At 36.6% G+C, this 105,327-nt stretch overlaps 10 protein-coding genes and 1 non-coding gene across 16 annotated transcripts; 9 read left to right on the forward strand and 2 right to left on the reverse strand.

Moving 5' to 3' along the window:
- Window positions 1–1,104: 1,104 nt before the first annotated feature.
- LOC137716422 (RHOMBOID-like protein 1) lies at window positions 1,105–5,272 on the reverse strand. Of its 2 annotated transcripts, none has more exons than XM_068455878.2 (6): window positions 4,677–5,272; window positions 3,457–3,620; window positions 2,630–2,793; window positions 2,281–2,540; window positions 1,734–1,860; window positions 1,105–1,473 (listed from the first exon to the last, which is right to left on the reverse strand). In XM_068455878.2, exons 1-6 carry the CDS (start codon window positions 5,051–5,053, stop codon window positions 1,351–1,353), a joined length of 1,215 nt encoding a protein of 404 aa, XP_068311979.2. In that variant the 5' UTR covers window positions 5,054–5,272; the 3' UTR covers window positions 1,105–1,350. The 2 variants fall into 2 exon arrangements, with proteins under 2 accessions (XP_068311979.2, XP_088547572.1); XM_088691446.1 differs by having other exon boundaries at window positions 2,630–2,739; window positions 4,677–5,194.
- Window positions 5,273–10,170: 4,898 nt separating this feature from the next.
- LOC137714765 (putative xyloglucan galactosyltransferase GT11) lies at window positions 10,171–12,482 on the forward strand. Its single transcript, XM_068453897.2, has one exon. It carries the CDS (start codon window positions 10,526–10,528, stop codon window positions 12,344–12,346), a length of 1,821 nt encoding a protein of 606 aa, XP_068309998.2. The 5' UTR covers window positions 10,171–10,525; the 3' UTR covers window positions 12,347–12,482.
- Window positions 12,483–14,067: 1,585 nt separating this feature from the next.
- Window positions 14,068–14,139, forward strand: TRNAG-UCC (transfer RNA glycine (anticodon UCC)). The gene has a single exon. It is a non-coding gene; the product is annotated as a tRNA-Gly (tRNA).
- Window positions 14,140–14,214: 75 nt separating this feature from the next.
- LOC137714266 (uncharacterized) lies at window positions 14,215–17,047 on the forward strand. 2 transcript variants are annotated; one of them, XM_088691447.1, is made up of 7 exons: window positions 14,215–14,551; window positions 14,651–14,713; window positions 14,823–14,909; window positions 15,354–15,582; window positions 15,800–15,873; window positions 15,960–16,052; window positions 16,676–16,936. In XM_088691447.1, exons 1-7 carry the CDS (start codon window positions 14,345–14,347, stop codon window positions 16,766–16,768), a joined length of 846 nt encoding a protein of 281 aa, XP_088547573.1. In that variant the 5' UTR covers window positions 14,215–14,344; the 3' UTR covers window positions 16,769–16,936. The 2 variants fall into 2 exon arrangements, with proteins under 2 accessions (XP_088547573.1, XP_068309618.2); XM_068453517.2 differs by having other exon boundaries at window positions 14,216–14,551; window positions 15,960–16,058; window positions 16,676–17,047.
- Window positions 17,048–17,341: 294 nt separating this feature from the next.
- Window positions 17,342–19,753, reverse strand: LOC137716050 (uncharacterized). Its single transcript, XM_068455443.2, has 4 exons — window positions 19,345–19,753; window positions 18,930–19,033; window positions 17,822–17,951; window positions 17,342–17,700 (listed from the first exon to the last, which is right to left on the reverse strand). The coding sequence occupies exons 1-4, from the start codon at window positions 19,465–19,467 to the stop codon at window positions 17,662–17,664; spliced, it is 396 nt and encodes a 131-aa protein (XP_068311544.2). The 5' UTR covers window positions 19,468–19,753; the 3' UTR covers window positions 17,342–17,661.
- Window positions 19,754–20,457: 704 nt separating this feature from the next.
- Window positions 20,458–26,367, forward strand: LOC137715853 (oxysterol-binding protein-related protein 3C). The gene is made up of 10 exons (XM_068455203.2): window positions 20,458–20,771; window positions 21,962–22,055; window positions 22,473–22,589; window positions 22,691–22,763; window positions 22,845–22,963; window positions 23,313–23,434; window positions 23,903–24,079; window positions 24,494–24,638; window positions 25,151–25,329; window positions 25,547–26,367. Exons 1-10 carry the CDS (start codon window positions 20,674–20,676, stop codon window positions 25,791–25,793), a joined length of 1,371 nt encoding a protein of 456 aa, XP_068311304.2. The 5' UTR covers window positions 20,458–20,673; the 3' UTR covers window positions 25,794–26,367.
- A 10,655-nt stretch (window positions 26,368–37,022) lies between these two features.
- Window positions 37,023–42,484, forward strand: LOC137715104 (telomere repeat-binding protein 5). 2 transcript variants are annotated; one of them, XM_068454329.2, is made up of 10 exons: window positions 37,023–37,398; window positions 38,470–38,672; window positions 38,781–39,645; window positions 39,743–39,943; window positions 40,047–40,109; window positions 40,208–40,287; window positions 40,425–40,666; window positions 40,946–41,245; window positions 41,463–41,526; window positions 42,031–42,484. In XM_068454329.2, the coding sequence occupies exons 2-10, from the start codon at window positions 38,592–38,594 to the stop codon at window positions 42,196–42,198; spliced, it is 2,064 nt and encodes a 687-aa protein (XP_068310430.2). In that variant the 5' UTR covers window positions 37,023–37,398; window positions 38,470–38,591; the 3' UTR covers window positions 42,199–42,484. The 2 variants fall into 2 exon arrangements, with proteins under 2 accessions (XP_068310430.2, XP_068310431.2); XM_068454330.2 differs by having other exon boundaries at window positions 37,024–37,398; window positions 38,781–39,615.
- A 9,704-nt stretch (window positions 42,485–52,188) lies between these two features.
- SCL14 (SCARECROW-like 14) lies at window positions 52,189–55,108 on the forward strand. Its single transcript, XM_068454098.2, has one exon. It carries the CDS (start codon window positions 52,555–52,557, stop codon window positions 54,763–54,765), a length of 2,211 nt encoding a protein of 736 aa, XP_068310199.2. The 5' UTR covers window positions 52,189–52,554; the 3' UTR covers window positions 54,766–55,108.
- A 6,992-nt stretch (window positions 55,109–62,100) lies between these two features.
- Window positions 62,101–65,978, forward strand: LOC137714934 (scarecrow-like protein 34). The gene is made up of 3 exons (XM_088691448.1): window positions 62,101–65,184; window positions 65,388–65,465; window positions 65,599–65,978. The coding sequence occupies exon 1, from the start codon at window positions 62,680–62,682 to the stop codon at window positions 65,107–65,109; it is 2,430 nt and encodes an 809-aa protein (XP_088547574.1). The 5' UTR covers window positions 62,101–62,679; the 3' UTR covers window positions 65,110–65,184; window positions 65,388–65,465; window positions 65,599–65,978.
- Window positions 65,979–79,384: 13,406 nt separating this feature from the next.
- On the forward strand, window positions 79,385–86,858 carry LOC137715694 (beta-amyrin synthase). Of its 3 annotated transcripts, none has more exons than XM_068455030.2 (18): window positions 79,385–79,682; window positions 80,125–80,310; window positions 80,390–80,479; window positions 81,166–81,363; window positions 81,465–81,549; window positions 82,215–82,381; window positions 82,498–82,686; window positions 82,793–82,906; window positions 83,396–83,515; window positions 83,622–83,744; window positions 84,042–84,140; window positions 84,316–84,372; window positions 84,455–84,501; window positions 84,590–84,733; window positions 84,862–85,039; window positions 85,219–85,299; window positions 86,004–86,087; window positions 86,316–86,858. In XM_068455030.2, the coding sequence occupies exons 1-18, from the start codon at window positions 79,482–79,484 to the stop codon at window positions 86,436–86,438; spliced, it is 2,286 nt and encodes a 761-aa protein (XP_068311131.2). In that variant the 5' UTR covers window positions 79,385–79,481; the 3' UTR covers window positions 86,439–86,858. The 3 variants fall into 3 exon arrangements, with proteins under 3 accessions (XP_068311131.2, XP_088547575.1, XP_088547576.1); XM_088691450.1 differs by having other exon boundaries at window positions 79,465–79,682; window positions 85,969–86,087; XM_088691449.1 differs by lacking the exon at window positions 80,390–80,479 and having other exon boundaries at window positions 79,461–79,682.
- Window positions 86,859–91,493: 4,635 nt separating this feature from the next.
- Window positions 91,494–91,913, forward strand: LOC148698187 (scarecrow-like protein 34). Its single transcript, XM_088690398.1, has one exon. The coding sequence runs from the start codon at window positions 91,494–91,496 to the stop codon at window positions 91,911–91,913; it is 420 nt and encodes a 139-aa protein (XP_088546524.1).
- The last annotated feature ends 13,414 nt before the right edge of the window (window positions 91,914–105,327 follow it).

A 105,327-nucleotide genomic window follows, 5' to 3' on the forward strand; every position in this document is an offset into this window, starting at 1 on the left:
CTCCATTGTGAATTATCAGTTGCGCGATGTGAAATTGGTAAATTGATAACTTATTAGTTGTTAATTTCCCCTCTGAACTTTAATTTTAGCTGATTATCCTCATGAACTTTTATAAATAGTCAATTTTTCCCTGGCGTTAGATTTAAAAAAAAAAAAAAAAAATTATCTAATTGTTCATCTATCTTGGTCAGACGGACGTCACATGAAAACTGTATGAGGGCAAAAATGTATTTTTGTATTGTAATTGGACTCCCATGGCTAATTCAAATAGAAAGTGTATAAAGTCAACTAGCGGCAGAGAATAAGAAGATAAAAAAAGCAAATGACATCCACATAAAGAATAAATTATTTCATTGCCTTCAAATGTTAACCGGAGAAATTAGCAACTCTTTATGTATATATGGCGTGAAGTTAAGAGAAGAGTTGATTTAAGCCGGCCGGTGGGAAAGGCTTGACTGTTGAAGATGGATCAAAGATTTTACAACATGGAGACATGTGGGCGATGTAATTAGCCACACTTAACTAAATATAATTAAGCCGACAGGCTTGGCTGCTCATATTTTAGTAATGTTCTAGGAAGATAAGGAAGAGATTGAATGCCTTGTTCAAGCAATCAAGCATGCTACACAACCAGAATCCTCATTTGAGAGAGACAGGTGATGAGATAATGGGAATTTGTTTGTCCAATTTTTAGGTCATGCATGACAAAGCTAAACAATTTACATAAGCCACAATAGAATTTCGATTTCCGAGAATTGTGTGCAAAGAATGAGTTGTGAAATTTAAATTATTACAACTATTATATGGTCTAACTTAGAGAGTGAATTTAAACGATTTAATCATTTTAAATTTAAACGATTTCTGATTTAAACGATTTAAATTTATTGAAACAACTAAATCAAATGGTTAAACGATTTCTGATTTAGTTGATTTTTCACAAAGTTGATCTTTAGAGAGTGAACTAGATAAGACATGGCAGATCATCTTTCAGAAATTGCAAAATGAGAGGAAGAGCCAAGAAGTAGAGCGCAAAGGTCCTTAGACGGTTGGTAACATTCCACATTCAAACAAGCTTAGGTATGATGAGTAAATTGCACGTTTAAGTAGTTGGATATGGCAAGTAAATTTCATAGTTTTGGCACGTGTTTCAACTGTCATGAATAGTAGAAGGATAGTACAAAAGGCAGTAAAAGAAAGAAAAGAATAATGGCAAGATAACCATTGCTTGGTGAATGCACAAGACTATGTTTACCCAACAAAAAACAAAAGAAAAAAGAATACTTCCTACGGATATAAGAATGAATCATATGAATCAACATTCTATCAACTCGGGAATTTGTACGTGTATGGTCAACTGCAAAGCTCAGCGCATAGCTGCTGAGCCCGGGAGGCGCTGGGATCCAACAACGAATATGTCCCATTTCTACCGTTGCTTACGCACGTTAGGTTCAGTTGATTCCCTATCTGGCTCGACTGCAAGATTGGTGCACATACAGAAAAATATGTCAGTACAAAACCAATTTCTAGTACTAACTTGAAGAAGCAATTTCCCAGCTCAATTTCTCGAGTCATTTCTTAAATTAAGTTTCCTGAAGACATTAGATTAAACGGAATGCCGAAACTAGAAGGACTGAATGCAACCATGATCACATAAATAAGCAAGCACTTCTATGATTCCAACTATCAAATATTAAGGCAGAAGTAACTATGCGCAGAAAAGTACAGCATATTACCAAACAATAAACATTTTGTGATTTGCAACTCCGTTTTGAAATAGGGATGCAGCTCATATACTGACACCAGGAACAGTGATCATTTAGATTGACCCCTCGAAAAAGGGTAATCAGGCCAAGAGTATACCTGTCAAAAACATGACTTCTATCAGAAAATGCCCGCATATACTGATACTACACAAGTACAAAGAAACTGAACTTTTATTTCCAATAACAAAACGACCAAGTGTTGCCAACACATACAACCCAAAACAACAAAGTAGAACCTGCAATCAACGGAGTGACCAATTAGTATTACAACATAGAGAACAGCAATAACACAAGGCCTTCTCCAAACCATTCTGATTAGAAACAAGCAGATACAGAGACTATCACAATGACAGTAACGAAGAAATATTACACGATGCATAATATCTACACATCTGTACAAAATCAAGTACCCTGATTTGATCAGAAACTGTGCACGCATCAACTGTGCCTACCACATGCAGGGAATTAGGTTTATGAAGTCAAATAATTAAATTTCAGGGATCAAGGAGGAGCTTACCCAACAGTCAATAGTATCAGTGAGAGGACCCACAATACATATTGATACGTCTTGTGTTTGGATTTAACTGGAGTAGTAATAAGTCCTGGGGGAGCATTCCGTTGGGTAAGCCATTTAAACTGGGGGCGGATCAAAAACACAAATCCAAAAAGAAATCCAGAAACAAATCCTCCAATATGAGCAAAGTTGTCCACATGTGGTAGAAGTCCCGCTGCTAAGTTTATTATGATGATGAAAACGAGAGTAAGCAATGCTGCTAACTGCGGATAGAAATCTGAAACTGTAAGATCAAAGGGTCGTGCATATACTATAAAGAGTGCATCGTTGAATATACAGAAACTTTATTTACCTTGTTTGCATACATTGTCCAATTTGATATGAGCTCCGAAAGCATGCTTCCTAGTAAACCAAAAAGTGCACCAGAAGCACCAACAGAAATACCATATTGAATAAAAAGAGCTGAAAGCAAACTCCCGCCAAAACCGGACATGACATATAGAATACCAATTCGAACTGCAGAAGAACAAATCAGAAAAACATTAGTTTCAAACCAAAAAATTTAATTAAGTTCGTCAAAACAACTGTACATGATATAGATCAGCATCAAACTATTATTTTTTTAGACATTTCAAAATATTGAGGCACTATGTCTACACGTACAGGATATCCAAAACATTCCATGTTCCTACAGAAGCGACGGAAAACTGAAATAACCTATCAGCTTTTGTTCCAAGCAATTTTATTCTCTAAAATGTAATACTATGTCTAAACTAAAGTTTGAATAGCCTGCCAAGCTACTTCCACAAAAAGGTTTCTCTTGAACCCCAGCTTAGGTGTATAAACTCTCTTCTTTGCTCAAATAAAATGTCCTCTTGTTTCCATCAAACCTATCAACATACTGGTGTGAGTTATAATGCAAACAACACTACTGACCACTACTCTACGATTATAATTCACAAAATTCATGCATAGAAACCCTCTGTAGATTAATTGCAAGGTAGCTATAGACATCCGGAAAGTATTTCTCTTCTAGAATTATGAAAGAAGTTTTGCACTTGGTACCTAATTTATATTTTATAATTTATGTCTTTGTGCTTTATCTTTTACTACAAAGATCTGTGAATGTGGCTATACATGCATGATGACATACATGAAACTGAAAATCCAGAGGCATACCAAATCCAAATTCTTGCTCAAGCCGAATTCCAATGAATAAAAGACTCAGCATATTGGCAAGCACATGGAAAACTCCAGCATGTAACCACATACATGAGATCAGCCGCCACCCCTGGTGTTGATGAATCACTCTCTGCACATCTAGAGCACCCATCTTTTCTAATCTTCAGGATGAAAACACATGGGAAACAAGTTAGATATGCAACTGAGACCTATTGACCCTTATGGGGCATGTCTATGGCTCTTACTTCCAATTGCTCCCTCCCCCTTAAATCACAAATTTACAACTTCTAGCATTTATAGACTTTGGATGATGCATACTGAAATGAGCACATTAAGCAGCTAAAAAGAATCACAAACAAGTCCTTGAAGAATGCATACTCCCTCTTACCAGAAATATTAAGACAAAAAGAAAATTCATTTTTCCATAATCATTCTACCATTGGCCTCACAGGGCAAGGAAAATCGAACAAAAATTTTGAAACTAAGTTGCTAAAGAACACTAATGTAAAACTTTAACCTTGTAACATATTACAGGGGACATTTTGAATAACACAACAATCTAATCAAACAAGGTAGCTCAATACTTGCAGCTCTTCGAGCACCTTTCTTCTTTGATCAAGCATTTCCCATATGCCAACATCAAATAGACATCAAGTATTGTCTGAATGTTAATAAATACATAAAAGTTAAAACTAAAGTTGCCCATCTCCTTTAAGTTTCTAAACTAATCGCAAATTCGCTTCTGTATTCATTAGTTTTCCTAAGTCCAACATTAATTAAAAGCAGAATTACATCAATCTTCGTACTGTTCAACCATTTTCTTTACAAATATATCTAGTCTAACCGAAATTCCAAATCACCAAGTCAAAAGTTTTTTACAAAAAGTGTAAATCCATAACTTTCAGTTACTTTTACCTTAAAGAGTCTCATCCTTGATTGATCCCACTCTAATTTCAAATCAAAATCAATCCAACCATCCAACCCTTCTCATCATAATTTCACCAAAAAATAGAAATGAGATCAACTTACATGAAACAGGTTCACTGCCACTGTGGCTTCCCGGTCCACAAACAGCAGTTCCACCCCAATCCACAACTAAAATTTTCAAAATTTCGACATGCAAACACCCAGCCAATCCGAAAACACAAATTTCAATCCAAACTGCAAATCCCAACAAATTCATACGCATAGAAACTAATCAAAGAGTGAAGCTTTACGTGTTTGAAGATGGCCCAAGAAACAGGTTTTCCTTGAAGGGCTGAAAGGAGAAGCGGCCGAGGAACCGACCAATGCACCTGCCGGAGTTCTTGGGGCAATCGTTCACGAACATTGTCACCACAAAAACGACAATGTTGGCCACCACAATCAACGGCACCAGCCATGACACCCAACTCTTGAACGGGTTGTAGTCGCTGAACGACCGCCGCGGCTGCGGCGTCACGGAACCTTGCCCCGCCGGTTGCACAACGTTGTCGCTCCGCCGTGGACGCACCACCTTTATATCTAAGCTGCTCGGCGCAGCAGATTGGCCGCTCTCCATAAAAATCTCCCCTTTTTCGGTGTATTGATTTTGATTCAGACCCAGAAAACCCATTTGAGTTTTGATTGCAATCTCATCGAAATCAAAATGTGGGACAAAATTGAATGAAATGGGTTTTTACTTTTGCCTCTCTTTTTTTCTACTTTCTGGAGATTTTGTTTTTTATTTTTTTATGTTTCTTGGGTTGGAGGGATCTGCTTTGGTTCCAAGTTATGAACAAACTGATGTTTTGGTACGTAGTCTTGTTAACCTTTGCTTCTTACTTTGCCTTCCTTTTTCTTTTGTTCTTGTTTGATTGTCTTATTAGTTGGTTAATTACATCGCCATTTTTGTAATTATGCAGATTGCTATGTGGTGCTATTTAAGAGCTGTGTAAATTTATTTATCAAGTTTTATGTTTGTTGTCGAGATTTTAATTAGGGGATCATTTGACACGTGTAATATTGCGCAAAGAGAGAATTCGTGTTTGCAGCTTGTAGATTGTTCTGGTCAATAGAGCGTTTTTTATGACTTCGAGTGTGAGGATAAATTTTTTATCATTGCAACAAAGTCACATAGTTTTATTATTTTAATCTTCGGAAAAAAAAAATTAAATCACCACTCTCCATGAGTAGGTAGCAAGTGATGTCAAAAGAAAATTGTGTATTAACTATTATCAAGCATATGAACACTTTCAACATTTGAGTATTCAACATCGACATCACTCTAGTTACATGTAAAGTTGGTAACTTGCTATGTTTTTTATTTTTTGGCAACCCCCTCATATTTAATTTCCAAACTAATTTCATTGCATGACGCAAATGCTCTCTTTCGGAACAACCGACTGTAAGGGTGTGTAAGTAGTGCCATCACACAGGGCCTCTAGTTCGAGAGACTCTTGATTTACAATTTTATTCTACCTAAAGGTGCATCTATTAACCAAATTAAACTCTTAGTGTAAGTGTTCTCGCAATTCTTATCTATTCCAAAAACATAGGGGATGCAGATAGGCACCTAACCACCACGCCATGCTTCATTTTTATTTATTTTCTTTTGCGTTATATCAATTTACACATAATAAAAAAAAAGAAAAAAAAATATATATATAACAACCAAAATTTTAGACCTTATAAGGGTCTCTGTTTGAGTCTTACACAAAACCTAAAATCTCAGAGCCGGATCTTCTTTGGGTAATAATTTCAAGACTTGACGATTGAGAAATTCCAAAAGTATACCAAGGTGTTTGAAAATGGAAAATGATTTTTGGTTTTAAGGTGGAACAAGTACTTGACAAAATTTGATTAATTGAATAATTTTGAACAAAGATGGAAATGGAAGGAAAAGTAATGTCCAAACCTTCCCATCACGTCACGCCATTACATTACTTACCCTACCAAACGAGGATAGTTTAGGAATTAGAAAAACCACATTACCAAACAAGTAATTGGAGTTGAAGACTCCATTTGTTATAAATTATTTTATTGTTTGTTTCTGCCTGCAGATTAAGACATACAATCCACCTTAATTAGGTCCAACATCTGCAGGCTTAAGATAAAAACACAGAATTTAAGGTTAAAAAAATTGAAGGAAGAAGAAAAAACAGAACTGGCAGCAGAGATTATAGCTAAATTTTTATTTATACTATGTAAATCATTTTATCCTTTGTTTTTGGCTGCAGATTAAGACATATATCCACCTTAGGTTAAGCATCTGCAGGCTTAAGAAACAAAACACAGAATTTCAGGTTAAAAAATAAAAAAATTGAAGGAAGAATAAAAAAAACAGAAGTGCCAATGTGACAGCCTGTCCCGGACTTTTCGTACCGTAGGGATGAAATGACGGTTTTGCCCCTAATGGATAATTGTTGTTTGTGTGGTTGTTTTGGGTTCTTGGTTGGTTGCATCCCAGCCACACATCCATCATCATCCTCATCCCTCATCCCTTTCTCTTGTTCTCCCTATCTGTCCCGAGTCCCTCTCTCTCTCCCTTTCCTATCCTTTCGTACGGACACCACCCAAAACCCTTGAAATCTTCATAGATCGAGGAAACAAGTTACACAGTTGTGCTCGTGAGGTCCTTAGGAGTTCAACCATACCCATTTCAGGTAAGGATACCTTCGTTTTCACGTCGAACTCGGGATCCCCCGATTTGGTCATTGTTCATGCACACGTTAATTATTGTGTTTTTGGGAATTTCAAGTTTGTAGGAAGCTTGGTGAGGTCCTTAGGAGGCTCGGGGTGGTTCGTTTGAAGGTTTTGGACGTCGGGATCGTGAGTTGCAGGTTTGGCCGGAGTTGGTGGTGTTTTCCCGGCGAGTTTCCATGGGTTTTAGTGCTTGAAAGTGGTATGGATTTGTTTCTCTTGTTGTAAGCTTCATTTTGGTACCAATTTTGTGAAATTTGGTTGAAAAACGAGTGAGATACGAAGTTTTGAAAATTTCCTGGTTTTCGGCGCCGGAGGTTGGCCGGAGAAGACGACAGAATATTCCGTCAGTTTGGACGGAATATTCCTAACGGCATTAACTGACGCCGTCAGTGTGCCAGGCACGTGCCTGTGCGTGGGCGGCGTGTGGGGGCGCGTGCGGCGTCGAAAAATTAATTTAAAAATATGGGGATGTTCATGAGGTTGAGTAGATCACGTTGGTGTATTCATACACCCCATTTGAGTATTGTATGAGAAGTTATTTCGTATTGTTGGTTATGTGCTTTAAAATTTACGTATTTATAGTTGTTTCGTATATAGGTGAGACCTATCCCGAGGACGAGCGCGGTAACTCGAGGTAAGGAGGTTACGACCCTTCTACTTACTAGTGAGTGGGCTTTTGGTTTTCCGTATATACCTATATACTTATGTTTTTCCTAGAAAGTGAAACGAAACGTTTATACGCTTTTATGCCATGCATTATGTTTACCCATTTAATTGCATTATTAGTTGCATATATACATATGTTTGGTGTTGCGGACGCACAAGTAAGTGTCAGGTAAGTTATGGTTTATGTTTATGTTCAGTAGTGATTTGAGATGCATAAAGAGCTCATAACCTGCACCCCCGATGTTAGTGCTCCCGCCCAGAGTTGGGCACAGTCCTTTACGTGATGTTCACCTCCTGCACCACACGCTCATCTTGGATCCAAGTTAGGTGCACAATCCTGTCGTACAGACCACTTTAGGTGGTTCCGACTCGTAGGTGACCCGCGATTATTCGCTCAGTCTTCACGTGATCGTAGCACTTAAGCGTACTTATTATACACCCAATCCTGTCATACAGACCACTTGAGGTGGTTCCGACTCGTGTGCAGGTATAATCAGTGAGTTGGAGATTTGAGCTCTAGATTCAGCCATACAGGTCACGTTAGGTGACTCCGGCTGACAGATTACATGACATTATTTGGCATTACCTGAGTATTTGCATTTTATTTCGAGGCATTTGGCATGGCATAATTCTGAGCATGATTTATATATATGTATATTATATTTTCTGGGAAGTATACAGGTTTTACGGCGAGGAGTTAGAACTTTGTTTATGAAATAGTTTTTGAAAAGCTTTGTTTTTGGTCACTCACGCTTTCTGTTTTGCGCCCCTCCAGGTTCTAGGTTGGCTAGCACTTTTGGTGGCTCCCCAGAGGATTTTCCCGGCTTATCTGACAGATTATCACCAATGTAGGACCACCTTTTTGTGTGTTTATTTAGTGTTGTTTCGCCCGGACTGCATTAGGTCTTCCGTGCTCTAAATTTTGTTTCTCACACTTACGCTTGCACATGTATGTTATTTACTTTGTGTATAGCTGGGTTTTTATTTATTCGTACTTTTATTATTATTTATTAGCTTCTGCACTGTGCACATGGTTACGTCACTTCCACGTGACGGCCAGCATTCCTTGATCTCGGTCGGGGTGTGTCAGCCAGCATAGGTTTATATTATAGTATATGTGGTGGTTTAAATTGTTTGGATTAATGTTCGTGCATGCTAGTATTTCAGACACTTTTTTTTTTTTATCAAACGATAGATTTTGTTAGATTAGTCACCAACGGAATTTGAGCGCTTTCATAATTTTCACCACTGTAATAAATGACCACTTGCTTCAGACACTTTCTTTGATTAATTAATCTTTGCATGGTCAAGTTTATGATAGGTTTTAATTTGATTGTTGCTTATAATATTCATGCAATAATACGTTGAATTGTTTATTATCATGCAAGTTTACATGGTTTTCTTGAACTTAAATTGATTAATTTTATAGAGTGTGGATAAAGAATTCGAAGAAGAGAAACAAAAAACTAATTTTGTACCATGTATTTAGGCGTTTTTGGTTGACCACTTCGATAAAATTAAAATGTTGGTTGGACGTTCATACAAAGACTCAATTTATTTTTACCATTGTAGTAAATGATCACTTGTTTCATACACTTTCTTTGATTAATTAGTCTTTGCATAGTCAATTTTATGATAGGTTTTAATTTGAATGTTGCTTATAATATTCATGCAATAATACGTTGAATTGTTTATTATCATGCAAGTTTACATGGTTTTCTTGAACTTAAATTGATTAATTTTATAGAGCGTGGATAAAGAATTCGAAGAAGAGAAACAACAAACTAAATTTGTACTATGTATTTCGGCTTTTCTGGTTGACCACTTCGATAAAATTAAAATGTTGGTTGTTCATTGTAAAAGTTAAAAAAAATAAAACATTGAGTATTAATATATTTACCATTTGGCATTGGATATTATTTCTTTTGGTGAAAAAAAAAACAAATTAGAAAGAAGGGAGTCTACTCCATTTCGGGTCAGGATATACTAACACGACTTGAATTTAGGTCTTGATCTAGTAAAGAAAACTATTATTACCAACTTAACCAATTCTCATTAACTTACTATCCATTTGATATTATTCAATACCGCTATAGTCTAATAATACCTTTTTTTTTTTTTTAATTTGTAAGTGAAAATGTATCAAGTTCGGCTTTTCTAAATAACAAGATCGATACTTAATTCTAAATAACGAAGTCCAAATGTTGAACTAACTAAACTCTAAAAATATTGTTGAAGAAAATAATTTTGCTAAAATATTAAGTTTGAAGTGAATTTCTATGAAGTGTGATGGTTTTTCAAGAAACTGATTGAGTATTGTGTATATTTAGAACGCTACAATGAATTGTTTAGCAACATCCCCCATTAGATCTCATTCCCTCTCTCTTCGAAATTCCAGTCCACTTTCCAAGCAAACCGGACATTAATTTCTTCTGCAGAAACTCATGCCATGCAAACCTTTTCGGATCCCATGCATTTCATTTTCTTGCTTCTCAAATGCATCTAATTCCACATTAAATTTTCATTTTTTTCCAATCAAAAACACCATTAATCTTCTGATATTCCTCTTGGGGTTTCTTTTTCTCCCTTTTTTCTTACCTGGGTTGGTTCCATTTCTTGTACCTCTCACATTGTTCCATTGAGTTTTCTTAATTTTCATTGATCCAAGGTTTACACAAGGGAGACAATTACGACGACGAATCGGAAAAGGTTACGATTGAGGGCCTTTCGTGAAAACATGGGAAGGCCTTTCGTGACGTTCGCAGCCTGCCGCAACCAATATTGGTTTGTATGTGCCTCATTCCTTATATGGTTTCTATTGCTTTGTGTATACCACTCGCAGTTCATGGTAGGAAAGAGCTTGATTGCATTGTTAGGTAATCACAATATCGACATTTCTGTTACTGTTGCTAATGAGTCTGGAAATTCCGGTGATTCGGTTTCTCTGCCTGAAGAAACCAATGAAAGTAGGAACACAAAAACAAGAGATGAAGGTCATATGAACATCGTTTTCAATGACCGAAGTGGTGGGGTTTTTAATTTGAGAACGAAAGATGTTTTTGGAATCGAAGAACACGGCATTGAAAAATTTGGGCACCTTTCTAAGAAGGAATCAGAGCCTCATGACCGTAATGACCAAGTGCGCTATCCTAGAGAAAATAAAGCTGAATCTGAGAACGGGGATGAAGAGGATGAGCCAGAAGAACATTTGGATAAAAGGGATGAATCGGATTCGGAATCCTTTTCTGAATCATGCACAGGTAAGTACATATATGTTCATGACATCCCTAGCAAATTTAACAAGGACTTGTTGAAGAAATGTGGTTCACTTAGCAATTGGACTGACATGTGTGAGCTCGCTTCAAACTTTGGCCTTGGTCCCCGTCTTTCCAATTTGGAAAAAGTTTATTCAAACACTGGTTGGTTTGCTACAAATCAGTTCTTGCTAGAGGTCATATTCCACAGCCGAATGAAGCAGTACAACTGTTTGACAAAAAACTCATCACTAGCTTCAGCAATTTTCGTACCTTACTACGCTGGCCTAGACGTGGCGCGCTACCTTTGGGGATCGAGCATATCCACGAGAGATTCTGGCTCACTTGAAATTGCGAAATGGCTGAGAGAAAAACCAGAGTGGAAGAAAATGTGGGGGAGAGATCATTTTATGGTGGCAGGAAGAATTACATGGGATTTTCGGAGATGGACTGACAAGGATTCGGAGTGGGGGACGAAGCTTATGCTTTTGCCCGAATCGAAAAACATGACAATGTTGGCAATAGAATCCAGCCCTTGGAACAGCAATGACTTTGCCATACCATATCCAACATACTTCCACCCTTCAAAAGACAATGAGGTGTTCCAATGGCAAAACCGAATGAGGAGGCAGAAGCGGCGGATATTGTTCTCCTTCGCAGGCGGTCCTAGGCCTAATCTCCAAAATTCAATCCGCAACGAAATCATAGACCAATGCAGGGCAGCAAGGAGAAAATGCAAGCTCCTAGAATGCACAACTGGTCCGGACAAGTGCCACAAGCCTGTTTTTGTCATGAAAATGTTCCAAGGCTCCGTCTTCTGCCTACAGCCTCCCGGAGACTCTCTAACCCGAAGATCAATCTTCGATTCCATCCTCGCAGGCTGCATTCCGGTGTTCTTCCACCCAGGGTCCGCGTACGTCCAATACGTATGGCACCTCCCTAAGGACTACACCAAATACTCGGTCCTCATACCAGCATTCGACATAAAAAACGGGAAGGTGAGCATTGAGACGACACTGCAAAAGATTCCGAGGCAGAAAGTTTACGAGATGAGAGAGGAGGTTGTGAAGCTGATTCCGAGAGTGATATACGCGGATCCAGGGTCTAGATTGGAGACGCTTGACGATGCATTTGACATTGCGGTTAAAGGGGTTCTTGAGAGAGTGGAAACAATTAGGAAGGACATGAGAGAAGGGAAGAACACAAGCTTTGATTATGCAGAGAAAGTGAGTTGGAAGTACAATTTGTTTGGGACGGTGGAGGAACATGAGTGGGATCCTTTCTTTGAGAGACAGCGTGTTTAAATTTTGCCTTAGGCAGATGAGAGGTGTAGTGTGCATTAACTTTTGTTTTGTAGTTTTTTTCCCTTCTTTTGTAGGGTTATTCTTTTTCACTCTCAAATTATTGGTATTTGGAATCACAGAGCTTCAACTTTCATCATTGGTACTTTGGCAAGAACAATATATCTTCAATATACATGCTCCTCGAAAGCGAACTGTCACTAAAACTCTAGAATAGTTGTCATGCACTTCTCACAATGCAATTTTTCTCTTATATTTATACAAAGAAAGTGTGAGATGACTTGTTTAGAGTGCAACAACAACTCACTCGTTGAAATCACATTGCAAAGTACTCCATATTCCTTTGCCAAATAAAAAGAGTGGAATTTTACTAATCTGGATCACACTGTCAACGAAGATCATGCATTTAAAATTCAAACTTTTAGAAAAAAGAATTTGTGTACATCTAAGGGCTAGTTTGGGAAGAAAAAAAAACATTGTTTTCAAAAGCAGAGGTAGAGCTGCTTCTGCTTTTTGTTGTTTTGGACCCATGAATTTGACAAAAACCACTTTTTTTTTTTTAATTTACAAAACACAATTTGAACCTCATCTTTTTTAACAAGTTGCTTTTAAAATAGGCTTTTTAGCCAAAATAGTCCCTGAGATTTGCATAACACATCACTTTGGTCCTTGATAATAAAAATCAATAGAAATGGTCCCTGAGATTGTCCACCATCCATTATTTTGGTCCTTCCGTTAAAAACTCCGTTAAGTGTCCCAAAGCTCTTGGCCGGAAGTTTGGGTAATTTTCAAAGCTTCGTAACTCAATCGTTTCTTAACCAAATTTGACCCATAATATATCAAAACGAAGATGGGAAAGTGTAGAATAAGATTATACTTATTTGGAAGCCCAATGGTTGCCGAAGATAGGCGGAAAAAAGCCTGAAAGGTGACTGGTCTGTGAGAAAACTGGAAAACTCGCCGAAAACTGGGTAAACTTTAAACGTTCATAACTTCTTCAATACTCAACAAAATCGAGTGATTGCCAACTTTCGAGCCATTTTCCGGCCAAACCACGGCAATTTAGCTGTCGAGAAAGGTACCATTCTCTTTGTCTCATCGAGAAGTATGATTTTCGTTTTAAATCACTCGATTTCGTTGAGTATTGAAAATTTTATGAACATTTAAAGTTTACCCAGCTTCCAGCGAGTTTTTTCAGTTTTTCCACAGACCAATCATCTTTCAGGCTATTTTCCGACCATCTCTAGCAACCATTGGGCTTCCATATAGGTATAATATTGTTCTACATTTTCCTATCTTCATTTTGATATATTATGGGTCGAATTTGGTTAAGAAATGCTTGAGTTACGAAGCTTTGAAAATTGCCCCAACTTTTGGCCAAGAGCTCTGGGACACTTAACGGAGTTTTTAACAGAATGACCAAAATACTGAATGGTGGACAATTTCAGGGACAATTTCTATTGATTTTCAATCTCATATACCAAAGTGATGTATTATCCAAATCTCAATGACCATTTTGGCTAAAAAACCTTTAAAATAATTTCAACAATGCTATACCAGCCCTAACCCTTCTCACTAACCATACATTAGGTAAGGAATTCAAAATATTTGTGTATACACAAACTCTTTTTTGAGTGAGTAATAATCCAATTTTTTGTGCAAATAACTTGCAATGTTTCAAGATTTAACGGTTAGTAAGTTTTCAGAAACGAACTTCACAGCGAGCGTTTGTAGTCCAACGGTCAGGATAATTGCCTTCCAAGCAATAGACCCGGGTTCGACTCCCGGCAAACGCAGTCTTTTTTAATTTTCCATTTTTGCTTTGTCCCTTCTTTCATGAAAACGACGTCGCGTATCGCCTTGAAAAGCATCCTCTCCATCTTTCCGACCAACCACAGCCAATCAAACCACCCAGATATTTACGCGCCAAAACCATTTCCGTGGCCCAAACTCTCTCGCTCTCTCTCCCCTCTCTCAACCGCTTACTTCAGCTCCAAATCCATGGCGGCCACGAGCGCCTCCTTCACTCCGCGCTTAGTGGGGTCCAGAGTAAACCCTAGAACCGCCGGAGCTCCGTTCTCCGTTCGAATCTCCTCCGGCGGTAACTATCCGACGACCCGCGATACCCTCGCCGAGGGCCCCTACTGTATCTACGTCGGCCCCATCGAAACCGCCAGCAAGGAAACCCTCGAAGCCCTCTACAGCCAAGTAAGCCCCTTCCATATTTTTTTCCTGCAATTAACTAAATTTAATTTTCTGGGTTTGGATGAATTTTGAAATTTGATTGATTGGTGGTGCACGTGGCAGGCACGTGATGCGTATTACAGTGGCGACCCTTTGATAGTTGATGACATGTTTGATAGAGTAGAGGTATGATTCTGTGACTTATGAGTTCATAGATTTTTGACAGGCCAATGTTTTTTTGTTTCAAGTTTTGGTTTTTGTTGTTGACATATTTTGCAATTGATTGGAAGAACAGTTGAAGCTAAGATGGTACGGCTCGAAATGCGTCATGAAATACCCACGTTGTAGTCTTAGGAGACAATCAACTTATGCAGATGCTGAGGTAATTGGTTTTTATTGAGTATTTTTTTTTTTTTTTTTGAAGTATTGTTTCTAATTTTGGCATTAATTCATGAATATTGCTTTAAAATATGGGAAGATAAGAGGAAATGAAAGTATAGTCATGCTTGAATTGACGTTAGGGTAATTGGGATTTGATAGTTTGCCACTCATTTGGTTAAATAAGCAAACAAAGTGTTTGCTCGCGCGTTTGGATGATTGTCAGTGTTGATGTATGTTCATGAGACTTGGCGCAGAATTACATACATCAATTGTTGACAATCATCCCTTCATGTATGTGGCTCAGTTACCAACTGCGACGTTAGTTATAAACCAAACTGTTTTTGTTCTTGGACCATTTGTTATGCTATGATATTTGGTGAATAGAAAAAGTGGATTCTGTCATTCTTTCTCCCCTTGAATATTGAGTGACATGGATGTAGGGCAGGAAGATTTATCACAGGTTTTTGCATTAGCGAGCATTTGGATCGTCTTTCTTGCTTTTGGCACTTCAGCGTGTCTTGTGCCCATAGTTTACTCTGTGGGACTAGCTTATGAAGATGCTTTCAATCCAGGATTTTCTTATATAAACCAAGTGTCTGCTCTTTCCATTCTAAATTCCATTCTCTTCATGACACTGGGTTGTGTTATCAGTTACCCAATTGCATCAGCTTCCGGTAAGTAAACCTGCATCCATTCTCTTGTAAAGCATTAAGAATTTTAGATGTTGTGGAATTTTGCTTTTCTTTCCTTTTTTTTTCTCTTTCAAATATGATGTCAAATTCTTTTGCTATGTAATGTGGGTGTTGGGTATCGATTAGGAATATGTATAACTTTCAATGATATTATAATTGTTTGAAGTGTCAGCATATTCTAAAGTGACCTTTTTCACAGTTAAAGTACTTAAAGGCCTATGGAGAAATGACTTAGTGGCACTAAAAGGGGTATGCCCAAATTGTGGCGATGAGGTCAGTTGATTCAGTCTAAGAACTCTAAAAACAATTAATTTTTTAGGCATCCGTTTTCTTCTGATTTCATCATAATCTTTCTGTAGGTGTTTGCATTTGTGGAATCCGATCAGTCTAATAACTCACCGCATAGAGCAAATTGTCACGTGTGTGAATGCTTGTTAGAGTTCCGTACCAAGGTTGAGGTAACTAAGTTCTCTTTTGTTTCTCACATCCGAAAATTCATATGTTTAACATTTGTTCTTATTTTGTAAAGGTCTGAAAACAATTATGAGAAAATCCAAAGCAAATATCAGTAATTTAATTGAGGATTCATAATCTTAATCAGTACACACCCAAAACCTATTACTGTAAATGGCTTCTGTAAAGGGTAACTGAACAGGATTGGAAAGTATCCTCGCACTGAATATTCTTGGCAATTTCAATAAAACTACATTTATTTAAAACATTGCTAATCATATCTCTTACGGAAGTCGATCCTGCTTATGTAAGATATGTCAGAAATGTGATATATATAGCATCGCTCTTGCAGTGTATCTTAGGTATTGTGAGGTTTTGTGGTAAATGGCCTCACTTTCTCACTTGGCAAAGTGCCTCCTTCCCTCTTCTCATGGTGCTAAACTGCCCGGGTCAAATCCTTGGTTCTGTTGATACTTCCGTTTTTATGTTTTTGAAATGTTGATAGGTTCTCTGATTACTGAATGGATGTAGGAGTTCGAAAAGATATATGTCCCATTGCCATTTTATAGAATCAAATCATTAAGTATGTTTTTTGCTTACATTGGAGGTTATTTTTGTGCAGAAATCTGTTTCACCACTCGGTAGAAGATGGGTCTACGGCCGTATCTATCTTGTTTCGCGAAGAGGCAGAAGCCAACTCCGAAGACGGCTATAAATGTCTTCGAACCCCAAAGGACAAATGCATATTGGAAGCTTATATACAGTAGGACAATTCATTCAAGTCATCTTCTTTCCAAATTATAATGTAATAAACCTCATTCTTACCTGAATAGAGCCAGTCCGAATGTATTTCTCACAAGTTATTGTCATTGGTCATTCGACAGCTGAGTTTCTTCGATCGCATTCTGATATTATCGTTCGGTATATACAGTAGGGAGTTCCACCTAATGGAAATGTTCATTTTGAATAAAATATGACATATTACGTTATCAAATTGTCGATCTGATTGCATAAATTCTTATTTGCGTGTGTAGTCCAAATTGACAATATGATGCCCTTCGTTTATTTGTGTTGAAATGAAGACTCCCAAAGTTTCACATCCAAATTTTGGGACTAACCACAAAAGTTGTTCCTGCTTTTCGTGAAACCGGTGCCCCATTTTTTTAGGCCGAGTTTGAAGATAAACTACTCATTGAGCAATACATTCCATAACGACTGTACATCCTGCATATAACGTACTCTGCGCGTCGTCTCGTCACACTCAAAAATTGCTCAAGCACATAAATGATTGTCAGCTAAATCTACAAGAATAATGCTTGCAGGTACTTTTATTTGAGGCTGCCAAAACAATTTTGATTATCATCAGTTCTGTGCAGGCCATACATTGCTACATTGCGTGGACGTTTGAAGGAACATTGACCCGAACATCTAATCACCATACTAATAACGTTTGCTTAATCATAAAGAAACGAGAAAACAGTAATGACTTAACGACTTCTAAAGGGAACTTTCTCATCGTATCCAAGGTTATCGTTCTTCATGCAACCAAAGTCCTATAGCTGAACACCACCGCAATGGAAATGATGGCGATAATGGATGGATAGCAAATCAGAAGTGTCCCAAGCTGTATACTAGAATCCAGGCAAGCTGAAAAACAGAAACAAGGGGATATGAGAAAAAGGTCAATGACTCATAGAAACCGATTAATCTTAATTTATAAAAGGTAATTTCTCAAGGGGACAGCGGCCTTTAAAAGTATGAAAACTACCAGAAAAAGAGTTATAGAAGCGAAAAGCCCCTCTTGGAGAAGAGCTCCATGACCACCAAAGTCTTCTTCGTCAACCTTTAGTACCATTGCATAATAGCCATATATAATTCCAGTTGATATCACCAGAAAACTGAGAAAGGAAAAACAAAGACCACCATATAATGATTAACAAGTGGAAGCATATCCTACACTAGTGAAAACTCAAAACCATCAAAAGATAAAACAATTATGTGGGAAGCAAGGACATCCAACACGGGCACATGTTCTTTTCTCTTGGCCTGAAACTCAGAGTCTCAGAGATAAGTTGTCCGCGAGAATCTAAATAGTATTACATGCCTGTGTAAACATATCACCTTGGTACAGTAAATTGAAAACTGTCAGCACCAAGTCCCGTTAAAGTTAAGGCAATTATCACTTTTCGAGAACTACAATATTGCAGAAGCAATTCGATGAATGCTCCAGCTTTACAGTTGAACTCACTAAGGCCAAGACCATGTCAAGCAATGTGATTTTCAATTTAAAACTAAAGTTTAACAGGGTAACTCTTCTAGCATACGTTTCAATACGGTAGCTGGTGTAACTGCTCTATGACATATTATGGCTTCATCACAGAATCCCCAAAGAAGGCAAGACTCAAATCGTTCACTAGCTCTTCATTTAATATGTCGATTCAGAAAACAACTTTCTAAAATTAGAATTCACTAGTGTTCATCTAGGCTATTAAGGTTCTCACCAATGATAAGCTTCTGAACTCAACACCCCTACGAATTAAATACAAATCATGAATGAATTGTTTTATGTTTTGAAAGTAACACGTACAGCCTAGAGAATCTGAGTTTCAGCGTAATTGTAATTATCTATGACGATTCAATAACGCGCAGCCCCAAACAAGTTTTAAAGTCTGCTACTACAGATTTCTTAGCATTATGCTAACAATGTTCCATTGGGAAAATTCCTGCCTAGGATTTGCTTTGATGGGTTCCTAAAGATCCGAATGAGTATTCTCGCTAAACAAGTTGTTCACTGATTAGCAACGTAAAACAATGATGGTGTAGAGTAATTGGAAACCGTGACAAGCAATGAAGAAGGTGTGCAACCATCAACTTACATGACGAACCATATACCTCCGACCAACGGTATTGCACCCCACAGCAGCCCGCATGTGAGGGCCATTGCTTGTCGAATCCAATGCAAGACATCTCCCAATTGATCCTGCACACATACACAAACACACAAAGTAAATCATTCAAGTCAAAGTTACTAACAGGGCAATCAGAAAGCCATGCGAAATATTAACCAAAGCAGAATTTATTAATCCTCCCCAACAGTTTCCGCTCATTATACTCAATAAATTTGAGCGTTTCAATATTGCCCTTAAATTCCAAAATCTCAGGAACCCATTATAAATTGCAATGCTTCAATAAATACCCAAGATTCAAACTTCTTTTTCTAGTTTGTTCTCCATCAAACTTTCCCGGCAACCAAACAAATCACAGTGATCAACGATGGGGAAGTTGTAGTACCTTGTCCCACGTAGCTTCCGGATCCAACAACTTGGCGAATTTGAACGGCGACAAGTGACCGTTCTGGTGCTGCTGCGACTGCTGCTGTTGACCGTTCAATTTCACTGATTTACCTTCTTTCATGCTTCGAAAAAGCGCAAACTTTTACTGGAATTAATAAAATCCGCCCCAAACCTTCACACAATTCAGTGGGTTTCTGCCGGCACTTGCAGAGGGACGATCAGAGCTCGCTAGGGTTTTGGATTTGGGCGGAGAGATTGAGAGAGAGAGAGAGAGATTAAATTTGAAAAATAAATAATTGAATAGAAAAATGGAAGAGCTTCGCTGTAGATCTGATGCGATTGGGTTTACGGGTGGGAGTAAGTAGTTTGGTGCTGCTGCTGGTAAAGTTAGGTATCCAGATTGTTCTAAAAGACCAACGCCCATAACGACACCGTTTATTCTCATCAAGTAGGTCAGTCTTATTCCTAACTCAATTTCACGTCACGTTGAAAGAAATCGAATTCTGATCTTATTCTAATTCCTTTTTTTATATTTGGGTCCAAGACCGAGCAAAATATTTTGGTAATTTTATTAATAGAATGAATGATATATTTACATTATGGGTTCGAGCACAACATTAAACAAAGAAAAATATCAAACAAAATAATTTATACGAACAGCTCGAGTCTTAACAACCTTCACAATATCATCTAGAAGTATACTAATACTTCATTTGTACTAATTTGCCAAAATGGTTATATAAAGACATGAAAATACCCCTCACTTTATTGATACCATAATAACAACATATTAATACAATACCAATAATATTTTTGATATAATAACAACAATACATTGATGCAGTATCAATATATAGTATCGAGTTGATTTACATTTTTATAATATATGACTTTATATTGAATATAAGTTGAGAGTATTTTTCGTAAAAATATACATGGCTATTTAGAATTCGTGTGTTTTGTTAAAAGGCTTCTAAAACGATTTGATTTCCGGATAATGTTACTATGTTAGGATTTAAATTAAATTTTAAAGTTACATAACGTAGTTGTTGATTATTAAATTAGTGAAGTTTTTATTTTTAACTAATGAGACGTCTAACGTCCAAAACTAATCGCCAGTGCGTCAGGTCCTCGCTGTTATCTGAAATTACAGATCTACCCCCACCTGCCTCCCTTCTCTCCGTTTCTAGGTTCCTCGTTTCTTAATCCTATTGGCAAATTTTCCGTACGCTTTTCCTCTGTTTTTCGTACTTTTCTTCCCTTTCATTTTCCAATTTTCGAATTAGGCTTTTAACATTTGGCACAGAATCTAGAGAGAGAGAGAGAGATGGGTAGCCCAGAGAAGGATCAGAGCAAGGGCTTTTTCGCAGCCATGAGTTCTGGCCTCTCCATGTTCGGCAACGTCATGCACCGATCCGTCGGCGGGTTAGCTTTTTTCTTCCTTTCTCGTAATTCATTTTTGCACTTGAAATTTTCTTCCTTTGGAATTGAACTCATGCCCTCTTCGTCAAACCCTGATTGTTTGTTTCCTGTGTGGATATACTCGTAATCAGTTCATGGTTTGGTTTAGGTTCTGTAATTTGATTGAGCTGTGAATTTTTTATTTTTCATGTGACCGGATTCGGTCCAACTCTTTTACCGAAATGTGTCACTCTTTCGGGGTTTCGGGCTGCATTTGATGACTGTGATGTATGGTGAATTGTTGAATGGAAAGTTTTGGTTTTGATTAGTTTTCGTAACAAGGATAGTGAATGGAAATTTTGGGTTTTCGCTAAGTAGTATTTCGTGGTTTGATTAGTGATCATACCAAGGATACTGAATTCTGGTTTAGAAGGGTTTAAGAGACAATGTGGTCTTTGTATCTGCTTTTGAATTACGATACAAGTTGGATTTTTCACTTGAGCTAGAGTTTTTTTTTTCTTTTTTTTTTCTCTTTTTTTTGTTTGATCGAGCCTCGGGTGTCTCCCTTACTAGGGGACAGTTGAGCTAGTGTTTTAATCAGCTGATGAGACGTCTTATGTTGGAGATTATAACAAGTACTCTGTGTATGTGTGTTTGCATGTGATCTAAGATCATTAGGGTCCTACAAACTTAGATTTGAATAAGGAATTGGTCATGTAGTTTTGATATTTATGCACAGGCCAGTATTAGATGGTTCTTCCATGTTATAGTCGTTAACATAATTCTCTTGCTATAAAGTATTTGAACAAAGAAGTGCTTATTACTTGCTAGGTAAGGGTGCCCTTGGATAATACTCCACTAGTTATTAAAGAGGCAGGTCTCTAACTGGGAATGAAATTCTTAACTTATTATAGATATTGGTACAAACTTGATTTTACTTATATTTTTAAAACATTTAAAATTATAATGAATTTTCCTGATATACCAGAGAGTAAGCATCATATTAATTATCTGATTGAGTCATTATATATATAACTTTCATGTTCATCGTCGTCGTGCTACTTATATTCTGGGTGTTTTTTCTGTACTTTTGTGCGCTACATTCATTTTCTTGTGTACTTTACTAATTATGAAAAATATGCCCTAGTCCTTATGATATTTTATTAAGGAGTGAGTTCTGTTGGTTGAGAATCTGGCTCTCCTGTTGCTTTTAGGTTGCTTGGTTATGAAGGGGTGGAAGTCATCAATCCAGAGGGAGGCAAAGAAGATGCAGAGGAGGAAGCTCAAAGAGGAAGATGGAAGCAGGAGGTACAATGATTTTTTTGTTTCTACTTTCTATCTTTCAAGGGATGTGTTTCTCTTAGTTACCATTTTCTTGCTGATAAGTGGGTTGTTAGGAGTTAGAGTATTGTCTATTTCAACTGTGTTTTTATATGTTTGTTGGCTATTTGTTCGGGAAGGCGTGTCGTCTTTATTTTTGTTATATATATATATATATATATATAGGTGTTGTAATTTGCCATTTTCATGTTTAATCCGGCAATTAAAGTGCAAAGCTTGTGGAATCTTGGTGGTCTTGCCATTGTGATAGGCATCCTATCATTAACTAATAAACTGCATCGCTTCTGCTTTTATTCTTCAAATATGAAATTCTGTTCGTTATTCTTAGCCTGCATGGCTTATTCATCCTGAAACATTGAGCTCTCTGCATTTTCACTGTTTAAGGAACGAGATAGTTACTGGAGGATGATGCAGAAGTATATTGGCTCAGATGTGACATCAATGGTGACTCTTCGTGTACTTATTTTTGAGCCGATGACAATGTTGCAGAAGATGGCTGAGGTTTGTGCTACTTAATATCTGCACAGTTTGGTATGCCTGGGATTTTATGCACACTGTATTTATAGTTGATTATTGTATAAATTGTGCAATGTCTGTGACAGTTAATGGAGTATTCATACTTGTTGGATCGCGCTGATGAATGTGAGGATCCTTATATGCAGTTGGCGTTTGCCGGTGAGTGCCCTTCATTTGAATTTTTTTTGCGGTTCGTGTGCAAGTATTACTGTTTGCATGACTGTATGTTATTCATTGCAGCATCATGGGCTATATCGGTCTACTATGCCTACCAGCGGACATGGAAGCCGTTCAACCCTATCCTTGGGGAGACTTATGAAATGGTTAATCACTCAGGGGTAACATTTATTGCAGAGCAGGTGAGCTTTTGGGGGATACCACTGTCCTAAGTCTTTTAGTTGTCCTGAGTATGAGCTTTTGAGAGTTTTGAGGTCGTTAGACCTTTGCCCTACTCAATAAGTAAAAGTACCATCTTCCTGGATAAGTTGATTTCAGAACCTCTCCAAAAAGACCCTTTCTGTGAGAACTTTGCAAAAGATCTTTTGGGAACCTTCAAGAGATGGACCAACCCTAAAGCTATTTTATACGTCTGAGTAATCATTTGTAGAATTTCAAGTGCTTCCTCATTAGTTTTTCTTGCATGTTCTTCTGTCTTCCATTTAACACTATAAATAATGTTAAATGATTCATCATACATCATTATTCCAGGTGAGTCATCATCCACCAATGAGTGCTGGGCATGCAGAGAATGAGCATTTCACTTATGATGTGACTTCAAAACTTAAAACTAAATTTTTAGGGAATTCGCTTGATGTTTACCCTGTTGGAAGGTAATACACTGCTTTCATGTTTCTTTTAACAAATATTTAGTTGTGAACCTATTTTATGTTCTCCCAAACATTGTAGTTTGCATTTTGGATGCCATTACCATGTGTGAATAGAAGGGTTTTCATTTATCCCTCTTGTTCCGTTTTTTGAGCAATTTCTAAAGCAATTTCTTAGTGAGGGATTGACCTGCTTTAGCTTTGCTCTTATAAGAGTTGTATTTTTATATCAATACATGGCTACTCATATATCAAGAGATTAGGTGAACTTTTTTTTTTATTATGGACATTTGTTTGTCGATTCAATTTGTTGGTTTGTACTTTTGTTGATGCAGATGGTTTGTTTTGTGAAACTTTATTAATTTCAAGTGTACTTTTATTTACCATCATCATGTTTCCTATATCTTGTTAATCGTTTTAAGCAGGAAGTTTTGGAAAAATATATATAATTGCGTACTATTGGTTTGTTTGCAGAACACGTGTGACTCTTAAAAGAAATGGTGTTGTCTTAGGTTTAGTGCCGCCTCCCACAAAGGTAAACAACTTGATATTTGGCCGGACGTGGGTTGATTCACCAGGGGAGATGGTCATGACCAATCTGACGACTGGGGACAAAGTTGTGATATATTTTCAGCCATGTGGCTGGTTTGGGTATATTTTCTTCCTTGAATTCCATGAAATATCTGCTCGTTTGTCTATGAATTATTCAATTGTTTTGTAGCCTTGTTAATTCTTGCTGGTACATTCTTTGGTCTAGAGGGCTTAGAACTATCTACAATGTTCTATAGATTTTGGACCCTGCCTTTTCTCTTAATGTATGGCTTCAAATGTCACTATAAATTACAAGGTCAAGAAGGCTGCTTCATTCTAAATGATTTATTGGATCTGTAAATAATCTATCCCAATACAATCAACTACAATTAGAAAAGATTTGTTACACTTTTTTAATGTCCATCGGTAGCTCCCAAAATTAGTGAATACGATCATCTTAGTAGTTATCCGTTCTCTTTTGTGTCACTTGTCACCTGCTAGTGGTGTACAATTAAAAGTTATATTTGGTTGCAGAGCTGGCCGCTATGAAGTGGATGGATATGTTTATAATGCTGCAGAGGAACCTCAGATATTGATGACTGGGAAATGGAACGAGTCGTTGAGTTATCAACCATGTGATTTGGAAGGGGAACCCCTTCCAGGCACAGAATTAAAAGAGGTTACTCATGGAATCTGTCTGTTGTACTAATTTTTCTAGTAGGTGCTGTGGAAAGGGTGAAATCTCTGGCCGTGACATTTTTCTTTTTATACAGGCGGTTTAAGTTTAATCTGCAACGTGTGCATTTACTTTCTTGGTGTTAAATCACACACGCCCACATACACATTACACACACACGCACGCATATATTGACCATAATTAAGAGATTTTGATGCTATTATTTCTTGGATAACCAATTATAGTGTGATTAATTAAAGACAACTAGTGTCCCACCAGTGTGGTAAAAGCGTGTTACTTATTCATGCTTAGTGAAAGTCGTCACTAGTATTTGTATGTCAGGTTTCAGCTGCGTCCTTTGGTACAGAAACAAAAGTTTCAATAAGATAATGAGTAGTTTGTTCGCTAGGCTCTCTGTTTCTGGAACCTTATTTTAAAGTGGATCATACCTTTTATGATTTCAATTAAGTTCGCTGGGCAAGATGCTGAAGAGTATACATTTATCTTTTCTGCAGGTTTGGCATGTTGCCGATGTTCCAAAGAATGACAAATTTCAGTACACATATTTTGCACATAAAATAAATAGCTTTGACACTGCTCCTAAAAAGTTGTTGGCATCAGACTCTCGTTTGCGGCCTGATAGATATGCACTTGAGAAGGGGGATCTGTCCAAATCCGGTGCAGAAAAGGGCAGGTCTTGCTTTCTCTCTCTCTCTCTCTCTCTCTCTCTCTCTCTGTAAACAAAAAAGGATTTTGTGTTATTTCCATTAAGGAATCAGATGGTGTTGGAACTTTTTAGCAAAACTTCCATCAGTTTGTTTCAATTTAACATAATTGGTCATCATGCATATTGAGTCTTAGTTCCCCTGAAAAACTGATTGTCCCTTTGATTACCGTTTTCTTCTTTTCAGATTGGAGGAGAGGCAGAGAGCTGAAAAGAGAGAGCGAGAGGCCAAGCAGCATCAGTTTAGGCCAAGATGGTTTGACTTGACAGAGGAAGTTACACCTACACCTTGGGGTGACTTGGAAGTCTATCAATATAACAATAAATACACTGAATACCGAGCCTCAATTGATAGCTCTGACTCCATTGATACGGTTGATGTTACATCAATTGAATTCAACCCATGGCAGTATGGTAACCTGTCTGCAGAATGAGGTATTTGCTCTTCTATGTTCATTCCCCCTCCCCCTCCCCCAAATATTTTCTTGTTTGTTACTAAGATCTTGTAGTCTACAAAAGAAAGAAGCTAAGACGTAGAAAAGGTTACGTGAGTTACTGGCAAACGTTATGATATCCCGGTGATGCATTACGTTATGATATCCTGGTGATGCATTGCCAGCTCCTCTGACGTGCGGTATATACAGCTATGTGCATGGAGCAACATCACTGCTCTGAGCCTAAAGTAAGGGTGTCATGTTATCTTACTGGTGGTTTCCCCCTTCCCTACTAGACATGGACCATGTTTCTTCTCTCTTCATTAAGTTGATGTGTATCACATTACGCGGGATACGAAATACACTCATCCCACCAAGTGTTTGGAGGATTTGCATGCGAAAGAGTTCATCGCTATTTTGACATTCTGGTCCAATAATGCAATGTTATGTGTAATTTTCTTTTTCTTCACCTCATCATATTATTGAACTAAAACATGATGCTTTATGTAAATTGCTCTCCTACATGAAAGTTGTCTTAGTTAGGCAACTTTGTCGAAATTTCATTTTACATTCATTCCCCATTGCAAGCGAAAATCGGGGTAAGTCTTCAAAAGTCCGGACTATTGGGTGGTCCAGTTTTATATCCATTTGATTGGCAAAGAATTAAAAGTAGTATTTTTTTTGGTAGTTTAAAAATAGTATTTTCTCAATTCAATTATAATCGTTCATTTTCCTTATTACTGAATACTAATCTAATTTTATATCCATTTGGTTGGAAAATAATTAAAAATAGTATATTTTTTGGTAGTTTAAAAATAATCTTTTCTCAATTCAATTATAACCGTTCATTTTTCGTACTACTGAGTAGTCCGGACTATTGAACAAAAATTACAAAAACCATGGCTTCCACTTGCAACTCGAATACCATATAGCTCGTGCACAGTGGCAGCTTGGGCCCAAGAAATCATGGCCCCACATCCAATTCAAATCAAGGGCCCATGGGTGTTAATACAGCAATGTCCCCATCAGTTATGGGCCCGGGTGAAGAGATTCCCAATTGAACAACTTTGCCGGCTTCATGATCATCAACAAGCCTTTCCGCCCTCTGGATTTAAAACTTGAAAAACCAGCAGAAAAAATGGTACTTCCAAATTGGAGGGTCTCATCATTTCCTTCTCTCAATTGGATATACCTTTTGCCACTTTACCAGATTCTTCCTGAATGCATTAGACAGAGAGTGGTGGTCCTACCACTCCTCCCCCAACGTTTCTACTGCACTTGCACTTTACTTGCTTGTTAGGTTTATATGTCTATTCTAATCAAATATCTTATATTTATGGCTCGTTTGGAAATGTTCATAAAATAGTTGAAAGCGTTTTTGACAAAAATATTTTAGAACCAATTCTTAGTAAATTTGCAAGTGAATTCTGAAGAGAGAGAAAAAAAAAACACTTAAAAGTGTTTCTTACAAGAAGCACATAATTGAGACTTTTTGCTGAAGCATTTTAAGTGCTTTTGAAATCTAAAAAAAATTTCTTTCAAAGTGTTTTTAAAATATTTCCAAATGAGCCTTAATTTGGTTATATTGGGATTTTTTACCAAAAAAAAAATAATAAAGGTTATATCGTATTGGGTTTCAATATAAAGGCCACATTTTTTTTAACTCAATGGATTTGCTTTGATTATATGTCGATGACCCAAAAGAACTGGACTTAGCTGCTGCTGAATTCTTCAACAACGAAGTTAAATCCGAGCCAAAATGCTTTCCACTCTATCCTCTGTAAGTTTCCCCCCATGCCCCCAATCTCTTAATTCTTTTTTTTTTTCTTCAATATTTCTATTTATAAAATGAATTTTAAGTTTTTTGTAAATTATTTTTTTTCTTAATTTTATTCAATTAATGGATAATATATAAACTGCATACTAAAGGATGTGACTAAAATTGTTAACTTTTAACAGCGTAGCGATTAAATTGACTGAATTAAAAATGCAGTGATTAAAATAAATTTTGACTTCTAATACAGTAACCAAAAAAGTTTTAAATTCAAAATGTTAGATTAGGATACACGTCGTAATCACACAATATTTTTTCTATCCATCAGTAATTCTCAATGCTAGTCGGGCCATACTTTCTTGGACGATAGTGGTCATAAAGTCTTGCAAAATTTTAAAGAAAATACTTAGCTATTCAAAAATAAGTAGGAACTTCTACATAAAAATTTTAGTATTTTAATTACGAAGCTTTGTGCTTGTGATCATAATTGTTCATACTATGAACCACACTGTAAAGATCATCTCTGCAAAAAAAAAATTAAAATTAAAACTAAGGTCGTTTAGTCAATCTATTGTAACAAATACATAGATAGTGTGTAATGCTTTTACCAATATCATTCATTTGTTTTTAAACAGTTTGATGATTAAATGACCTTAGTTTTAATTGATTTGTTTGCAAAGACGATCTTTATATGGTGATTTATAATATGAACAGTTCTAATTATAAAACATGAGGTTCTATAAATTGACAACAAACAATTTTGAGAAATTTTGAGTAGGAGTCCCTACTCATCTTTGAGTAACCAAATATTGTTCAATTTTAAATAAAGGTATAATTGAACTATTAGTCTACATGGTGATAAGGTAATCGGAATATAACTTATGTGATAAAAAATTAGAATTTAAACTTATGAAGTGAAGTCTGTTAGGATTTAGATCCAAAATTAAAAATTCCATCAACTATCCGTTAATTGTTAGCACGTGAGCCATACATGTGAGGCTAAAACGAAACTTTTAGTTTGGAGGTTCACGTGTTAACAATTAACAGAGAATTGATAGAACTTTTAATTTTAAGTGTAAATCCTAACAAACTTCACAGCATTAATTTAAATCCTAACTTTTTTTATCAAATGTGCTATATTTCTACTACCCTATCACCGGAAACTATTAATCCAATTAAACTTTAAATAAATAATTTTAGCATCATTTCAATGTCTCTAAAATTTTGTACTACTTGGGGTGTTGCACCACTAGTCCCAGCAAATCCGAATAAATTCTCCATCTCCAATGCGCGTGGGAATAATTGTTGGGGATTGTTTTGGCAAGGAAATAATAGTTTGAATTCTTGATTGGAATTTAAACCTATGTGGTGATGACATTTCACAGTCAACTATTTCATGCTTGGTTGGAACTGGAAAGTACCTCTTGTCCTATATTTTAAATACTAAATAAAAAGGTCATAAATCACATTGCTAATTAGAGCTCTCTCTTTCCAGAGTCCATCTGGTCTTTTGGCTAATTCATTTTCTTTTCTACTTCTTTGTTTTTCAGTCTACGCAGTCTCCTGCGTAGAATAAACAAAAAGTTAAAGGAAATTTTAACGAAACATTCTTGATATTGTTCACTTTGAACGAAAAATTATATTTTTACATTTTTTTTGTACTATTCACTACACCTTTATTTGCCATTTTTCATTAAAACTAAAAAAATTTTGAATTTTTCATTAGTTTTTCTAAAGTTTAAAAGAGGTAGAAGCCTAACTCTGACCTTGAACGAAGTCATGAACAAAAATAAAAAATAAAACTCACTTCGAACAAAACCTATAACAAGTTGAGAAATGTTATGTAAGAATAAGCAGATGCAACACAGGAGTGCATGAATCCCGCTAAAGAACACAGAGGTGATCAATGATTGGCTAAACAATCAGCAACTTGATTATTCCCTCTTAAAAGTATGCGAAATCTGAATTTGCATGGAAAAAAAAAACTCGACAATTATATTATTTGTGCAAAAGCTTTGCTTTTTGTATGAATAACGACATGATATGTGAATTTTACTCGACTTTTTCTAACATCAACTTTGTTGTGTCAAAAAACACAAGATGAAGTTTAACAAGACAATAGTTTGAGTAGCGTGTAATGTAAACCAACCCAATGAATATATCTTTTAAAAATGCCTTGTTTTGTTCTTTTTAATATTCTTCTGATATACTGTTGACCAAAAAGAATCTGCTGCCACTTAATTAGAAGAAACTAACAATGATTAGTAGATAATTGTGTAATAATATGGTTGGGTTACTAAGTCTCTGTTGAAAGGCTCCCCGGAACAAGAAAGCAAGGAGCAAAGAGTTTCTCAACCGCCACTTCAACCATTCGAGAGATTTTTATGTTTCGGAACACGACTAGGTATATCAAATGTTAAAATATAAGTGATTGGATACTTAAAGATAAATTTCCAACTATTTATATTATAACACTTGATATACAAAGCTGTAATACCGGTACACTGAAAAATTTCTCCAACCATTGATCCTTCCCTCCCACCTCTCAACAAATGAATGAAATCTGATGCTCCCTTTTACGTCAAGAAATCCCTTCATGTTACGTGAACTTCAATTTAACTTCAATCCTCCAAACTTTCGCTTTGAATTAAAAGAAACATGGAATGGAACACTTTTTTTCCTTCCCCTATTTGCATAAAACATTGGGGATATATAGAATTCTTGTGTGTTTTGTACTCTTTTGTGCTTTATATTTTACCGTCATTGTTCAAGTAGAAAACGGCTAGCATGAGTCACTTATGTATGTGTAAACATTAATAAGTGTCGATGAATTTTGATTTGAATAGAATTTACCTGACTTAAGAGTTTACGATCGCTTACGTACCTAAAGTATTGTGTTTAGTGTAACTCATTCACATAAATTATGACATAAACCTGATATAGAAAGATCAAGTTTTTTTGGGGCAAGTATGATTTTTCTATTCAATAATACAATGTGTAATTTTTTTCTCTACATATCACATTATTATGGGCTTTTTTAGCCAAAATGGTCTCTATAATTGACATAACTCCTCACCTTGGTCCCTAACAATGAAAATCAATAGGAATAGTCCATGAGTTCGTTCACCATAAAACCGTGAAAAACTATTAATATCCTCGTTAAGCAGAGGAGTTGGTTTGACAAAAATACCCTTATAAAGGAGGTCACGTAGTTGTTTATGTGGTAATTTAACGAATATATTAACAGTTTTCTCATAAAAGGACCAATATATATACATACAGTGCTTTTAAGGGAAAGGATCCCTATTTTTTGAAAAAAAATGGGGATTAGGTGTGGAGCGCACTCCACATCGAACTTCAACTATCCGAACCGTTTATTTTATAAGTCTTGTTTCATAGATCATCCTTACAAAAATTCAATTTAATCCGAAACCATTTGCCTATTTAATTATCAAGATAAAATTTCATTGTTTCTTATATAATAAAGTATTCGTTAATTTCTTTGAACTCAATTAGATGTCTTAAACATTTCCGATTTGGCTAATGTTTTGCAAGAATGATCTATGAGGTGCAACTTGAAAAATAGACGGTTCGGATTGTTGAAGTTCGATATAGAGTGGACCCCACACCTAATCCTCATTTTTTTTTCAAAAAATGAGGATCCCTTCTAAAGGTTTCCTCTATGTGTGTGTATATGTGTGTGTGTGTGTGTGTGTGTGTGTGTGTATAAAGGAGTACACAAGTCATTGGCATAAACCGACAGGTAGCTTGTGGTCCCATTTAATATTTTGGGGACTCCGAATTCCAATGGGTAAGATTAGATGATCAGCTGGCACTTGAACAAGGCCGAGAACAATCAACGGCATAATCTTAATTCGAAAGGCCTACCACTACCAGCATCATATAAAATACCTTACGTTGCGAATTTTCCTTTTCCTTCTGATTTATTAATTTAATTTAATTGGAATCACAGATTTATTTGCTGTTCCCAGATATTATATATCCAGTAGACTACAAATTGCTATCTGCATGCACTTTTTCCAGCTTTCGTGGGGCTGCATTTTTAGCCTTATTATTTAAACGCGTGCCGCAATTGCTCATGATGCATGCATGCATGGGCCAGCTTATCTTAGCAAGCAGCCAAAGCAAAACCGTCTTACTTTGACATGTGCATTCTACATCCCTTATGTGCATATCATTATCTCACTCTCTCTCTCAACCGAAGACCTTAACATCTTCTTTCCAGTTCCACCAGATCGAAAGGATTTTACAGGAAATATATATATATATATATATAACATTTAGAATACTTATATCACTAATATGCGTTGATTAATGCATGAATTAGGTATTGCTCGATAATAAATATTATGTTCTACTTCGTTAGACCATTAAACTATTTGTTTTGTGATTTTTATTTATTTATATAAATACAGAGTGCAAATGACAAGTTGGTAATCTAGCTAACATTTTCTTTTTCCAAACGGTAATCTAGCTAGCAATCAAATATATCAGCAAGAAAACACGACCATAATTTTAAGATGCCAATTTTATATGCAAAAATAGCATGTGAATTTATGTCAAGAAAGATTAACTAAAAAAATGTGATTTGGTTGTGTTTGTTAACTATGAGCAACTGTGTTTTAAGCAACTGTCACGTTATGAGGGGTTTAGTTCATAAGGTAGCATGTTAGCAACACAATGAAAAAGTAGTATATGGTCTTTTGCTAATCAAATTGATTAAAAATTATAAAGGTCAATAAACTAGCAATAAGAAATATCCGAAATTTTATTATATTCGGGTATATATAGTAATATTCAAAATTCATTACCAAAATATCTGGGATTTTGTTATGGGTGTATTGCAATGGAGGGTCAATATGTTTTCCTTATATATTGGGTCAAAAAAGTCCCAAGAATCAAAGCGTCTAAAACTCCGGTGCTTGGTAAAAAACTCAAAAATGTTTTTTTTTTTTTTAAAGTACGATATTCATTAATGGAATTTAGAAAATGTACAATAGTGAGGATATGGTGCATAACATGGGTTTCGATAAAAATTTTGTCGGAGATTTTCAATCTGATCGAAGAAAAAAAAAGCGTCATGTACCTAACATATACTAAATAGTACTATCCAAAAATATTAATTAAACTTGGACACAAATAAGAGAAGTCAATTGTTTTTATTTGTTTATTTCATTAATTAACTGCATAAAATTTGGTAGATTATAAGGTAGTCGACATTCAGCAAAACGTCATGATCATACAATAAAAACCTACGTTAATTACAAGTGAAAAACAAATCTTGAACCATCATGATCCCTCATTTGCCAGAGTTAGAATAAGCTGGTTGTTCCCTTTTTATTGGTCCTCTAAGCTGCGGAATAGTCAATAAACAGCAATTTACATATTAAATGCGACGAATTAAGGGTTTAAACTAAGGATCTTGTACGTGCACGTCTCTACTCTGTCTCCATGCTACTTGAACTGGTGTTCTTGATCAATTAAAGTTTTTTTGAGTTCATCTTGATCGCCAATTAGATTTTTTACAAACATATTATTCAAGTTACTATTGGGGATGCTCTAATTGTACTTTAGGGGTGCGTTTGTTTGTTCTCACTTTAACTGAACTAAATTGGACTAAAGGTTACTGTAATCCCGTATTTGCTAGAACTAGTTTTAATGAAATTAGAAGGGACTCGCCTCGACTAAAGGCCTCGCTAAAAAATCTTAGTGAGACCCTCTGAAAAGTAACACACTGCTGATACCACGTATGCTCCGCTTCGCCCTCCCATCTACATATGTAGGACTTCGTGTAACGTGAAGTCCCATTTTACATATCTTTCTCAACAAGGTTCCGTTGCATTTTTCATTCCCTAACACTTTGTCTTTTGCAGTTTGGATTATCTATCGACACAACTATTAAGGCCAAACAAAGTTTACAAATTTTGTTTACCTTTTTTGGTAACCTCACACCCACACGTTCTTTTCTAACCATGCATTCATAGATGCCGCTAGCTAGAAGGTGAAGCTTCTTCCTTTGCGTGAGGCTGTGAGCTCTCCAATGCTTTCTTACTTTAACCTATTTGTTATCCATACTACTATTTCTGGTAGATAGCGACGGAGGCAGGCCAGATGAGAAGGGCAGGTGGGGGTTGGAGGTGATAGGGGAGGTGAGTAGGGCAGGACTTGGGATGAAAAGATGGGGGCACCCAATGAGGCGTGTTCTATATTTTTAAAAAGCTACACATATGCATTTGATATGTTGTATTAGAACTAAGTTAAATAATAATTATGGGCTTGTTTGAAAATGCTTTTAAGATAATTGAAAAAGTTTTTTTTAAACTAATCATTAATAAAAATACAAATGAATTCTTAAAAAAAAAAAAGCTTCAAGTGGTTTTGGAATCTAAAAATATTTTCTCTAAAAACGGTTCCAATCATTTTAAAAACACTTTCAAACGATATATCACTACAAAATGCTAATCCCATTGACATATTTCTCACCGCTTGTTAAATTTGAAAACAACCACGTTACTTAATTCGTCCACTAATATTTCTAAACAAAATTTGTCCACTACAGGATATAAATAGTTAGTCGGCTGATTGTATTTTATTGTTTGATTAGTTACTCACATTCTGTAACTACCCTATTTTGAATATAACCCCTATTTTCGAAACACCTTTAACTCGTCAATCGATTATTTTTAACGATTAAAATAATAAATTTGACACGATATGACTCGTTAAGATAACTGGTATGATATGAAAATACACGAACGAGACAAATACTACTCATTTGCCAAACCTAGTTGTAGACACTCGTTTCACCATCTTCTTCACCTTTTTAAACCCTAAAAAAAGTGGGGGGAAAACATTGGAACCAAACTCCTTCCCACCTAGTGTTCCTAACTACCACTTTCTTCTGACCAAGAAGAAAACTACCACTTTCTCTTTTTTTAATTTTTGGTACAAAAAAAAAAAATTAAAAAAAAAAAAAAACTACCACTTTCTAAACAAAGAACCGAGGAAACAGAACCCTGTTTTTCTCTACGAGTTAGTTCCAGCCACTCCCTCCACGCCACATGTGACGATAAGCCCCACGTTCCCGTACAACACAAGAGAAGCGCCTTGTCCGCGGCTTCCCACTCTTTCGTTCGCCACGCGTCGACTCCACACGATGTTTCAATTAATCGTCAAAAAAACTTCAAGCTCCTTTCTTTTCAGCGGCGGAGCCCGCGACCTCGTCCTTATCCTCCGAACTCAACGCCGTTACCTATCGTGGCTCTCCACCAGCCACGTCGCCGTCGCGTCTAGCGGAGATTCCTCTCCGTCACATCCTCCCCCGGGTCCCACTCGTTTCAAAAAATTTAAACTTTCGCATATGCGGCTGTCCCTCTCCGGTGGAGATAATTACACTCGCCGAAAAGCGACCAATCGGGACCTCCCTTTTCGCCACGTAGGATTCGGGGGTCTCCCTCTTACGTCACTCCCACCCCGGTTCTATTTTTTTGTTTTTTTAATTGATTTAATTTTCTTGGCAACGATGAATAAAGCGCGCAACATACTTATCGGGATAACTGCTCCGACGAATACAACAAAGATTAACGCATGCTTAACAATTTACGATGGTGTTAAATGACTGATACGCCCTTGATGAATGTTCGGATCCGTGTTCGAGGAGAACCATTTGTAGATCTGAGAGCGTGAGGGGGGGGGGGGGGGGGGGGGGGGGGAGGTGTGAGAGAGAGAGATTTGGGATGGGATTAGTGTTAGAAGGAAGCAAGGAATAAAATAGTGGTCACTTAAACGACTTAAACGACTAGATCAACATTTGAGTATAAATTTTAGCTTCGTATTTTACACGGTAATATATCAGGTATTGGGTTCGATTTATAGTACTATTGAATCACACGATGATTGTCGGAAGATACTGAAATGCCTCTTCAAGTCTTTTCGACTCTTGGAAAGATGAATTGTTGTAGCAAAATCATCCGCTGATTTAAAAAAAATAAATAAAAAAAAAAACAAAAAGACAACTGGATCTCTACTACTTCTTTGCGGTCCACCACCACCTTAATTTCTTTGTCTTGTGTTTTAAAGCTCATTTGGATATACTTTTAAAATGATTAAAAACGTTTTTAAATAAAATGTTCTTGAGTTTCAAAAGCACTTTAAGTGCTTTCTACAAGAAGCATCGGTTATGTAATTCTTCCAGGAAGCACTTTTAGTGCATTTCAGGATTTATTAGCATTTTTACTAAGGATTGTTTCCAAAAAGATTTTCACTAAAAGCATTTTTTGTTATTTTAAAAGCACATTCAAACGAGCTCTTATCCTCTGCAATGAAACTGCTTTTTGTAATTACTTGTGGTAATTGCACTTTGTGAAGAAAATTCATCAGCTTATATTTACTTAATCAATGTTTTTTTGCACTTAATTCTTTTGAAGGACGAATGTTGTTTCAGTTTAGACATTTCAAAAGTAATTTGAGATTTCTTAATTAATATATTCTCAAAATCCTGCAAACGAAACATTGTCTAATGAGTCAGAGAGTGACACCGATACAATGTTAGGGAAAAATAATTGTCAAACAAATAGTTCTATTCGATGAGGAACAATGACCAAACAAAACATTCTTAATGAGAAGGCCACACCAATGCGATGCTTGTGGAATCCAATTGAGAACTAGAGTTTCCCTTTGATGTTAAATAATAGGGTCAACATGATTTTGTACAAATCTCTCCCAAAATCATGCAATCAAACAAATCATTCATTCATAGTAATGAGAGTAGCATTGAGACTTAAGTTAAGCTATGCACCCCCTGCCCCTCGACCCCCGATAGCTGGGAGGCGCATAAAACGTTTCGCTTTCAGTTATTTGAAAAATTCAACTGACTTCTCCTTTAATGTGACACTTGAGACAAACAATTAGAGGTAATAGAATGCTACTTGATATTAAACATTGAATGAACATGATCTTATTCCTAGTGAATTTCTTCTCAAAACCCTGCAATTAAACCTAACATTTACGAGAAACATAACGCTATTTTGTTACTTGCGAAAACCCTTTCCATACTTTGAGAAATTAAAACAATTTGTTTTTCACAACATTGTCAAATTTGCAAGTAGTTAACCCATTTGGAAAAAAAAAATTACAATAGCAAATTTTATTACAATAGCAAAATTTGAACACCATTTTTCTATCTTTTTCTTGGCAACCAAACGCCATCCGTTCATTTTTCATGTGAGATTAACCACAGATAAGAAATAATTCCACGTCCCGCAGAAATGATAACCAATAAAAAATACAATAAATTCTTTGTGACCCATCGTTTTTCTCGATCCGGCGGACCACAAGCAGCCACATGATAGCGTAACACTCCACGTGTCACGATCACACGGCTCTTGGAAAGTGGGGTTCACTTAATAGCGAAGAACCGGTCCTTTACGTGGTTTCCACACACCTGGTATAGCCGGTAAGCCCCGGGGGAATTACCGATAGGTCCGGTGAGAGGGGTCAATGGTATAGGATGCGGGGGTTTAAGCAATGGTTCGTGGTTTTCAGAGGGTTTTGGCGATCGGAGGGAGAGAGACGAGTCTTTTTGGTTTTAGAGAGAGAGAGAGAGAGAGAGAAATGGGTCCTGTTTGAATGGGAAGAAAAAGATCTAAATATTCCTGGAAAATATTAAAGAGAGAGAAAATGGGTGAGAAAAAGGTGTGAATTTCTGTGTTTGTTTATTTGAATTCTCCGATCTTACATTGCCGGAAAGTTTTCGAGATTTTCGATTTCTCGGCGCAGTTTGAGATTTGAGCTAAAATTCCCTTGCTAGAGGTAAGCATGTTGTGATTTTTTGGCGAAAATTGTTAAAGCTTGCGTTTTTTGGTGGGTTTTTTACGGTTTCGATGAGCCTTTCCCGAACAGTGTGTTTGGTTGCCGAGAAAGTGCGGGAAAGGGGAGAAAGCTGTTTGGTATTTGACGCGGAATTCGACCGGGAAAGCCTTTTTTGGCTCGGAATTATGTGATTTTCGGCTCGGAAATTCTGAGCAAACAAACGGGTCTTAAAAATGATATTTTTTTTCCGGTTATTTTATGGACGATCTGATTTGTTCCAAGGGTTTGATGGATTCGATCTGGGTTTCCCGGTGGAAATCATAATTTCCATCCCAATTTTTATCCGAAATAAAAAAAATTTCACTCAGAAACTCGAGAAATGAAGATTCTCTGTTTGTTTTTGTCTGTTGTGCAGACCCAATCTGAATTGTGTGTTCTTCAAGGTCTATCCCGGCCGAGCGTTTTAAACCTCTTTATTTTTCCAGATTTTCGGACAATTCCCTGAGAACTAAGGGATTTTTTTTCTTCAGAATTTTGGTTGTTTCATTGCTGGATTTTGTATTTAGATCTGCCTTTTGGGTTTTGCCGTGGTTTAAGGACTTTTTCTTTTTTCCCGCTTCTCACTCCGTCAAAAATGGCGAATTTTTGTTCTCCCGACAGAAACTGTTGAGGATTTTGTATGATGGGTTCGATTGTCAATTGTTGTTTCCTGTTAATTCTTAGTTTTCCCCCTTTCCTTATGTTTCTTGTTCTTCTGGGTTTCTATGTATATGTTTTTGTAGTCAGATCATGTGGATCTGATCGGAGTTTCGGACATGAAATTATGCTGCTTGTTTGTAATTTGATATGTACTTGTTCGTTTTTGGAGTTTTTGTATGCTAATTTTGGTTTCTTTGAACCCAAAGGCAATCGATGTTGGGTAATAATGTTCCGGATATCTCCCGGGATTCTATTGATATGCTCCTCGATTGTATGTTGCATGATCGAGTGAATTATCCGAGATTATTTTCTGTGATCCTAACAATTAGTTTGTTTCTGCGAAACTCATTGCTTGCGTTCATCTGTTTTCAGGAACTCTAGCTTTTGGATTTTGATTAGTGGTAGCTCGCAACGTGTATATTAGTTGAAAGGATTATTCTGGGTCCTGGTGCTTCGTAGTTGGATGTAAATTTTCGTGTTATGATTTTTGAGATATGGTGTTGCAGAAGAGGTTGGATTACGGATTCAATGGCTATCAGGTGCCTCCCACTCCTAAAGCTTCTAGATCAGCAAGGGTATGCATATCCAACGACTCCTTATGATTTACATTTTACGTTTGCAATTTATATGCTTTATGTTTTATCAAAAGAATCCATATGCTTAAGTTTCATAACGGTTTTCAGAAGCGACGTGCGGTTCATAAGGTAGTTAAAGACAATGCAATGGGTGCATTTGACTTGTTGGCCACCGTAGCTGGCAAGTTATTGATCGAGGGAGAGAGTTCTCCCGCTTCCAGTCATACATCAGTCGGAAAAGATCAATGTGCAGGTAGTAAGGAACATTGCCTGGACGGAGATAAACCATTGAAAGTGGAACCTTGTGATCAAGGCAGCTGTGACAGGATACCTTTGGTATCTGATCATATCTCGCAAGGTCAGAATCTAAGTTCGCACACCAAGGCATCTCCAGTTCATCAGAATGAATGTCATTCTGTTATGACAACTTCTAATTGTTCGGAGAGGTTTGTTTCTGATATGTTGGTGAGTGGAAAATGCAAGAATGAGATGGGAAGGCTTACTGGAAAATTTGAAGCTGGCTCTGCTGGAAACAGGGAGTCTGGTGATTGTAAATTAGATGGTGAAGTTAAAATATTAGTAAATGATGAGACTAAGAGTGGGGAGGTGCTAACTGGTACCGGGGATGATATGTGCAGTTTAGAGGATCCGGTTGTCTGGGAAGGGGAGCCTCCTCCACTAGATAGTTCAGATAGTAGCACCAAGGTGCCTATGTATGTAGACCATATTCCTCAACGATCTTTCCCTGCTAGCCGGGATGATGTAAATGTAGTTAGTAGAGATGATGACGAAAATTCCTCTGGGTGTACACACCCTAGTACCGCAATGAAGTATTCAAGGCCAGCTCCGTCGCGGATTGGAGACCAAAGAATACGAAAATTATTGGCTTCAAAATATTGGAAAGTAGCTCCAAAGATGAAGGATGAGACACATTCTAATTCCTGTAAGTGGCCGCCTCGTGCTAAAAATTTTTGTGAGTTTCTCGAGCTTCCTTCTAAAGTTTATTGGTAATGCTGTGTGGTTTTGCTGATCTGTTTTCTAATAACTATTATCTTTTTCTGAATCTTTAGATCGGGATATGAAACCAAATTACCACAATAGGAAGAATTGCTACAAACGTCAAAGATCTCAAATGAATATGCCTTTCAAGAAAAGGAGGCTTTTTGACCATAGCACGGTTCCAAATCCTGATGAAGGTATTAGTAGAGAGGGATTCTTTGACTTACGTGAGAAGGGAATCAATGCTTCTGCTTCGTGTTCAAAGATGCAAGGTCATTTTCAAAGCCAGATTCTATTCAATCTGAAGTGTGATTATTTTAAAGTGTTTTGAGATGGATGAATCTTTTTACCAAGTAGTTTGAAAAATTTATGCAGCCACTGGGACGTCTTCTTCAGTAGCAGGTCAGCACCCATCTTTCCAATCAAGAAATTCTCATGGTATGAGAAGCTTTCACGTGCGCTTGATATGTACGCTTTTAATTTGATCGGTGTCTTAACATTGCAAGAGCTTCTTACGAGGTGTTTTTGTTATACAGTGAAGCTCAGGATCAAGTCGTTCAGGATTCCAGAACTATTTATTGAGATCCCGGAGACGGCAACTGTTGATTCATTAAAGGTATTTTGGGACTATTTTGATTGTCTTTATCATCCTCGTTTAGCGTTGAAGTTTAGTGGATTTGTGTGAATGTCTATACATACAGTTCTTTCCCACGGTCTTAGTTCAGCCCCTGATGATGTGTGATTATTCTGCAGAAAACAGTTATGGAAGCAGTGTCAGCTGTCCTTGGAGGTGGATTATGTGTTGGTGTACTTCTTCGAGGAAAGAAAGTGAGAGATGACAATAAAACTTTACTGCAAACAGGAATTTCTCAAGATGACCATCTAGATTCTGTGGGATTTTCCTTGGAACCCAACCCTTCCCGAAACCCCCCTCCTTTATGTTCTGATGATTCTCCCTGTATGCTTCCCTGTGATGAATTAAAGCCTTTAATAAGGTAATGCGAATATGTTCTGGCCTCGTCAGTTTTGCACCTGGTTCAGTTTTTTGTTTATCTCCCTGTGTGCTAATTGATTACAGATGGTGGGGCTTCTTTTCTGTGTTCATTTTTCGCTTTTTCCAATTGAATGCTAGGATGATTTCAAAACTTTTTTACAATGTTAGCCGTTAGGTTGTACATAATAGTCGTGTCTAGTAGCTATGCAAGCTCAGTCTAGGATTGCTTTCAGACGAAGACTAGATGGTTGCTATTTAGCTAATAATGATTTTGCACCAGGTACCAACCGGGTCCTACTAGCGAACCCATACCTGAACCTCATATGGCCAGTTTTGGGATCTTCATAGAAAGCGATCATGATTCAGCACCCTCTCCAACAGAGATGTCAGCTGAAAAAAGCACAACAGATTCTAAGGCACTGGTTGCTGTTCCAGATATGAGTGTAGATGCACTAGCTGTGGTCCCTGGGAACAGGAAATCAAGGCGGTTTGATATTGGACAGCGCCGAATTCGTCGACCTTTCTCTGTTACGGAAGTGGAAGCACTTGTCCAAGCGGTTGAGAAACTTGGTACTGGAAGGTATAAATGATATACGAGCATAAGTTCTCATTTTAACATTCGAGAAAATTGATTTTGTCCACATGACAATCTAAAATTTTACTCATAATTTTTCAGGCCCATGGCCTCAAAAGAGTAAACTGCAAGCTTTCGATTTAGAAAAAAAAAAAAAAAAAAAAAAAAAAAAAGAGCTCTTCCTGCTGCAGTGTGGAGTTTTAATGGTTTTACTTATTTACAGGTGGCGTGATGTTAAACTACGAGCTTTCGACAGTGCTAAGCATCGAACATATGTGGATTTAAAGGTAAGGAGTCTATTTGCCAATGATGAAATTTGAATACAAGCATTGTTTCTTTCAAATTTTCTTGACTTACGAGAAGTTTACTCATCATTGCATTGGCCATCTTGGTTTTCTGGTTACCTAATTGAGCCCCGGTAAAAAATTTCAAATTTAAATTTCATATCATATGTTACTTTTTACTATTTATGAATCCTTTTTCGTGGCTTGGGCCCACTCGAGGTACGTAGTTTGATCTGGTTAGTCTGTCAAACAGCTTGCTTGAATTAGAGGCAAATGATTAGGCAGTCTTTATATGGCTTTGTTAATCTGCATAACTTTATCTGTCAAATACAACTGTCTCAAGGAATCTCTTATATTCTGTTCTTACACGCATCTCCTACATCTGACTTTGTCTGTTAATTACTGTTGCTTGCTCTGCTTTTTGGTTTTCTGTTTGAAAACTGCTTAAAAAGTGAGGCATGTGATGTGGGTTTGGTTGTGATTGTGTCGTTTTTACGGGTTGTGTAGGATAAGTGGAAAACCTTAGTGCACACGGCGAGAATATCTCCTCAACAGAGGCGGGGAGAGCCTGTCCCCCAAGAGCTCTTGGACAGGGTCCTAACAGCTCATGCGTACTGGTCCCAGCAGCAAGCCAAACAACAGCTCAAACAGCCCGAGACTTGCGTTCTCGTCTGAACGAAAAGCGGCAGCACATGTTGAACAAAAATCGAATGGTTGGATTTAGGAAAAGGGTATGTCTAGATGTCTGATCATTTTTTTTTTTTTTTTGTATTTTTGTTAATGATGTAAAAAAAGTATGACAAAGTACAAGTTGAAGAATGTTTATGACTTGTTTATGTAATATCAGTCGGGTCCGTCGTCGCTTTTGCCATGGCTCCCTTTCCCTGACCGGAGAGGCCGCCGGCCCTTGTAAATGGATGACAAAATAAGAAGAGAGATGGCTAACTGAATTCTTTTGAAACCCAAGTTGTTGGTTGGTGTTTCCTGATTATTTTTTGGGTGATTGTGAAGGTATTAGTTAATGTAATGTTAGTTTAATTTAGCATTGATGCTAATGCAATTCTTGTAATCTTCCATTCTCTTGCTTTTCAGTTGCAAATAGATAACAAAATCTCAAGGCCAACTTACATCATTACCATGAGTTTTAACTTTCTCAGTCTCAGCACGCTTGGTTTGAGATATCTCTATATTTTAACGGATATTTCATTGTTAGTTTTGTAGGCCAATTGTGTACTGATATGAGTTTCAACTTTTTCATATGTATCCTTGCACAATACTTACTGTTACAATGACATTCTCGTTGCATCGAATTCGTATCAGTGTTACGCTCGAAATACCAGAAAGTATTATAGGATGAGATCCACATGGAAAATAGTGATATGAAGAGGGTAATGACTTGAGCAATACATTTGTCATTGAGGGACTTTCAGGTGGTAGTCAGATTGGAATCAAACTGGGGATAATGATGCATAAATGGTGGTCCAGTGGTTGGGGCGATTCTAAATATATATTTTATACAATTTATTCTGTGTTCAGTTTTTGATGCTAGAGAGGCACATGATCTTGATAAAAAAAAGAGGCTAAAATGTAGTGATGAGTCCCTTAAAAAATGAAATTGGAGTCTAATTTTCTGTAGGACAAGTTTAAAAGTCCTGAATTTTTAATTTGGATCGAACTTTTTGTGATATGAGGTTTCTCTCAGTCCACTTTCGGGGTCATCACATTTTATTTAAATAATATTCTTTTTTCCCCTATATTTTAAGGTGGAACTAATTTATTTAATTTTTTGTTTTCTTTGGGGGTGGTGGGTTGTGCAAGTGAATTGTGACGAGTATATGGACTTCTTAGCCCTTAGGATACAAAAATAAAATCAGAATCCCACACCCTTTCATCAATATTATTTCATTATTTTTTTGCAAGTTTTTTTTTTTTTTTTTTTTTTTTTTTTTTTTTTTTTGTTTTGAATTTTATACAACGATACTTTATTTAAAAACGAAAAATTAGCTAGAGTTAGTCATAACCAAGTGATCTCAACATAAATTTTATATGTCCTAGCCATTTATTTTATTTGAATTTGAGATATCTTACTTACAAATAAACAGAAATAATAGATCATCATATCTTTTGACAGTTTGAAGACTCAATCCAATTTTTGAAAAATTGAGTATGTTGCTTTTAACGGATTCCTATGAGACAGTATTAGATCGAAGGCACTACATATGAATCGTCATCACATCGATATAAGTAGGACATAAAATTTCCAACGAAATAAAGACTGAATGCCACTAAACCAAATGATTATGTGCCAATTTTTTTATGGTGTATGGTTTTCCTTGTAGAAACCTAAAGATAGAATAAAAAGTGAAGAGATATGGGGGCAAGGTAGGGAAGAAGAATAGGAGAATATGCGAACGGCATGTGAATAATTGAGTAGATATATACTTGAACTTGATCCTCCTTCAAGTTGTTTGGAGAAACCTCATGTTACTTCACATCTTTTGTCATTCAAAACCAAAAATGTTGGGCAAATTGGAATGGTCCCTCCACCCCACCCCACCCACAATTTTGTCAAATTGTCACTAATACGTCCATGCCTATATATCTCTATATCTATATATCTATCTCCTTCGTGTACTGTATTAATTCTATGTGGATAGTCTAGATAGGAGTGGATTTGTGGTTACTAATAATTGGGGTGTCTTTTTCTGCCACAATTCTCATTTACAAGGACCATAAAACATGCATGTAAATAAGACCAGTAGTGGTTCCAGGATTCTAACATCGGGTGGTCCTAATCAAGGTATGCTAGGCGCTAGTCAGGTGGCGGGTTGGGGTTTTTTGCCTTTGCGCCTAAATAGGGCCTAGGTGTATTTAAGTAAGTTTATTTTATATCATACAAAGAAGTGCGTATTTAGACTTAAAAAACTATAATTGTATTGAAAATTTGAGTTTTTTTTATTTTAATTAGGTTTATTATTTAACGTATATCATACAAAAATATCAGAAACTTTTTGCTTTAGTATTTTAGTGAATTTGATGGCATGAGATGAAATATCAAGTGATTACGAATTCGTAGTACTTTACCAAATATTCTCATTTACTATTAAAGGGGGTATAAGACTATCCTTGCTATAAAAGGTGAATAATAATTTTCGATTTTTGGTTTTCTTAAAACTTAACATGTGGGTAGACATGATTGCCTATCTGATAGGGGCCGGGACATGAGCACTCTGCTCCTTATGGGTTAGGCCGTCATCACCCCAACGTAGACAAAGACATTAGTTGCTTACAAAAGTTGAGTGTAGAGTCGAATTGAGTTGCAAAGGTCCATTGTGGAGTGAAGTAGGTCATGCAAGGTATATGGAGCCAATGGACGAGATGATGGGTCTTACTAGGTTCGCAATGGTTTGAAAAAACCATTGGCACACTGCTTGACCAACTGCCATAACTCGCATTTGCAAAACCAAACAGTGACTTGAGTTCCCAATTTGTGCACATTTGCCTAAGGGGCTTGTACATATGGGCCTCAGGAAACCCAAGTAACCTGGGCCTTCCTTTGTCTATACAGGGTGCATGGGCATCAGTTCAAACTTAAGAGCCCAATTTAACTTCCAACTTTTATGCTCAGTAAAGCCGAGTCAATACAAGCATCACCCAAAGTCTCAAGGCCTATAGGCCATAGCCCAATCCAACAAGTACTTTGAGAGAGCATTTGCTCACCACCAGAATTATGGTCAATGCTTATCATGTACCTCATCATCTACCAACGTGTACTTACTCTTAACTCTAGTTAATTTTTTTCGAATTGGGAAATAAACATTGAATATGAAAACCATAGTTGGTTAAAAGGACATGTGGCAAATGATGAGGTGTATGGTGAGCATACACCATAATTTATAATAGTGAGCGAAAATACTCCCGTACTTTAATTCAAGGGCTAAGGCTTCTTTGACCATGTAGAAAATAGTATCAAGCAAAAGTCCATTCCATTAGCACGCATTCATCTTCTTGTTTTCGTAGAAAAGACATTGGCTTTTTTCGAATATCTTAAAAGACTAGTCAAAACAAACACTTTGTTAATTGCTTAGGCACAAAAAGTGGATAAGAAAAAGCATTAGTTGGTCGACCTAATTACATATAACTGAGATTACTTTTCTTACAAGCCTGGAATTAAGCCGCCTCGTGCTTACTTTGAAGCGAAAGCGACAATATACATGCTACAGAGATTCCGATATTCACGGTTGCATTCTGCTTTCGTTTCTTTAGGAGCACGCATGATGGGACCCGGCTTTTTGCCATTCCAGTTCTTATACACTTTCATCTCTTTCTGTTTTGTGCGATTACGATTAAGTCATGTCAATATTTTATATTGATTTTTTTATAGAGATAATAAGATAAAAAAATAATGATATAAAATGTTGACGTGATTTAATCGTGACCGTACAAATAGAAGGATATGTGAGTGTATGAGAACTAGGAGGGCAGAGAAACCAGGTCCCGCACGATGACTAGTCTTTTTGACTATTTGGTAGTATGAACGCGGAGATAAACCTCCAAAAGAAGGAAAAGGAATAAGTTAAAAAAATCAAACTTAGGAATGAAGAAAAAAATGTGACTCGAAATAATGAGGTCCCAGAATGTCACTGAACAAAGACAACGATGCTAATAGTGACACCAACGGCTCAATTTTGATAACATTCAATGGATGTTGCTACAAGTGGGGTATAAGGTACCCTGCCTTTGAAAAATAAAGATGACAAAAGAGGAATTGTGAGAATTATTGGATTGGGTTGGGTTTATGTAACTTTCAATTTCTAATTGAGTTTTAATATAATGACTTATATGGAACTGGTTTATTGTTATCGCTGTATCTGTATCTCGTTTCAATAAAACTGACATATGTAATGTTTGAACACATATTATATGTTAGGGGTTTTTTTTAACTTTAATAAACTTAAAATAAACCTGGTGTTATATTACATATTGATTATAATCCCTTGATATATCCTTAATTCAAAATAATTAATGTGCATTTTATTTAATGTCTCCCCCATTAAATATTTAAATTTATTCATATACAAATTTTATTTTATTTTTTTGACAAAAAAGAGTTTATTAATTTTATTTAACATTCTTCAAATTTGAAAGATTCAATTAATGTGTGACATCCCACATTGCCCAAGAGAGTGATCCTTAAATGTATATTCTCATCCTTACCTAGCACGAGGCCTTTTGGGAGCTCATTGGTTTCGGGTTCCGTAGGAACTCCGAAGTTAAGCGAGAAAGGGGCTAGAGCAATCCCATGATGGGTGACCCACTGGGAAGTTGCTCGTGAGTTCCCAAAAATAAAACCGTGGGGGAATGGTAAGCCCAAAGCGGACAATATCGTGCTACGGTAGTGGAGCGGGCCTGAGAAGTGATCTGCCTCGGGTCGGGATGTGACAATTTGGTATCATAGCCTAACCCTGGTCGCGTGTGTGCCGACGAGGACGTCGGGCCCCTAAGGGGGGTGGATTGTGATACCCTACATCGCCCAGGGGAGTGATCCTTAAATGTATATTCTCATCCTTACCTAGCACGAGGCCTTTTAGGAGCTCACTGGCTTCGGGTTCCTTAGGAACTCCGAAGTTAAGCGAGAAGGGGGCTAGAGCAATCCCATGATGGGTGACCCACTGGGAAGTTGCTCGTGAGTTCCCAAAAACAAAACCGTGAGGGCGTGGTCGGGGCCCAAAGCGGACAATATCGTGCTACAGTAGTGGAGCGAGACCGGGAAGTGATCCGCCCTGGGCCGGAATGTGACATAATGTACATAAATGTATGTACCGAAATGTATTATGTTGAACTAATGTATTTAACTGTTAGTACCGAAATGTATGTATCGAAATATATGTATTGAAATGTATTGTATTAAATTAATGTATCTAAATGTGTGTACCGAAATGTATTATATTGAATTAATGTACCTAAATATTTGTATCAAAATGTATATACCGAAATATGTGTACTTAAATGTATGTACCGAAATGTATTATAATGAATTTAATGTACCTAAATGAAGAAGACAAAGTACATCGAAATATATTGTATAAAAAAAATTAGTTTATTTAAATGTTTACAAGTTACAACAAAATATATTATGGTAAATGAAATGAAAATGAAAATTATAATGAAATAAAATTAATACATTAAAAATTAGGAAGAAAAGAGAAATAATTAAAAAATCAAAATATAATTAATAAATGAGGTTATTAATGTATCAAGAGACTAAAATTAAATTTTGATCTTACTCATGATTTTAATCTAAAAATCATCTTTATCAAGAATTAAAATAACGTTATATATAAATAGGATCAAGATATTATGTAATAATGAACTTGTTTTATGTAAGTTGCCATCGGCAGTCAAGTCAAGAAACTGCAGCATGAAGTTAGAAGTGGGTGGGGAGTTGAACCAGGGACCATGCAATTCAATTCATTTTTGTCTCTAATGACCTTCAAATATGAGGATGGTAATTGAGTCGAGTATGTCATTTCAGTTTGAACATGAAGACCGTAGAGGTATGACGGTAATTCTAAAGAGATCTAGAACTAATGGCGGGAGAGAAGCGTGATAAATTTTATGCGCCCATGCAAGTTTGCCACCAATGTTACTCATATTGTCTCAACACCTATTACTTGATATTAGTTTTATCATAAAAACTTTCGGTAGTTAAGCTGGAATGATATTAATAATATTGATTAAGGAACCTACATGTGTTTATAAAGTTTATCAAAAAAGCACAAATTTGATCCCTTTCATTGACGATTTGTTTGTCTATATTTCATTTTCAATATCGTTGTATAAAAAAAAAACTACGAGATTAGATATTGCGATCCATTTTCAAACCATGCGGACCTAACCCACCATGAGATGATATTGCTGATGCATGCACGTTGATCTTATATAACAGTGCTAAAGTACTGGTTTTTTAAATGACTTATCCACCAAGCCTAGCTAGCAAAAGCATACAACAGCTTCTGAGATCATTAATTTGTTTGCTTATTGATTTGCCATATCTTCTGTTTCTGCTGCATACTAACTACGCATGGGACGAAATTATGTTCAAGATTCCTCAGTGGTTGACCATCTCCATCAACCAATATAATTGTAATTTTCTACGTTCTAAGTTTGTATCCATCTTTAGCTGGCTTTGAAGTTTGAACTTGAATATGCAAATCTATCTATTAATAAACAAAAAGACTAACGAAGAACGCTTAACTGGTAAGTAAAGTAATATTCATATATTTATTCGACTCTAGTTTTCTTGGTGACTAAAGATTATATTATTAATAGTGATTAACATTAGAGGTCCACCCCGTTGGATTAGGATCCTCTCCTAAACAAATGGTGAGGATCCTCTTGACCAGACCTATCGGGCTGTTTAAATTTTATCTAACGGCTACAATTATTATAATTTTTAGAGGGGCCCCCTGTTTGTAACCGTTGGATAAAATTCGAACGGCCTGATGGGCCTGATCAGGAGGATCCTCACCTTTTGCTTAGGAGAGGATCATGATCCCACCCCGTTGAAGATGTTTTACTATTTACTAGGTAATCAGAATAATATTTTTTATACAATAATGCTATTCTTACCATATTTTTGTATCACAATTGTATACCACCTTAGGTGGTATCTGATGTGGACAACTACATCATCTAAATTAATTAGCATTTAATTTCAAAATGTTAATCACTAATTAATAAAAAGATTGTTAATTAAATGATGATTGTGACATGCGAAGAGTTTGATTCTTCTACCAAAGATTTTTTAAGTGTTTTAATTAATAAAAAGATTGAAATTAAATGATGTAACTTGTCTAACTCATCTGCCACCTAAGATAGTAAAGAAATATGATATAAAATTGTGGTAAGAATAACATTACTCTTTTTTATATTGAGAAATGTTATGGAGACTCTCAAAGTGAGACTCTCTATAAATTCTCTGACACCTCATGGTTTAACATCAATTTTCGTGCCAACATTAAAAAACATTAAACATGAAATATCAGAGGATTTATTAAGAGTTTCACTTTTAAGAGAGTCACCTTAACATTTCTCTTTGATAATTTCTCATTAAAACAATAAAAATATCGTATGAGTTATATTATTTAATCCCAAATCAAATATTAAACAGAAAATTATGGTGCCGAAGATAAAACTCGACCCATTAAGATAAGCTAAACTAATTCTTGATCACAGGTAGTGGAAAACAGATGCGCATATATATATATATATATATATATATATAGAGGGCTGTGGTATTCATACTTTTTTTTTTACTTCTTACACACTCTTCTAATTTTAAGCCGTTGGATAGAATGAATTGAAGAAGATCAACGAACATAAATTAACAAAGGATGTGTGAGAAGTAAAAAAAAATTTGTGGATAGCACATCTTTATATATATTGACATCATAGGGTTATTCCTGGTAGTTTACTACTTGGAAAAAGTCACAGTTCATGTTTAATGTACATTGTTTGTTTTGATTGACAGATGATGATGGAAGTTTAATTTTATGGTTATGATATTGAATTTTTGGTTGAATGAAAATTAATAGCGGTGCCTTTTAGTGGAAATACGTCTCTTTAAATATGAAATTTAATACAAAGTTGTAACCTTTAACTTTTTATGAAGAAAAATGCTAAGAAGACTTCGAAAAGTGGGACTTTTCGGGGCTCTTTGCCGGCTCATGTTTCGGCACAATATGTTGTAATGTTGGTATGAAAATTAATGCTAAATTGTAAGGTGATAGAGAATCATACTTTGAAAGAGTCACGTGCTTTCAAAAGGAAGCATCTCTACTATAAATAGGCAAGTCCCATGTAGTAAGGAATCACTTTTAATCATACATATAGTACACTAGATATTAGAGAGTGTTATTGAGTGTATATGTGAGAGTCTTAATATAATCGTGGTTCACTGAAGCTTTGTGATTGAGAGTATCATATTACAAGGACGTGGTCATTGTATATTGAGAAATAAGTGTCAATCAACTCTGATTACTGTAGTGGAACATAAACTTATCTTCAGAGCAAAATGTCTATTATTTGCCCCTATTTTCAGTGTTTTCTAAACCTCAGACCAAAGAATACGTACATCATATTGTTTGTTTTTGATTGAGAAAACCAATAAGATTGGCTCAACTTTCGACATATTGCATATGCCAAGCAAAATCTAGGAGATTTACAAAAACGAATAATACTGGATAGTCTAATTGTTTAAACTAAATTTACAAATAATATGAGATTTAGGATCAGCGAGGTTTTCACTAGAGCATTGGATATAGAAAAACTATGGTGCATGCACTACCATTACGTGACTGATGATGTGGTGTTACTAGCCAGCCACACATGATGACATCTGCTGGCTTCACGTGCATATTTTCAAAATGGATAAGGCTAGAAACTTCGAAATCAACATTTTCAAGTTTCTGGAGGATGCATGCCATTTCTTCGCAAGGGAAGTCAAATCAGACATTTAGAATCACCTTCAATATACAACTTTCGAGAAACCTTTGGCACCGACTAAATTTTGGATCTACAAATATATTTGGGAGTATTTTTCTCACCATCATAAATTAGTATATATTTATTATATATTTAATTATCTGTAACGTGTCATTTCACTTAATTTTAATTACGTTTTACAAAACAAAATAAAAAAAATTAATATTTAAGTAGAAACCTCCAATCGAATGTTGGCAATCAAAGTTTCGCTTCTTGAAACATTCTAGAGTGACAAGGGCATTGTAGGCTACAACAACTCTCACTTGCTGCCAGTATAGTTTTGGCTCTCATGAAAATGTACGTGAAAGCAAAGTCGGTGAGTTTAGAAAAAATGCATCCATGAGATTTCAAATTCGAGTTAGGATTTGAAACTAGGCCAACCCTTTGAAGTTTAATTTTTTAAGTAATACTAGAAAAATTAAATTTTAAATTATATCGGTAAGGTCATGGTAGCAAAAACCATTGGAATTTTAATTTTATACATTGGAAAAACAAGTTTTGTTATTAATAGACTAGGTTATGGGAAGGGAATTTATAATATTTTATAAATTATATATTTTATTTTATATATAATAAAATAAATAAATAAAATTTCATTTTATTTTTTAACTTATTATAGTTATTATTATAGTCATAAAATAATAATACAATAATACATATTTAATATAATCATCTGACATGGTTGTTAATAATGAATTGTTAATTAAATATTGATTAACGTACTTATTTACTATTAATGACACATTACTCTTTTTTTTTTCTTTTCAAAAAAGTTGCCACTGATTAAAGACACTGTGTGCGTGTGTGTATATATATATTTGGTACAACGACATATTTTATACTAAAATGAGGAAGAGTTCGGTTAAACTACATAATAAGCAACCTAATTTAACATCAAATTCGCAATCCACACCTCTTTTTTTTATATTTAGCAAACAATATTATCACACTAAAGGGGTGAGAGAGTTGACTAAGCCTCACAATCAGCTGGAATAATATGTTTCAAATTTGTATTTATTAAGAATCGAACTTAAGATCTTACAAATAACAGTTGAATATTATTAAATCGTAGTACTAAATAATAATTAAAAACAATTCGCCGCTGAAGAAAACAACCAAAGAAAAGGTGCAGTAGGTTAAAATCCATTGGTCAACAGAAGACTTCCACAGCTTTACCAATTTGGATGAGCTGCGTAATCTCTCTGCAAGAAATGCCATGAAACCACGCCGTGTGACGTCTCTCGCTTCTTGACTTCCAAATCCTTCGCTCGCCTAGTCTCCCCACTTTCATCTTCGTCTCTCCTACGCCACCCGTTTCTCTGGGCAGACCTCTACGCAGTAATGGCTTAGGGTTTCTCTGTTCTCTCCCAGGTAAGCAGATTCTTCACCTCAAATCCCAAAGTTTCAATCTTTGAGTCTTAATTTCCTCAATTTTCACCAAATTCGAACTGGGTTTTCATCAATTTTCTCAAAATTTTGATTGACATGGATCCAAGTTCGTATCAATTGCCCAATTCCAATTCCAATTTCATCGACCATACACTTTCCCCCAATTTCAATGAGTACCCAAGTAGCGACCCCTTTGTAGATCTTAGCTTTGTGGACCAAAACCCTAGCAACTCTACTCTGTCGCCGAGCCTGAGCCCCGAGGGAGATGACAGTGACTACTCTGACAGTGTGCTCAAGTACATAAACCAGGTGTTACTGGAGGAGGATATGGAGACAAAGCCCTGTATGTTTCATGACCCTTTGGCTGTCCAAGCCGCTGAGAAGACTCTGTATGAGGTTCTTGGTGGGAAGTTTCCGGCTTCTCCGGATCAACACCCGGTTAATGTAGAGAGCCCGGATGGTTGTTCTTCTGCAACTTTCAGTGATTATAGTGGCAAGACTAGTTCTAGTTCTAGTTCTAACTCTACCACTAGCCATTCGGTCGATTCATGGAGTAGTAGTGTTGATGTTATTGAACATAAGCCCTCTATTTTGCAAAACCCAATTCCTGAAAACTTTGTTTTCCAGTCCAATTCAATGCCCAAGTCTCAGTTTTCGTCGAAAGGGGACGGCTTGGTGGGTTCTTATGTGAGTGAGCGTATGCTTTCTAATTTGTTCAGTGAGAGTGAAATGGTGTTGCAGTTTAACAGAGGGGTAGAGGAGGCTAGTAAGTTTCTCCCCAAAGGCCAATTGATTGTTGATTTGGAGAATAACAAGCCTTACACAATGGCTGATAGAAAGGCTGAAAATGTGGTGGTTAAGATGGAGAAGGATGAAAGCGATTATTTTTCTTCTAGTTTGAGAGGAAAGAAGAGTCATGAGAGGGAGGATACAGATTTGGAGGATGGGAGGAGTACCAAGCAATCAGCGGTTTATGAGGATATGGCTGATCTGTCGGAGATTTTTGATAAGGTGCTAATCTGTCGTGAGGGAAAACCCGACGCTATTGGGTGTAAAGGTGAAGAAGTCTGTCAGGATGAAGCAAACAAGGCTCTGCAGCAGAATGAGCAATCTGTTGGAACTAGTAACGGAAAGACTCGTGCCAAGAAAAATGGCGATAAGAAAGAAGTGGTTGATTTGAGAGCTCTCCTGATTTTATGTGCACAAGCTGTTTCTGCTGATGATCGTAGGACTGCTAGTGAGCTACTAAAGCAGATTAGGCAGCACTCTTCCCCATTTGGCGATGGTTCTCAGAGGTTGGCTCATTGCTTTGCAAATGGCCTTGAAGCACGGTTGGCTGGCACTGGAACTCAATTATATACTGCTCTATCTTCTAAAAGAACGTCAGCTGCTGATATGCTGAAGGCTTATCAGACTTATATTAAAGCCTGCCCATTCATGAAGGCCGTGATAGTCTTTGCAAACCACACAATTTCAAAATTAGCTGAGAAAGCAGAAACACTGCATGTTATAGATTTTGGAATCCTTTATGGATTTCAATGGCCTGCTCTCATCCATTGCCTCTCAAGAAGACCTGGCGGGCCTCCAAAACTACGCATTACGGGAATAGAGCTTCCCCAAAGTGGTTTTCGACCCGAAGAAAGAGTCCAAGAGACGGGTCATCGTTTGGCAAAGTATTGTGAGCGGTATAATGTTCCCTTCGAGTACAATGGCATAGCAAAGAAATGGGAAACTATCCAGTACGAGGAACTCAAAGTCAAGAGAGATGAAGTGCTTGCAGTGAATAGTCTGTTCCGGTTTTCTAACCTACTTGACGAGACAGTTGCGGTAAACAGCCCGAGGGATGCTGTTCTAAATTTAATCAGGGGCATGAATCCTGATATTTTTATCCTCAGTATTGTTAATGGATCGTACAATGCCCCCTTCTTCGTCACTCGCTTCAGGGAGGCTCTATTCCACTTCTCTGCATTCTTTGATATGTGTGATACCAATTTACCTCGTGAGGATCCGACGAGATTGATGTTTGAGGAAGAGTTCCTTGGGCGAGAGATTGTGAACACAGTAGCTTGTGAGGGCTCTGAGAGAGTTGTGAGGCCTGAGACATATAAGCAGTGGCAGGTTCGGAACACGAGGGCTGGGTTCAAACAGCTGCCATTGGACCGTGAACTCATGAACAAATTAAGGTCTAAGGTGAAACTGGGGTACCACCGTGATTTCGTGGTTGATGAAGATGGAAACTGGATGCTGCAAGGATGGAAGGGCAGGATTATCTATAGTTCCTCCTGTTGGGTTCCGTCTAGGTCCTGAAATGCATGCTTGTTAGAACTGAATTGACTTGCACAAATAGGCAGGTAACCATTGAAATTAACTTCTGTAGTTCTACATATATATAGTTGTGCTGTATTTTGCAATCACCAACCTGTCTTGGTGACTTTGTACTGGTTGCTTATCAGTATTCTAGTCTGCTTTGTTCGAACTTGCCCGGACTCTGAATCCTTCCCTTGTATATATATCATGCTAGCAGTGCTTAAGTTTGTATTAGAAAGTTGATTTACGGTGAACTATTGTAATATTGAACATTGTAGTTTTCTTTTTGTATGTCTAAGTTGAATCTAATTGCCAAATGAAAGCAACTTTTGCTTTTTTGGAATGCCGGGGAAGGATTGGTTACCGCTTTCACATTCATCCGAACTTTTGATCGCCGAGCTCAAACCGAGCGCGATTTAATCAAACTTATGGCTGACACCGTAGAGAGAGTGAAGCCCGTATGCGAAGTGGCAAAGGTAAGAGTAGTAGGTACCATTTCAGCTTCATCAACTTGAAAAGTAACACCTAGAGAGAGGGAAAAAGGAACGATGGAAAGACAAAAAGGAGTCTTGCTATACAACAGTGCCATGCATTTGTTAAAATTGGCTTTGTTAAGCTTTTCTTGAATTCTTAAGCGCATATTTAGTTGTTAAATTCAGTAATTTATACTACTCATTGATGTACTTCAAAATTTTCGAACTGAAAAGATTAGGGATGTAAAATTGATCGTGTTTCAGACGCATAGATAATTTATGAGGAACACAACCCTTTGTAGTTTCCAAGGAAGCCGACTGATACATGAACAATAGAGCAGAAAATATGCTTGTTTTGGATTGCAACGTGAGTAAAGCTAAAATGATGAGATCAATCTCACTAGGTCACCTTATCATAATATCCTAAAGAGTTATGCTAGCTAGCATGTGAGTCGCTCGCATGCGTGACTGTGGCCTTTCATGCACCACAAAATTCAGGTGTATAAGTTTGTTTGATGATCATTTCGTTTTTTATCTTCGATTTTTCTCAGTTACTTTGAAAAACTGCAAACTAAAAACTTGTGCGGCTATCAAAGGGGCGCGTAATTAAACAAAATAGATACAACACAACAACGCAGCTGATGACACACTGAATAGTGAATACAACAGAACAGCTAAACTGAGCAATACACAACAACCGGTCGTGTCAACAATCAGCAGACCATCCTTTGTAAGATCTTGCGGATCTCAAATAAGGACACTACAAATATCTCTATGTTCTCCAATGCGCCATACGTATGCAAAATTTGCAACATGCCGACAATTAGTACCTTGTAAACTTTTTTATTTTTGTTTCTATATTCATGGAACTCACCAAATATGGGTCATTCAATTTGTCTATCAAATACTATGTCAGTACATTTCATGCATAAGTTGTGTTACCGTCAGTTGCATACCAGCACGTGAATTATATCTCTACTCTCGATGGTTGTGGAACTCACACATTAAAGGTTATATTCCGTTGAATCCCATGCGCACTTGATGTGATATCATTTTTTCTCTGGTGCATTGATGAGTAAATTTAATGACTCCCTATACAACATTTAGTGTTCTAAAAATCGACCTAAATGGCTAACCATTGCCTCCATTAATCCATAACCATTTAAAAAATTAAAAAGTTTATTAGACATGCGCCTGAACGAACTAGGTCAGTTGGGCGCGCGCGGAAGTGCCTAAGCTGGCAGGTCAGAGAGTGATATTTATTTTTCAAAAGGTGACTTAAATTTTCGTCAACCACAAAAACAATGCTTCGACTTTGAATGGTGTTCATTAATTGTATTTGCCATTGTGGTTTTGATTTGAGAATAAAAGGGAGGAGATAACGGTGGCGAAAGGGTGCTTTAGGGTTGGTTTGGTATTGCTGTGCTTTGAAAAAAAGTTGTTTCTAATATGCTGTGAGAATAAGTAGCTGTGAAGTAAAGCAGCAGAGTGTTGGGTAAACTTTTTTGTAAAAGTGCTTTTGAAAAAAAAAAGCAGTATTATAGTGTTTGGTAAACTTTTATGTAAATTAGATGTGAAAAAAGCCAGTTTTTCAAAGCTGGGTTTTGCAGCTTCTTGATTTTGGCTTTTTTTTCACCCAAAACTGTGAAAAAAAGCTGAAGCTGAATGTTTATCAAACACAAAAATAGCTCATAACTTTTTTTGATACCAACTTTTTTCAGAATCACTTCAGTACCAAATCAGGCCTTAATCGACGATCATGGTTTGTGTGGTTGAGGTCCTGTCACTTCCTCACATCGTTATGTGCCTGCATGAACACGTTTACACGAGAGGAGGAGAGCGACGAGAGAGTGATAGTGGAAGAAACTAGAACGTCTAGAAGACTACAAGTATTGCAAATTGCATGTCGGCTCTCTAATCTCTATGGAGGTCCAAATCACTTCACATCTCATAAGGTACCAAAACAAATTGCATGTCATTTTCTTTTCCCCTAAGTAGTACCAGAGTTGTCTAACTAAAGAAATACTAGACGAGACTCCCTTCCAATAATAGGACCATTTCAGCATTATTAACAGGATAATTTCGACATAAAGGGGATTGTTTAAAAGTTGTACCAAATATTCACTCTTTTATACCCAAATCTAAACTTTATTCAAATGAGCAGAGGCGAAGCCATGAAAGGACCATAATGGTCTTGGGCTAATCCGAAACTAAGGGAGGGGCATATCATTAATAACTTTCGATTTCAATAGTTTTAAAAGTCAAGCTCTTTCACACACGGGCGGAGCCACCCACAAGGCTAAGGTGGGCTGTAGCCCAAGGAGGTTTTTTTTTTGTAAGTATAATGCTATCTACGCAACCATCAAAGGGCCATAATTGTCTTGGGCTAATCCGAAACTAAGGGGCATATCACTAATAACTTTCGATTTCAACAGTTTTAAAAGTTAAGCTCTTTAACGCACGGGCGGAGCCACCCACAAGGCTAAGGTGGGTTGTAGCCCAGGGAGGTTTTTTTTGTAAGTGTAGTGCTATCTACACAACCATTTTTATTTCTCACATATCCTTTTTAGTTTTTGGCATTAAAATCGAATGAATTGATGAAGATGAAGGACAAAAAATCAATAAGGGTGTGTGAATAACACTATTCTTTTTTAAACTTGTGCTTTAATGGCTTATGTTAATGCATGTAGCCTATATAGTCAACTCAATTCCAATACAGGTTATTATTTCATGCATATTTAGTAGAGGATAGGTAATAAATAATACTTTTTTTGTTAAAAATAATAAAGGGGCTTTTAGATCCAGGTCCAAAAATGTAGAGTGTTTTTAGGAGTAAGTCCAGTTATTTAATTATATGTTTTTATTTCTTTTATACTCATTTTATATTTTCTAAAAATATTAAAAATCAATTAAAATCTTCTAATATTATGCATTTTCCAACTCCAAAAGAATATATTTAATATCTTATAACAAAAATACTAATATACTAACATAAATTTGTCTACAAAACATTCTACCCTAACTCAAGTAACAAATATATGAATGTATATAATACCTATACGTGAGATATGAAACCTAATTAAAATGTAGAAAAAACATAACATACCTACAAGTAAGACACATTAATCTGTGACAGGTTGATTATAAAAAAAGAATCTGTCATATAGGTAGATAAATATAATTAACCTGTGATATAGGTTGATTATAAAAATTAAAAATAAAATCTATAAATGGGGTTTAAAGTAGGAGGAAGAACGAGAAATAACAAAAAGATAAATAAAAAGAAATAAGCAAAGAGATAATTGGGAAGAAATTTGATTTTTATAATAAATCTTATCATTGAACAGATAACTATTGATAATTAAATAATTAAATATAACAAATTGGACTTATTTTAATAAACTGGACTATTCCTACTATTGACTAAAAAAATTGGACTTATATCAAGTTTCCCCAATAATAATATTAATTAATAAATTAGTTCTATCTCCCCTCCCCCTTCTATCCTATTCGTTAAAGAAAAATATCATTTACCCTATGCGATTTAGCCTCTGTACTTTTTACTCAAGAAAAGAAAAAGAATTTTTTTTTAGTTCACATTAAATCCTTATCTCTGCAAATCCTTACTTTTCGTTGCGATTTTCCAATAAATGTAATCTTGGTATGTTCTTAATTGCTTTATTTACTTATCTTTGATTTATTTAGTAGGTTAATCATTTATATGGTCCTTGAAGTTGTCAGTTAGGGTTATGATTTCGAGAATTGTTTATATTCTATTGTTGTTTTTTTGATATTGATTATAATTTTACATAAGAAAAAAAAAATAAACATATGATTTTATGGTACTAATTTTAGCTAGCCCACCCAAGAAAAAAATCATGGCTTTGCCCTTGCTTTCACGCTAGTTGTTTTTACACCACATGATAGTGAGTGAATTAGATACACAAACTTAGTCCAGTCGTACCAAGTCAGCTCAAGGCTACCTTGATATTATTTTCACACAAAAAAACCTAGAGTTATAACTTTTATTTCCAACAATATATATATATATATATATATTAGGGGATTGGGTCCCCAACTAGAATATTTTCCCTTTTTTCTTCACCGTTGTTCGATTTGAGGTTGGTGGCTCTTATGCAGTTACTGTGAGTTTTGAGGGACAAAGGTGATCAAAAGAGGGTCGGTAGCTTAGGCAGATCCTTATTTTTTTGAAGGACTTTTATTTTAAATCTGAGTCATGATACATACTGGGCATGGGGTTGAGTTGAGGACGAAGATGAGGGTCAGTAGCTTAGGTAGATCCTTATTTTTTTTTTTTAAATTAGGAGAGCGTTTTAATGTGAGATTTTTGGACCCCTCTTGATCTAAAATTCTAGCTTCGCCATTACAAATGAGTAATGAATACAAAGTTTAAGCACAAGAATTTGAGTAAGTTGGAAGCAAACGTATAGAAATGTATCTATAGTCATCTTTTTTTTTTTTTTTTTCTTTTTTTTTTCTTTTTTTTTTTTTTTTTTTTCTCCTTTGCCTCTCATCAATGTGGGATAAGTTGATCATGTTGTACTGTACGTGACATCATGTCCAAATTCCACAAGTGTTTATATGGACTTGTGGGATGTGTGTTCAACTCATCTCGCATTCTGATCGATTTGTAGTAGAACAACCGAGTATGATATAATAGTTTCTGGTTGTATTTTGAGCAGTTTCCTATATATGTTGTTGAACTTTTACTTTGCTCTAAGAAAAATGCTTCATATTTGATCAAAAAAAAAAAAGAAAAGTGATTGATGTAGTTACTTGCCTAAGCTTATTGAGCTTGATTGGATCCCTTTGTTTTGCGCTTATCAACCTTTTATGTGTCTTCTTGTTGGCCTTTGGTTCTCGAGAGGGTCTTTGGAATAATTCGTTCTGTCGGCTATATATGGTGGAAGTGTGAGTATCAACAAAGTTACATAAAATTTGTCCAAAAAAACAAAGTTACATATATAGAAAAACAAAATTTTGGTGCCATTACTCATATTGGTTGACTTTAGGTGAAATTGAGTATGAATAATATATATATATATATATATATATATAATCTGTTAAATTTTCCAACATTTTATTAAATTTTTACTAATTTAACAGGTGAATAGTGTTAAAAGGACTACTTTAGCTAATTTTTCATCTTTTCATCTTGAATAATACTCTTTATTCTCACAAACCCTTAAGTTTTTATTATTAACAATTCATTATATCTAAAAAATTATTAATCATTTCAAAACGAAAAAAAATCAACTCATTCATTCTCTAGAAGTAGAACCACTTTCTCTCTCTTCCTTTCCTCTTAACTCACGGGTCCACTCTTGAATTTTATTTATTTTTTTAACATTTAACCTTGAGCAGTGGCTTCATAATCGCAAAATGAACAGTAGCTCGTTAAGTTTATATAGTATCAGATTAATGCTGAACCGTACATTTATTAATACATTTGAATAACTAAACGATTTCAGATTTAGATGATATTTTGTAGGAATGATCTTCAAATGAAGATTGAGACATTGAACAATTTTGATTGTGAAATTTCTATTGTACAGATATATTATTTGCAAGTGGAGGAATGATATCATCCTCCCAAGAGGGGGATTGCAAATGTTGTTCATTATATAGAGTCTTTTATAGCCTCTTGGAGATGATTTTTATGGATTCGTTCTTTAAACTAGCTTTCTATTAGTTTTATAGTCTTTTGGAGATTCTCTTAGATTTATAATAATACACGACCTTTATTAAAAGTCAACCAATGTTAACACAATCAGAGAAAAACTTATATGTACGTAATCGTTGAATGTATCATCTATCGTGGTTGTGTACTATTCATAGAATTTTGGACATGCGAGACATATTACATGCAAGTTTTTATTGTTTGAATGAGTTTAAGTCTTATGAGTAGTGCAACCCTCATCTTCCTTCCCTATTCCCTTTCCTCCAAATCTTTTAAGTTTACATTCGACTTGGCTATTATTGCGGTATCTAGGATGCTACTTTTGACCTTGGTCGTGATTTCTACCTTAATGGAAATGTCTCTCCCGTTGTTAACAATGATGGTTGCTCCTTATGAAAACAAGTGGTGTTCTTGGCCTTATGGCTAGGGCTATTGTTCTATTGTTTCAACCATAATTTATTATGTGTGCCTTTAACGTAGATCTGTCATGTTATTCTGATTTGTTGACGATCTATATAAGTGATAATTGTTATGTTAGTGTCGAAGTAAGGATTTTTATCTTTAATTTGTTGGTTGTGCATATTCTCACCAATTCAAGTCAACTTTGTGTTCAAATTCATCTAAAAGGTTATGCATGCTTAGTTCTTAGAGAAGGTTTGCTCTTATTTGGCATCATGTATTCTTTTTGTTGGATATTTTTTGCAGTTGCGTTGAAAAGCCTATTGTTTTTTGCAAATAAATTTTAAAGTTTGATGTCCTAAAAAATGAAAAACATTTAAGTTAAATTTTTGTTGTTGTTGTAAATATAAAGTTGAAGCGAACTAAACCGAATCATTTTATTGTAATTAGTTCGATAGTAATTTTGAAGTAAAATTAATACAATCCGATTACGTTGAAAGTAACCTTCTATAGTATAAACTATAAAGTAATAGTTTCACATGATTCGATATCCTAATGAATAGGATCTTAAATTTCTACTATGCTTTCCGAGTTTGAAAGTTCACCCTTCTCTTCATCTTAATAATGAATATTTTTTATATAAAAAAAATAAAAAAAATAAAAAAACTACTACATTATTTTAGAATCTTCCATTTTCCATGTCCCATTTCCAAATTATGTTACATTGAAAAGCAAAAGAAAAAGACAGATTATCGAGAGAAAAACAAGGGACGAGTGGGACCAAATCCATGGTTGCAGAGTCAAATATGTGCTGATGTGCGTCGCAGGAAAGAGTTCAGGACTCTCTGACTCCCATTAAGATAAAAGCGGCGTTCCAAGAACGTTCGTGACGCCGGTCATGCCCACCAGCTTATAAATATCAGAAAAACATGTTTGGTTTGGTTGACCGCCGCTTCTTGTCTCAAATGTCAACGCTTTTCTTCAAGGTGCGCCAGTCCTTTTCTGTTCATCTTGTTCTCTGTCGTCCTATTCGGTAAAGGTTCGATCTTTGCTTGTTCATAGAGCCTTCCACTTGATAACCTTTGCTTCCTGTGCAATAAATCTGCAAAAACTCTGATGGGTTATCGATGTTTTTCAATTTCCCTGATGGGTTTTTGAGGGTTTTCTATTTTGCTTCTGATTTGTTCTTGTTAGTATGCTCTATTCCTTGATGGGTTCCTTCTGAATTTGTCGGTGAGATTAAATCTTTGAATTTCATCATTTTGTGAGTTGGATCTCTAAGTTTTAAAGGGGTTTTAGAGATTACAATTGTCCCAGATATTGTGTTTTTCTGTGATTGTTATGGATCATCCAACTTTCAATGGAGTTCCTGATTACATGAATGGTTTTAGTATTGATGACCTAGCCTTCTCACCCAATTCAACTCAATTCCCAAATCTCATAAATGAATACCAATTTAACCAGCTCTCTCCGGATCTTAACTTTATGGATAATCAGTTTTTCACTCCACCTGATTTCGAACAGGGTAATATTGTTCCTAAAGTTAGTGTGACCACAATTGGAGAGTCATTTGTTCCATCTAATAGTTTGAGTCCACCAGATGAAGGCTCATTTTCACTGCCTAATACTTTGAGCCCTGAAGGAGGAGACACATCCTCCGATGACAATGATTTCTCCGAATCTGTTTTCAAATACGTAAACCAGATTCTTATGGAAGAGAATATAGAGAAAAAGCCTTGCATGTTCTATGATCCATTGGGTCTTCGTATGACTGAGAAATCGTTCTACGATGTTCTTGGTCAACAGTACCCCTTTTCACCCTATCAGCCCCCTTATATCAATCCGAATGTTGAGAGTCCCGATGGTAATATTTCTGGGAATTGTACTGATTGTAGTGGTAGTAGTACTAATTCTGGTACTAGCAATTCCATTGATCCTCAATGGGTTGGCGATCTAGGAGACCAAAAATCTTCTTTTCCACAAATTCCCCTTCCCAATGACTACCCCTTCCAGTTTAATTCAAATTCCAGTTCGCAGTTGTCTGTTCCTCTGGAAAATGGCGTGACTAGGGTTGGTGACGGGCTGCGTGTTGGTGATGAGCAGCATGTTGATGATGTGCTGCAGGGTTCTTCTGTAGAAGAGTTTGTGGCTCAGAATATATTTACAGATAGTGATTCTATCTTTCAGTTTCAGAGAGGGTTCAAGGAAGCTAGTAAATTCCTTCCGAAAAGCACTCAGTTGCTTGTTGATCTGGAAAGCAACACAGTGTCTCCAGAAGTGAAAGCACATGTGCCGATAGTTACTGTCAAGAAAGAAAAGAGTGAGAGGAAGAACTCACTTAATGGGTCAAAGGGAAGAAAGAATCACGAGCGGGAAGATGTTGATCTGGAAGAAGGGAGGAGTAGCAAGCAGTCCGCAGTTTATTTAGAAGGGACTCAAGAGAGTGAATTATCTGAGATGTTTGACAAGGTGTTGCTCTGTACTGGCGGAAATAATGAATCTCAGTGTGACAATGTTGCTTTCAAGAATGAAGCAAGCAAGACCTTGCAGCCAAATGGACTGGCACAAGGATCTAATGGTAATGGTGGGAAGGCTCGTGGTAAGAAACAAGGAGATAAGAAGGAAGCTGTGGATTTGCGGAATCTCCTGATTTTATGCGCACAAGCCGTGTCAACCAATGATTTTAAAAGCATCAGTGAACTGCTAAAGCAGGTTAGGCAGCACTCTTCTCCTAACGGTGATGGATCTCAAAGATTGGCTCACTTCTTTGCAAATGGTCTTGAGGCTCGTATGGCTGGTACTGGCACTGGAACCCAAATATTTTATACATCCCTTGCTTCCAAAAGGACACCAGCTGTTGAGATGTTGAAAGCTTACCAAGTTCATCTTTCTGCTTGCCCCTTCAAGAGAATGTCAATTTTCTTCAAAAACAAGATGATTTTGAAGATGGCCGAGAAAGCAACAATCCTTCATATTGTCGATTTTGGTATCCTGTATGGTTTCCAGTGGCCCATCCTCATCCAGCATCTTTCAAAGAGAGCTGGTGGACCTCCGAAGCTACGCATTACAGGGATAGAGGTTCCCCAACCTGGGTTTCGTCCAGCAGAGTGGATTGGTGAGACTGGACGTCGCTTGGCAAGATATTGTGAGCGTTTTAATGTGCCTTTTGAGTACAATGCGATAGCTTCACAAAACTGGGAATCCATCCAACTGGAGGACCTCAAGACTGAAAGGAACGAGGTGCTTGCTGTGAATTGTATGTTACGGTTCAAGAACCTACTTGACGAGACAGTTGAAGTGAACTGTCCAAGGGATGCTGTTCTAAAACTAATAAGAAGGATGAAGCCCGATATTTTTGTGCACTCTATTATCAATGGTTCCTACACTGCCCCTTTCTTTGTCAGTCGATTTCGGGAGGCTCTCTTCCACTACTCTGCCTTGTATGATGCATTTGATATTAATATACCCCGTGACAATGAAGAGAGGTTGATGTTTGAGAGTGAGTTCTATGGCAGGGAAGCTATGAATGTAATAGCATGTGAGGGCGTAGAGAGGGTTGAGAGGCCTGAGACATACAAGCAGTGGGAGGTTCGATGCATGAGGGCTGGGTTGCAGCTGCTGCCATTGGACCAAGGTCTAGTGAAGATTTTCAAGGATAAGGTGAAGGCATGGTACCACAAAGACTTTGTAATTGATCAAGATAGTGATTGGATGCTCCAAGGATGGAGGGGCCGAATAGTGTATGCTTCTTCTTGTTGGGTGCCAGCTTAGGAGTCTTGTAGAGTATGCTTGATTGAACTTCTTTGAGAATTGTGATAGAAAGGATGATCGACCAACTGGGCAGAGGTACTATTTCCTTTCGTATTTGAATATTCTTTTCTTCCGTGTTGTACACTAATATACATGCATATACTAGTTAGCTTTATGGCTGAACTACTAGTTGGCGTTTTTATAAAATGAAGTTGATCCTTGTTAGGGTTAAGTTTGTTATTTACTCACTCAGCAAGTTAAAAGAAAAAATCTTATTCATATTTTTCATGTTTTTTCAGGTCATTTGTGGTAATACGGTAATACCTTCTCGCAGAAGAACGTTAACAACACAACTCCTTTTTCTGTGTGGTTCAGAGGTCTGGTTTTTTGTATTTTGTATTAATGGTTTCTCTACTTCATGTTGCTAATGAAAATTAGAGCAAAATGCAAATGCTTGGCTTCGTTAGTATTTCGTTGCTTGTATGGTAAGGTGTATATATATGTTGGTAGGTTTTGGTAGGACAGAATAGTTCAACTTTGTTCTGCTAGAGCTCCATGCGGAGGCTGCATACGGCATCAGACACGCCCGAGTGGAACCAACTTCGCAGGAACCGTATTCTGGGGATCCCGCTGTGTTTGTGAGTAGTGTCGCCTGTCTTATCTGGTCCGTGTGCGTCTGAAGACTTCTGAACTTCTCCATCCGTTATAGGATCCCGCTTGACTGTCATTCTCTATTATTCAATGCAAGTTATCAATGTCTTTTCTGGGAAAATTTGAGAAGGGTTGGAAAACTTAGGCTAGTTTGATATTGCTATGCCTTTGTTTTTAAAATGCTTGTGTTATACTGTGAGATAAACATTTGTAAAATAAAGCAGCTGGTGTTTTGTGAACTTTTTTGTACAAATGCTTTAACAAAAAAAAAAAGGTGTTCGGGTGTTTGATAAATTTTTATATAAAAATGTTGTGACTATATTGAAAAACTAAAAATGCGAAGTTGGATGTAATGTAATATTCTGTTTTATTTTTTATTTGTGATCTCACTTTCCAAACTTTCTCTCCTCTCCCTCATTTTCTTTGCCAATGTCAAAACCTGACAAGTGAAATCTCAATTTTGTCGAATGGATAATGTTAGAGAGATTATTTTTAAACTAAATTTACAAATTAAATGATGTGTTAGTAATAAAAAAAATAAGCACGTTAATCAATATTTATGTAATATTCCAATCATCAACGTTCAAATCATTTAATTTACTAAATTTGGTTTAAAAATTTGGATTAGAAATTTGATCTTCCTAATTGCTCTTCCGAATACGTTTGTTCCACCATCGAAGTCCACCCATCCATCGACTTCGATGCTGACCCCAACTCCTACTTCCTCGAAAAATTCAAGCTCTACGAGGCTGTACAAGTACTCAATTTTCCCCCTCTCTCACCAATTTTCAATTCTTCATTCTTCTCTATTTGGCGCTTCCAATTCCAGCGATTTTACTTGATCGGAGCGAGCGGTTCTATCGGGTACTCGCCACAGGAGATCAAGAGTCTGCTTCAGTGAATTGCCGAGGGCAATCGCGCCACCGGAGGCCTTACTTTTGTGGCCAAGGTTTTTAGGATCACTGGTCAGCGAAGCCCATATTTGACGAACTACCACCATTGCCTGAAATACCGCCATTGATGTCCCGGAAATCCGATGAGGCTCAGATTTGCACCACTGCATTGCAACCCAGAAATTCGACGAAGTCTAGAAATCCAACATGATGGAGACCAGAGCTGAGAGGAAGGAGAAATGGAGGGTATGATGGGCATTTAATGGAGGGAAAGAACTAGTAGATTATCTTATCTGATTGAAATTAAAGCTTATCAAAAAATTAATCAAGTTGTTGTCTGCACTAATCTCCATCTTACTTAAGAGAGCAACAATTTTCCTGAGAATCTTATCATATTAACGAGAAAGCAATTTTTGTGAAACAGAACTGAAGTTCACCATCTGCGAATTGGAGTGGCAAAGTCGAAAGTGACCAGATTTCTAGAAAATGGAAATTTATACAAATTACAGTGCTACCTAAACACTGACTTAACATTCATGCATAATAAATTAAATTAGTTGGTATTCGTTGATCATTATATAGTTCCTATTAATCCATCGTATTATCTAGTTTAATTCACTACCAAAAAATGCCGTTGGGTATAATATTAAGACACAAATGAGGAGTTTGTGTCTCTTTGAACACCGATAAAGTGAAACTGTGTCCATTCAATAAAGGGCACCACATATTGTGCCCAATATAAAAAAAAAGACACAAACACAATATCTGACAGTTTTGTCAAATTATTTTACTTCTAAAGACATGAATTTTAGCTATACTCTTTGAAACTCGATTTTCATTCCACTTTGCTCCTTGAAATTCAAAAGTCACAACTTTACTCTTTGAAACTCGATTTTAATCTTACTTTGCTCCATGAAACTCAAAACTCGCCACTTTACTCATTGAAACTCAAAATTCGCTTTACATTGCCTTGTTTCTATTTTAAGAATAATTTCATCCATTCAAAATTTATAATTGGTAATATGCAAAAGTTCCCCTGAAATTAATGAATAGTAAAAAGAACAAAAATAACCATATTCTCTCTACACCGGCCACATCCATTAAGAACATAAGAAATATTGAAATCAATGGAACTAATGATAAGGTGACTGGAGATGAAGGAAGAGAGGATGAAACTATGGACAACGATTAGAAAGAGAAAGGGTAGACAGGTCGGGGAGATGAAACCCTTAAATATTTTTGATATTTTTCGTACTTATTATTTTGTATATACCTTACAATTGTTGATTTTTTTTTTGTTTCATCTATGTGGCATCATTTAATTGGATATGTGAACTTTATATTTGTGCCACGTCAGTCATAAGTGAGCTCTAAATATACCACATAAGTAAATTTAACATAATAGATAAAAAGAAGTCAAAATGAAGTGAATATTCAATTTTTTGGAGTGAAATGACGACTTTTGAGTTTCCAAGAATAAAGTGGGATCAAAATCGAGTTATAGGAAGTAAAGTGGCAACTTTTAAGTTTCATGGCGTAAAGTGAAATCAAAATCGAATTCCAGAGAGCAAAGTGACGATTTTTGAGTTTTAAAAAGTAAAAGAAAATTAAAATCGAGTTTCAAAGAGCATAGCTAAAAATAAATCTTATTATTTTGTCAAAAACTTATAACGGTAAAATTACGATGTTTTTTTTTTTTTTTTTTTTTGAGAAAGCAAGTACGATATTCATTGAAAATAGAAGAATTCGTACAAAATGAGGATATGGTACATAAATGGGCCTTGATAAAAACCTTGCCGGAAATTTCAATCCGGTCCAAGAAAAAAAGAGTGTCCCGTATAAACAACTTTGAAAGTTAGCTCCTCAAAACAAGATTACATCAACTGCAAATAATCAAGAGGAGCTATCCTCCACTAAAATTATTGATCAGCTCCGGTGGTACCACGCACCACTGTATCTCCATTTGACAACCCAACCCAGCTGGAGCAAGTCTGTGCGCAGCATGGTTGGCTTCCCGTCGAACATGGTTGAGTTGAGAATAGGAGAACTCATGTAGAAAAAATTGCACATCTTTAATAATAGGCCCCAACAGTGATATGTCCTCCCCTTGGTGTTTCATAGCAGCCATAGTTATTGAATAATTGCTTTCAAAAAGAACCTTTGTACCTTCTGCAAATCGTTCTTTTACAAACATCACAGCTCTTCGCGCCGCAGCCATTTCAGCATGTAATGGCGAGGTTGCCACCCCAACCTTCCCTGACAAAGCAGCCAGAAATTCACCATTGCTGCTGCGAATGATAACCCCAACACCGCCACTCGTTGTTCAATCCTCCCAAGCTTCATCAAAATTACATTTAATCCACCCCTCAGGAGGCTTTGACCAACGTTGTTTCATCAAGTTCCGAGGCTCCTTACATGGTAGATGCCACCGATGATGCACTGACAACCACTCCTCATCCCTAACAGTTATCTCCCTTGGTGGCGTCCGAGTTCCACTCCACAACAAATCGTTCCGTGCTCTCCAAATACTCCACATTAACATGAGTACCATTTCAAAGGTCTGCTTCGATGAAACCTGGGCTAGCTGAGCCACCCAATCCTTCATACAAACATTGCTGCAATCTAAAACCCGCAACCCCAGCTGTGAAAACCACACAGCATTAGCTAGGGGACAATCCCTTAATATATTTTAAATTGTTTCCCTGAACATACCAGACACATATCTGTTGGAATCCCACATCGGTGGGTGAAAAGAAAACAATAGGGTTTAAATATTATTACTCCACTTTAATTAATATTGAGATTTTTTGTGATAAAACCTCAACGGATTGGGCAAGTGATAAAGTTGAGGATAATATTGATGTTGTTAGAGTGGGGTCCCACGAGCCCGCCGATCCAAAAATCCAACATGGTATCAGAGCTAGGTTCAGGCCCTTGCAAGCCAACGAGCTTGTCACCGAGAAAGAAACAAGCCCGATCCAAAAATCCAACATGGTATCAGAGCTAGGTTCAGGGTCGTGCAAGCCAACTAGCTTGTCACCAAGAAGGAAACAAGCCATGACTCTTAACAAGAGCTGACCTCAATTTTCCATTGAAAACAAGTCTGAACTCTTAACATAGAGCTGACCTCTAAGTTTCAATTACCAATGTGTGGATTTCCATGTGTAAGCCACTAAAGGTGGGTGAACAAAAAAAACCAATGGGGTTTAAATATGATTACCCCATTCTAACTAATATTGAGGAATTTTGTGATAAAATGGACAATAGAGCAAGGTTCTAAAAAAACGCTAGCTGCTAGTCAGGCGGCGAGATAGGGCCTAGCGCCTAGGCGGCTAGACTGGACCTAGGCAGGCAGCTAGTCAGACTAGGCGGATTTATGTAAATTTGATATAAAATTGATTAAATTTACTTTATAATATATAAATGATAAGTTTTTCTTTTAAAATAATATATATATATATATATATAATGTTATTATGTTAGTGTATTTAATATAGGGAAATACCTAGAAATAGGACAATTCCTTAATCTTAGGACATAAATAGATTTTTTTTCTACACCTTGAAATGACTTAATTGCCCTCGTATATAAATGGGTTATTTCCTCCCATTTTCTTATTTATCTCTCTCTACTCTCTCTCTCCCTCCCTTTTTTCTCTCACTTTCTCTCTCACACACTTTCTCTCCCATTCTCATTGTGCACACACAATGCACAGTCGTCCCGACAACCACTGTCCAACTCGAAGTCACCACCAATTTCATCTTGTCCTCATGAGTCCAAAACACCTAGCCTTGTCACGAATCTCATCCCCGATTGTTGGGATAGAAACTGAAGCAGGCCACGAGTTTTCTAACCATTTTCTGGCAACACGGAAAGCATTTGAGGCTTGAGACCACCACCACTGGACTCACATCGAGGGTGGGAACAAAGCCCAATCATTAAATGCTGGTGTTTTGTTGGATGAATTTTTCAGGATTTGCTCACTGTATGTACACAACATGCACATGATATGCTCACGGATCTGAGCCAACCCAAAAACCCATAACTCATAGCCCTCTCTTCGAAATCAGAAAGATGACATCATCAGTTGTCCATATACACCATATGCACATCATATGTATAGTACATGCACATGAGATGCACAGAACTGGAGATCGAGTAACAAGCTACTTTTCGCATTAATAAGAAACTTTAACAGCAACCTATTGGTATAGTGGACACAATTAAAACATAATTGTTACGTATATAAGGTTACAATAGCAGTTTGAAAAGTCTTGTTACATATATCAATCACCGCTTAACCGTGCAGGTGGAAAACATGATACTCGTTGTCGTTATTTCATGGACACGCATGATCCTTAACGTCCTTTAAGCTTTTTCTTGATTTAGTTTTTCACCGAGGCCAACTAGGTTGTGGTCATACTCACTAATTTCGAGACACAACGTACGTGCATCATAGCTAGTGAACATTCCAGCTTCTTATATTAAGATGTAGCCATGCACACCATATGCACATTAGAAAAAAAAACTTCACAAATTTCTGCAATTGAACACTTGAACTAGAAATTGTTCCATCTCATTTTTGTAACACGTCAAAACCTAAAATTTATTCCACAACCCATAGGCCCCAACATGAAACACCAACCCTAATTTAACTTCTAAGTATTAATTCATCTTACAAACAACTCATTTATTCCATAAACCATCAATGAAGGAACTTGGAATTAAACACCCTACGTTACTATGCTTGCCAAAGCTTCAGTCGTTAGAAAAAATGGAACTTTTCGGCCTAAATAAAAAATATGGTACAAAACCCATCTCACTTTTCTCACATTTCTCTCCCATCCCTTTGTTTGAAATAATATGTATGAGGTCAACCTGAAACCCTGCTCACTCTTCTCACCTCTCTTTGGACTTCCTTCTCTTCGAAATCGGAGCTCAACCCAGAAACCCAAAGATCACAGAGCTCTCTCGACATCCCTCTCTTCCAAATGAGAAAAGTGATGCAATGGGCTGCTGATTTTTAGTATTTATATGTGTGTATTTTAGTAATTTCGATTTTGTGCATGGTGTGCATGGCTGGTTTGTCCTATTTCTATCCTAAGATAAGAAATTGTCCCATTTTGGGGTATTTCCCTTTAATATAAGTGGTCTTAAAAAGGTAAAAGAGTATAAAATAATACAAAAAATAGATAAGAAGATGAAAAACAATGATTGATTTAGGTGAGAAAAAAGAAAAGAAATAAAAAAATATAAAATAGTGATAGGAAACTATGCATTGCGTGTAACCAAAACAGGGATGGTGGGACCAAAAGAACTCATCTCGTCCATTTAACTTGAAAAAGAAGATGGTGGTCCTCACTTGTGGTGACTTAACATACGCCCACCTAGGCCTGCTAGCCTTCGCCCAACCTCGCCCAGACCTTGATAACTCTGCCTAGACCCGCCTAATCCTGCCCAGCGTCTGCCTTATACGTTTTCAGATTTTGCGACCGATTACAAGTTAATCGCGGCGGTTGATCTCCGTCCAGTGCCTAGGCAGATTTTTATAACGTCGGTTAAAAGCATAAAAATCCCGAAAACCCAAACCTTAATCCTTTTTAGCCTTACATAAAGTGTGCCAATTAATCCGGTGTACCTTCTTCTTCCCCGGCTCCCCACTCCACCAAAACTTGGCAATCATTATGTTTAATTCATCACAAAGGGTTTTAGGCAAAAGAAAAGTTTGCATATGTACATAGACAAGGATTGAGCCACGACTTTGAATAAAATTTTCCTCCCAGCAGTGCTCACTGCTTAGTAATCCAGCCCTCCACTTGCAATTTTTTCCAAAATCGATATTTCACATATACAAACGTCTATTTCTTTGACTTTCACATAAAGCTCGGCAGCCGGAGGTATGTATCATGATAATCCACTCTATAGACACCCAAACAATCAGCCAAAAGTTGTTGGTCAAAAGCCGTAAGATTGTTACTGAAAGCCACACAACATTTCTCAAAGTTAATAGCTTGCCCTGATGCCATCTCTTTTCAATGTAACAAATAGAAAAAATAAACACGCTCATTTTCTTATTGAAAAAAGGAAAAATGCCACTTTTTTTGTTGGTTCATTTCCTTATAGTTTAGCCTTTTTTTATAGGTTTTTTTTTCTAAGTCTGTAATTTTGAATGAGATCATCTTGAGTTCAAACCTCAGAGCGATTGCAATACATATGTTGCACAATTACTTTTCTGTGAATCGAGCAAACAAAAATATGATGTTTGCAATTGCACATATCTAACGACTTTTCCTTAAGAGCAACTCCACTGTGTGGAGTAGCCCCAGCGATAGGCCCCAAAACAATGGGTAGTAGCCCGAGCAACCACATTCAACCTATCCGGGCGATTGAGCCTTAGAGGGCCCGAGCGAGAGGCCTGGCGATTGTAGATGGCCTGAGAGCCCGATGGAAAGGCTGACATCAGCCACGTTTTGAAACTGATTTGCGTCAGGCGCATGAGGTTCAAGCGCGCGTTGGCACACGTCGTCCGACATGATTGCAGAAATGGGGCCCGCGGCGCATTACTGAAAATGTTACCGTTGGGAGGCCACGTGGCGCCTCCACGTCCGTTGGATCTCAATGATAATTTTTTCTATACCGTTGGATTTCCCACAGTAATAATATATTTAAAACCTTATTTAATTGCAGTTGTTGGATCTGAGATCAATGGTCCACGTTAAGAGCCTTTATAAATAAATTAAAAAAAAAGAAAAAACAGTTTAAAATTCTGAAAATCTTACTGTTGTGCCACATGGCACAATCTGGAATGTTGGTATTCAAATTTTTTTTAATCCAACGGCAGAGATTAATTATGTGAATAAAAATTAAAAAAAAATGTAAAAAATTAATAAAAATCCAAAAAATTAAAAAAACAAAAAGATTTTACTTTTCTATAAATACCTTCTCATTATCTTCTACCTTACACCACAATTTCATATTTTCTCAACTACTTTCAACCACATTCCTATCTTTCTCTCAAAGTTTCAATCCAAATTTTTTTCCAACAAAATGACTAATGATGCAGGTACGAATTGGACGCTTATTAAAGATGTTGCGTTGTGTACTAGTTGGGTTGAAGTTACTCATGATTCGATTACGGGTAATGAGATGCAGTTGCAAGAAATGTGGAGTCTTATTCATACCAATTATCTTGAGAAAATTGGTGGGAAAAGAACCAAAGAATCGATGTTCAGTCGTTGGAAAATACTTAGCCAATCTTTTAGTATGTGGAGAGACGCTTTGGCATAAGTTAGTAGTAATCTTCGAAGTGGGGAAAATTTAGCGGATCAAGTAACAATATATTATTTATTTGTTTGTACTAACCCAAATTTACATTAGCTACTTTGATTATAATTATTTCTTCTCCCGCATTATGTAGACACTTCAAGCACAATCTTGGTATAATGCCAAATCCAAAAACCAATATCAATCATTCACTCGGTGGGATGAAATATTGTTAAAGATTGTCCTAAATTCAGAGTTGTGCCTGTTGGTCCTGAATTTTTCATGAACAGCACCCCTCTACACTCTACACCCGATGATTCCTCGCATTTTCATGAAGATGACGCAGAAGAAGTGCCCGAAACTCCCCCCTGAACAAGCGTCGGGGTCGGCCCGTTATCCAATTAGGCCTCAAGGTAAGAAGGTTTCAAAGAGAAAAGGGAGTGCTTCCAAGAATGATTATGCAAAGTATATGGAAGAACTTGCTTGCCAAGGTGAATTGAGTTTGGCACGAGAAATGGCTAAATTTGAGGCTGATAAGGTTAGAGAGGAGGCAAAAGCTGCAACCGTTGAGAGAGAATTTCAAGCTAATGAGAGAGAAAGAGTCACTTAGGCAAGAAAGGTACAAATTAGAGAAGAAAGAATGGCTCAACGAGATCATGACATTATGAACACGCTTTTAGAAGGGAAGCCTCCAAATTCTAAATATTTTTGGAAGTTGGAGAAAGCGGACGTGGTGCGAATTTATTAGGTGATGATGATCCATTCATAAGAGCAAGTGGAGATGGTCGTAGCATGACAAGAGAAGATCATCCTAGCACCACAAATTAGTTAGGTGATGATGATCCATTCACGAGTCCATAATTTTCCAATCACTTTGTTTGTAATCGGAACCTATAATTTTCCAATCACTTTGGGTTGCAATTTATTATTTATTGAATATGGTACTTTATGTTGTTTCCAATTTATTGAATTTAGTACTTTATTTAAAGTAAGAGTGAATTTATTTAATTTGGTAATTTATTTATACTAAGAGAATCTTTTTTCAAAGGACATAAACACGCCAAATAAAATTACATAGACATACCAAATAATAAAAAAACTCACTAAATGAACTAAAAAAAAACACACCAAATAAAATTAAATAAACACAGCAAATAAAAACAAACACAGTGAATGAACTTAAGTATATTGAGCTTGTTTCACTTGCCATTGGTGCTCTATCAAGTTAATTTGTCGGGCATTGTGCATATATGGCCTTTGAAGTGCAGTATATCGTTGAATGAGCCCTTTCATTGTAACGTCCATCCCTTTTCTAATGGCTCGTGTTGCACGGGTTCTTCGGTGGTGTCATGAGCACAATACATTTGTGTTATGGAATTGTTCATCGTGTCTGGCTCATATTCATCAACGGCATCATAATCATACTCATCTTCCACAATCATATTGTAAAGAATGATGCACGAAGCGACTCTAAATCAAACATTCTAGCAGCACCCCTGACAATCACCCAGCGAGCTTGGAAGATACCAAAACAATGCTCCACATCCTTCATGCACCTCTCTTGACAGCTTGCAAAGTGTTTTTCCTTTGCACTTCGTGGACGTGGCACTGTTTTGACAAACGATGACCACCTTGGGTAAATGTCGTCTGCTAGGTAATATGGCATGTCGTACTTATGTCCATTGACCCAGTACGTGACTTTTGGTGCCTTTCCTTGCAGGACATTATTGAACACTAGGGATTGGGCAAGGACGTTGAGGTCATTTTGAGCTCCAGAAACCCCGAAAAAGGCGTACCAAATCCATATATCAAAAGATGTCACCGCCTCCAAAATGATACATTTTGCTCATTTTCTGTCCCTATAAACGCCTTGCCATGCACTTGGACAATTTTTCCAGGTCCAGTGCATACAGTCAATGCTTCCAATCATCTCAGGAAAACCTCTCATCTTGCCCTTCTTCAGAAAGCTTTTGCAAGTCCATCTCAGTAGGTCTTCGGAGGTACTCTACGGTGTAGATAGATTCGATTGCTTCGTAAAACCTCATCAGGGACTCAAGAATGGTTGATTTCCCCATCCTCGCTATCTCATCCACTTGGTCTGCAGATGCTTCATATGCAAGCATCTGCAAGATAACAGTAATTTTTTGCTCAATAAGGAGACTTCATTCTTTTGCACAAAGTAAGAATCATGGTTGCAAACAGCAATCATGATTTTGTTAAACAAATGTCGTTCCATTCTATAACGACGTCTAAAGTACGTATCAGGTAATGCACTGTTACAAACAAAATAATCGTCCATGAGCTCCGTACCTTGTCGTTGCCTGCTTTTATCTAGGTTTGCGGAACAGCTAGGCATGCAGATCTAAGCCACAACTTGGATGACTCGAAGGGAATGTGAGGCTCTTGCCATTATTGCTTCTTCATCTCTCCTTCTACCATCCTCATCATCTTCCATCTCATTTTGGGCCAACTAGAGATTGAACATTCCTTCTGATTGGTTAAACAAATCTTCCTCTTGCTGATCGATTTCCCACATCATCCTTGAAGAAGAAGACATTGTAAGAAGGAAGCAGAAACTATGAATAATGATACAGTATTTTGGTGAAGAAGGAAGCAAAAACTATAAATAATGATAGAAATCTTGAGAAAATTGGTGTGAGATTTTCTGAGGATGGATGGTGGATTATATGAAGGATTAAGAAAAGATTAAGTTGTAGATAATGTCACGTGACATGCAGTCATTCGTTAGAAATTTGATCGAAATCTATCCTCAAAGATTGTAAACAGATTGTGACACGTGGCGCGACGTGATTAGTTAAAAATCTTATCGAAAATCTATCCTCAACGATTTTGAAAAAGTAACGACACGTGGCACAACGGCATTGGATAAAAATCTTATCGAAATCCATCACCAATAATTGTCTTTTTGGATAATGACACGTGGCGCAAAGAGAACGATTAAAAATCTTATCCGAAATTACAAATTAAATTATTTTGTATTATTTTATAATTAAAAAAAATACTAATATTTTATTACCTATTGCCAGGGCTATTCAGTGTAGGGGTAGAGATGCAAAAGACAGTTACTGTTCATGAAGGGCAATTACTGTTCACTGGGTGGATTAAATAGTGAATAGCCCAGGGGACCTTAGCAATGGTGGAACTGCTCTAATTGCAAGCTTTAGTAAGCTGAGTAGAAATTGAGCTAATTATAAACTAAAATTGCGACTTGTGTCCAAAATTAACAAGATTCTCACAAGTTATTAAATTAAGGGAGACTTTGAATGCGGTCCTTGGAGCATCTCCAGTGGAGTCTCTAAATAGGGACAACCACCGTATAAAATGGGTATAAAACAAATATAGGGACAAATGAATCTCTACTGGATCGGAAAGTAAGTCCCTATAGTATAGGGACTCACTAGATACATAGTGTATGTCCTCACATATAAGATTGTATGAATGAGGATCCTATCTGGATCCTCTTTGTGAGGATCCTAGGGATCTTCTAATCGTGTTCGTTCATCGTACATTGTGCGGTCAGAAATCATTGTAAGATTTTTTTATTTAAAATTGAATATAAACAGTACCTGACGAAAACTGGTCCCATGGTGTACGATAAACGGACACGATTGAAGGATCATCAGGATCTTCACAAAGAGGATCTGGAGAGTATCCTCATTGGGACGACCTTGAGTGGAAAACTGAGCTCACAATCTTGATTGAAGCTTTTAATGCTTTTAATTAATTAAAAGAAAGGTTAACATGAACAAAAAAATGGGTGCATTTGTGCTCACCACCATAAACTATGGTGTATTCTCACCATACATCTCATCATATGACATGTGTCATTTCACTTAACCATAGTTATTTTTTTTAATTAATTAAAAAAAAGGTTAACATGAACAAAAAAATGGGTGCATTTGTGCTCACCACCATAAACTATGATGTATTATCACCATACATCTCATCATCTGACACGTGTCCTTTCACTTAACCATAGTTATTTTTTTTTTCAAAATTGGAAAAGGAACATTTAATGTTAAAGTTAATGAAAGTTAGTTGAAATGATACGTTTCAGATCATGACGATGAGGTGTATGGTGATCATACACCAAAGTTATGGTGGCGAGCAAAAATGCAAAATGTGCACCTTGAATGAAAACGAGGCTTACAATCTTGATTGAAGAATTTAATACTTTTAATTAAAGGAAAACTATTGAAAATGACTTAAAAACTTTAAGTTTTAATCAGAAGTACAAAAATGTGTTGTAAGTGAATAGTACCATGAGTGATTTTTTAGAGTAAAATTGTCATTTTTCATTAAAGTGAACAGTATTATGAGTGTTTCGTTAAAACTCTCTTTAATTAATTAAAAAAATGTTAACATAAACAAAAAATGTGCACCTAATCAAATTATCATATAAAATCATAAAAACTTCAATTTTAGGGATTGTAGTATAAAGACTCTCCCAATAAAGGTAATATTTCCTTTAGGGACACAAAGATCCCCTTAAAATGTTTAAATGAGTACTCAAAAGTGATGGTGGGAGTTCCTAAATAAAAACTTCCATTGAAGATGTTCTTAGTGATGGAAAAGGATCCTTGCCAGATCCTTTTCCTAGGGATCCTATAGATCTCGTGATCGTGACCGTTTATCGTATATCGTGCGGTCAGTTTTCGTTAGGTACTATTTATATTTAATTTTAAATTTTAAAATTTGGAATGATTTCTGACCGCACGATATACGATAAACGGTCACGATCACGAGATCCTTATTCTCTAAGTAAAGGATCCAGCGAGGATCCTTTTCCCTTAGCAAGCAGTCTCATTTGACTGGACCTTGTTACTTTAAAGTTGTTTATCAAAATCCTTTGACTGACTGAACCTTGTACTTAAAAACAAAAAAAAAAAATCCTTTGACTTTATACACCTCAGCCATTAGTAATTTCATGTATTTATTCTTTTTTTTTTCCAAACTTTTGTTAAATGTATTTCCACGATAACTATTATATGGAATTTACAAATTATAAAATTTAAAACTCCCCATTATATGGTTTAAAATGCACATTTTGTGGGTTATAAAAAAGCAAACCTCTATAACCTTAGAATTTCAGCCTTGCAATCAAGCCACGGACATTGGCCTGCTGAAAATTCTGGCCCATTGTTTTACCTTCTTCCTCTGGTGAAAATTCATCACTCTAATTTATAGATTTCATGCAACAGCTAACCATATGAAATGATCTTGAGTGTACATGTGTCACACTCTTGTTACAATCGGTAGTTAGGAGATTACTAACTCATTAAGTTTCCTAACTTCTATAAAAGCTGTAGTGATAACAGTTGCAGCAGTGGAAATTTATTACAAATACAGTGGTAGCTAATTAAACACTGACTTAATATTCATGCATAATAAATTAAATTAGTTGGCATAATAAGTTAAATTAAGTATCTGTTTATCATATTTATTACATATGGTTCCAACTGCATGCAATGAAAAAATAAAGGAGGTGGAATACAGATTATCATCAACTATAAATTAATCCGTCATATGAACCAACTTAATTAGATAACTGGGAAATTAAGAATAATGTGGAGGCTGAAGATTGGGGAGGGTGCAGATGACCCATATCTGTTTAGCACAAACAACTTTCTGGGGAGGCAGACATGGGAGTTTGATCCTCATGCAGGTACTCTTCAAGAGCGAGCTGAGGTTGAAGAGGCTCGCCAAAATTACCGCAAAAACCGATTTCTGGTCAAGCCTAGTAGGGACCTCCTCTGGAAAATGCAGGTACGTACTTACGTCGACGTACTATTGGAATCAAGCATGATGCGAAAGGGTAAGCTTAGCTCGATTCTTTTTAATGTAACAAAAAGAAAAAAGAAAAAACGCTCCTTTTCTTATCGAAAAAAGGAAAACACTACTATTTTTCGTTGGTTCATTTCTTTATAATTTAGTTTTTTCATAGGTTTTTTATTCTACATTCGTAATTTTGGATGAGAACGTCTTGAGTTTAAACCTCAGACCAATTGCAATATATATGTTGCAAACTTATTTCTCTGTGTATCGAGCAAACGAAAATATGATGTTTACACAATGGTGCAGATCTAAAGACTTTACCTTAATTGCAAGCTTTAGTCAGCTGAGTAGAAATAGAGTAAATTATAGACACTAAAATTGTGACTTGTGTCCCAAATTAACAAGATTCTTGCTAATTTTTAAATTAATGCAGTTTTTAAAAGAGAAAAATTTCAAACAAACGATTCCTGCAGTGAAGATCAAGGAGGGCGAGGAAATGACACGTGAAACTGCAACAGCTGCAATGAAGAGGGCTGTCCATTTCATTTCAGCCTTGCAATCAAGCCACGGACATTGGCCTGCTGAAAATTCTGGCCCATTGTTTTACCTTCTTCCTCTGGTGAAAATTCATCACTCTAATTTTTTAGATTTCATGCAACAGATAACTATTACTAAATATATTTTCTTCTATTTTATAGGTCATGTGTCTGTATATTACTGGTCATCTTAATGTTGTATTCTCTATGGAACATCGCAAAGAAATTAAGCGTTACATATACAATCATCAGGTGCGAATATGTACAAATTATGTCATCGTACGTATGCCTTGTATAACTAGCTTGTGTTTGTTTTCCCTCCTTTTATATTGGCAGAGGTGGGGAATAACTTATGCCATGTTAGTAATCAGTGCAGGGTGAACTATCAATTTACTCTACAATTATTATTTGAGTGAAAATTAGGTCATTAAACTATTTTTTTTGGAAAAATCAGTCCTTAAACTAATAAAATCTGCCAATTACATCTCTAATATTAAATTCAAAGTTATTCTATTCAATTTTTTGTCAATTTAAGTCACATGACTTGCATGTGATACACTTTAGAGAGTAGATTAGTAGTTTTTCATAGTTTAAAGACTTATTTTCGAAGAAATAGTGTATGAAGTTAACTTTGAAGGGTAGATTATTAGACATTAGATTCACGACCTATATGCAACATTAAAGGCTTATAGGCAAGAAAATGGCGGCAGTATAATTTAAAATGTGTCATGTGATTTAAGTTGACAAACAATTGGATAAAATAACTTTGAGTAAAATATTAGGGATGCAATTATCAATTTTTAATGAATTTAGGGACATAATTTTCACCTGAGGTGATAATTTATGGACTAAATCGGCAGTTCACCCATCAATCTAAACTCCTTTTATAATTATTAAGATTTTATGCTAATTAAAATTTTGTATTTGTGTGTTTGTAGAACAAAGATGGTGGGTGGGGATTACACATAGAGAGCCCTAGCAACATGTTTTGTACGGCTTACAACTATCTGAGTTTGCGGCTGCTTGGAGAAGGACCAGATGGAGGTGAAGATAATGCCATGGCTAGCGGAAGAAAGTGGATTTTTGACCATGGGGGTGTAACCAATATACCTTCTTGGGGAAAGACTTGGCTTTCGGTACTGTGACCTTTTTCCAGCGCCCGTGCGAAAGCACACAGATATATATATATGCATGCGTGTGTATAACTTTTGAAGTTAGCCAATTTCTTCTTATGTAGATACTTGGTGTTTATGACTGGTCTGGATGCAACCCAGTACCTCCGGAGTATTGGATGCTTCCTTCTTTTCTACCCATACATCCAGGTTTGCAAAATTTAAGTTCTACTTATTTCTTCGATTGGAAAATAACAAATTTGTATGAACAACTTTCGAAGATATCCGTCCCACTGACGAATTGTTGCACAAGGGATATGACGGTTGTGTTAATAACGTTCATGTACTTCTGGAAGACTGACAAAGTAATTCTAATAGACACCGACGGTTATACTAATTTTTCATATTCCAACTGATATGACAATAAATTTCATCATTTATTGGTAATTCAGCCTAAATACCTCATTTATTTTGGAAAGAGGATCCTTTCCGGATGCACTTTGTGCGGATCTCTAGTATCCTAACTGTTCATCGTAAATCGTGTAGTCAGTTATTGTCAGTTACTATTTGTGTTTAATTTTAAATAAAAATAGTTAAATAATTTTTGACCGCTCGATGCATGATGAATGACTAAGATATGAAGATCTTTAGGATCTCACAATTTGGATCCGGATGGGATCCAAATCCTTTATTTTGAAAACAAACTGCCATATGATGTAACTAGAAGCCTAGAAATATTACTGCTCAGATATATTTGGCTTCTTCCTTGTTTTTTTCCTTGTCTTCTCGAATTTTTCTTAGATTACACCCTAACAACTTTTTTTTTTTTTTTTTTTGAAAAACATAACCACTTTCCTTATATATGTATATTGCAGCAAACTTGTTGTGCTTCTGTCGCGTTACGTATATGCCCCTATCATATTTGTATGGGAAAAAATTCGTCAGCCCCATATCCCCTCTCATTTTACAGTTGAGACAAGAACTCCACATTCAACCGTACCACAAAATTAAGTGGAGTGAAGCGCGCCATTTATGTGCACAGGTGATTGACTTATAAAGAAGATTACTCTATTGTTTACAGTTCATATTTACCATTCGTATTAGAATTCCCTGAACTGGAATGTGATTGGTAGATTATCTTATCTGTATGAAATGAAGGAGGATATGCACTATCCCAACCCTTGGATACAAGATCTGGTGTGGGATTGCATGTACATGTTTACGGAGCCTCTTCTGACCCACTGGCCCTTCAACAAGTTGAGAGAGAAAGCTCTTCAAAAAAGTATCAAACACGTGCATTATGAAGACGAGAGCAGTCGGTACATGACCATTGCATGTGTAACGAAGGTATTACAAATACTAGGTGAATTAATGGAATTGATAAGCATAGAAAATTTGTATGCGTAATATTTCTTCTAACTCTTTGGTGTATCATGGCACTTGATTTGCAAAGGCATTGGTCATGCTTGCTTGTTGGGTTGAAGACCCCGAAGGCGATTCTTTTAGAAAGCATCTTGCACGGATCCCAGATTACCTGTGGGTTTCAGAAGATGGAATGAAAATACAGGTTATAACTACTTTAATTACCACATGTATGTTTATACATGGAGCTCAAAAAGAAACAGGGAAAATAAAAAAGCAATTTTGGAATATTTTCAAAGTAGTAATAACAAAGAGTTTTGTGCCAGGCTTCATTATTATTTGCATTTTCTGCATTAATTTATTAAGACAGACGGGTGCCACAATTATTAAGGTGAAACTAAGATACAAATATCGACAATGTATCACATCCTGAATATTGATACTCGATACTGAATAGGTATGCAAGTAGGAGAAGTTTCAACTGAGGATGTTAATTACCATATATCTTAAACGTAAACATCTTCAGTGGAAGCTGATATTATCAAGAAAAAGAAGAAGGAATATAAAAGGGTGTTAACTTTGCACCTATATATATATATATATATATATATATATTTTTTTTTTTTTGAAGTACAGTATGGCTCTCCAATAGATGCGGCTCTGAGTTTGGATCATTTGCCATCCAATTATGCAGAGTGTGGGTAGTCAATCCTGGGATGTTGCTTTTGTCATTCAAGCTTTGCTTGCTAGCAACCTCATTGCTGAAATTGGACCAACACTTATGAAAGGACACGACTTCATAAAGAAATCCCAGGTTTCCATGTTATATTATATATATGTATATGTTTCTAACTTTTCAGTGTAAGCTTCTGCTTACTTGTTTCCAACTTTCATGTATCCCACACACAACTTGGAATTAGGTCAGGGATAATCCTCCAGGTGACTTTAAAAAAATGTTCCGCCGCATTTCCAAGGGATCATGGACATTTGTTGATCAAGATAATGGATGGTCCGTTTCTGATTGCACTTCAGAAAATATGACGGTAAGCAAGCTAATTTTGGTGCACAGATGCTTCTAATAATAGGATCTTGTTTACGTTGGATTTTGATAACTCGCACAAATTAACAACCAAACAACCAAAACGCCACACACAAAAGCAAACGCATGCCAAAACCCCAAGAATTATAGTGGTTCGGTGAATCGTGCCTATGTCCACTCCGGTGTTAGCTGATGTATCTCACCAGACTAGCCTGAAAAGCCTATTTGAAAAATACATGCTTTACAGGTTACTACTCGATTATGTGGTTTACTCTGTATGATAGTCTCTTGTATTTTACAGTGTTGCCTACTGTTGTCAATGATGCCATCAGAAATTGTTGGTGATAAAATAGAAGACGATCGTTTGTATGATGGTGTCAATCTCATACTCTCTATGCAGGTGATGATACTCCAAATATAAATGTACCTTATCTTTCATATGCTAAGATAATAGAATGAGAAATGTTGTATTAAAGTCTCTTCTTTTTTCTGGAACTTTGGCTTTATTAAGTTCCATTAATTTCAAATTTTCAAGAACAAAAAGAAATGGTTCGATTAACTAATCACATATGCAGAGTAAAAATGGCGGTGTATCAGCATGGGAGCCAGCAGGATCTCCATCATGGTTGGAGGTATATGTAACTATTACATATATATAATTAAATTTTGTGCAGCATATATATAATGAGATTCTCTCTTTTGTTCCCATTCTAGTTGCTTAATCCTGTGGAATTTCTCGATGACATGGTCGTTGAGCATGAGTAAGATCCCAAATTTTTCTTCATCAATTTGTTTTCTATTCATATTCTAGGGTCCTAAAACAATTAAACTAACTATATAATGATCTAGGTATATTGAGTGCACCTCCTCTGCGATACAAACTCTAGTTTTGTTTAAAAAGTTACATCCTGAGTATCGGAAGAAAGAGATAGAAGAGTTTATTGTTAGTGCCGTACAATTTATTGAAGACGCACAAAACCCCGATGGCTCATGGTAGGCTCTCCGTGGTTTTGAAAAAAAAATTGTTCCAAGCATTTCTTTGAAATTTATATTTATGAAACTATATATTTAGAGTAATGATTTATGCGTTAACTATACATTGGCAATCAATACATGTACAGGTATGGAAGTTGGGGAGTTTGCTTCACATATGGTACATGGTTTGCGCTTAAAGGTTTAGCTGCTGCTGGAAAAACTTATTACAACTGTCCGGCTACGCGCAACGGGGTTAATTTTCTACTGGCAACCCAAGGAGATGACGGTGGATGGGGAGAGAGTTACCTTTCATGTCAACGCAAGGTAAATTCTTTATCTGCGAATCAGGTAGGTTAACTAAGCCTCTGTAAGTCATTCATTGATATATACAAACCCTTATGCTGAACTGCCCTAGCTAGTGCAAAGAGACCTTGCCTTCTTGTCAAAAACCAGGAAATGCTATTTATACTTTATAAATAGCAAATTGTGGTTTATATATGCAGAAAATTATACCACTTGAAGGAAGAAGATCACACTTGGTACAAACTGCTTGGGCTTTGATGGGTTTAATTCATGCTCAGCAGGTGAGTTAATGATGTAAATAAGAACTCATAAAAGAATAATGCTAGGTGACTAAATTTGCAAACTAAATGATGTGTCACCAATAAGAAATAAACACGTTAATCAATACTTCAGTAGTAATCTAATCTCAACTTCCATGCATTTAGTTTACAAAATTTAGTCTACACATTTAGTATCTCTAGCATTACCCCTCATAAAATACTATTTTATTAACTAAATATATACTGGAAACGTTTACAAGATAGTAATTTGCATTAATTTTTATGTTGGGGTATATATTTTGGTGTTTCATGTCTTAAGGGTTTTCAGAGTTAGATATTTATAAATATCCTTGTAGCTTGCGGCTTCAAATCTTCTGTAACTGCTATTTGTCCCAAAAAATGCCCACCTCTAATATCTTACTCAACACCCACTTAACCCCAAAACTTAACGCTTTTATCTACTATTAGAGGTAGGCATTTTTTGGTACAAATAATTGGTACATAAGATTTGAAGCCGTAGCGTAGTAGAAGATCATTAGTTCTTGACAAAATGTAGTTCTTTCTTTATGTAGCCCTCTTGGCAATTTGGATTCTTCTTATTTATTTTAGCCGATGGATTAAGAACCAGAGTTTGTAATAAGTTTCTTTTCCCTCATACTTTGATTTGTTAATAACATTTCATTCATCCAGGATTCTAACTTCTTTGAAAACAAAAAATCTTGTAGGCAGAAAGAGACCCTACTCCTCTCCACCGTGCTGCAAAGCTGTTAATCAATTCTCAGATGGAGGATGGTGGATTCCCTCAACAGGTTGCGTACCGCTTTCTACACCTAGTTTTCAGAAGAAAGTTAAATAAACAAAAAAAAAAAAACCTAATATTGAATACTGATGCTTAATTTAGCTTCCATTAATTTCTTTTCAGAAAATGACTTCCTCTGTATGCATTATGCAATCAGAAATTGGGAGAAGAGGAACAATATCATCCCTACAGAACATAGAATTAACCTTTTAATTAACTTCGATTTTCATGTTCGCAGGAAATGACAGGTACTTTCTTTAAGGGCGGCATGTTGCACTATTCAGCATACTGCAATACTTTCCCCTTAATGGCTCTTGCAGAATACTGTATGCATGTTCCTCTGCCGTCCGAAGGCGTTTAGTACAACCCATAATCAATAAATCATGACTGATATAACGAAGCAAATAAACGTTAAAAACAGTCTGCATGATGCTTGAGTGTGTAACAGTTTGATAAGGGTAATCCTTTCTACCTGCGTGCTTCTTTGATCTCATGACGGCTATTCCGGTGCTGGTCTTTGGAGGATGATGTGACCTTTGTCCTCACCAATTCTAGGTTTCTTGATGGTTTGATCTCAGGTGATAGTGGAGGGTGGTCAATCGTGACTGTTTGTTTGTGCTAGGCTCCAAGGTTGGTCTTGGGCCTTTGTCTTCTGTGTGTTGTGGCCTCTTTTCTTTTGCTGTGTTGATATGATTTTGTGCCTTTGTTGTACTTCTCTTGTAGGTAATGAATTTTACCATTTGACCCAAAAATAAAAACATTGGATAATTTGAGCTGAGTACCTTAATGTGTGATTTCGTTTTGTTGGATTATTGTTTGTCTTGCACTGTGAACGAGGTTTGGTTTTAGAGAACTTTAACGAAAAACTCCTGGTATTATTCAATTTAACGAAAAATCACATTTTTCCACTAAAAAGTCAATCATGGTATTATTCACTTTACCCTTTATTTTGTTCTTATCGTTAAAACTCAAAGTTTTTCAAGTCATTTTCATTAATTTTCATTTGGTTTTATGTCCATCCTTTAGAAATAAAAAAAATAAAAAAAACTGCTCAAAGAATTGCATCCTTTGCTTGCTGAGTTTTAGGGCTATTCAAGTTGAAATTCGTCCGATTTCTGACTTTGTTATAAGTTTCTGATTTATTAAGATTAGCTAATAGTGAGAAATAAAAATAATATCGCGATAGTGAATTGGTTGAGAAATTTTGAAATAGTAGAGTTTAATAAAAGATCTTCAGAAATGATTGTTTCTGCATAATGAAGAACTATTTCTCATTGCTCAAACAATTTTGAACTAGCCGAGAAAGAAACAAGGGCTCCACATCATTAATTCTTTGGTATTCTTTATATGGTTTCTATTTCCTTGCTGTTGAAGTAACATAATGTTTTAATTAGGGGTTGTGGATAGTCCACACATCCATCTCAATTTTCAGTCGTCGAATTGAATAAATTGAAGAAGATCAATGACAAAAAAACTAACAAAGGTGTGTGGAAATTGACCCACTCTCCTTAAGTAGGGTTTTTATCACAAATTACTGATCCTGGAAATTGACCCACACCTTCAAGATAGTCCTTAAAATTGAAAATTGATTAATGTAACTACTGAAAATAGGTGTCACAAATCAATGTGGTCCTTCTATCACAATTCCGTAAAAAATTCTGACCGACACCTATTCAGGGACTATATTGATCGATTTTTAATTTTAAAGATCATCTTGATTGTGTCGATGAATTTCAGAGACTATTTGTAATAACAATTTGTTTTAATTAATTAGTTTTATAGTACTATTTTATGTTGGTCACTTTTGACTACTTTAAGCCGCCAGGTCACTGTCCAAACACATTTGATCCCAAAGATCAATTCCTATCCTTATTTGAGAATTAATTTGTTAAATTTTGATTTGGATATGTATCTTAATTATGATTAGGGAACTGCTTCTGCTTGTCTTTATCCATTTAGAATTGTAATGGTTATACTTCTCTGTTTACAAGTGAAGAAACTAGTGCTAATGCTATTGCCCTTTGAGAATTATAATGATCATCCTCTTGTACATTACTATAAATTTGGGTACTATTGATAAATATCTCAGGATATATCTCCTTGTCTTTTCCTCAGTCACGACCTGGACGCCTGATGGCTCAGTACGTGATGAGTGAGAATTAGAAATTTTTGTTTTTTTCTTCTTTGAAAAGGGAGAAAATTGGTGACAAGTCACAGTTATTCATTCTTTTCGAGTTCGAATAACTATGAGGAATTTCACCCTACCTATGGCTACAGTCAAGCATACTCACAAATTTGAAGCATCGAACTCGGGACCTTCCATATTTTTTTTGTTTATTAGAAAGTCGTAGTCCACACCTTTACTACTTGGCCACTTGTTGTAATTAGAAATTAGAAAGTTTTGAAAAAACAAAAGAAAGTCAAAATGTCCAAACATGTGATGTTTACTTTTAGGGAAAGGGATCCTCTCTGGATCCCTTCCTCCAAATCTTAGGAATCCACTAATTCGGGCCATTGAAATTTGATTTAATGGCTACAAACAGGGGCCTACTTTAAAAGTTAGGGTAAATTACACAGAAATACCTCAATTATTAGGTTATTAACAGTTTCATACCTCGTCTTTAAAAAGTTTCAATGTCATACCGTATCTACAAATTTGTTGCAATGTCATACATTTCGTCAGTTTGTCTGTTAATTCTCTGTTAAATACTGATGTGTCTTGAAGCAGGATCCACTCTTTATTAAAAAAATAAAATTTTTTTTTTTTTTAATTATTATTTTTTAATTCTCAATAAAATAATTTTTTTAAATGGGGGACCCACCCGTCCACCCGTGTCCCCCCTCCCCCCCCCCACCCCCAAACAACCTTCCTTCACCACCCCACTGCCGTCTTCTCTTCCCCATATCCACTTCGATGAGGAACACCACATCAACAATCCACCCAAATAGTCCCTTAAACCCACTAATCCATCCAAACAATCCCTTAAACCCCACCATCGCCTCCCTTAACCTGCAGCTCACCTCCGCCAGCACATCTGGGTCCCGAGAATACGTCACCGCCTGCATAATCGCCCTTGCTCGCTTCGCCAGGTCGCCGCTTTTGAACACGCCCGACCCTATAAGCACCCCGTCTCGGTTCGGGTCGACGTCGCCGTTTCGCGCGTCTGGGTGCAGATTGACGGAGGGAAGGGGGATCCATGGGTGAAATGGAAAGAGGTGGAGATGGAGGAAGAAAGGGTAACGGTGAGGTGGTGAAGGAAGGTTAGAGGTGTTGGGGGGGGGGACGCGGGTGGATGGGGAAGAACAGAAGAAGAAGAGAAGGAGGTGGTGGGTCTTTTGGGGGGAGGGGGGGAGATGTTAGCGTGGGTGGGGAAGGGGTCGAGGTTTGCAGGGAAGGGATTTGGGCTTTGGGTGGGATAAGAGTGGCGGGGTAAGAAAGGGTGAGGGAAGGGGTGGGTCCCCATGCCAAAAAAAATGATTTTATTTTTTTCAAATTTTTAATATTTAATTAATTAAATTTTTAATAGAAAATGGGTTCCATCACTTGCCACGTCAGCATTTTAATGGAGGAATTGACAGACAACTGACGAAAGGTATGAAATTGTAACAAATTCGTAGATGAGGTATGACATTGAAACTTTTTAAAGGCGAGGTATGAAACTGTTAATGACCAATAGTTGAGGTAGTTCTGTGTAATTTACCTTAAAAGTTATAATAACTTTAACTGTTGGATCAAATTTCAATGGTCCAGATTGGTGGATCCCTAGGATTAGGAGGAAGGGATCCTATTCGGATCCCTTTCCTACTTTTAGTACCTAAATAATAGTTATCAGTATGGGACTGGGCTGTCCTAGGAATCGAGGCCATGTGCACCACTTGCGTTTGAAGAGCAAGTTACTGATGTAAAAGAATCTAATAATAGTAACCAGCTATCCAAAGTTAGTTAGTTTGTTAGGAATGTTACCACTGTAATTATTTTACTTTCCTTCAGTAATTTTCATACAAGTGTACGTATAAATATTTCTGTGTAACTTATCATTATTCAATAAGATGATGGATCATTTCTTAATAGCGTTGCATACCTTCAGAGCTGGCCTTAAGTAAGGACTAAGTAGTTATCATAGCTTTTTAGATCTCAAGTTTTGCTTTATTATTCAAAAATACTTGCAATATAGAATGCAATTACACAATAATTACAAAAAATTAAAATGATACTAACTTGAATATATTGAAGGTAGAGGCTAGCGCAAACACTATGTCTTTCGAATAGTATTTTCGTGTCACTTGTGTGCTTGTAGTTCTACAACGTCTGCTCGACCAGGATACAACTACTTAATTCTACAACCCGCACTGGATTATAGAACTCTAGCGAATTGCTTTATGTGTTTACTCTCTGAAAATTTTGTATGGAAGACAAGTAGGAAGAAAAGATGATCTCACTTGAATCTAATTAATTTTAAATTCCAAGGCCCAAGGCCCTTGTATTGATTAATTAATATTAATTGTATTTAGGCTATATTATATTCAAGCCTAATCCACACAACCATAAGGCCTAAGCCTTCAATCCATTTCCAAATGGTCCAACTTCTAATTACTAAGAAGAAGGAATAAGCCTATATAAAGGTTAGTGCAAAAATACTGTTGCGCAATGTGGGACAAGAGGATCTCAAACTCCTCAAACTCCTACATAAATAACGTGTTGGCTCATACAATTACTATGTGGTAGTGTTTATCTTGATAAACTTCCATTGCTTTAGCGTGACAACATTTGCTCTTGTTTACAACCATATTTTTCACGAAAGAACAGAACACATCGAATCGTATATCCATTTCATTAGAGAACGTGTTCAAAGCAAAAAGGATTTGGTTATCCATCATGTTGCCGGTCCAAATAAGATAGCAAATATAATCAATACGAAAGGGCTCCGTTTTCCCTAGTTAATGTGTTTGCGCAAACAAGCTAATGCTACAAAACCCTAGCATGAGGTTGAGGGAGTTTTATCATTCAGCTTTTCTCTCTTCTTCTCTCACTTCATACAAGTTGAATGGATGAAGTGGAATAGTACATTGGGTTATTGTACGATTGTCGTATGCCACTAAAACACAAGGAAATTTTTTATAAAACGTCAACAAGGCCAACAATGTTTTATGGTACGAATTGTTAGGCAGTCAAAAAGCAAAAAAATGTGTGCAGCGGAGATGAGAATGCGCCGTTGGATGTGTGGGCGAGAAATGATAGATTAAGAACTAGGGTATCCAAGGTAAAGTAGGAGTAGCTGCAATTGAAGATAAGATGAGAGAAAATCGTTCAAGGTGGTTTGGACATGTGAACCGAAGATATACAGATGCTCCGGTTAGAAGATGCGACTATGAGAGGAAGACTTAGGGCAAAAGGGCTAGATGAAGTCGAAACCTGATGAAGCCCCTTTCTATTATCAATGCTTCCTACAATGCCCCTTTCTTTGTCACTCGATTTCGGGAGGCTCTCTTCCACTACTCTGCCTTATATGATGCATTTGATATTAAAATACCCCGTGACAACGAAGAGAGGTTGATGTTTGAGAGTGAGTTCTATGGTAGGGAAGCTATGAATGTAATAGCATGTGAGGGCGTAGAGAGGGTGGAGAGGCCGGAGACATACAAGCAGTGGCAGGTTCGATGCATGAGGGCTGGTTTGCAGCTGCTGCCATTGGACCAAGATCTAGTGAAGATTTTTAAGGATAAGGTCAAGGCATGGTACCACAAAGACTATGTAATTGATCAAGACAGTGCTTGGATGCTCCAAGGATTGAAGGGCCGAATTGTGTATGCTTCTTCTTGTTGGGTGCCAGCTTAGGAATCTTGTTGAGTATGCTTGATTGATCTTCTTTGAGAATTGCGATAGAAAGGATGATCGACAAACTGGGCAGAGGTATTATTTCATTTTGTATTTGAACATTCTTTTCTTCCGTGTCGTACACAAATATACATGCATACACTATAGTTGGCTTTATGGCTGAACGTCGGCTTTTTTTTTTAATAATATGAGGTTGATCCCTGTTATGGTTAAGTTTGTTATTTACTCACTCAACAAGTTTAACCATAACAGGGATCATCTTCATATTATTAAAAAAAATAAAATCTTATTCATATTTTTCATTATTCACCGATTCTATTATCTTGAGAATAAAAAAGTTGCATTGTGTGAGTTGCATTTTGTGGGAAAGTTCAAAAGTTTTGATATAAATCAAAATCAATCAGAATTCTATGTTACTTATGGGAGATACAACATTATCAATGTTCGCTTTAATTTTTATACTCCACAAGATTTATTCATTGAATCATTTTATACATCAAAGATTTAATGACGAAATTAGTATTTACTAAATTATAATGCGTCAATTGAACGAATATATTTTTTTGTATTGACAAAGATGGATATAATAGTTAACCGATAGATAATTCGTTACTTGGTGGGTATGGTTATAGATAATACCTACTGGTTAATTTATAGTTATGAATATGGTTAATTTTCATGGTTATGAGGATGAATATAGCATTTTCGTCTCCAAATAGAACCCTTGTGTAACGACCCGTCCCCAAATATTTCGATTTTTATAATTATAAAGCGTGAATTTACGAAAATGCCATTCAAGGTAAAAAAGTTGACTTTTGTTGACCGCCTTGCCATGTCACATGAGATTCATTTCCTTGGCTTATCCTTGTAGCACTCTTTGCGACGAATGTGTGGGTGCAAGCGGAATTTGAAATGTAGGGGCATTATAGTAATTTTACATCTCAAAAGATATTTTTGTGGGTTTTGTGAGCCATGGGGCCTACACCCCACTTCTTCTTCTGCTCCGTGTCCTCCCTTCCTAATTGTCTCTCTTTATAACTCTCATTTTTTCTCTTTTTCCCTTTCTCTCTTTGTCTTTTCCCCCATCTCTACAGTCTTCCCCTCGCCGAAACCCGATACACCCTCGCCGTACTCCGGTGAGTCTTACAACCAAATCACTTTCACCTCACTACCTCTGTGAGTTCTATGAACCTAGAAACAAAGGAAACGCTTCCAAAATGCCTCATTCACCTCATTGTGCAGTGGCATCGTGACCACCATCATCTCTGGCGAATCTCGCTATCCACAACTTAGGTAAGCTTTGGGGTTCATCATTTTCTTCTTCTTTTTGATGTTTGATGTTTAGTTCGAGTTTTGAGTTGGCATGCTCATTTTGGTGAGCTTTGGACATAGAAAATGCTAGGACAGATTTCCCAGTTTCCGGCGAGAAACCCAATAGCTTTCGAGCCATTTTTCGGCCAACTCCGACCATGTCATAGCCTCCAATGGCTACATATCGATTCCCTATATTCCTAGGTTCATTTTGGTTTTTGAATCATTGGAAATGGTTTAGTTTTTGACCCTAAGACGGAGCTGGGGAAGTTTCTCGGCCAAAATCCCTAGATCCGGCCTTCTTTTTCGTTAGGTTCGGTGACCTGCGAGCCCAATGGGTCAAACTCGACCGCAACCAGCATTGGCACAAACCTTTGGGCCTTCCAACCCAGTAACCTAGGCCCAACTCATTAACCCTAACCTAGATCCAACCCAGCAACCAAAGCCTAAATCCGACCCGACCTGACCTAGTCCCAATTTCATGGGCCGCGCGTGGAGGGTTATCATGGCCAGCATGTGGAGTACACGTGCCTCTGCCGGAGATACTGTGCTTCATCGCCATCCACGACGGTGCCGATGACTTTTTCGGTGACCCATCTTGGCACGTGCGGTGGCGTGTGGCTTTACGAGCCATCGCCCTATGGCGACACGTGGGGGAACTCGAGGTCTTTCCTTAGGTTTTTCGACATGTCGAATCCGAATCTGTTGCCCGTTTCCCCAAATTCTAATGTTTTAGTAGAGTTTTATTAAATGGTCTTTATTTGTGTTTAGGTGTGTCGGTAAGAAGTGACACCATCTTCGTTAGTTCGAGTGGCGCCCAGGAATGGAGTATCTATGAGTAGACCCCTTCTTAAATTGCATGTTTTTATAAAATATTAGACTTGCATTCACGAATGGCATGATTTCATGATTTTACGTTTATGCATTATTTATGATTTTATCGAATCTACGTTTTATGAAAAGTTATGAATTATTGGATTTCCATATATGAAACTCTATGGATTTACGATTATGAGTTATTATGGTTTATTGATTGAGGCTTTGAGCTTTTGAGCTTCGAATTTGATATGAGTTTTGAGGTATGTTTTCGGTGCTTATCTAGTGGGTCATCATACAACACATCTACACAACACGGGTATGTAGATGTCTTGGCCATATGACACAATTGAGGATATTTATGTTATACCCCCAGCTTCACTGGTCAAACCAGTGTCGGACAGCTTCACTAGCCACGACTAGTGTCGGTGTGTGATGTTATATGTTCATTCTCTGGCGTAACCCAGAGTCGTACAACTTCACTTTCGGGTGATAGGGCCTACCATGTTTCTTCACTGGCGTAACCCATTGTTGTACAGCTTCACCTTTCGGTGATGGATAGGTATTGCCTTTGGGCGACTATGATACCCCTAGTTCAGTACTTCACTTATGTGATTTGTGGAGGTTTTACGGATTTGCCTTTGGGCAGCTATATTACCATTTCTAAGCACTAGTTTATATGTGCTGGTTTTACGAACGTTTTTCATGACATGCTAGAGTTTTCAGAAAACCTACTATGTGGTATTATATATATGTTTTCAAAACAGAGGGTTAGTATGTTTAAAAAGAAATCAGTTTTCTTATTATTAGTATTAGTATAAAACATGGTCCATTCACCTTTTGTTTTTATGCCCCATTAGGAGTTAGAATTAAGGCACACGATCCCGATGTCAAGGTACTTCCACTTAGGTATCTTCGAATCTTCTTAGTGTAGGACTTATTCCTTGTTCGTACCTTTCTATAATAATTCTTTCTCATTATTCTTGATTAGTTGTATGCTCTGAACACAGTTCCGCATTTGCGTATTTCTTTCTAATTACGTATTTTATTTGTATGCATGTTTAAAATGGCTTCGTCACCCTAGGATGTCGGTCAGCATGTGCCTACCCTGGTATATGGGGATATCGGGGTCGGGGTATGTCACCTTGCCATCCTTAATTTCAATTATCAACGTCCACATCATTTGACTTACTAAATTTGGTTTAAAAATTTGGATTAGATATTTGGTCTCCCTAGCATTATCATTCCCAAATACATTTGTTCCACCATAAAAGTCCACCCATCCATCGACTTCGACGCTGGACCCTAACTCCTACTTCCTCGAAAAATTCAAGCTCTACGAGGCCATACAAGTACTTAATTTTCTGACTTTCACAAATTTTTAATTCTTCATTCTTCTCCATTTGGCACTTCCAATTCCAGCAGTTTTACTTGATTGGAGCGAGCAAGAGCATATATGTAGCCTATGGCTTCGCGTTTGAAAGGTAAATTGAATAAAGTTGAACTCCAATTACCTAATTATTACAATTAAGAGATGGGCATGAGATTTCGAATGCTGGTTGACATCTTTCTAAATGCAGGAGATGGAATTGGTTCACTTTTAAATTGTCTCAATACTATTGTTGGTATATAGATTGTGCCTATGTATATGATTATGATAACATGCATTAAAGTTGCGTTTCAAGGATGCATATGTTAGGTTATTTGCATATCAACTTTATACATGCTTGTTAGTGAATTTAATGTATTTCTTATACATGAAAGTAAGTCATACATATTTTGGTAACATTTGTTAAGCAAATGGCGTGTACAGTGTTACTTGTATGGCTATTTTGGTTCAAGCATGTATGAGACTTCAAATATATATTGTTACTTGTATGGCTATTCTGACATGATGGTGTCAATCTCATACTCTCTATGCAGGAAATGATACTTCAAATATATATTTACATTATCTTTCATATGCTAAGATAATAGGATGAGAATGTTGTATTAAAGTCTCCTATTTTCTAGAACTTTGGCTTTATTGAGTTCCATTAATTTCAAAACTTCAAGAACAAAAGGAAATGGTTCGATTAACTAATCACATATGCAGAGTAAAAATGGCGGGGTATCAGTATGGGAGCCAGCAGGATCTCTATCATGGATGGAGGTATATGTAACTACTACATACATAATTAATTAAATTTTGTGTTGCATATATAAAGAGATTCTCTCTTTTGTTCCCATCTAGTTGCTTAATCCAGTGGAATTTCTCGAGGGCGTGGTCGTTGAGCATGAGTAAGATCCTGACGTTTTCTTCATCAATTTTTTTCCCTTCATATTCTCGGGTCCTGAATAAACTAAATTGATCTAGGCATGTTGAGTGCACCTCCTCTGCATTACAAACTCTAGTTTTGTTTAAGAAGTTACATCCTGAGTATCAGAAAAAAGAGATAGAAAAGTTCATTGTTAGTGCCGTACAATTTCTTGAAGACGCACAAAACCCCAATGGCTCATGGTATTAACAGTCTCATTTTTATTACAACCACCAAGAGAATACAGAGAAGAAAAGAAAGGAAGAAGAAGAAAGAAGATACAGTAAAATCTTAAGGAAAAATCTGAATATTCTTTGATTACATGATAAACTCTCACAGTCTCACATTCTCTTCTTTTATACAAGAGTAACCACACCTCTACAATCTTAGCTGACTAGACCAATCTTATCCCAACAGATCCTAACTATTTTAACAGATTCTAACAACGTTTTTGATGACATGGCACTTCATATTTTGTAAGTCAATATAGGTCAACATCCCCCCTCAATCTCAACTAGGGTAACCTAGCTTGAGATTGAAGCAATGTCGAGTAAAGGTAGGACTGTGAAGGCCTTTTGTTAACACATCGGCAGTTTGGTCATCAGTGGACAGATACTGAACCAACAAGTCTCCCTTGTGAACTCTTTCCCGAATGAAGTGATAATCTGTATCTAGATGCTTAATGCGAGAATGAAACACCGGATTGGCACTTAAAGCAATAGCGGACATATTATCACAGTAAATGGTTGGTGGCTCAGTTAACTCAACCCCGATATCTTTAAATAACAACCTGATCCAGGCCACATCAGCAGCCGTATGTGCCAGTGCTTTGTATTCAGCTTCTGTGGAACTCCGAGATACTGAGGTTTGTTTCTTGGACTGCCAGGATATAGGGTTATTACCTAGATATACAACATATCCAATCACTGACCTTCTTGTATTTAAATCAGCAGCCCAATTCGAGTCTGAGTATGCAGTCAACTTAATAGCTGTATCAGATGTATATGTAATGCCACACTCTGAAGTTCCTTGAAGATACCTCAAAATCCGCTTAACAGAATTGAAATGAACATCCGTTGGTGCTGTCATGAATTGACATACAGAGTTGACAGCAAATGCTATATCTGGTCTAGTAAATGTTAAGTATTGTAATGATCCAACCAAGCTCCTATACAATGTAACATCTTTCAACAGTGTACCCTCAGTGAGTAACATCTGACAGTGAGGTTTACATAGTGTAGTGGCAGGTTTACAAGACTCTATACCAGCTTTATGAATGAGATCCTTGACATACTTGGATTGATTAACAAATATGTCACCATTAGCTTTATAATGAATCTGTAAGCCCAGAAAATATGTAAGTCTTCCCATGTCCTTTAAATCAAACACTCCTGCCAAATCTTGAATCACAGCGTGGAGTTTGGTACCATTGGATCCAGTGAGGATGATATCATCCACATAGAATAGCAAAACAAGTACATCAGTCCCATCAATTTTCACAAATAAACTGATGTCAGAAGAGGATGCACTGAATCCCAATGTTGGCAAATAGCTAGTAAACTTGGAGTTCCAGGCTCTTGGTGCTTGTTTGAGACCATACAGAGACTTGACTAACTGACAAACATAATTCAGATGAGACGGATCAACAAAGCCCTGAGGTTGTTTCATATAAACCTCCTTTTGCAACTCCCCATGTAAAAAAGCATTTTTGATGTCTAACTGCCTTAATTCCCACTTGTGAATTGCTGCCAAGGACAAAATAAGCCTCACAGTTGTGTGTCACACCACTGGACTAAAGGTTTCTGAGTAGTCAAAACCTTGTTCTTGAGAAAAACCTTGAGCTACAAGGCGAGCTTTGTACAGAGACACGCTGCCATCAGGATTTTTCTTGATTTTATAGACCCATTTACTGCCAATGATCGATCTGTCATGAGGAGGAGGTACTAATCGCCAAGTTCCTTAAGATTTAAGAGCATTATACTCTTCTTGCATTGCAGATTGCCATTGAGGTATAGCAGATGCTTTTCGAAAACTAGATGGCTCATTTGAATCATTAATAGAAGCGACAAAAGAAAAACCTCCATTAAATGTGTGATTATCATCTAGCATTAAAGAATGAAGCTCAGGACATGAAGCAATAAATGCAGCATAGGATTTCTGAGTTATAGTACCAGACTTCAATCGTGTAACCATTGGATGGCCAGATGGTTCAGGAGGCATGGTATCAGATAAGGAAGTAGAGATAGGAAGATGTACCTCTAACTGTGATGGACTATGGACAGGCAACAATGATATTGTATGTTGAGACATTGTTGGAGTAAGGGAGACAGAACCTGTAGAAGTAGTAATGAGATCCTGTGCAGTGTTACTTGGCATTCGCAGATTCTGTGAACTATGCTCAGTATTGTCTTTAACAACCTGTGGACTTCCAGATGGAACTGTAGCAGGGACCTGAGAAGTGTGATGATCTTGATATCTATAATCATGCACTTGAATAACCACTGGAGAGACACTCGATTCACATTCCCAGCTTGAGATAATGAGGGCAACTCAAATGGAAAAACCTTCTCATCATGAATCACATGCCTTGACAATACTAGCTTTCTTGTTGACAAATCATAACATACTACTCCCTTATATCCAGAAGCAAACCCCAGAAAAACACACTGTTTAGTCCTGGATTGTAATTTATGCTGGTTATATGGTCTCAAGAATGGATAAACAGCAGTACCAAAGATCTTCAGATTATGAAGTGTTGGTTCATGAGCAAACAGAACTTGATAGGGTGATTTCATGTCTAAAGTCTTACAAGGAATTCTGTTAATGAGAAAGGCAGCATGTAAACAAGCATAATTCCAAAACATCAATGGAACATGAGCTTCTGTCAATAAAGAAATAGCTGTCTCTATTAAATGTCTATGTTTCCTCTCTGCAATACCATTCTGCTGAGGGGTATATGGACAGGAAATAGAATGAATAATCCCCTTAGTGTCCAAAAACTCGGTGAATATGTGACTCATGTACTCACCCCCACCATCAGTTTGAAGACATTTAATAGAACAATTAAATTGAGTTGCAATAAAGGAATGGAACTTGATGATCACTTGGAAAACATCGGATTTATTCATAACAGGGAATAACCAGAGAAATCTGGAATACTCATCTATGAAACTTACATAATATCTATATCCTTCCAATGACTTAATAGGAGATGGACCCCATACATCCGAATGGACTTTTTCAAACATGAAACTAGCTCGAGTATCTCTTACTACAAATGGTTGTCTACATATTTTGCCAGACAAACAGGAAGTACACACAGAAGGACTAGAATCAATACTAACAAATTTATTAAACCCTTTGAGCATTAGAGACAAAACTTCCTCTAATGGGTGGCCAAGTCTCTTATGCCAAGTTGAAACTCTAACAGGTTTGCCAAGAAAAGCAGCACCTTTACATGACTGAGCAGCAAATCTTCTGGAAAACACACTCACATGAATCTCATATAACTCTCCTCTACTCATGCCGTGGTACAACATCACCCATGTTGCCTTGTCCTGTATGAAAAACACATGATCATCACAGGTAAACCAGCAACCATTGTCCTTACATAACTGTTTAACAGATAAAAGATTGACTGTAATGGTGGGAACATGTAATATATTCTTTAGAAGTAATGAATGATTAGAAGTAGAAATGATAGATGAACCAATATGTTTAACCGCCAAACCTTCACCATTGCCAATGGTAATTTTATGATCTCCATTATATGGAGCAGGTTGATTCAAATTCTCAAGATTTGATGTCATATGGTGTGAAGCTTCTGTGTCTAGAACCCAAGTATCAACTGCAGAAACACCTTGTACATTCTGGCCAAATTTAGCTGCTGACTAATTCTGTGCAGTAAAAGCTATAAGTGAAGGAGGTGGTGGTGGTCCTTGATAAGAAAAATTGTTCATGTGCCTGCATTCCAGTGCACTATGACCTTTCTTGCCACAAATTTGACACATAAGAATCTGATAAGTTTGCGACGATGAGCCATAATCAACTCTGCTCAAACAGTTTGGAGCAGTATGCCCCCATTTGGAACAAATCTGACACTCAATTACTACCAGAGTACTAACATTTGTATTGCCATTCCAGCCATTTCGAGAACCATTATTTGAGTAAGAGTGTCCAAAGAAAGTCCCCCCTCTTTGTCTGTTATTGTAGTAAGGTCGAGAATTGTTCCAAGAGCCATTCCCATTTCTGTTCGAAGGATAGAAATTTGAAGAATTCCTAAAGTTCCTGTTTTGAAACCTATTCCCATTTCCTCCATAACCAGAACTACCTCAATACCCTTGAGGACCTCCACTTCTTTGACTACTGTTAGAACTGTCTCCTTGTGAGTAATTATCACCTTGATATCCCTCCTTATGTCTTCCAACTGAATTCTCGGAGTGTTCCCCTTGAACATACATTGCAGCCATACCTGCAGTCAGAGATGTAATTTTGGACTCAACAGTAGCTTCAGCACTAAGCAACTGTGCTCGAAAATCCTTCAAATTAATGGGTGTATCTCTGCCCAAAATGACAGTCTTGACCACTTTACACTCAGGAGGCAAACCAGATAGAGCCGCAATAACTACATCATTATCTGTAACCCTTTCTCCAGTAGACATTAATTGATCTCTAATTGCCTTCAATCGCAACAGATACTTGTCTATAGAATCACCCCCCTTCTGAATTGTATGAAATTCAGTCTTGAGTTGGTTAACTCTGGCCATTGACATAGACGCATACCTCTCTTGTAAACAATTCCAAGCTTCACAAGAAGTTTTACAACCAATGACATACTCCATGGCATCATCAAATAAAGTGGCAATCAACAAACTCAACAGTGCCATATCTTGTTTAAGCCATGATTTATAAGCCTCAATAATTTCTTTAGTGACACTCACTTCAGTATCAATCACAAACTTAGGTGGACATTGAGACTCTCCAGTAAAGAAATCAAAGAAATCATACCCTCGTAACACAGATTGAAATTGGTAACTCCATTTCACAAAATTATCATCTTGGAGTTTTACAGTCAACATCCCAAGCAAACTTTCAATTCTCACAGCCTTATCTGACATCTTGATTAAAATTCTAAGCTTCAACGTTAACAATCTTCAACTTAATCAATTTCTTCAATCAAACAGACAACCACAATTTCAAGAACTCTTCCAAAAAACAACACAACTCACGACTGTAACTCACAGATCTTCAACAATGGCATCAGCCTTTGTACACTCAATTATCAAAATACCTCAGCAACCACTCAAGAAAAAATATATTTCATCAGACTTCAACACTTAGTAATAGCCTTCACAATCGATCATGTATAAAATCTCACCCTTTTCCTTCAGCGACATTTCCACAAACACCATATATGCATAAAAACCAAGACAGATAAAAGAGCCAACCTGACAAATTGCAAGACCCCAACTTCGAAGCAGCAACGCAACACAAATCAGCAACGAACCAAGATTAGCACAGCGGACACAATCACCAAGAATCGACGCTCGACTCTGATACCATATTAACAGTCTCGGTTGTATTACAACCACCAAGAGAATACAGAGAAGAAAAGAAAGGAAGAAGAAGAAAGAAGATACAGTAAAATCTTAAGGAAAAATCTGAATATTCTTTGATTACATGATAAACTCTCACAGTCTCACATTCTCTTCTTTTATACAAGAGTAACCACACCTTTACAATCTTAGCTGACTAGACCAATCTTATCCCAACAGATCCTAACTATTTTAACAGATTGTAACAACCTTTTTGATGACATGGCACTTCATATTTTGTAAGTCAATATAGGTCAACACATGGTAGGCTCTCCGTGGTTTTGAAAAAAAAATATTCCAAGCATTTCTTTGAAATTTGTATTTATGATACTATATATTTAGAGTAATGATTAATGCGTTAACTATACATTGGCAATCAATACATGTACAGGTATGGAAGTTGGGGAGTTCGCTTCACATATGGTACAGGGTTTGCGCTTAAAGGTTTAGCTACTGCTGGAAAAACTTATTACAATTGTCCGGCTATGCGCAACGGGGTTAATTTTCTACTGGCAACCCAAGGAGATGACGGTGGATGGGGAGAGAGTTACCTTTCATGTACACGCAAGGTAAATTCTTCATCTACGAATCAGGGAGGTTTACTAAATCTCTGTAAGTCATTCATTGATATATACAAACCTCTATGTTGAACTGCCCTAGCTAGTGTAAAGAGACCCTTGCCATAGTGTAAAAAACCAGGAAAAGCTATTTATACTCTCTAAGAAGCAAATTGTGGGTTTTATATGCAGAAAATTATACCACTTGAAGGAAGAAGATCAAACTTAGTACAAACTGCATGGGCTTTGATGGGTTTAATTCATGCTCATCAGGTAAGTTAATAATGTAAAATAGAACTCATAAAATACTCTTTTAATAACTAAATACATGCTGGAAAATTTTACAAGTTAGTAATTTGTATTAATTTTATGTTGGGGTATATATTTTTGGTGTTTTCATGTCTTAGAGTTTTGCAGTAGGTTAAATATTATGATCGCTTTACTTTTATTTACTAATTTACTAAGAAATTCTTGTGTGTATCCGATGCAAATATGACTTGGTATATCAGCTTTATAAAAATTTGCCACGTTTATATTTTTTAAAGATAATTTATTTCTCTCTTACAGTTGGAAATAGTATTCCAATTGTACCCCTTGACATAAAATTAGTAAAATTAAAAAATTAAATAACCCATTCTCTCCCCTTTCCTTGTCAACCTAAACTGTATATATCTACCAATGATTGTCGTTCCCCTTGTTGGTGTCAAAAATTGGATGGAGTCCGGACTAGGTTCTATATGTATTTGACCCGAGTGTAGCTTTCAATCTCAATGCCATTATATAGCTTGGGAGAAAAAGAGAATAGACATGCCACTGCTTAAGGCTATCAACAAACAATGTTTATGTTTGAGTGTTTGTGAAAGTTGCGGGTTAATCTAACTTCTAACTAAATAATTTTGCATCAAGTGGAACACTACTGGTTCGATTAAGTTCTGTTATGTGCATCAAGCAGAAGAGGACTTAAAATTTAATGTAACTTCAGTATGCTTGCCTAAACAGCAAACGAAAGCGGAATGAAAGCTAAAACTAGAAAGAAAATGTAATTATTTTATGAAGAAGTTACAAAAATTCACAAAAGTAAAATCTAGGCTGATGGGCTGAGCTGCATAATTTGATATGTAAATTGACTGGAAATGTAAAGAAAGCAGTAAAACTTAGCAAAATTCAGGTCATGAGGGATAAGATAATGCTAGAGGAGTCCACCAAGATCATTAGTGTTAGATTCGATTTAGTACAAAATATGTGTCTCAAAGAGGAAATCAGGGTGGTTGGAATTGCACATCCACCGAATCATACCACGGATTGGCAAAGCTATGAAAGTTTTAGATCTTAGGGATCATAGGCAGTGTTTACTTCGAAGAAAGGCTTTGAGATTGTAGTTGAAGAACTAAGAGAGTTTTTGCTGAAGAACAATTGAGTTTATGTTGAAAAGCAGTTGGGTTGATTAATTGAAGAATCACTCATTTAACCATAGAAATTGTATTTGACTTGGTATCCGATACAAATATGACTTGGTATCCGATACAAATATGACTTGGTATATCAGCTTAATAAAAATTTGCCACGTTTATATTTTTTAAAGATAATTTATTTCTCTCTTACAGTTGGAAATAGTATTTCAATTGTATCCTTTGATGTAAAATCAGTGTTCTAAAAAATGACCTAGGCGGCTTTGACCCAATTTACCCCAAAACGTTCAGTTAGGCAAGGAGGACATAGGCGGCCGCCTAGGCGCTCACTAGGCACCTGAGGCGGGCTAGACGGCAATCTAGGCGGTTTGAATCTCATTGCAAATCCCAAACTTGTTGCAATTTCCGCAAATGATCTACAACTTCCAATCTCGTACGTAGCAGTAAAGCTGTAGAAAATTTCTGTAACTTGTCTCTGTGAAGATGAGGGAAGAGAGAGTATGAAGAGAGAGAGAGAGAGACTACTGGTGAATTTTTGCAACTCGTCTCTGTAAAGATGAGTGAAGAAAAAGTGATGCTGACAAATTTTTGCAGCTTGTCTGTGAAGATGAGAGAAGAGAAAGTGAGATGAGAGAGAGAGAGAGAGAGACTTAAATCTAAATCCAAGGTCAAAAGTTGAGGACTAGGATCTCAGATCCAAGGTCAAAAGTTGATGGTTTTAATTATGAAAACCATGGACTATGATGATTTTAATTATGAAAACCACCCACTATGTGGGCTTTTTATATTTTTAAAAGTTTGGGATATGTATTTTGTATGTGTGTGTGTAGATCTTATATAAATTATGAATTATTTAGATAATATTTTGTTTTTTTTCCTAGGCAAGCATATCATATATGTACATAAAACATTCACATGTATGTTCTTCTATAAGAAATAGCATATTAGTCAATAATTATTTACATTTGATATAGTAAATTTAATTAATTCAAAAAATATATAAGAAATTTACCTAAATCGCCCGCCTAGACCCCGCCTAGGCGCTAGGCGCTAGCTCGTTGCCCGACTAGCGCCTAGCGTTTTTTAGAACCTTGCATAAAATTAATAAAATAATAAAATAAAAATATTAAATAACCCATTCTCTCCCCTTTCCCTGTCAACCTAAACTGTATGTATCTGCCAATGACTGTCGTTCCCCTTGTTGGTGTCAAAAATTGGACGGAGTCTGGACTAGGTTCTATATGTATTTTACCCAAGTGTAGCTTTCAATCTCAATCCCATTATATAGCTTAGGAGAAAAAGAGAATAGACATGCCACTGCTTAAGGCTGTCAACAAACAATGTTTATGTTTGAGTGTTTGTGAAAGTTACGGGTTAATCTGACTTCTAACTAAATGATTTTGTACCAAGTGGAACACTATTGGTTCAGT

This window comes from Pyrus communis, chromosome 3 (assembly GCF_041283825.1).
Source record: "Pyrus communis isolate YQ-2024b chromosome 3, ASM4128382v1, whole genome shotgun sequence".
Classification (NCBI taxonomy): Eukaryota; Viridiplantae; Streptophyta; class Magnoliopsida; order Rosales; family Rosaceae; genus Pyrus; species Pyrus communis.

Coding starts and splice junctions, on each gene's coding strand:
- LOC137716422 (XM_068455878.2), bottom strand. CDS start 5,053: ATGGGTTTTCTGGGTCTGAATCAAAATCAATACACCGAAAAAGGGGAG. Junction 2,794..3,456: donor TGAGCAAGAATTTGGATTTG/GTATGCCTCTGG, acceptor GTTCTTCTGCAG/TTCGAATTGGTATTCTATAT. Junction 2,541..2,629: donor GGACAATGTATGCAAACAAG/GTAAATAAAGTT, acceptor TTCTATCCGCAG/TTAGCAGCATTGCTTACTCT.
- LOC137714765 (XM_068453897.2), top strand. CDS start 10,526: ATGGGAAGGCCTTTCGTGACGTTCGCAGCCTGCCGCAACCAATATTGG.
- LOC137714266 (XM_068453517.2), top strand. CDS start 14,345: ATGGCGGCCACGAGCGCCTCCTTCACTCCGCGCTTAGTGGGGTCCAGA. Junction 15,583..15,799: donor CCCAATTGCATCAGCTTCCG/GTAAGTAAACCT, acceptor CCTTTTTCACAG/TTAAAGTACTTAAAGGCCTA. Junction 15,874..15,959: donor GCCCAAATTGTGGCGATGAG/GTCAGTTGATTC, acceptor ATCTTTCTGTAG/GTGTTTGCATTTGTGGAATC.
- LOC137716050 (XM_068455443.2), bottom strand. CDS start 19,467: ATGAAAGAAGGTAAATCAGTGAAATTGAACGGTCAACAGCAGCAGTCG. Junction 19,034..19,344: donor CGGAAGCTACGTGGGACAAG/GTACTACAACTT, acceptor GTATGTGTGCAG/GATCAATTGGGAGATGTCTT. Junction 17,701..17,821: donor CTTCTATAACTCTTTTTCTG/GTAGTTTTCATA, acceptor TCTGTTTTTCAG/CTTGCCTGGATTCTAGTATA.
- LOC137715853 (XM_068455203.2), top strand. CDS start 20,674: ATGGGTAGCCCAGAGAAGGATCAGAGCAAGGGCTTTTTCGCAGCCATG. Junction 22,056..22,472: donor GAGGAAGATGGAAGCAGGAG/GTACAATGATTT, acceptor TCACTGTTTAAG/GAACGAGATAGTTACTGGAG. Junction 24,080..24,493: donor CAGCCATGTGGCTGGTTTGG/GTATATTTTCTT, acceptor ATTTGGTTGCAG/AGCTGGCCGCTATGAAGTGG.
- LOC137715104 (XM_068454329.2), top strand. CDS start 38,592: ATGGTGTTGCAGAAGAGGTTGGATTACGGATTCAATGGCTATCAGGTG. Junction 40,288..40,424: donor CAACTGTTGATTCATTAAAG/GTATTTTGGGAC, acceptor ATTATTCTGCAG/AAAACAGTTATGGAAGCAGT. Junction 40,667..40,945: donor GAATTAAAGCCTTTAATAAG/GTAATGCGAATA, acceptor ATTTTGCACCAG/GTACCAACCGGGTCCTACTA.
- SCL14 (XM_068454098.2), top strand. CDS start 52,555: ATGGATCCAAGTTCGTATCAATTGCCCAATTCCAATTCCAATTTCATC.
- LOC137714934 (XM_088691448.1), top strand. CDS start 62,680: ATGGATCATCCAACTTTCAATGGAGTTCCTGATTACATGAATGGTTTT.
- LOC137715694 (XM_068455030.2), top strand. CDS start 79,482: ATGTGGAGGCTGAAGATTGGGGAGGGTGCAGATGACCCATATCTGTTT. Junction 83,516..83,621: donor ACTTCATAAAGAAATCCCAG/GTTTCCATGTTA, acceptor ACTTGGAATTAG/GTCAGGGATAATCCTCCAGG. Junction 85,300..86,003: donor GTTTAATTCATGCTCAGCAG/GTGAGTTAATGA, acceptor AAAATCTTGTAG/GCAGAAAGAGACCCTACTCC.
- LOC148698187 (XM_088690398.1), top strand. CDS start 91,494: ATGAAGCCCCTTTCTATTATCAATGCTTCCTACAATGCCCCTTTCTTT.